This window comes from Myxocyprinus asiaticus, chromosome 7 (assembly GCF_019703515.2).
Source record: "Myxocyprinus asiaticus isolate MX2 ecotype Aquarium Trade chromosome 7, UBuf_Myxa_2, whole genome shotgun sequence".
NCBI classification, from domain to species: Eukaryota; Metazoa; Chordata; class Actinopteri; order Cypriniformes; family Catostomidae; genus Myxocyprinus; species Myxocyprinus asiaticus.
In genome coordinates, this window is record NC_059350.1 from 698,792 (window position 1) to 800,756 (window position 101,965).

The 101,965-nt window shown below is 39.2% G+C and overlaps 7 protein-coding genes across 17 annotated transcripts; 4 read left to right on the plus strand and 3 right to left on the minus strand.

Annotated features, from left to right (window-relative positions):
• Positions 1–10,494: 10,494 nt before the first annotated feature.
• On the minus strand, positions 10,495–16,679 carry pin1 (peptidylprolyl cis/trans isomerase, NIMA-interacting 1). Its single transcript, XM_051703763.1, has 4 exons — positions 16,355–16,679; positions 11,315–11,512; positions 11,114–11,224; positions 10,495–11,029 (listed from the first exon to the last, which is right to left on the minus strand). Exons 1-4 carry the CDS (start codon positions 16,410–16,412, stop codon positions 10,920–10,922), a joined length of 477 nt encoding a protein of 158 aa, XP_051559723.1. The 5' UTR covers positions 16,413–16,679; the 3' UTR covers positions 10,495–10,919.
• A 604-nt stretch (positions 16,680–17,283) lies between these two features.
• Positions 17,284–20,178, plus strand: ubl5 (ubiquitin like 5). The gene is made up of 5 exons (XM_051703765.1): positions 17,284–17,390; positions 17,716–17,773; positions 17,910–17,993; positions 18,115–18,152; positions 20,000–20,178. The coding sequence occupies exons 2-5, from the start codon at positions 17,718–17,720 to the stop codon at positions 20,041–20,043; spliced, it is 222 nt and encodes a 73-aa protein (XP_051559725.1). The 5' UTR covers positions 17,284–17,390; positions 17,716–17,717; the 3' UTR covers positions 20,044–20,178.
• A 142-nt stretch (positions 20,179–20,320) lies between these two features.
• Positions 20,321–42,407, minus strand: LOC127444393 (proto-oncogene vav-like). Of its 3 annotated transcripts, none has more exons than XM_051703736.1 (28): positions 41,904–42,407; positions 41,701–41,817; positions 41,039–41,155; positions 40,324–40,382; positions 40,161–40,226; positions 38,388–38,493; positions 38,212–38,307; positions 36,874–36,942; positions 36,488–36,591; positions 36,104–36,203; positions 35,733–35,828; positions 32,968–33,036; positions 32,290–32,376; positions 32,103–32,188; positions 31,782–31,917; positions 31,598–31,707; positions 30,767–30,868; positions 30,513–30,607; positions 30,399–30,421; positions 29,913–29,952; positions 28,946–28,962; positions 27,927–27,992; positions 26,887–26,918; positions 26,681–26,791; positions 26,081–26,168; positions 25,324–25,450; positions 25,087–25,238; positions 20,321–20,654 (listed from the first exon to the last, which is right to left on the minus strand). In XM_051703736.1, exons 1-28 carry the CDS (start codon positions 41,988–41,990, stop codon positions 20,601–20,603), a joined length of 2,412 nt encoding a protein of 803 aa, XP_051559696.1. In that variant the 5' UTR covers positions 41,991–42,407; the 3' UTR covers positions 20,321–20,600. The 3 variants fall into 3 exon arrangements, with proteins under 3 accessions (XP_051559696.1, XP_051559694.1, XP_051559693.1); XM_051703734.1 differs by having other exon boundaries at positions 28,826–28,962; positions 38,212–38,304; positions 41,904–42,404; XM_051703733.1 differs by having other exon boundaries at positions 28,826–28,962; positions 41,904–42,029.
• On the plus strand, positions 20,661–23,322 carry LOC127444402 (uncharacterized). Of its 3 annotated transcripts, none has more exons than XR_007897812.1 (3): positions 20,661–21,955; positions 22,554–22,791; positions 22,986–23,322. XR_007897812.1 is itself a non-coding variant. In XM_051703762.1 (2 exons), exons 1-2 carry the CDS (start codon positions 21,204–21,206, stop codon positions 22,575–22,577), a joined length of 762 nt encoding a protein of 253 aa, XP_051559722.1. In that variant the 5' UTR covers positions 20,661–21,203; the 3' UTR covers positions 22,578–23,322. The 3 variants fall into 3 exon arrangements, 1 of the variants encoding a protein (XP_051559722.1); XR_007897811.1 differs by having other exon boundaries at positions 20,661–21,223; positions 21,836–22,791; XM_051703762.1 differs by having other exon boundaries at positions 20,661–21,223; positions 21,836–23,322.
• Positions 42,408–46,295: 3,888 nt separating the features above from the next.
• LOC127444394 (breast cancer anti-estrogen resistance protein 3-like) lies at positions 46,296–72,573 on the plus strand. 3 transcript variants are annotated; one of them, XM_051703737.1, is made up of 16 exons: positions 46,296–46,437; positions 49,412–49,510; positions 49,603–49,723; positions 50,799–51,012; positions 60,065–60,098; positions 61,843–61,959; positions 62,043–62,186; positions 62,265–62,539; positions 62,689–62,771; positions 67,978–68,249; positions 68,402–68,755; positions 68,831–68,946; positions 69,022–69,193; positions 69,279–69,390; positions 71,145–71,333; positions 71,425–72,573. In XM_051703737.1, exons 2-16 carry the CDS (start codon positions 49,421–49,423, stop codon positions 71,598–71,600), a joined length of 2,469 nt encoding a protein of 822 aa, XP_051559697.1. In that variant the 5' UTR covers positions 46,296–46,437; positions 49,412–49,420; the 3' UTR covers positions 71,601–72,573. The 3 variants fall into 3 exon arrangements, with proteins under 3 accessions (XP_051559697.1, XP_051559699.1, XP_051559698.1); XM_051703739.1 differs by lacking the exons at positions 46,296–46,437; positions 49,412–49,510; positions 50,799–51,012 and having other exon boundaries at positions 49,617–49,723; positions 71,425–72,556; XM_051703738.1 differs by lacking the exons at positions 46,296–46,437; positions 49,412–49,510; positions 49,603–49,723; positions 50,799–51,012 and adding an exon at positions 56,407–56,692 and having other exon boundaries at positions 71,425–72,556.
• A 362-nt stretch (positions 72,574–72,935) lies between these two features.
• On the minus strand, positions 72,936–85,946 carry trip10b (thyroid hormone receptor interactor 10b). Of its 2 annotated transcripts, none has more exons than XM_051703756.1 (15): positions 84,038–84,142; positions 83,825–83,940; positions 83,468–83,524; positions 82,664–82,811; positions 82,448–82,510; positions 81,398–81,502; positions 78,607–78,735; positions 78,368–78,514; positions 77,436–77,594; positions 77,231–77,254; positions 76,620–76,729; positions 74,851–74,983; positions 74,712–74,761; positions 74,109–74,242; positions 72,936–73,775 (listed from the first exon to the last, which is right to left on the minus strand). In XM_051703756.1, exons 1-15 carry the CDS (start codon positions 84,062–84,064, stop codon positions 73,633–73,635), a joined length of 1,545 nt encoding a protein of 514 aa, XP_051559716.1. In that variant the 5' UTR covers positions 84,065–84,142; the 3' UTR covers positions 72,936–73,632. The 2 variants fall into 2 exon arrangements, with proteins under 2 accessions (XP_051559716.1, XP_051559717.1); XM_051703757.1 differs by lacking the exon at positions 84,038–84,142 and adding an exon at positions 85,715–85,946 and having other exon boundaries at positions 72,940–73,775.
• Positions 85,947–86,081: 135 nt separating this feature from the next.
• LOC127444391 (protein NLRC3-like) lies at positions 86,082–101,387 on the plus strand. Of its 4 annotated transcripts, none has more exons than XM_051703730.1 (8): positions 86,082–86,175; positions 87,087–87,315; positions 87,600–87,704; positions 89,198–91,291; positions 93,852–94,022; positions 94,156–94,329; positions 94,430–94,476; positions 98,312–101,387. In XM_051703730.1, the coding sequence occupies exons 2-8, from the start codon at positions 87,122–87,124 to the stop codon at positions 98,860–98,862; spliced, it is 3,336 nt and encodes a 1,111-aa protein (XP_051559690.1). In that variant the 5' UTR covers positions 86,082–86,175; positions 87,087–87,121; the 3' UTR covers positions 98,863–101,387. The 4 variants fall into 4 exon arrangements, with proteins under 4 accessions (XP_051559690.1, XP_051559689.1, XP_051559692.1 ...); XM_051703729.1 differs by having other exon boundaries at positions 86,098–86,412; XM_051703731.1 differs by lacking the exon at positions 86,082–86,175 and adding an exon at positions 86,730–86,847.
• Positions 101,388–101,965: the final 578 nt, after the last annotated feature.

Genomic DNA, 101,965 nt, shown 5'->3' on the forward strand with positions numbered 1-101,965 from the left:
CAACGCATAAATTCAAGCTTGCATACACCAAAAAAAACAAACAAAAAAAAACATTCGCTGGCTCAGCAACTATAATGTACGAAAATAAGTCGCGAAATCGCTTATTCTCAGAAACGTACATGTTTGTAAAAAATGTCTTAATTTGAATTAATGTGTACAGCACAAAATATCAATTATAAGGTGAACTTGGAGTGATACATAAAGTAAATTAATAATTGTTAGTTCCTTAAATTTCTTTGGCATTAAAATCAATAAACTTAAGATTTTAAGTTCTACTAACTCAAATGATCAAGTACAAAACTAAAGTTGTGGGAAATCCCCATAAGCCCTTCTGCTTGAATAATTTAAGCATGTTTGTTTGGTCAAAAGGAACTTATTGGGTCATTTAAATTCATAGAGAGCTCTTGTTAGTATTATTGATGTTGTTTTACTGTAATTAGTTTTGTGTAAACTCACCATTAGAGTCATTAGTGTTCCCTTTGGTGAACAGTTCTGTTCAGTACATGTCATTATTTCACACGCATGTGAATGTACATAGCTGAAGTGTAGCTTTATGTGCACTTCTTTGGGTAATTAAGTGTAATGACTGAACTCATTATTTTATTTTGAGCCAATTAAATTAAGTAGAAACAATAATATATGTTAATTCTTATTCATGTGACATACCTTATGTGAATGAATGAATGAACTGATACATTTTATAGTCATGCTGATATAAAATGACCAGAAGTTGAATTTACTTTAAAAAATGTGATGCAAAAATGCTATATATATATTTTAAATAAATCCAACACGTGACATTTTTTTCAGTACTAGAAGCGTCTGCGTTCACATATTTGTGTAGAATGTGTTTCGGCTTTTAGTATTATACTAAATAAAGACAAAATAAAAGAGTAAGTAACGAGTTAAATTGATCGAGTACAATTTAAATATAAGTAAATATAAAGATTAAATGTCTCACCATGATGCAATAATGTCTAAAGAGCTTCAGTTTCATTGCAGCTAAACAAACAAACACACATTATGTGTTAGAAATAAACACACACATTTTAATTTTAGCCAAAGAATAATTTTGAAGCATAATTAAAACACGCCTTTTCCGTCTGTGTTGACACCTCCTTCAGATGATGAATGGACCTGTTAAACACAGAATCATAAAATGACTTCAAAGAGATATTAACAAATAAACAGTCTCACACAAACACATCCATATTTAAACACGCACCAGACGACAGGGAAGAGAACGGCGCCGCAGCAGATGAGATCAACCAGGAAGAGGATGATTACATTAGCCAGAACCTGCACAATCAATCAATCAATCAATCACTGACACAACAACACACAAACACACACCTGCAGAGGAATGACAATCATGAAGATGATCTTCTCTTTATTTGACAGGATGTATTTAAAAGGAGAAACCCATTCTAATGAGAGCCAGAGTGATGAGCAGAAGAGCGCCCTTTAACCTGACAGAAACAGACAGACTGATACACTGATATATTGATGGAAAGAAATGAATACTACATTTGGTCATTCAATTAATATATATATATAATAATATCATCTGATTGTATTATATCTAAAATATTTTCTTCTTTAAATAGCTTCAATGTAGTTAGCTATGTTTTGTTAGTAGCTTGTAGTGTAGCTAACTAATTTTTTGTGGGTCCAGACCAGAGGCGTAACTACAGGGAGGGCAGGGTGGGCAGCCGCCCTAGGGCCCGAGGTAAGAGGGGGCCCACAACAGTCGACCCAAAGGAGCCATAAAAATGACTGCGGGCCCGACAGGTGACAATAAATGACCCAGACTCCCCAAGGAGTGGGCCGACAGGTTCTTTGCACTGGGGCCCGTAAGATCCAAGTTACGCCACTGGTCCAGACTGTTAGCTACAGTTTGTAAACATTATTTCTGGAGATTAATGTCATCAATGAAAGCTCCTCTTCTCCGCAGGTGTCTCTTTGGCCCACCACAACACACAGAAGTTCTCTACTTTTGACAAGGACCAAGACGCCTCAGGTAGTAACTGTGCCAAAACGTATCTTGGGGCATTTTGGTACGGAAGCTGTCACAATGCAAACCCCAATGGTGTGTACTGATGGGGAGAAGATGGCACCCATTTTGCCATTGGAGCTGTTTGGTACACCTGGAAGAGCAATTTTGCTGTTGGTTTGAAATCAATCAGTATGAAGATCAGAAGTGTGTCATAGGCTATTGTAGAAACATTACAGTGTTTTTCAGTCTCAGACATTTTACATTGTTATTGTTCTATGGCAAATGTTCAAGGTTTTACTTTCTTCTCAACTGGAACTAAATCAACTGTGAGTAAATCAATGATTGTTTTTTTGTTGGTTTTGTTCAGCTCTTTTTATTTACTATTAAAATGAATCAACACTTTATTTAATCTTCAATAAACTCCTGCATTGAAAGCATTATATCTAGTATGCAGATGTGTTTATCTCCACAACAGACATTACAAACACTAATTGAGGAATTATTGCAAACTGTGCTTAAATAGAATGTACATTAAGATTAACACTAACACACACATCTGTCTTTTTCTTTTGCAAATAAAACTTTACATGATATTTTAAAGAAACAAAACATACAGACACAAAAAAGGTTTATCAGTGGGCAGTGCAATGTAAGAAAGAAAATATTTGTTCCAAAAATCTGAATCGCAAAATTAATCAGTTCTGGCCAGTAGTGCTCAGTCACCTACAAAACAGTTCCATGTACTACCATGTGTTGTTTTTTTTTTTTTTTTACATGAATTTCATTATCATGGTATACACTGATGAGCCAAAAAATTATGACCACCTGCCTAATATCCTGTTTGTCCTCCGCATGCCGCCAAAACAGCACTGACCCACCGTGGCATGAACTGCATGATTTGGCAGCAGATCCTTCAAGTCCTGTAAGTTGCGAGGTGGAGCCACCGTGGATCTGACTGGTTGGTCCAGCACATCCCACAGATGCTCAATTGGATTGAGATCTGGGGAATTTGGAGGCTACGGCAACACCTTGAACTCTTCATCATGTTCCTCAAACCATTCCTGAACAATGTGTGCAGTGTGGCAGGATGCATTATCCTGCTGAAAGAGAACACTGCCATCAGGGAATACCACTGCCATGAAGGGGTGTACCTGTTCTGTAATGATGTTTAGGTAGGTGGCACATGTCAAATTGACGTCCAAATGAATGGCCGGACCCAGGGTTTCCCAGCAGAACATTGCCCAGAGCATCACACTCCCTCCACCAGCTTGTCGTCTTCTCACAGTGCATCCTGGTGCCATCACTTCCCCAGATAAACGCTGCACACGTACATGGCCGTCCATGTGATGTAAAAGAAAACAGAACTCATCTGACCAGGTGACCTTCTTCCACTGCTCCGAGGTTCATTTCCGATGCTTGCGTGCCCATTGTAGGTGCTTTCGACGGTGGACAAGGGTCATCATGGGGACACTGAACAGTCTGCAGCTACGCAGCCCCAAACGCAGCAAGGCGTGATGCACTGTGTGTTGTGACACATTCCTCCTGTAACCATCATTAATATTTTCTGTAACTAGTGCCACAGTAGACCTTCTGTCGGTTCGGACCAGATGGGATAGCCTTCATTGCCTTTGCACATCGATAAGCCTTGGGCATCACTGACCTTATCATTTGATATTTACCCAGAATTGTGAGTTCCCTATCTGTCACTCACTCGACGTTGTGTCGATGTAGTGACACTAGGGGTCACTCTTGGGAGCCCGAGACACCTCTGGTCTTTGATAAAAGGCCAATGAAAATTGGCGAGTGGTATTTGCATGCCAGTCCCCAGGACATACGGGTATAAAAGGAGCTGGTATGCAACCACTCATTCAGATTTTCTCTTCGGAGCCGAACGGTCATGCTCACTGGGCTGAATTCCCACGACTGTTATTCACCTCTGCTGGATCTGACGGCGCATTTCAGCGGCTTCTCCCTCCTCTGCACTGGTGCACTGCAGAGAATGCCCCTGGGCGCATCGGCAGAAATATGAGTATATTTCTCTAAAAGCTCAGACATCTGGGTGACGCTTGGAGTAGAGCCGCTGCTCCTCCGCGTTGAAAGGAGCCAGTTGAGATGGTTTGGTCATCTGCTGAGGATGCCTGCTGGATGCCTTCTTAGGGAGGTGTTCCGGGCATGTCCAACTGGGAAGAGACCCGGGGCAGACCCAGAGAGCAATGGGAGTTCATCCTTCTCTGGCAAATAGTGAAAGTTAAATACATTCTTAAAACTAAAGTATGTACAGTCATTTCTGTGCCACTAGTGCCAACAAATGGAACTGCAAAAATAAACATTGTATTTAAACAGATTTTCCGAATACACCTTCAAACTGCCATTGGTTGTACAAACAGATAGTCCCGCCCCCAATTTACACCATCGTTTGCGTCAATGTAGTTGTGTCGGGCTGAATGGGTCACTCCAACAAACAAGAGTAATTTTTATAGCACCACAGAGACACAGTGTTGGGAATGAACCTACAAATGGGTTACTTGTTGTCTCTGATTATTAAGATGAGATTCTAGAAAATATTTTACATTAAAAAAATGACACTAATCAGCTGTAAATAGTCCACAAAAAATTGGACCAACTGATTACTGTCCTAACAATGGCACACTAATGACAGTTGGTATTTCATCATTATTGCACAGTACAAGAATGAGTCAATTGATAAAATATGGTTTTCATTGCAGATGGTGTCATACTGATAAATGTTTGGTTGAAAAAACTGGATGTGTGAGTCACTCAACAACTGAACACAAGTTACGGAATAGTGAACAATTATATGTTTGGCCAAAAGTGTGGCAGTATCATGCTTTGGTAACAAGAAAACAAAAAAGTAGAATGAGAAATTGATGGATCGAACAAGAGGACTAATTGCACTTAAGTCCACAAGAGCTCAGGGATTTTATAAGGAACACAACTGATCTTTCAATTGGTCAAACAGCTTAACAAAATGCAAACTTGAGTGACTTTATACTAAAAGAAAGACATTGGTACACTAGGGTTATTCAATCACATTAAAGTCCCCTGATGTATCATCATGGGTCCTTATTTCATGTCTTTGCTGTTTGTTTCTAAAGGTGAAGATTCTGTTTTGGAAATAAACATCTGCATTTAGACATAGTCCTCTCATGCGGGAGTTTATTGAAAATGCATGACGTTTTAAATAATTTGAACCAAAAACTATTAATTTACTCCATGACACAGTTCAGAGGAAAGGAAACCCTTAACCATGAACATTTGGCATGTAATGCCAGCAATTTCAGTTGTTTGCTCCTTTGAAACACTGCTTGGCCTAAGACACACGTCTGATCTTCATAGTGATCTACTTCATAGTGAAAGAGTGACTGTTTGTCCAGTAATACCAACCATCTCCAATGGCATAATGGGGGTTGCCATCAAGTGCCACCAACAGTTTTTCCACTCAATCAGATTTTCCTTGTATCTTCATCAGAGCTTGGTAATTATCATAGCCACCATGTCCTGAGCATACTTTTTCACTCCATACATTTATGGCCACCTACAATACTTCGATTTTCAACTTTTCATTGTCTACCATACGCCTTTCTGCCATTGTGAGCAGAATGTGATTGTAAGGGAGTTCTAGGGAAAGGAGCAGGCAAGAACCGGCTTGAAAATATAAATGATAGTTTAATGAACAACTTAACCAAAACACACAGACATAACCACTCACAGGGCAGCTGCCTGTAATTCTCTCTTTCTCTCGAACTGTCGTCCCCGGCCGCCCTTATCCCTCGTGTGCCCCATCAGGCTGATTGGGGACCGGGCGTGCGTCATTCCAGCCCGGCCCCGCCCTCCTCGGCGCTACACTCCTCCCGGCGTTGCCTCAGGCCGGGGAGTCCCCGGCATGACGTACATCCGCCCTTCCTCTTCGTGGGGGGGGGGTGCCTTGCGCCCCGACTGCCGGCGGTCATCCCCGCCTTCCTCGACCTGGGAGGAGACAGGAGGGGAAAAACAACAACAACAAAAACAAAATAGGCGAGGGAAAGGCCAACACGAAGCAACAGAGAGAGAGAAAAAAAAAATCACTCACCAGTTCTCTGATGCGCCGTCACGTGGTCCTCGATCACTCCTCCACCCTCTCAGGCGGACGGCAGCCGCTCCTCCCTGGGCGGACTGGAGTCAGACCTCTGGCCCCCAGCGGACAGAACGCCCCTCCGCGTTCCCGGCGACCCGTGGGGACACTCCTCTGCCCCTGGCAGTGGCTCCATCGCTCCAGGCGGTCGGGGAGTCCAGTCCACTCGCCTCGTGGATGGCGGCCATTCCCTGCGTCCGGGTGGTCGGGCTACTCCGTCCCCCAGCGGATGGCAGCGGCACTCCCCTGGGTGGACGGCAGTGTCGAGGACTCTGCGACGGGCATCCCTCCTCCTTCCCGGGTTTCTGCACCAGTGTAAGGGGGTTCTAGGGAAAGGAGGAGGCGAGAACCGGCTTGAAAATATAAATAATAGTTTAATGAACAACTTAACCAAAAACACACAAACATAACCACACACAGGGCAGCTGCCTGTAATTCTCTCTCTCTCGAACTGTCGTCCCCGGCCGCCTTTATCCCTCGTGTGCCCCATCAGGCTGACTGGGGACCAGGCGTGCGTCATTCCAGCCCGGCCCCGCCCTCCTCGTCTCTACAGTGATGTTTTTCCACTTCTACTCCAACAATGTTTGTCCGAACTTCTTTAAAACGGGTGCAGATCATCTTCAGTCCAATCCTTATGAAAATGATAAAATGGATTCTTGGTGTTAAACACTGTTCTCCAGAAACACTCTGATTAAATTGTAGTGAAATTTGATATGCTTGACTATAAGCATCTCTGTTTTGAGTGTCACTGTCATACATCATACCAGTTACTCTCTTCTATCACACACTGCTGTCTTGTCCCACAACTAGTGGAGTCTGTTGAAGTATGATTGAGTACATGGGGCAATACTCTTTTTTTATATTAGGGTGTACTGATGCATAAACTTTAAATGGGTTTCATCTTAAAAGTATAAATACAAACAGATGGCAGATTTTGCAAATGGAACAACTGATGACTGTGCTGAAGTTTGCAAAGTATCAACAGTCGGTATTTCAACATTATTGCTTAGTGCACGAATGACTCAAATGACCAAACATGGCTTTCATCATTACAGTTTCATACTGATAATGGTTTGGTTGAAAAAAAAAGAAAAGTAATTGTGAATGTTACATGTATGTATACTGGGGTAGAATTTGTCTGTATGTTTTCTCTTCCTTTCTCGCACTCTCTCTACTATCACCTTCTTAGACATCCATCGTTAGTTGCCTGAGTGACGTCATCACTCTGCCCCCTCCAATCAGCACAGACCACACCACTATAAAAGAGTGTGTTCAGACAAGCTCGAGAGCAGAGCTCCGATCTTTACTCATTTGCTGTTCGATGCACTTGTTGTACCAGACATTCTGTTCGCTACCTTGTGCTTGTTAAAGGAATAGTTCACCCAAAAATGAAAATTTGCTGATAATTTAAGTGCAGCTGGAGGACTGGTTTGTGACAATAGATTTGAAGGACGCTTATTTCCATATTCAGATTGCGCCAAAAGACAGGTGCCTTCTCACTTTCACAAAATGCATGGATGTGGCTTTGACACACTTGAGGCTTCAGGGCAGCCGTGTTTTGAATTATCTCGATGATTGGTTGGTGCTAGCCCACTCGGAGACTTTGGTTGCCCTTCATCGAGATGTCATTCTCAGCCATCTGAGCAGTCTAGGGCTGTGTGTAAACCTAGACAAGAGTGTCATGTTGCCAAGGCAACAGATCTAGGGGTGGAGCTAGATTCGCGGCTGTCTCCAGCTCGTGATCTGTCATTCTGCCGGTATCTAATGGTGTTCAAAAGTGGGACACGTTCTCCCTTTGAGAACCCCTGGGCATGTTGCATGTGAGACCTTTTCAGTGCTGGATGAACTCCATTATGGGACTTCAACCACTGACGCATGCGCTCCGTCTCTTCAAAGTGACGCATGGGTGCAACTGAACGCTATTACCATGGAAACAGACCCGACTTCTGATGTCGGGCGTCCTGTTGGACAGGTGTCCCCGCACGGTTATAATGACAGACACCTCCTTCATGAGTTGGGGCGCTGTATTCGGGGTCATCCAGCCTATGGGGTTTGGACGGGCCAGCGGCAATATTGGCACATAAACTGTCTGGAGATGTTCACGGTGCTGCTGGCGTTAAAGATTTTCCTTGGTCAGGTGGCTGAGGCGGTCACATTTTTTATTCCAAATTTATATTCCTATGGTAAATGTGTTTTCATCTTAGTTTTTGTGCATCTTCTTATCGAATAACAAATACAGTATATCCACCTAAAGTGAGCGTATAAATGTTTTATGTGCATTTTGGCATTTCCATCCATCATTTTTATGCAATATCCCAAAATTCTACTTACCTATTCTGTGCTGAAATATCTTCTGTTCATGTTTCTGGATTTCTGTCATTTAGAAAGTGTAAATATGGTGTGCTAACGTACTTACCATTCAGTAAACATTTGACAGTGCTATAAATAAGAAGTGATTAGGATTCAACAGTGTAGCTCTGTTAAACACTTAGCATCACAGGAACTCAGTTAAGACAGGTAAAAATCTATTCACAGTGGTAAAATCTTTGACGGGAATGACAATGAGGCTGTGTTGTCTCTTCAGTGGGCTGTACTGCAGTTTAAAGTGTTTCTGGATCGTTCCACGGACAAGACTTTGAAAAAACATCTTTACACGAACATTTAGAAGACAAAAAACTCCAGACAACATGAGTTGTGGAAAATCAGATGTGATCCAGGAGCTTTTTACTGCTTTATAACATGCATGCTATTGAAGAGATGGCAAGTCTGTCCCTTATAGCTATGTTTTAATTCCCATTAATATATATATAAACATATATACAACAGTTAGTTCCGGTCCTTGAATCTGATTGGACGAGAGACGTTCCATGAGTACTGATATCACAGTACATCAGCACTCTGATGCTTCACTGTGTGCATCACTCCTCTTGTGTTCATGCTGTTCTAAACTAAAGTGTAAGAGTAGTGCAGATGTGTTAAGAGCTATCTGTCTATTCACGTGTAATTTTATGACATTACATATTTTAGCCAGCAGGTGGCGGCAAAAGACCATTTATGTGTGTAATATGGGCTCATATTTTTGATTGTGATGTGAAGTCAGCATCAGTCAGTGTTTTCATTCATCAGCACTACATGATCGCTCGGATTACTACTACACTACTAAAGCTGGGAAATAGCTTTAAATGGCTTTAAACTAACAACTTCAGCATTAAAGCTCATCACAGCTGAGAGACACAACAGACTGATTAATTACTCAAACTCAAGGCACTTACCTCTTACTGGACTTTCCACATTGGAGAGGACAAAATGGAGGAGATTACAGTTTCTATAGTGAAAGACTCTTGCGCACCGGCTACCACGAAACAGGGAGGAATATCCCTGCTTGAACGGCTATTTTTCCACTGAGAAAATAGGATGCATTTCACCAAAATGACTTTATCTTCAGAAAGCTGACTAACAGACTACATCATCTCTGCTTGGTAGTGGCAAAAGGTGATGATGCACTCCATCTCTCCCTTTCTCACACACACACATATCCTTGTTTCTCCAGTAACTTGTTAGAAACAGCCCGAGCCATAATACTGGTTCTAAAGTGAAATTTTTTATTTACTAATGAAGGCTTGGATGCATCATTGGTTTGAACCAGCAACAGCAGATTCTGATCCTTCACGTAAGAATGTAATTCCATGCACAAATGCACTTTTATGACCATACTCAGTTTTTCCTATTTTGTTTTTTTATTTACTTGTTCATTGAACTGTTGTATATAAGTAATCACACACTCGCAATCATGCTATATGGCCATATCACACTCTTGCTCGTATGATATTGCTTAAATAAATATATATACAGTATATATATATATATATATACTTAACACTAAACACTTAAATCACGTATATTGCATTTAGCACAATCCAAAATAATTAAAGCAGATTTTTTATTTAACAACTTGTTGCTCTAAATTTGGGCATACTTGACATTAATTTACAACTTTCGACCAACAGATGGTGCCGTCGAAATGCTCTTACTGTCAGTGCATGGTCACAAATGCAGAGTCTGGAATGGCATACTACCATACTACTCTTACTACTTCTGCATTGAAATGTAAGGGTAGTATGCCATTCCAAACTCAGCTACATATATTAAATGATCACTTTTCATTTTAATATAAAAGCCAAAAAACACAGCCTTACTTCCAACATGGCTTCTTCGCTGTCAACTTCAATGGTGCTATACAGGAAAATGGTTTGGAATATTTAAGTGAGAGACCTTTAAACCTGATGAAAAATGTGCCAACTAAACATACAGTAGATCTTGATAGAACACCGCAACACCTTCTTGTTTTCACATAAAGACGGGAACATTTTTCTTTAGTGATACGGTTATTTTTATTGGTCATGTTTTTTCTTGGAGATCTGACATATGATCATTTGCTGTCCTTTATATGAAGCAGAATGGATGAAGGAATGTAGCAGGATACTAGATGCAGTCACTAAGTCACTATTAAAGGAACAATTCCCCCAATAAATGAAAATTGACATTTTTTTGGGGGTGAACTATTCCTTTAAGGAACAATTGATGAAAGTATTAGAAGGGAACTGTAATGTTTAAGATTATGCAAACACTGGAGGGATTTAATGTGCAGTTTTGACAAGGCTGCCTTACAGTGGCAACTTTATTACAAGGAAAACAACTGTGTGTGTGTGTGTGTGTGTGTGTGTGTGTGTGTGTGTGGGTTATTTGTGGGAATAAATGACTGAAAGCATGATGGATGGGTGTTCTGATTGGTTATCCCGTTCGTAGGATGATGTGAACGCCAGAATCAGTGAACACCGGGCCGCTCATGTCGCCAACCTTCAGTGCAAACGAGACGTCTTCAAACGGCTTCTGCATTTGACCTGATACACAGACAGATTAAAAACATTGGATATAATTCTGTATATTCCAGACCCACCTGAACATCTTTTCGATTATGAACTTACCTCTGCCAAACACGCCCAGATCTCCTCCGTTGCGCGCTGAGCTGCAGTCACTGAACTGAGATGCCAAACTCTCAAACTCTTCTTCGCCAGATTTGATCTGATCTATGTACTCTAAACACACACACAAACACAGGTTTATACACACATGTCCTTCACACAGCACGTGTACACTAACACGGATTTAACACTCTCTGTTCTTACTGTGAATGAGCTGCAGTGCCTCGTCTTTGCTGCGTGTGATGTTCTCCTCTCTCCAGGACGACGGCCGGCGCGACTGGTTGTGTTTGACCAGCAGGTGAGAGCAGCGAACTTTCTCCACCTCCCCGACATCAGTATCCGATCCGCTCGGCCTCTCCCACTGACTCGCGTTAGTCATGTGATTAAAGTAATACACTCTACCTGAGACACAGAGAGATCGACGGGCACATTTACACCTGATATATGATGCAGTTAAACTACTGAACTATGGCAACATACAGGATCAAAGTCCATTCATCCAGACATCACTGTCTCAATATTTAGTTTTTGAATCATTTTCTTTACTGGTGAAAGATAAACGCCAAAAATATTCAAAGCCATGGATCAATATTTACTGAGTAATCCATTCTTTTGTAAAGGGGCATCAAATTTACGGCAATGATATTGGAGCGAAACAACAGGTAAAAACATACCCTTAGAAAAGTGGCAGCATCATGATTTTATTTTTACACAGAGATTGGTAGATCCATTACTAAAACCAGTTGACTTCAGCACCTCTTGTTGCATTATATGCCAATGGTGCGAGTCCAAAAATGGGGAAAAAACACTTTTTTGTGTTGTTTTTCCAAAGTTGGAGTGTCTATAACTTCAGAAGTATTAAAGATCTTAATATACTTTTAAATTCTGGTTCAGAATTAACTTTTCTTTTTTTCATTTTTAAGGCTCTGTATGGTTAAATCTCAGAGGTATGGGGCTCTAAAGATGCTAATAAAACCTCCAAAATGCACATTACAAACTTGTACGCTCGTTTGAGGTGGATTCATTTTTTATTTGATAAGAAGAAATGCGCATAAACTATGATTGAAACACATTTACCAAATAAACTGCTATCATTTAAATAGGAATACAAGATGCGCATAAAGTCATGTGACTGAATTATTAATTCATAAATGGACTAACCAGTGGACCAATCATTGCATCTCAAATGTTTCTCTGGTCTGCGTAGAGTTTGCAAAGAAAATAAGTCAAATACAAACTTGAACTGTGCGGAAGAGCAGGATCATTGACACTTTTGTAAAATATCTTATAGATCCGCACGTCAAAAGAATAGTGATTCCAGAACTGTGTGACGCGCTGTTGCTTCCAGACACGAGACAAGTTCTTTACAATGTTTTGTCTGTGCTCTAAACCAAGAGTATTTTATTAATAAAATGGTCACGGTGGCTACGATTTCTCCAGAAGTGACGATTTTGTTCTTTTGAACTCATGGGATGGAAATATGGCTACATTCGCAAATTCTTTTCGTGATATTCTAATTTTTGTCAAATTAAATTCACAACTTGGATGAAAACAAAGAAATTGTGTCTCTATCTGTGAATTGTTATATTTGAGCAAATTTCAATGGTTAAAAAGCAATTGTTTTTTAAATAAATTTGCTTTTCTTGTCAAAAAACAAAAACAAAGGCCCAAATTACAAATAATCTTTAAACTAGAAATGTACCTTTATTTAATTACATAAAAATGAGTTCAAACACCACAGATGCTAAAATTCTATTGATTTTCTTATTCTTTTCTGTCTGGACTTCAGACAGTAAATCGTAAAGATTTGATGGGATAAACCCAAATCCCACCACTACTTAGCCATCTGACACTAGGTGGCGCCATCATTAACACGTTTATGTTTTCGCGAATAACTCTGGACATAAATGGGAGATCGAAGCCAGTGTTATTTTGCAGTACTCCCTTTTACTCCGATAAAAAAATAAAAAATCCATTATTACATTTCCACAACTTAAGACAAATATGGATTACAGCAATCAGAAGAGAGAAAGTTTGATGATTGTTTTCAATGCCAAATTTGAATAAGTATGCTAAATTACTCTGCTAAATTAAAACAGAAATACATCATAGAACTCTGTAAAACAGGTCCATTAATATACATAAATTAAACAAAAACAAAGCGTTCGATTTTGTAACGGACCATAATCAAAATGATAGGATAGCTGTTCGCATCTTTAGATATTTAGATGCTCAAGTGTTTAGATGTGTAGATGTTAAAATATTAAAATCTTTACAGATTCAGATCTTTATATGTAGAGATTCAGTTCATTTGTTCACATGCAGATATCATCACTCCGGTTCGGTTCAACATCTAGCAGTCAGTTCTGTTTAATAACGGTTCTGTTCGCTCTGGTTCGGTTCAACATCAGCAGTCAGTTCTGTTTAATAACGGTTCTGTTCGCTCTGGTTCGGTTTAACATCAGCAGTCAGTTCTGTTTAATAACGGTTCTGTTCGCTCTGGTTCAGTTTAACAACAGCAGTCGGTTCTGTTTAATACGGCTGCGCCGGTTCGTCAGTTCGAAGGTCTGTCGCCTGGTTCGGTTCAACATCAGCAGTCAGTTCTGTTTAATAACGGTTCTGTTCGCTCTGGTTCGGTTCAACATAAGCAGTCAGTTCTGTTTAATAACAGTTCTGTTCGCTCTGGTTCAGTTTAACATCAGCAGTCAGTTCTGTTTAATAACGGTTCTGTTCGCTCTGGTTCGGTTCAACATCAGCAGTCAGTTCTGTTTAATAACGGTTCTGTTCGCTCTGGTTCGGTTCAACATAAGCAGACAGTTCTATTTAATAACGGTTCTGTTCGCTCTGGTTCGGTTCAACATCAGCAGTCAGTTCTGTTTAATAACGGTTCTGTTCGCTCTGGTTCAGTTTAACAACAGCAGTCAGTTCTGTTTAATAACGGTTCTGTTCGCTCTGGTTTGGTTTGACATCAGCAGTCAGTTCTGTTTAATAACGGTTCTGTTCGCTCTGGTTCGGTTCAACATAAGCAGTCAGTTCTGTTTAATAACGGTTCTGTTCGCTCTGGTTTGGTTTGACATCAGCAGTCAGTTCTGTTTAATAACGGTTCTGTTAAACATCAGCAGTCGGTCATGTTTAATAACGGTTCTGTTCGCTCTGGTTCGGTTCAACATAAGCAGTCAGTTCTGTTTAATAACGGTTCTGTTCGCTCTGGTTCGGTTCAACATCAGCAGTCAGTTCTGTTTAATAACGGTTCTGTTCGCTCTGGTTCGGTTCAACATCAGCAGTCAGTTCTGTTTAATAACGGTTCTGTTCGCTCTGGTTCAGTTTAACAACAGCAGTCAGTTCTGTTTAATAACGGTTCTGTTCGCTCTGGTTTGGTTTGACATCAGCAGTCAGTTCTGTTTAATAACGGTTCTGTTTGCTCTGGTTTGGTTTAACATCAGCAGTCAGTTCTGTTTAATAACGGTTCTGTTCGCTCTGGTTTGGTTTAACATCAGCAGTCAGTTCTGTTTAATAACGGTTCTGTTAAACATCAGCAGTCAGTTCTGTTTAATAACGGTTCTGTTCGCTCTGGTTCGGTTCAACATCAGCAGTCAGTTCTGTTTAATAACGGTTCTGTTCGCTCTGGTTCGGTTCAACATAAGCAGACAGTTCTATTTAATAACGGTTCTGTTCGCTCTGGTTCGGTTCAACATCAGCAGTCAGTTCTGTTTAATAACGGTTCTGTTCGCTCTGGTTCAGTTTAACAACAGCAGTCAGTTCTGTTTAATAACGGTTCTGTTCGCTCTGGTTTGGTTTGACATCAGCAGTCAGTTCTGTTTAATAACGGTTCTGTTTGCTCTGGTTTGGTTTAACATCAGCAGTCAGTTCTGTTTAATAACGGTTCTGTTCGCTCTGGTTTGGTTTAACATCAGCAGTCAGTTCTGTTTAATAACGGTTCTGTTAAACATCAGCAGTCGGTCATGTTTAATAACGGTTCTGTTCGCTCTGGTTCGGTTCAACATCAGCAGTCAGTTCTGTTTAATAACGGTTCTGTTCGCTCTGGTTCGGTTCAACATCAGCAGTCAGTTCTGTTTAATAACGGTTCTGTTCGCTCTGGTTCGGTTCAACAACAGCAGTCGGTTCTGTTTAATAACGGTTCTGTTCGCTCTGGTTCGGTTCAACATCAGCAGTCAGTTCTGTTTAATAACGGTTCTGTTCGCGCTGGTTCAGTTTAACATCAGCAGACAGTTCTGTTTAATAACGGTTCTGTTCACGCTGGTTCAGTTTAACATAAGCAGTCAGTTCTGTTTAATAATGGTTCTGTTCGCTCTGGTTCGGTTCAACATAAGCAGTCAGTTCTGTTTAATAACGGTTCTGTTCCCGCTGGTTCAGTTTAACATCAGCAGACAGTTCTGTTTAATAACGGTTCTGTTCACGCTGGTTCAGTTTAACATCAGCAGTCAGTTCTGTTTAATAACGGTTCTGTTCGTGCTGGTTCAGTTTAACATCAGCAGACAGTTCTGTTTAATAACGGTTCTGTTCACGCTGGTTCAGTTTAACATCAGCAGTCAGTTCTGTTTAATAACGGTTCTGTTCGCTCTGGTTCAGTTTAACATCTACAGTCAGTTCTGTTTACTAACGGTTCTGTTCGCTCTGGTTCAGTTTAACATCAGCAGTCAGTTCTGTTTACTAACGGTTCTGTTCGCTCTGGTTCGGTTTAACATCAGCAGTCAGTTCTGTTTACTAACGGTTCTGTTCGCTCTGGTTCGGTTTAACATCAGCAGTCAGTTCTGTTTACTAACGGTTCTGTTCGCTCTGGTTCGGTTTAACATCAGCAGTCAGTTCTGTTTAATAACGGTTCTGTTCGCTCTGGTTCAGTTTAACATCTACAGTCAGTTCTGTTTAATAACGGTTCTGTTCGCTCTGGTTCAGTTTAACATCTACAGTCAGTTCTGTTTAATAACGGTTCTGTTCGCTCTGGTTCGGTTCAACATCAGCAGTCAGTTCTGTTTAATAACGGTTCTGTTCGCTCTGGTTCAGTTTAACATCAGCAGTCAGTTCTGTTTAATAACGGTTCTGTTCGCTCTGGTTCGGTTTAACATCAGCAGTCAGTTCTGTTTAATAACGGTTCTGTTCGCGCTGGTTCGGATGTTTTCGGCGGTTCGGTGTCGGTTAGCCATTTAGCACGTGCATCTGCTCATACGCAGTCAAACACACTCTCTGTTCTGGGTCTAAATGCGATACCGGGCCGCAGTTACTCACCCGAGCTCCGGCTCATTCGTTTCTCCCATCCGGAGGGCAGCTTCTCGTCGTCGGACATGATTTGTGATCGGTGTCGGTTCGGCTGAATGCGGGTCTGTTCTGATCTGATGTGTCACTGCAGTGACCGACAGAATGCGCAGCGCGCGTGGGTTCAAATCTCAAGACGTTGTTTGTCTTATTGACGACAATTGAACAAATTAAAATATAGTCATTTAAATATTTTGATTCTAAGAATTGATGTGCAACAAGCAAATTGAAATACGCCCTGTCATTCTCTACAAAATTATTTGAAGAGTATACATCACCCCGTCATCACAATCTACTGTGATGGGTCCATCCAAAACAGCGCTGACAAATGGAACAGTTAACACGTGACAGTGCCGTCTTTTTTTATTATTAATAGTTATACATATACAAGATGCATACACACAAAAAATGTGGGGGGGGAACATAAATAAATAAAAAATAGATTTGTAATTCATGACAGGGGTAAAATTTAAAATTAAAACTACAATAAATGAAAGAGAAGAAATGCCTCATGAGTGCCAAATTGCCTTATTCAACCTTATTCAAAAACGGTTCAAAATGTGGCGTGGACAGCTCCGTTAAGCAGCGTTATTTACAACTAAATAATAATAATAATAATAAAATAAATGATAAAAAAAAAAATCTATAAAGAATAAAAATTATGAATCAGAAATTAAATTGGAAATACGCAGTGGATATCCAAATATACAAAAATCTACATAAACGGTTTCTTTGCTGGGGACATAAAAAAGGACCAAAAAGAAAAGAAAAGTGTTTTGACCAAAAAAGAGTCTCAAATTAAATTTTACGACGGCTCTGAATCACGACACTTGAAATCGGTGATGGTGACCTCCTCTAACTATTCTACGTGTAACACTATTGGACAAATCTTCTGTCAATCAAACCTCCGCGAATCTGATTGGTCGAATGTGAGCGGATGTTTTTTCCACAGCGCTCGTTTACAGGAAACGTGTCTGATCATCTGCGTGAACAAAACGACAAAAAACAGGTGAAAACCATCACATTTATTATCATTTACACACTGAATCTTATTTAAATAGCATTATAAAAAGTGTGAGACCTGTGTGTGTGTTTATATGAAATCCAGCGTTTGTAAACGTTATATATGCTTTTGGAGAGTTCAAACCATAAAACATAATTTATATTACAATAAAAATTATAATAACATAGAATAGCGAAGTGAGTAAGAATTGACTATTTTCAAGCATACCAATAATGCCAAAGACAAAGCTCATCGTTGAGATTGCTGGTAATATAAACAGATCTTGAATAAATAATCATGATAATTGTTGTCATGTTTGTGTTTGTTTCAGACATGATTGAGGTGGTGTGTAACGATCGACTGGGGAAGAAGGTTCGAGTCAAATGCAAGTATCCTTTAAAACCCTGAGATCATATAAACCCTACAGTATTGATCAAATCCTTCCTCTTGGTGGCAGCAGGTGAGATGTGTTGTTGTTGTTGTTGTTGTTGTTGTTGTGTATTGGTCTTAACTGTATGTGTGTAGTCAGGAGGACACAATAGGAGACTTGAAGAAGTTGATCGCTGCTCAGACCGGCACACGGTGGGACAAGATCGTGCTGAAGAAATGGTGAGAGTCTATAACACATATAATGCTGAACGGGTCATTAGTTCATGTACATTCAGATGTGAATATCAGAATAACTAATTATAAATATAATGTTTAATCTGAGAATGTGATGTTTGTGCAGGTACACCATATTTAAAGATCACGTGTCACTGGGAGACTGTATCCTTTACCAACAAGTACCAGTGTTAAAGGAGTATTCAGGGTGAAATACAACTTAAGGGTGAAATTAAATGATTTTCTCATGCAATAGTTGCATCACGGAACCGTTATGTTATTTTTGTGCAGATTTCAAGTGATGATAATTAGAGGTCGACCGATTTTGCCGATAACTAAGGTGGTGGAAAAGGCCGATAATCGATTAATCGATTTTTCAGAAAGATCATAATCAGGTCAGAATGAATCACTCAAGTTCGGTTTAACATCTACAGTCAGTCGGTTTAATGCTGCCTTCACGTGCTATCGGAATTATCGTAAATACGAGTTTCCCACACGGAAGTTGCACATGAACGACCCCTCAAGTCGTAATTACGACTGGGAAACTCTGAGATAATTTTGATACCCTAGTTTCTGAGATGAGGAGTCTTAAACTGTCAACATGTTGCAGGAGAGTACGGTTTCTGGAGTGAATGAACAGTAGTGATGGGTCGTTCATGAACGATCATTTTGAATGAATCTTTTATGTGACTCAGAAGAATGAGTAGTCTCAGAGAGCGATTCGTTCATTTTGTGTTGGCCGCGCACTTACGTGCAAACCGCATAGGCGCAGTACAAGAAACAGAAAGATTAGTTCACCTTTCAACTCTTTTGGTCCGAGTCGTTCGTTCTTTTGTCACGTGACAGCCGTATACGCTATGCACCTTCGGCTGTCATGTGACAAAAGAATGAACGACTCGGACAAGAAGATTCCAGAGGTGAACTAATCATACTGTTTCTCATTATTTGTCCTTGGCTGCATTATAACTTTTTCCTTATTGGGACTATAATCAAAATTTGCGTAAGTAGACTTGTTGGGGGAGATTTGGCTATTGAAAATGTAAAATTTTAATTTAATTCTGCTCAAATGAATGAAATGACTTGAATAAAGATTCGTTCATTTTGCTGAACGAGACTCAAAGATCCGATCATCCCATCAGTAATGAACAGGTTTTATTACAGTTTGGGTCATATTCGTGTTCATCAGCAACTATTTCATGCATTTTGTACATTTTTACACCATGAAAATTGTAGCTTGTTTTTGACTGCAATTCCATTATCATCAGCAAGCTAACTGAGTGATATGTGTTATGCTGTCAAAATAAAAGTTATTTAAAAAATATGTATGAACGAACCTGGCGTCATCCATGTTTCCTGTTCTTTACGACAACAAAGCACTTGAACACGACGTACTCGTAATTACCATTTCAGGATAATACCTCTAATAATAATAACCAGCTAATAAAGTAAACCTGGTTATTATTATTATTATTATTATTATTATTATTAGAGGTAGACGATATATCGGTTTTACAGATTAATCGGTACCGATAGTTAATTCTTGGAACAATCGGTTATCGGCAAAAATTCTGTCGATAGTTGGCAATAGTTTTATCATTTCAAAATTAGAGTCCCCGGTGTGTTTCAGGCTTGTTTATATTTAAAAGTCCTGCGTTATGCACCAAATCTTCATTTTATTTATTTTGGATTCTTTGTCTGTGCCTGCCATAGTTAATAGAGAATTAGTTTTTGACATCTATAAATCGATTAATTTGTTATCAGCCTTTTCAACCACCTTAGTTATCGGTGTCGGAGAAATCCACTATCGGTCGACTTCTAGTCATTCCATGAGTTAATATATTGGATATAACATCACACAGTGAGGGTTGGTAAGTGCCCCATATTTAACATGTATTTAACTGAGAAAAGTTGACATTGTCTGTGGAACTCAACAGCATGTTACGGATGTAAAGTCTTCGTTTAGAGATTCAGCAAACTGCTCAATGTGTTTGATCCTTGAGTCTGAGTTTCAGATGAAATCCACGACGGCATGAACCTCGAACTCTACTACCAATAGAAAACACACACACACACACTGCAACAGACTGTACATCACACACATTTTGTCGAATGTTGGTGTTAACATGCATCAAGGCATCAGAATTGAATTGTTTTGATATTATTTGGAAATAAAGCTCACATTTATATGTGCTCCAGTCTTTGTGTTGTTAAATACAAAATCTTGTTGTAAGCAAAACATTTTTTAATGAACATTTATCTTATTACATCCACTAAAGACTCAGTATCTTTAAAAAAAAACCAGGTTAATACATTAATAATATTAATTATTCCACAATTTAATCACTTCAGATTAATGAAACAGTGAAATCCTTCAGTCTTTATGATGTTAATGTAACATTATACAACATTATTAATTTACAGTCATGAACTCAGACACCAGCATCTTGAACTGTACAACAGAATGATTTCAGCTTTATATTCATATGATTATGTAAACGATAACAGTATTGTGAAGTGTACTGCACAGATGTCAGGTGTAATGAGTGTTGTTATTGTGTCTATAAACTCAAACTTCAGTATTATGGTTAATAAAGGATGTGTTGATTTGATTGGTCAGCAGTAATCAGAATGCTCCTCCTCCACGTAATTAGCAGGAAACAGTCCCACCTACAGAACACATGACCATCAGATTATATAGGATAACTTATGGGTGCATCTCAATCAGCTCCCTAGTTCAGTAGTCAGGTTACTGATCAGGACATTGGCCAAATGCAAAATCTTTCCAGTGCCCTAAAAAATCCCACAATGCACCGTAAAAACCAGAGAGCATTGTTGCTCACTATGTTCCCTTACCAGAAACATCGTGAGGACTTCTGAGGTGTCTCAAGTCGTTATCTTTCATAATAACAATGTACGTTTGAATATCTTCAATGAAAATGAAGGATAATGTCATTTATACAGTGATGGTGCTGCTTAATATCAGCTGGGCTTGAATGCAGGAACTCGTTACCGTGTTGCAGGTAATTGAGCCAAATGTTCAGGGGATGAACACCCATGCCAACCTGAATTCGTTTTTAACGACATACTGATTCATGACATGGGAAGCTGATTGAGACATACCCTATTTTTAGAAATAAAAATTGTCATCATTACTCATGTCGTCCCAAACCCATATGACTCTATATTCAGACTTGACTTGTACGTCAGTGATCGCAAATGGCACAGATTTCAACACGGTAAGCTTAAATATGAAGATGCAATTTGGAAGCTACAGCTAATTTTTACATATCCCCCCCACCCCCCAGTGACATTTTTTAGATAACAATTAAGGCTGTCAATCAATTGAAATTTGAAATTGAATTAATTACATGATGTGCCAATTAATTAATGGATGCAAATTACTCACGTTTCAGCTAAAGACACCTTTTCTGAAGCTAATTTTCCCAAATTGTTTGGTAAACATTTTTACATTTTCCTTATTAAAATAACTTGAAATGTTTACTTTAAGCTTAAAAACATATATATATATATATATATATATATATATATATATATATATATATATATATAAAAGAAGAAGCTTTAAATAAAATAAAATAAGTCAACTAAAAAAAAATACATCTGGAACAATTCAACATGACCCTCTCATCTACATGAACACAGTCTCCACCTTTGGTTTCCTTTTGCCGTAACCTCCGTTCTCTTTCACCCTCACACCTTTCCACTGCTGTCTCTACCTCTCTTCCCACACTAAATATATTTACCACGCTTGATGTAAACACTGCCACAGACACACTAAGCTCTACTTTAACAACCTGTCTAGACAACATCTGTCCTATTTCCTCTAGGCCAGCACGTGCTACACCACCCAGCCCCTGGCTCTCTGACGTCCTTCGTGAACATCGGACTGACCTCAGGGCAGCTGAGAGGAGATGGTGGAAATCTAAAGATCCAGCAGATCTAAGAAAGTATCAGTCTCTGTTTGCAACTTTTTCAGATAACGTTAAATCTGCAAAAACATGCTATTACCAGAACAAGACCAACAGCACCACAAACACTCGCAGCTTGTTTAGAACATTCAACACACTTCTCTGCCCTCCCCCTCCACCACCAGACACATCACTGACAGCAGATGTCTTCACCACATTTTTTACTAATAAGGTTACAACCATCAGCAATACATTCTCAGCACCACACCATGTCAAACACCTGTCTCCTGTATGCAACTCTTCTGTCTCTATGTTCTCTCCTCTGACTGACACTGAGGTCTCTAAACTCCTCCTCTCCAACCACCCCACCACCTGTTCCCTTGACCCCATTCCTTCCCACCTTCTCCAAGCCATTTCTCCGTCCATCCTACCTGCACTCACACACATAATTAACACATCTCTACTTACAGGCACTTTTCCCACTACATTTAAGCAGGCTCGAGCAACCCCGCTGCTGAAAAAACCCGCACTTAATCCCACACAAATAGAACACTACAGACCAGTCTCTCTCATACCATTCATGGCAAAAACACTTGAAATGGCAGTTTTCAATCAAATCTCTGCCTATGTCTCGCAGAACAAGCTAATGGATGACAATTAGTCAAGCTTCAAAAGTGGACACTCCACCGAGACCGCCCTGCTTTCTGTCACTGAGTCGCTGAGACGGGCGAAAGCTGAATCCAGATCATCATTCCTGATTCTGCTGGACCTTTCTGCAGCCTTTGACACAGTCAACCATCAGATCTTACTCTCCACCCTTTCCTCGCTGGGCATCACAGGAACTGTGCTTGACTGGTTTAATTCCTATCTCTCAGGTAGGTCCTTCAAGGTAGCCTGGAGAGGTGAGGTATCCAAGCCACATCAGCTACTTACTGGGGTACCTCAGGGCTCAGTGCTTGGGCCACTTCTCTTCTCTATATACACAACATCACAGGGACCCATCATTCAGGTACATGGTTTCTCTTACCACTGCTACAGTGATGACACACAGCTCTACTTGTCTTTCCAGCCCAACGACACCACAGTGACTGCTCGAATTTCTGCCTGCCTGGCAGACATCTCAGCCTGGATGAAGGAACACCACCTGCAACTCAACCCAGCCAAGACTGAACTCCTTATCTTTCCAGCCAACCCTGCTGTTGAACAAACATCACCGTGCAGCTGGGTGCAACTACAGTAATGCCTTCCAAATCAGTCAGAAATCTATGGGTAACCATCGACAACAGACTAAATTTCACAGACCACATCTCAAAGACCGCAAGATCATGTAGATTTACACTCTACAATATCAGGAAGATAAGACCCTTCCTCTCTGAACATGCCACACAACTGCTTGTTCAGTCACTTGTCATATCTAGACTGGACTACTGTAACGCTCTCATTGCAGGCCTCCCTGCATGTGCAACTAGACCCCTCCAAATGATCCAGAATGCAGCAGCACGTCTGGTCTTTAATGAACCAAAGAGAGCACATGTTACACCACTCCTTGTCTCTCTCCACTGGCTACTGGTTGATGCACGTATCAAATTCAAGGCTCTGATGCTGGCATACAGAACAGTCACTGGGTCTGCTCCAGCATACCTAAAATCATTTATGCAGAGCTACGTGCCCACTAGAAGTCTGCGGTCGGCTAAGGAACGTCGCCTTGTTGTACCAACACAAAGAGGCACCAAAACACTTTCCCGGACTTTCAGCTTCATCATACCACGTTGGTGGAACGACCTTCCCAACTCCATCTGTGAAGCTGACTCACTCTCTGTCTTCAAAAAACGACTAAAAATACATCTTTTCCATGAGCACTTAACCAGTCACTAAAAAAAAAAAAAATTTCCTGTTGCACTTTATTCTGTTTTGAATACTATTATGATGCTAGTTATACTTTGTAATACAGCACTTTTTATACCACTGTCTCCTAAGATGATTCGCTTATGTTTTCCTCTCTTGTAAGTCGCTTTGGATAAAAGCATCTCCAAATGAATAAATGTAAATGTAAATGTAACACCTGCTATTACTTTCTCACCTTTATCACCTCTCATGAGTTTCATCCCTGAATTAATCATAATCATCACAGCTAAGTGTATATCAATATTTACTAAAAAAAGGCCCTCAAAGATAATTTAGTTTAATTAAAATAACTGTTTATAAAATAAACAATGTAAATAATTTAAATATATTACATCATATGCAAATATTGCAGGGTCAGGGTTCATTTAGATAATACAAAAAGTGCTAGAAACATTCTTTGTTTTATTTCCATATCATTGAACATATCCCTATTATTGACCTACTTCTGACCTATTTTTAATTGTTCGTCTGTACTCATGCATCGGTATTTGGGCACAAAAGCATCTGTGGAAGGCCTGCTCTTGTTTGTTTGACGAGGTGTGTTGTCTGTGCAGCTGGAGTCGCGCTGACTGCCCCCTACTGCTACAGATTCGAAAACATTACGTTTGAAATGTTCTGATGGTAGGAACATTCCTTATTACAGACCTTTCTTACGGGGCATGATTAATTGCATTAATTTTTTTGACGCAATTTTCATATAATTAATCCCAATAAATTAAAACGTTAAATCAACAGCCCAAATAATAACACATTAAATTTGGTTCTGTTCCTCACACAAAACTATCACGTGATTTCCAAAGACTCTGAATATAGCGCGCATATGCATTTAATGTACTTTTTTGTCCTTTCTGGATCTTGATAGTTCCTGGTCAGTGAGCGCATTTACATGCACGATCTTGACCGGGTAAAAACTCCGTAAACGGTTTAAGCACAATCCAATCGACACGTACATTTTTGCCCATTACCCCAATTTTGCATTGTGCCTAAATGCCTTTACCAGCATTCTTACCTGTTTATCCAATATGTGCATGACTTTTCACGTTTTAGCGTCAAACGCAGAGAATAATCCAATTATTTAAAATCTCATGTTTTTTTTTTCTTGAGTTTCTGATTTTTGGTAGATATCGGTGACATGACCATTCTGGCTAAAATCTCCTTTTTGTTCTCCACGGAAGAAAGCCAGTATACAGGTTTGGAATAACATGAGAGTGAGTAAATGATGACAGAAAATATTCCTTTAAAGCGTCCGAGTGTGTGTGTCGTACCCTGCCGTACACCTCTCCTCTCCACCAGCCGTTGTGAGCTTTCTTGGAGATGATTTTGACGGTGTCTCCCTCTCTCAGAGACAGTTCAGTTCTATCACGTGCTGAGAAATCATAGCGCACTTTAGCTGTGCCGTAATAACGCTCGCTCACACCTGAAAACACACACACACAGGTGATGCACGCACTGAAAACAATAGTGAATGAGCCTTTAAGTGTGTTTCTTGGCATGTGTGTTACCTGTGTTGTGTGTGTTGGTGTGTACTGCCGTGTTCTGTTCAGGTTGTTTGTATGGTGTCTGCAGTTTCGAGTCAACATCTTTGAAACACTCTCGCAGTGAATTCTCCTGATAATACTGAACCAACTCCTGCCACAAACACAACACAAGACCTTAAGCACATGCTTCCAAAACAGAGTCAACATGAAAATGCATTTGTGAAACAGGATGTTCACCAACTGCATGGCGGGGCTTGATTTTCTCATGGGAAATTGATTGGATGGTGTGAAGTGTTTGTATATGACCAGAGGTGGAAAAATAGGGGGTTTGATTACATAAGGGAAAAGCATTTGCTTTGGGAAGTGCAATTCATTTTGGTGAATCAGTTTGTTCGGACGGTTTGTTTCATTGTTTCATTCAACTCTGCATCACTCAAAGGTGTTCTAAGAAGTTAGATTCATTTATACATTTTCACTAGGTTAAATATATCAGTCAAATGTTGTTTACTGTTCCAGCAACATTGATGATAACATGATTAACACTTGCTAAGTCCTTAATGGAGAATGCAATCCCAGAATGCATTGCGAAAAAATGACAATTATATATTTTTTCTTCAATTCTGAAAAATATTGATAAAAAAGTTAAATCTCCCCAACTATTTGAATGTGCTGTCTTTTATTATGTTTATTAGAGTTTCATGTCATTAGCTTAGCTACATGCTAACATCAAACTCTAATGCAGCTCATTTGTGTGTATGCATGTGTGTGTGTGTGAACTTACGAACAGCCCCTTGAAAGCTTTCTTCTCGTTAATTCTATACAGTCCCTCAGAATATGTCACTTTTATGTGTCTTGTGTCCATGTTGAACCTGTAAAAGAAAGATTTGTCACTTCTGCACCTGTTTGATTGACAGCTGTCTTCCAGTAAGTTTGATTGACAGCTATCAGTTAGTATGTTTGATTGACAGTTGTCTGTTAGTACTTTGATTGACAGCTATCAGTCAGTGTGCTTGACTGATAGCTGCCAATAAATGTTTTTAATTGAAAGCGATCAACAATTGAATTTGATTGACAGCTGCCAGTCAGTGAGTATGTTTGATTAACAGTTGTCTGTTAGTGCTTTGACAGCAGTTAGTCAGTGTGCTTGTATGATAGCTGCCAATCAATGTTTTTAATTGAAAGCAATCAACAATTAAGTTTGATTGACAGCTGCCAGTCAGTGATTTTGATTGACAGCAATCAGTATGTTTGATTGATAGTTGTCTGTTAGTGCTTTGATTGACAGCAGTCAGGGAGTTTGATTGGCAGCTATCAGTTAGTGTGTTTGATTGATAGTTGTCTGTTACTGCTTTGATTGAAAGCTGTCAGTCAGTGTGTTTACTTGAGGCTGATGGCGAATTCTCCAGCATCTTTCTGTCGCACCAGAAACGTTCCATCTGATCGGGTCGTCAGAAGAGTTTTAGCACCGGCCCGGTCCATATTACCCGCAAACCTTTTGTAAACACACACAGTTTGTTTATGTCAGTGTGATTGTAAAACTGTAAGAATGTTTGTGTGTGTGTGTGTGTGTGTGTGTGTGTGTGTTACCAGGGAAGTCCCGTTAAATCTGGAATGGGCCCCTAAAAGAACGGAGAAAATATTATTAACCCTCCTATGGTATTCGGTCATTTTTGACCAAAATCATTTTTCCTCATTTAATAAAATTTTTTTCCTTTATCTCAGCAGTACAATACTTGGTGACTTTTCCTCCATTTGCCATCTGAACATACAAAAAAAATAAATAAATATATATATGTCTAAGTGGTTATAAAAAAATAAAATAAAATAAAAAAGCAACACCTTTAGTCAAAATTGACCACCACTGAAAATGAATGGGACCAAAAACAGAGCCATCTGTCAAATACAATCAATAAATAAGCCACAATGCATAAAAAAACAAAAATTACAGGGTGAGACTGTAAAACATCCTCAGTGCAAAACATACACACCAACTCACACACAAACACACACACACACACACACACACACACACAAGAATGAACAGTGAGACTATAACACAGAGCTTTTTTATTTTCTGTTACTGGCATGACATGGTTTTCAAGTCATGTTATTTATAATAAAGCAATCTGCCTCCAATTTATGTCACATTCTCATATTTATGTTTCAACTTATAGAAAAGTAGGTTTTTAGTTTAAAAAAAATTTGCTTATTTGTATATGCAAATTAATCATAAAATTTTGAAATTTACATGTAAATAAGATCAAAATAGCATAAAATCCCAAAAGAAATGCATAATTTTATTGTTCTTCAGGAATGAAGAAATGGTATCATTATAATCATAAATAAAAGGGTTACACATCTGACCCTTCCGGTCAAAAATGACCACGAATACCAAAGAGAGGTGCCCTTTTTCAATACCATAGGAGGGTTACTGAAAACTGATTATTTTGTAATTATTAGTTACTAGGAATTATAACAAATATTAAAATATATTATAATTATAGTTCTTAAAATGAATAAGAATAATTAGTTATTGTTGTAGGAAATAAAATAAAGATTCAACCTTAAATGTTAATTGTCTTCAAAAAAATCAGAACAATGGCATCTACAGGTAATCTTTGACATACCGGGACATATGGCTGAACTTTACTGCAGGGAAACCAGCCCACCTCACCAACCGTCAGATTCCTGCCCTGAAATTCACACATTTGAACCCCACTGTAAATATATATGACCATCAACAACAGTTAACCACAGAAGTCATATCTAAGATTTAACAGAACAAAAATAATCAACTGAAGAAATGTGGATAAAAAAGAGAAGAAATAATGGCTGTGCTGTGAGGTTTCTCTTCTCCATTATAGAAAACAGAGGAAGAACTGACCTCACAGAACTGCTTCACAAACTTAGTCAGACACACATGAATGTAAACTGAAAGCTTCGATTCAGCGTTTCTGCAGAATTAAATCTGTTTGATTATAAAGTATCCATTCAGCGATTTTATTTTATTTCAAAACTATTGTTGAATTAGTACAGTTTGCTATGTCACGTAACAATCATTACTATTCCTATTGCTCATTTTGAACAAACCTCTAACATGTTTTATTAAGGGTTCAGTGTGTTTGTGTTCCAGACATGAATAATACCTCAAATCATGTGTCTTGTTGAGAAGAGATGTGCTGTTACTTCATTAAGAGATCACACTGAGGCAAGTAAAAAAACACCTAGCACACCTTAGCAACCACATAGGAACACTCAGGGTGAACTCTTTCGACTTGGGCAAAACCAACTAGAACACCCTAGCAACCGTGTAACAACGTGCTAATATCCCCTCAGAGCACCTTTGCAACCGCATAGCAACGCTAAGGGTGGACTCTTTTGAATTGGGTCAGTAAGAAACCACCTAGAACACCCTAATATTGTGGCAGTGAGTTTTGCACGAGCTGAAATAATATAATTCTGAAAATATCCAAATCTGTTTCAGATGGTGTTGATGTTTTTATTGATGGTTTGACAATAGCCACACCTCCCACCACTGTAAGTCGACCTCAGCACGGGTCAGCTCTATGACATCACCAACAGACAGCTGCAGCGGTTGGCCGAACGCTACAGGGGGCGGGGGCAGCCCATAATAATCCACACAAACCTCCATCTTTGGCAGGCCTGAATAAGACACAGACAGCAGAGTGTACATGACACAAATATGCTACAAAGTGCACATTTAAAATACAGTGGCAAAAAAAAAGTATTTGAACCCTTTGGAATTAGCTAGTTTTCTGCATTAATTGAGCATGCAGCAGTGTTTTTGTTGGAAAGCAGCGGCATCCTTCGTGGTGTCCCGCCATGGACACCATACCTGTTTAATGTTTTCTGTATAGTAGACTCATGAACAGAGATGTTAACCAGGTCCAATGATTCCTTTAAGTCATTAGCTGTCACTCTAGGGTTCTTTTTTACCTCATTGATCATTCTGCGGTGTGCCCTTTGAGTCATCTTGGCCGGACGGCCACTTCTAGTGAGAGTACCTACAGTACTAAATCATCTCCATTTATAGACAGTTTATCTAACTGTGGACAGATGAATATCTAAGCTCATCAAGATAACTTTGTAACCCTTTCCAGCTTTATGCAAAGGAACAATTCTTGATTGCAGGTCTTCTGATATCTGTTTTTGCAAGGCATGGTCCACGTCAGCAGATGCTTCTTGTGAATAGCAAAGTCAAAATGTTTGAGTGCTTTTTATAAGTCAAAGTAGCTCTAACCCACACCTACAATCTCGTTTCATTAATTGGATGCCAGGTGTGCCAACTTCTGACTCTAATTAGCTTTTGTTGATGTCATTAGCCTAGGGGTTCACTTACTTTTTCCAATCTAAACTGTGAATGTTTGAATGATGTATTGAATATGTACAAGAACAATAAAATAATTTGTGTGTTATTAGTTAAAACAGATTGTGTTTGTTCATTAATGTAGCTTAGATGAAGATCAAACCAGATTTTAAGGCAAATTTATCCAATAACACAGGTAATTCCAAAGGGTTCACATACTTTTTCTTGCCGCTGTACATTTACAGAGTGTATAAATATGAGTGAATTGTTCTTATGTTGTGTTTACCTGGTTTCGGTCTTTGAGCTGCTGCTCTCATTGTTTTACTCTGAAGGAAAATAAAAATACACTTTAACACATGAACACATTTAAAATATCACAAACTAACATGGCCCAACATTTGGTAGCAGAGGGTTGCAAATATTGCAATGCTCATAGAAAATTATTATAAAATAAAACAAGGGCATAGATTTGGCTTGAACATTGGGGAGGTTACAGTATGAAGAATTTACATGTTTCCATTGATCATGGAATCAATATTGTGGGGTTGTACTTGTTTTGATTATTGGGGGGGGGGATAAAATGACCCTTCTTGACGATTAACATCCGCTTCACTTGTTGAAAAGGTTTTCTGCCCTATTTTAATAGAAGGTGCCTCAGTGTGTGAATGTTTGGAGATGGTCAGATGATTTTTCATGTTTGTATGTGTGAAATCTTTCAGATATGCATCACATGAGTGTTTGTGAGTGTAGTTTGTAATTTAGATGCACAAACCTTCTTCAGGGTTCCTGAGTTTTCTGTGAACAGAACGAGAAGCACATGTGAAGTCGATTAAACTAAAACACACACACATATGCAGTTAATGTCTCTCGTTATCGCTCGTCTCACCAGAGTTTCGTCCGCACGCAGGAACTCGTCCCAAACACTCTTTATGTGCGGCCATCTTACAGCGAGAGCAGCGATATCCCTGAAAGAAGATTCCCCTGATACACACACACACTTAAACGTGAGCAAAGGAGTAAAATCCGACCTAATACATTTATTTTAGCAAACAAACAAGCGACTATATATGTAATAAAATGATTTTTAAAAAGCACATGACCCCTTAAAGTCAGTTTGAAGTAACTGAAGTCGTTATTTACCTGAGGAGCATTTGACAGGATTTACACGAGGTGGTTTCTTCAAAGCAGTGCATCTGGAAATCATGTCCGTTTGCAGAGCTGTCTTCTGGACACATGTTGGATCTATACACACATTATTAACACAAGTTATAAACAGAGAAATCTACAGAAATACAATTACTCATGCAACAAGTTTCAGAGATATAGGCGCGAGATACAAACATTGCAAATTAATTGGGCAATTGTGATTAGTGTTGGGTGCAAGGGCATAGATTAAGGATGGGGGGGGGCAAGCAAGCACACCCCCCCCCCCCCGTTATTTATACCATGATCAATGGAAACATGGGTAAATGCACCCCCCAATGTTCAAGCCAAATCTACGCCCTTGGTTGGGTGTAGTCGGATTACAACTGAAATCTAATGCCTTTTAGAATAAATAAGTAGTGTAAAACATTACATTTTAAATTCTTGTAATCAGATTACAGTTACAGAATTTCATTCAGGGAAATTACTTGTAATAATGTGTACATTACTTGGGTTACACATAGTTCTAAAATAATATCATTACATTTAAAATGAGCAAAAATTAAAGACATTATTTTGAGTTCGTTGAGCGGAAAAAAATAGCATAGTTTCACTAATTTAAAAGTAATTAGTAATGTGATTACATTTCCAATTAAGTAATCAGTAAAGTAAGATGATTATAATTTTAGACAAGTCATTTTTTGGCAATTATTCCACAGTATGTGTGAATGGTGAGCTTTTAAATTTGAATGTGGAAAATCGAGGGCGGCAGCCCAAAAATGCACCAGAGATTTAAAGTTGAACATTAAATTTTGAGATTTCACTCACAGCGCCATCTCAAACTGCTCCAGCCATTTCTTCTTCAGTTCTCGAGTCTTAAAGTACAGATCGTATCCGCCCTGACCGTACAAGTCCATCAGCAGGAAGGTGTGCGTCCACTGCAAACACACATAAAACAGTTTACATCCAGAGACTGATATAATAAATGATGCAGAGAGAATAAGTGCAGCACCTTCTTATTGTCTCTCTCTCCAGACGGTTCATCTCGCAGCTGATAATGTTGAAGTTCAATCAGCTCCTTCAGCTCCATACTCTCTCCACTGCGCTTCTTACACACAAACAGAGCTTTATCGAAGAGGAACCCGTATCTACACACACACACAAGTATTCAGACACTTCGGCCACACTTCAGAATGTCTCAAAGCAAGTAGTATTGTTTAAAAGAAAGACATTACAAACACACTTTTCAAGCAAAACATTTGAAATGAAAAAACGACAGATCAAGTGTCTAACACACACACACACACACACACACACACACACACACACACACCTGTCCTGTTTGGATTTCTTCTCAGGGCTGCAGATCTTAAACTCTCCATCTATTTTGGGACGTCCGAACAATGCCAGAGACTGAGTCTACAAAGAGACAGAGATTTAATAATGATTTAATAACTATTTAATAATAAAGAAAGCAAAACAAACCACTGAAGTATTCAGATGGTTTACGGTTTCTTTACCATGTTCTCGATGCAAAGCTGAAACGTTGTGATTTGTCGAATTATTTCATTGTCTCTCTTCACCTCGTTCACACACTGAGCAAGATCCTACACACACACACACACACACACACACACACATCACTGTACACAAATGCAATGACATGTCAAGAAAAATGATACTAATGGAAATAAACAAAAGTTTAAAAATTATAAGAAATTAAATCCTTATTTTAATGTAAAAATAAAAGGCCCCAATTTATATGCAGAGTCTTTAACTACTATGTACTGAAGCATTTGCTCCAATGTACTTATTATGTACCTACTTACCTAATTAAACAAAACCTAATCTAATCCTAAACACTGTTAACCTAACCCTAACCGTAAACCTAACCACTACCCCTAAACCTGACCCTAACCCAAAATCTACCCATACTTCGATCTTAGTAGCAGCAAATGTGAATATAGTAATACAATAAATACATGTTATTGTTTGTATTTTAATGTTAGTATATAGTAGTTAAAGACACCTAATATAAAGTGGGACCCAATATTAATTTGATAGATTCCACATGTCAAACGTGCCAGTAGGATCTCTGAACTTTAGTAGTAATAAATGAAACCCGTGGGAGAGACGTTTATGTTTTAACTCACTGGTGAGTATATTTCCTGTTGAGTTAAGTACAGAAACACACTCACCCTCATGGCGTCCAGTGCCATACGCAAGTTTTCTTTCGCTTGTTGGTCCACTGTGTGTTTCACCAGCTCCTGAGAGACAACACACAGACAGGATAACACAGTAATGAGTATTTATCACACACTTCTACTAGGGGGATTATTAGGGACGAAAGTGCTGAAATACGTATATTCCAAGGTTTTATATGTTATATAAAGTATAACATATATACATCATTTCACTATATATATATATATATATATATAGTATATATATAGTCAGAGGTGGAAAGTAATGAATTACAACTACTCTCGTTACAGTACTTGAGTACATTTTTCACATTTTTCTGCTTTAAGTATAAATAAATAATAGTACTTTTACTAGAGTTGATTAAAAATGTTATTCTGCTTCGCTACAATTATTTTTCATCACAATTACAAAGTACGAAAAAAAAACCCATAATATTTCTGAATTTTTGGGAAGTTTTTTGGGAAGAAGAAATCGGCAAGTTATAAGCGGTAAATCTGTTTATAAAGTAAATCGCACTGTGTGCGGCACGACGGAAGTCCGCAGGGTTCATCATCATGAGCACAGCAGCTCTCATAAACTGCTGCCGGTGTCCTCTCTTCTCTCGCTTCAACACTTTCTGCCCCGTCACTATACAAGAACTGTAATACTGTGATTTTCTGCATATAAAGAGCCGTTCATTCAGGTATGAGGAAACCGTCTGAACACGTTTAACCACTGATCAAACTTCATTTGTCAATGTTTTAACTGTGTCAATCTTTAACACAATGTAGTTTGACATATATGTGTGGATATCCTGTTTACTTGTTACTATATGTCTAAAACAACCTTTTTAAATACCTTAGAAAGATACAATGCCAATAGTGTTGGAAATTAACGGGGACACGGAGCAAAAATGTCACTGAAATTAACTCAGATTCAAAATATGGAGGCAAAAAATGCCCACGCAATGAGTTCCCATGTTTTATGAATAATATCTGATTTAGTTACAATTACATACATTACAATCTACTTTTGACTTTTCACTGAACATTATTTTGATTCCCACCGTCCTGTTCCTCGCACCATCGTGCGCACAGATGGGCTCTCCGCTTCTATCAATCCGCATCAGTTCGGTATTGTATAAATTCCGTAATCGTTCGCCCCTCTTGTTCCAAATAAACTGTTCTAGCGGGTAACACTCTCGCTCACGGTGCTGTACTGTACTTCTCTGCCCTGTCTCACCCGCTAGAGGCCAAAAGTGCACAAGGGATGTTATATAAAGAAGATATGAGAAATCACAAAACATAATGTAAACACATGCTACAATTTACTGAATAATAATATCTCAATATGTTAAATAACCATAATATTAATTAAGACTTTATTATTACAACTGTAATACAATAACACATATACAGAACAGCCACTTTTAGTGTTTGAATCAATCATATCTCTCATTAAACACTGTGTGAAATGTTTATTTTTGCCTTATTTTATTCAGTTGGCATGTAGGAGTTGATAACAGTTTGCTTAATAATCTCATTCCATATCTGGATATTTGCTGCAATATCATAGATGATAAATTTCCTCCTGTATGATATTGCATTATATTAGTTTTGTACAGTATGTTAACTTAATAGCCAAAATACTTGGACATCCATGAATGAGAATAAAGTTGAAATAGGAACGTGTTTCAGTCACAATGCACATTATGTAGTTTAGAGACATTTACAATGTTACAAATGGCTATTTCTATTTAAATAAATGTTGTATTCTTAATGTTTTCAGTCTGTCCAAGAATCCTCTTGCAGCAATGCAGGCAGTGGCGGGGTGGGCCTGGGCCCTCCCAAATTAGACCCAGACCCACCCAGAATATTACAGATTATTCTTTGACTTCAAATATCCATTTATAAAATAGTTAAAAAAAACCTCATAAATTCTGATTTCTGAAAGTGCGAAAGAACTGTTTAAATGTGCCACCTTTCAGTTATTAAGGAAAATTTGGTTGAAAAAACATGTGGGGGGGTCAGTACACCCCCCATTATGTATACCGTGATCAATAGAAATGTTTCATGCTGCAGTCCCACCAATGTTCAAGCCCAATCACTTATATTATAGATACTGTACATACTCTGAAAGTCTAAATATCTTATATGTTTCTTCTCCAGTAAATGTATCTTGTTTTTAGGATTTTTAGATCATCTAAAATGGAAAACAAGACAAAAACACTTGATGATAATAGGATTTTTTTTGCAATACATTTTTTAATGAATTAAACTTAATACAAATTCAAGGATTTTTTTTTTCTTGTAATTCAATGAATTTTATTTAGAGGTATTTTTAAAAGATGATTTTGTCCACTTTTTTGTTAGTAAGCACGTTTAATACAACCTTTTAAGTCGGGCACGAGCTGAATAATCGGTTAAGAGCTAATGATTAATCGTTGCAATAATCGCCGAATAGTCGTTCTATTAATCATTAGATTAGTCGATTATCAAAATAATCATTAGTTGCAGCCCTAGTATATATAATATAATTTTCATAAAGTAACTTGTAACGTAATTACTTGAGTAGTTTTTCAACAAACTGCTTATTTACTCATACTTGCGTCATAATATCTCAGTACTTGTAATTGTACTCAAGTGAATTATTTCTTCAGTAGCAGTACTTTTACTTAAGTAAAAAAAAATCAGTACTCTTTCCACCGCTGAATATAGTATAATAATGTCTTCATGAAAATAGAAGAACAACAGCAAAACTGTGTGTTATTGTGTGTTACCTGCAGTAGTAAATGATATTTGAGGACTCTCTGCATTGGCACCATGAGCAGATCTCTGAGAGTAAATCTACCGCTGTTCGCTCTCATTGAACACTCCTAAAATGAAAGAGGGTAAATATGACCATCTGCATGAGGTGAACAGCTTTATAAAGCCACTATACAGTATCATGAATAAATGCAATAGATGTTGAGATAGGTGATAGAAAACAGTATCTTTATCTCTACTTTTGAAGTAAGATAAAGTAAATAAGACTAAACCTCCTTTAGGTTTCTGTTAAGTTTTCTTTTAGTGTTAGGATTAGTCTGTAGTCATTATAATTGGCTTTTATTTAAAAACAACACAATATGTCCTCAGCTAGATGAACACTCACCTCTAGTTTCATTTTCACGTCTTCTCTCGAGCCGGCGATTTTGTCCAGGTGTTTGGTGGCGGCTTCTACCTGACTACAGTAACGTCCATATAACAACAACCTACAACACACATTCACTTTGATTAGTTTCAGATAAACTGTTGACAGTTAAACCATCTTATTTTCTGTGCACTTCTTTAGCTATAATTGTGAGGGCCAGTTTTCTGATAAAGTCCTCACAAGTGGTATAGGTTAGTTAATGGGACATATAATATTAAAATAAGGAATATTCTGGTTGAGTGGTACGAGTAAGACTGCTCTTCTAAAAGGATGATCTTCTGGTATTGCATTATCAATGTGATTTGTGTGTGTGTGTGTGTGTGTGTGTGTGTGTGTGTGTGGTACCTTTCCTTGTAGTCAATGAAGATCTGGTAAAGGTTTTCTGCTCCCAAATGCAGAATAGATTCTTGAACCTCATGAAACAGAGAACGATGTGTGTTTGCTAGATCCTGCACACACACACACACACACACACACACACACATACACACACACATACACACACACACACACACACACACACACACACATACACACACACACACACACACACACACACACACACACACACACACACACACACACACACACACATACACAGATGTATTGGATGTATTGATGAATGCATTAGTGTATAATAATGAATAAAAACGGAAATCAATGATTTAATAGAAATTAAATTAATATTGAATTGAAATGAAGAAATGAAGTAAAAAGAATGATGAACGCACTTCAATATTAATAAAGATGTTATCAACATCAACGGGCTGCAGAAACGGCTGCAATGGTTTCAGAAAGTGCTGAAATTAAACAAACACAACAGGATATGAATATAACATAACTGCACTGACCTCATGTGTGTCTGAGTCTAGATCTGTTAATCTGAGGTTTTAAACATCACATAATCCGTTAATCTGAGGTTTTAAACATCACATAATCCGTTAATCTGAGGTTTTAAACATCACACAATCTGTTAAATTGAGGTTTTAAACATGCCAGAATCTTTTAACCTGAGTTTTTTTAACATCATAAAATCTGTAAATCTGATTTTTTTCAATATTGATGTGTTCATTTATTGTTTGTTTGTGTTTTCTTTTTGTTGTTGCTACAATACTAAATAAAATAAGTATAAAAAAAAACATCACAGAACCTTTTAATCTGAGTTGTTCAACATCAAACAAACACTTAATCTGAGTTTTTAAAATGACAGAATCTGTTAATCTGAGTTTTTCAACATCACATAATCTGCAACATTAATTTATAATTAATTTATTGTGAGAAAATAGTCTCTGTCTCTGGTTTGTGTTTCAAGGCCTCGACTGCTAATATGGTTTCGGTTTCTTTTTTAGTTTTGGGTGACCTACATGTTGCCTTGATCAGAAACAACTTTGTCATGAGAATCATCTAACCACAGGTTTGTTTCAAACACCTGCACAAGAAACTAATGAGTTCATTTCAAGACAGGTTGTGCTCTTCACTGGTTTCACCAGTGGTTAATGAAAGGCACAGAACTTAAAAATACAAGCAGAAGTGATAGCTAGAAAGGCAGATGTGGTACATTAATGGTTAATATAAAAGCTGCAGTTTCAAACCAGTTAATAGATATGACCGACAGATACAGATTCACATACAGAACCCTGTATGTATGTTTCTGAGTGTAACAGCAGGTCATTTCACCACTGAGCTTCACACTGGATTCATACTAGAGTATGAGGGTATGATGTTCATTAAAGTTCTTAAAGGAACGTTCTGGGTTCGATAGAAAGTGCTCTTTCAACAACATTTGTAGCATGCCATTGATTACCACATAAATTAAATTGGCCTTTTCTTTTTTTACAAAAAGACACATTTACATTTAGAGCAAGGCACTTACAAAAGAAGTAAACAGGGCAATGCCATAAACACTTGAACATTATACAGTACGTGTTAAAGAGAAGTGTGATCAAATCACTTACTAATCTTTCCCATATGTCTGAGACATTTTCAATATTTCAACTCGTTTCATGACAATGTTAAGCCGGTAATCGCTTAGTAAAAACAATAAAAGTCAAAGACAAGTGTTTGTTTACCTGAAGTATTGATTCCAGTGTATTGGTATATTTCTCTTCTGTCTGTCTGATTTCTTGAAGACAACAACTCCTCTTGTCCACTTCAGTTTTCTGCTGCTGGGAGAGACCGACAGACAGTATTGTGAGAATATGGGAATATCTGGGAATGTGTGTGAATGTATTTGTGCATGTCTCACTGTTTCTGGTTCCTCTGTTCTCATCAGATCTTCATAAATATCATCTCCTTCATTCTCATCTTCCTCTACACAGTCATAAAGATCGTCGTCTTCCTCAACAGTATCACTGAAAGACAGAGACACAATCAACAACACACATACAGTTGTGCTCAAAAGTTTGCATACCCTGGCAGAAATTGTGAAATTTTGGCATTGATCTTTTATTTAAGGATAGTGATCATATGAAGCCATTTATTATCACATAGTTGTTTGGCTCCTTTTTAAATCATAATGATAACAGAAATCACCCAAATGGCCCTGATCAAAAGTTTACACACTCTTGAATGTTTGGCCTTGTTACAGACACACAAGGTGACACACACAGGTTTAAATGGCAATTAAAGGTTAATTTCCCACACCTGTGGCTTTTTAAATTGCAATTAGTGTCTGTGTATAAATAATGAGTTTGTTAGCTCTCACGTGGATGCAATGAGCAGGCTGGGTACTGAGCCATGGGGAGCAGAAAACAACTGTCAAAAGACCTGCGTAACAAGGTAATGGAACTTTATAAAGATGGAAAAGGATATAAAAATATATTCAAAGCCTTGAAAATGCCAGTCAGTACTGTTCAATCACTTATTAAGAAGTGGAAAATTCAGGGATCTCTTGATACCAAGCCAAGGTCAGGTAGACCAAGAAAGATTTCAGACACAACTGCCAGAAGAATTGTTCAGGATACAAAGAAAAACCCACAGGTAACCTCAGGAGAAATACAGGCTGCTCTGGAAAAAGACGGTGTGGTTGTTTCAAGGAGCACAATACGACGATACTTGAACAAAAATGAGCTGCATGGTCGAGTTGCCAGAAAGAAGCCTTTACTGTGCCAATGCCACAAAAAAGCCCGGTTACAATATGCCCGACAACACCTTGACACGCCACTTCTGGCACACTGTAATTTGGAGTAACGAGACCAAAATAGAGCTTTATGGTCACAACCATAAGTGCTATGTTTGGAGAGGGGTCAACAAGGCCTATAGTGAAAAGAATACCATCCCCACTGTGAAGCATGCTGGTGGCTCACTGATGTTTTGGGGGGTGTGTGAGCTCTAAAGACACGGGGAATCTTGTGAAAATTGATGGCAAGATGAATGCAGCATGTTATCAGAAAATACTGGCAGACAATTTGCATTCTTTTGCATGAAAGCTGCGCATGGGACGCTCTTGGACTCTCCAGCATGACAATGACCCTAAGCACAAAGCCAAGTTGACCCTCCAGTGGTTACAGCAGATAAAGGTGAAGGTTCTGGAGTGGCCATCACAGTCTCCTGACCTTAATATCATCGAGTCACTCTGGGGAGATCTCAAACGTGTGGTTCATGCAAGACGACCAAAGACTTTGCATGACCTGGAGGCATTTTGCCAAGATGAATGGGCAGCTATACCACCTGCAAGAATTTGGGGCCTCATAGACAACTATTACAAAAGACTGCACGCTGTCATTGATGCTAAAGGGGGCAATACACAGTATTAAGAACTAAGGGTATGCAGACTTTTGAACAGAGGTCATTTCATGTTTTTCTTTGTTGCCATGTTTTGTTTTATGATTGTGCCATTCTGTTATAACCTACAGTTGAATATGAATCCCATAAGAAATAAAATAAATGTGTTTTGCCTGCTCACTCATGTTTTCTTTAAAAATGGTACATATATTACCAATTCTCCAAGGGTATGCAAACTTTTGAGCACAACTGTATATACAAATACATGCACACACACACACACGCACTAACTCACTCGATCTGGTCTGACAGGCCAGTGTAGATATCATCATCTCCCACACAGAGTTCATCTGGAAAAGGTCTGAAGTGAAAAATCACATTTCAAAATGATAAATAAAAAACTGTCGAATTATATTGAATCATGATAAATGCAGTAAATGTGTTTGTGTGTGCATTACCGGAATCCTCTCTGCATGGCCAGTGATGTGTGTGACAGGGTGGATAACGTGTCAATCACCTGCCACACAAACATTCATTATAGTCACAGTGTGATTGTAGTAATTGAACGTCATATTTTAGATGTAGTCCACATTATACCGGATGAATTTGAAAAAGCATTTTTTTTCTCTGTTTTGGCCTTCGGTCCACACTGAGGCAGCATTTTTGTCCAGCAAAACTGAGATTTTAGGATACACTCTCCCAAGTGGATAAATTTGAAGAGACATTCGAAAACGATGAAGTACTTGTTATCATGTGACGCAGTCATGTGATCCATTCAACCCAAAACAATCAAGATAGCAGCCCATGTTGTAGCAGCATTGTTACTCACTTTGAGAGCATTGTTAAAGATAAATGTTACTTTACACAACCTTCACATTGTATTCCTTCAAATGCGAAGGGAAGTTTAATCGAAATTGCTGTCTGGCGACAGAACACGAGGACAATTGCGTTTCAGACTGTACATGAAACAGCGTTTTTGGGTGTGACCTGAACACACAAGTGCATGCATGGTAAGGGAATTTGAGCGTTTTCAGATGTTTCAGTGTGGATAAGCAATTTTTTTCAAAAACGGCAGTGTGGATGGAGAGCATTTCGAAATGAAAATGCAGTTTTAAAATGTATCCAGGTTAATGTGAATGTAGCCTTAGTGTTTTTTCTTTCAAGTGTTCAGACCTTTGCGAAGTCACGAACATCAAAGAGTTCAAAGGCCTCAAAGAGCTCATTCTTCCTCATGCCAAATTTCTCCTGACAGGTGCACAAGAATGTCCTGATGTTCTTCAGACATAAAAACTACACACATATGCATGCACATGGACAGAATTAATTATTCAATAAAAGGCAAATAAAAGTTCACAGACAGACAGATACATACACATTGTACAAATAATATAAATCATAACAAATACCCAAAATACCCCCTTATACCCAACCATGATTCATATTAATAATGTGAGATAGACACAGTCATAAATGAAGAAACAGCGGTCTACATCTGAATGTTAAGTACTTCCTGAGTCACTGCCTGTGTGTGAGTGTGTGTGCGGGAGGAAGTTCATCTGAGAATAGGGAAGTGTAATGCACGATTGTACATGAACACACTGCTGTAAACAGATTACTAACACACACACACAATAAACTTTCCCAAAACTGTGTGTATGTGTGTGTGTGTCTGAGATTAAACTGACCAGTGACCGCTGTGTTTACCCACATTAACTGGCACTTATAACTTTTGACTTCTCACACACTCACACATACACAAACATTAATATCAGTACCAGTGCAACTGATCATTATCAAGTCATTTTCATATCGTAAAGATAATGACTTGTGTGTACCTGTGACATCTGGGGTCGGAGGTTAATCTGTCGCAGGTTGACTGACTGTGGTAGGAGGTTATTCAGCAGTTGACAGAGTAAAACTCCATCTCTCAGAGCATGAGCCAGATCACACACCTGTAAAAAGATTAGGAAACTAAGAAAATGTAGGAAAATCTATAGATACGAAATCCAGACGGTCATAACTACAACCTTACACTCACCTGTGCACTGTCCCAGGTCACTCTGTGGTTCTCAGGAAGCACCCGGCACTGAATTAACCAACTGGCACACTGTCTCCACAACTCCATCTCCAAACCGACGAGATTTAAATCAACAGCGGTCCAAATCTAGCACGAGCAAACCACCGTTTATGGCTAAAAGTTCCTTAACGCAACCATGATCCCAAAATGTCAACAGAAATGAAAAAACAACAACCAAGAAACCAAAACGATGTCCATAAAATAAAAATAAAAAATAGATTTTTAAGCTCTGCAACTAAACTACATCTAAATGCTGTACTAACGCAACTCAGCTCAACTAAATTAAAGTCAACTCAATTCATCTCAACTCAACCAGAATCTACAAAGTACAAACTAGAAATTAGGACTAAACCTAAACATTGTGAGCAACATGAAACTGTCTAAAGCCTGTGTCTCTCCTTTGACCTTTGAGAAATCTCTTCTTCCTGGTTCTTCAGGATGTCCAGTAAATGTCTTCTCTGTCGTCTCTGTCTCTCGTGGTCTCGTTCTGTTCTCCACAAGGCTGCTCTGCAAGACTGCAGAGGGGAGGAAGTCTTTCAAATGCACACAACTTCCTCTTTCCTCTTTGTCACACACACTCACATACTGACACACACTATCACAAGCTCTCTAGCACAATTAGCTGCAACAATATAAACCCCAAATTTTGCAAGTCAAGTGTCAGATGTGTGTGGTTTTCTCTATATGAGTGTGAAAGTGTGTGCAGGCCAGAGGCCACTGAGTGTGTGTGTGTGTTTTTGCATGTTTGCTGTGTAACGTGTGCGTGTGTGTGTGTTTGAATGTGTTTCTAACCGCAGCATGTGCAGTCAAAGAGCAGCAATGCACTGTTGCGTGGAAACACACTCACACTGTGTCAGGGCAGTTGTTGTACAGTTTATTAAACACACAATACTTCCTATATCACTTTCTTACTCTCCATTCTTTCTCAAGAACGATCTTCACTTTCTCTGTCATTGTGTTCTGCTCTGATGGAGATGCTGAACATCAGACATACTCAGATCATGGGACGCAGAATGCTGTGTGATCAGAGAGTGGAATGAACTTATAAGAGTGATCACAATGTTAAACTACTTATGAAACACAAACAGTCACAACTAGAAACTACAAACCATTAGTTAACCTGGTTTTAAAGCACAAACTCAAATCATCAAAGAATTAACAATCAACAACATGAACATTAGTCAGCAAGACACAAGTGTACTAAACTACACTCAACTCAACTCAACACAATTCGACTAATTGGAAATGAACTGAACTCATATCAACAACTCATCTTAATGCAACTCAACTCTGCTAAACTGAACTGAACACAAATCAATGACTCAATTCAACACAACTCTGCTAAACTGAAATGAACTTAGATTAACAACTCAATGCAACTCAGCTGAAAAGAACTGAACTCAAATCAACAACTCAACTTAATGCAGCTTAACTCAACTCTGCTAAACTGAACTGAACTCAAATCAAAAACTTAACTCAACGCAACTCAGTTGAAATGAACTGAGCTCAGATCAACAACTCATATTAATGCAACTCAACTCTGCTAAACTGAACTGAACTTAGATTAACAACTCAATGCAACTCAACTGAAAAGAACTGAACTCAAATCAACAACTCAACTCAAATAAATGCATATGCAACTGAGCTGAACTCACATCAACAACTCAGCTCAGTGCAACTCAATTGAAATGAACTGAACTGAATTCATATCAACAACTCAATTCAATTCAACTCAACTCTTCTAAACAGAACTCAGATCAAAAACTCAACTTAAATGAACTGACCTAAACTCAAAACAACAACTCAACCCAATGCAACTCTGAAAAACTGAACTGAGCTCAGATCAACAACTCAACTCAACGCAACTCAATTGAAATGAAATGAACTGAACTCAAATCAACAACTCCATTCAAATCAACTCTACTAAACTGGGGGCCTGGGTAGCTCAGTGGTAAAATACGCTGGCTACCACCCCTGGAGTTTGCTAGCTCGCTAGTTAGAATCCCAGGGTGTGCTGAGTGACTCCAGCCAGGTCTCCTAAGCAACCAAGTTGGCCCGGTTGCTAGGGAGGGTATAGTCACATGGGGTAACCTCCTCATGGTCGCTATAATGTGGTTTGTTCTCGGTGGGGCGCATGGTGAGTTGGGCGTGGTTGCCACGGTGGATGGCGTGAAGCCTCCACACGCGCTATGTCTCCGTGGCAATGCGCTCAACAAGCCACGTGATAAGATGCGCAGGTTGATGGTCTCAGACGCGGAGGCAACTGGGATTCGTCCTCCGCCATCCGGATTGAGGCGAATCACTACGTGACCACGAGGACTTAAAAGCACATTGGGAATTGGGCATTCCAAATTGGGAGAAAAAGGGGAAAAATAAAAAAATAAAATAAAACAAACTCTGCTGAACTGAACTAAGATCAACAACTCAACTCAAATAAATGCAAATGCAACTGAAATGAACTCAAAACAACCACTCAACTCAATGGAAATCAACTCTGCTAATTGAACTGAGCTCAGATCAACAACTCAACTTAAATGAACTGAACTAAACTCAAAACAACAACTCACATCAAAGCAACTAAACGAAATGTAACTCAACTGAACTGAGCTCAGTGCTGCTGAACTTAACTCAAGTTCAACTCGGTTCTTGTCTTGTTTTAAATTTGTTAATGTTTGTTATATTAAAGTTTAGTCATGCTATGTATCTGTGTAATGATGTCCATGACCTCCCAGAAGCCACTCCATCCTCCAAGTTACATCCAATCTTTTAACTTAAATGTCATGTAACATCAGTAAAACCAATAACTTTCATGTATTATACACAAGGGGTGTTGGTGGTGAAGTGGGCTAAAATGCAGACCATATAAGCAGAAGGTTGCTGGTTCAATCCCCACAGCCACCACTGTTGTGTTCTTGAGCAAGGCACTTAACTCCAGGTTACTCTGGGATTGTCCCTGTAATAAGTGCACTGGAAGTTGATTTTGATAAAAGTGTCTGCCAAATGCATAAATGTAAACAAGGAAACCAGAAAGAGACTGTTTACATGGAAAATGTCAACTCACATTCTTAGAAATTTAATTTGCCACACTTAATCAGAAGTTCAGCCATGGAGAGGGATAAGGCCGAGCCGGATGCGGCAGTTCAGGAGAGAGAGAGCCACAAGCAGCTGCCGTGTGTGTTTATGTTTCTGTCTTTTAAGTTTTCATTAAACATTATTTTGACTGTTCAGCAGGTTCCTGCCTCCTCCTTACCCTTTTGAACCGTGTTACATTGGTGTCAAAACCCGGGAAGGAGGAGGGATGCACTGTCGTGGAGTTCTTGCCACTGCCGTCCGCCCAAAGGAGCAGCCACGGGGGGACGGAGTCGTCGCTGCCGGCCTCCTGGACACAAAGGAATGGCTGCCATCCATGAGGGGAGGAGGGGCTCACTGCAGGCCTCCTGGAGTAGTGGAGCAGCTGCCAGGGGCAGAGGGGCTCCCTACCGGCCGCCAGATTGCGGAGGGGCGTTCCATCCGCCAGGGGTCGGAGAACCCGCTCCGGTCTGCCCAGGGAGGAGCGGCTGTCATCCGCCAGAGGGTGGAGGAGTGGTCAAGGACCAGGTGACGGCGTGTCTGGGAACCACAGAGCAATTTTTTCTCTCTTTCCTCTCTCTCTCTCACTGTCGCTCCGCCTTGCTCTTTCCCTCTCCCCACCCCTTGTCTCCCTCCCAGGTCTCGAAAGGTGGGGAAAGCCTGCCGGCAGGCACAGTCAAAAGGGCAATGCCCTTTGTATGGGTGTACATCATGCCGGGGTTTCCCTGAGGAGAGTGTCGAGGAGGAGGGCAGGGCCGGGCCGTGAGTCCACACAGCCGGCCCCCAAACGGGCTAATCAGCTGAGGAGAGGGATATGGCTGAGCCGGATGCGGCAGTTTAGAGAGAGAGAGCCGCATGCAGCTGTCATGTGTGTTTATGTTTCTGTCTTTTAAGTTTTCATTAAACATTATTTTGACTGTTCAGCTGGTTCCCGCCTCCTCCTTGCCCTTTTGAACCGTGTTACAGTGTGTTCTCTGGGAATCGAACCCATAACCTTCTTGTTGCAAGCACCATGTTCAATCAGTTTAACTGTGTTCTCTCTCTCTCTCTCTCACACACACACACACACACACACACACACACACACAAATCTGAGACAATCTGATGTTCTTCTGAGAATCACTGAATGTGTCTCAACGTGCCAGCTGAAGCTGTTTCTCCAAACACACATTCCTGCACTGTGATTGGCTCAGAGAGGACGGCCAGTGAAGAAACCAATCAGAACACTGCGCCTCAGGTTCCTCCATCTGTGACTGCAGGAAATCAAACCCAGTTAGAAAGAGAGCGAGACAGAGATTTAGACAAGAGTAAGAAGAAATAATAAAAATGTTGGGAAATAAGATAAAGAAAGATGGCGACTAACACAAAGACAGAGAATAGAAGGAGAAAAAGTGGAAAGTAAGGAAGATAAGGAACTATGCAGCAGGTAGGAATTACATGGGAAAATTTGTGTGTGTTTGTGTGTGTGTGTGTGTGTGTGAGAGAGAGAGAGAGAGGAAGTCTTTATGAGAGTTACAGATACTTTATAAATCTGTATTACATCTGTATTAACATAGTGAACACTGATCTGAATCAAGGGCGTAGATTCCAGGAGGGATGGGGGGAGGTAACCCCCCCAATAATCAAAACAAGCAAGTACAACCCCCCAATATTTATACCATGATCAATGGAAACATGTAAATACTTCACGCTGCAACCCCCACAATGTTCAAGCCAAATCTACGCCCTTGATCTAAATGTATTTTGTATGAACTGTTGGTCTTATATTAGAACCTTACAATTAAACAGGCTGTTATTTGCTGATGTGCCTTAAAGACTTCTATGTAAATGTTGTCTGTTATGATTGGCTATCCTCTTCACATGTGAAATGAGTTACAGCACCTGTTACTGAACAACAGCCTGTTTATGCTAAATGTTCACACAATGTGTGAACATTTCCAACAATCATGCCACAGTCCAAATCACTGAGATCACATTTTTCCCCCATTCTGATGGATAATGTGAACATTAACTGAAGCTCCTGACCCATATCGGCATGATTTTATGCACTGCACTGCTGTCACACGATTGGCTGATTAGATAATCACATGGAAGATTGTTGGTGCCAGATGGGCTGGTTTGAGTATTTCTGTAACTGCTGATCTTCTGGGATTTTCACACACAACAGTCTCTAGAATTTACTCCGAATGGTGCCAAAAACAAAAAACATCCAGTGAGTGGCAGTTCTGTGGACGGAAACACCTTGTTGATGAGAGAGGTCAACAGAGAATGGCCAGACTGGTTTGAACTGACAAAGTCTACAGTAACTCAGATAACCACTCTGTACAATTGTGATGAGAAGAATATCTGAATGCTATTCTGAGATGCGGGTTGACGCTGTTTTGGTGACACGAGGGGGACCTACACAATATTAGGCAGGTGGTTTTAATTTTGTGGCTGATCGGTGTGTGTATATATATATATATATATATATATATATATATATATATATATATATATATATATATATATTATGAACACATTAACATTCTAAGGGTACGTTTACACGACAATGATGTACTAAAATGGAAAAGTTTTTCCTTTGCACTTTTGAAAAGTTTGCGTACAGATGACAACATTGTCAAAATGATCCCTGTTCACACAGATCCGTGAAAACTACTAAAAACGCTGTATTATGCATGACAGGCCAGTAGTTGGCGATGTCACTTTGTAAAGAAACACTTCGCGCCTGCGCACATAAGCATTCTTCCACAGAGTGGTGAATACAAACAGTGAAGATCTACACTTTGCTGGAGAAGTGTCAATAAACTCAAAATCTCGAGCAGCACAAACACAGTCCTGTTGTCCACCATTGTAGTTTTGAATGTCTCGCACGTTGTTTTAAAGTACTCGCGCATGCCTATAGACTGAACAAGTAATACGCGTGCACGTTTTTGTGTGTTTACGATACGATAAGGGCATCGTTTTCAAAAACTTGCACTTTGAAACCCATTTTCAAAAGTTTGCATTTCAGGCCCCAAAATGCAGTTGTCATGTAAACAAACAGCCAAAACACATAAAAAGTTTTCCGTTTTTAGTTGAAAACGTTGTCGTGTAAACAGCCCCTAAGTGTCATGCATTAGGAGTGTCTGTTGTCATCTGCAAGAAAAAACAAGACAAAAATTTGACAATATCATAGCAATGTCAAGTATAGCCTACTTTACCCTAGACCTTATTCACGCTAGCACCATCTTTGATTTTTAATAGGAATGACAACAAGGCTGTGAGGAATAGACTTACCATGTCTTCATGTTTGTCACCTGTTGCGTGCACCACGTGCCATTTGCCTCGCAATGAATGCTCAGGTCTTGTTTAGTGTGAGAATGTGTGGCATCACTTTGTTTGGCTGGGGTTGCTTTGTTTGGCCTTGTTGGTTGGCATGGGCATATATTGCCTCAATGTCTTGGCAATGTGTGCTCATGCCATTCGGGTGTTTTGTTGTCTTGTGAGAGAACGAAGCTTCGTTTTGTTTCTGTATCGCCACTTGTCTTTCTGTCTTACGTCATACACCGCCTTCTTGTTTGCCCATTATTAGTTGGTCCTGGTTCCCCATTTCCCTCTGCCCCAGCCCTGGATTGTTCGTTTTCCCCTACGGGGTTTTGGTTGAGTTTTTCTCCTTTATTTTTATATTAAATAAATTCCCTATTATTTTTTCAACTCTGCGCCTGGGTCCTGTCTCTGCATTCTCTGACAGAAAGAACTGGCCAGAATGGACCCAGCAGAGGTTTTTTTTTCTCAAACTGGTTCTCCTGCCCGCCAGCATGAAGAGCACGTAAGGAGGACAAGTCTGTATGGGGGTATTCATTTTTATAATTGTCCTCGGGTCTGGATATGATCAGACCTGCCTAATCGATCTCTTTTGGCCAGGTCTGAATGAACATTTTAGATCTTGTGTCCCAGATAGGGATGATTATGGAGGTTTTCTCGAGGCAGTCAGGCAGGCTATGAAATGGGAGGAGTTTGTTTCAGCCTGTGCCTCTGAGGACTTCCATTCCTCATCCCAACCTGAGGACGAGGGCACCCCCCCACACGGAAGTGGACCCCTCGGCTGAGCCCACAGCTGCTGACCGCCAGGAGGCGGAGGTGGAGGCTGCCACGGCCAACGAGCCAGCGCCCATGCCTGCCACTGTGAACAAGCCGATTACATCGACTCATTCCCTCCATCAGGGAACAGAAGTCACTACAGTAACCAAGATGTTTTTGAGGAATTCAACCAACAAATGACTTACAGCTGTCTCTGCATACTGTACTAGGATAGGAGAAAGTATTGTAACACAGAAAAAGTTAAACACTTCAGCTTTAAATGACTCCTTAAATGACCTGTAGGCTAGAGTTTCATTATATATCTTTACACTTTGTAGATTTGAGTCATGAACAATCACTCTATATCGCGCTGGTTGGGACAGATCGGACTTCCACAGTACACCAGAATACTGGAGAAACAGTATTACGGCCTTGAGGTACAGATCTCACTAATCTAGCATATTCTGTCTCTCATGTGATTTAGCTCTGTTTACTTGCATCATAATTGCTTGTGTGTGTTTGTATGTAGGGTCTCCTTGATGTAACAGAAGACGATCTTAAACTAATGGGAGTTGAAGACCCAGATCACAGAGCAATCATCATAATCCAATTGAAGAAACAACAACCACAGGGAATACAAGCAAACAAAGGTACACAAAGCTATCCCTCACAGCCTCGTTTTCATTCCCATCAGAAATTTAAAAAAGCTCTGAATAAGGTTGATTACTTTTTGCAAAAGGATTTTTATGTGGCTCGTTGTACGTATTGCGGCAATTTTCTGGTGAAAAGAACACTAGAGGCACTACAAAAACAAAGACTTTTATTCACTTTCAATCAAATCAAGAGTAAAACAGCAGATAATCAGTTCATAAACGCTTACTTTTTGACCTGTTCCTCACACAATGTTATCTTATGTCATTTAAACACTTTTACTGTAGCGCATGACACATTTTAACATTTGCATTATATAACCAACTACATTTACATGCTTGTTCAGTGTGATGGAATTGTGCGGTAGCTCAGCTGATTGAGCGTTGCACTTTTGATGTAAAGGATCGGGGTACAAGTCCTGAAGAGAACATGAGTTGACACGTAAGCTGAAAGTGTCACAGAAGCACCACAAAATGGTGTGGTTGTGTTTTTCATCCACATTTGCCTTTTCCGACACTATTGGTTAGGTTTAGGTTTAAGGTAGGGAGGTCAGTTTTATTGATTTAAAACTCAATAGAGCATTAACCTTAAAAACCTAATCTGTTTGGGAGAACATTTAACTTGCTTTTAGCACCACACAGTGGACATATGACCTCTGCCGGTGATACCTGTAATAAACAATGTGATATCAGTTTGCAAAAATGTCGCAGTAATGTAATTATTTTAATGTGATCAGGCTGCAGAAATCACTTAGCCATGAATTCTGTCACTAGTCATGCTAAAGTTACACTACACAATGGTTGACATCATACTATGTGTAATATATAGGGTATAGGGAGCAATTTCATGGCTGTGGATTTAGGCATGAGCGACATCTTGCGGGGGGAACACATGGGGTGAAAGCATGGGGGGGAACGCCGCATGAGGGGCCCTCCCAAGGCAGCAAGGCAAGTGGGTGCCCTGAACTCCACCAGCCATCTCATTTAAAATTACTCCACCCCCCTCCCCACCATTTTGCCCAGGGCACCATACAAGCTAGAACCACTACTGATGGTCGCTGTGCTTTCTCCTCAGAGAGTTGCTCAACAAGAACCACAGGCAGGATGACTCGGAAGTATTCTTTAGCATTATCACTCGACGTGGTCAAACCCACAACCGACCTCTTCCGTCAAAGCATCATGCCGCGACTGCGTCGCTGTGACAACCACAGAGTCTCCGCCTCCTGCCTCCAACTCATGGGCCAAACCACTGAGGAAGACCACACCCCCTCCAGCAAACACAAACTCAGGTTACTTCATCACCACACAATATTTAATGCAAACAACAAAGTTTTCTGTTTTTTGGATCTGGAATACAGTATAAAAATGAACACAACAGGGGACCTGGGTAGCTCAGTGGTAAAATACACTGGCTACCACCCCTGAAGTTTGCTAGCTCACTACTTCAAATCCCAGAGCCTGCTGAGTGACTCCAGCCAGGTCTCCTAAGCAACCAAATTAGCCCGGTTGCTAGAGAGGGTAGAGTCACATGGGGTAAACTCCTCGTGGTCGCTATAATATGGTTCATTCTCAGTGAGGCGTGTGGAGAGTTGAGTGTGGTTGCCTCGGTGGATGGCGTGAAGCCTCCACACGCACTATGTCTCCGTGGCAACGCGCTCAACAAGCCACATGATAAGATGCGCGGGTTGACGGTCTCAGACGCGGAGGCAACTGCATTTCTTCTGGCAGTTGTGGCTGAAATCTTTCTTGGTCTACCTGACCTTGGCTTGGTATCAAGAGATCCCCGAATTTTCCACTTCTTAATAAGTGATTGAATAGCACTGACTGACATTTTCAAGGCTTTGGATATCTTTTTATATCCTTTTCAATCTTTATAAAGTTCCATTACCTTGTTACGCAGGTCTTTTGACAGTTCTTTTCTGCTCCCCATGGCTCAGTATCTAGCCTGCTCAGTGCATCCACGTGAGAGCTAACAAACTCACTGACTAGTTATATACACTAATTGCAATGTAAAAAGTCACAGTTGTGGGAAATTAACCTTTAATTGCCAATTAAACATTTGTATGTCTGTAAAAAGGCCAAACATTCAAGGATATGTAAACTTTTAATCAGGGTCATTTTGGTGATTTCTGTTATCATTATGATTTAAAAAGAAGCCAAACAACTATGTGATAATAAATGGCTTCATATGATCACTATCCTTAAATAAAAGTTATGCATGATCAGTCATATTTTCAAAATCAATGCCACAATTTCACAATTTCTGCCAGGATAAGCAAACTTTTGAGCACAACTGTATCTAGCCAGAAGTTTCCCTGCCTTGTCTCCTGACTCAAAGTATGACTGTCTTGCCCTGAATAGCCAAAACTCCACCTTCCGTGACAAATTAGTATTATATCTGTATTTCAATCGGGTCAATTCCTTGAGGCCATTAGACGACATTCGGCGCTTCAGCTCTGCCTCGGCACTTTTAATATTCCCTTCCAATTCCATGAGTTCTTGTGCTTTGGATTTTTTGGTGAATGAGGCATACTGTATGATCCGGTCCCTGAGAACCACCTTAAGTGCCTGTAAAAGATTCCAATAGAAAGCGGAAAGTAGGGTGGCAGTCCAGGTAAGTCAGCTTTTTATTCACCCAACTCAAAGTCACAGTCTGCTTTTCAGCTTCACAAACAAGGTTTAGGGGGCTTACACAGTTTTGCTTCACTATAATCAAGGATTGAGTCCATCAAATGATTAAATTCTCCTCCCAATATTATATCATGAGGGGTGCCAGCGGCTTGCAACATCCCTTCAAGATCTATAAAAATAGCCCTGATCATCAACGTTAGGTGCGTAAATATTAGCCAAAATAAGACTTTGTCCCTGAATTTCAGCTAAAACAATAATGACTCTTCCTAATTTATCTTTACTCTGTTTGAGACATTTGAATTGTAGGTGTTTACTTATCAGTATAATGACTCCCCTGCTCTTACTCGAGCCAGCACTATAAAAAAAATGGCCACCCCATATCTTTCCAAATTTTCAGCTTCCTGCGGAGAAAGGTGCGTTTCTTGAAGAAAAACTATATCATATTTCATACGCTTAAGAAGAGAAATAACCTTCCTTCTTTTTATGGGGTGTCCCAGCCCATTCACATTCCGCGTGGAGAGAGACAATCCACTCAAATTAACACTGACATTTTGACATATCAGAAAAAATAGATTGTGTGTCAAAAACAAGATTATAAAGACCACATTCCAACATTAGTGCAATGCTCAAAACCCGAACATCCCCCAGAAACAAACAAACAGAAAAAGGAAAAACGTGCGCATTAACCCCATGCACGACAGCGCCAACAGGCGTCCATCCCTCCAAACTTAAACAGTCTATGCACGCCTATGAGAGCCCCTGTGACAACCTTGCCGTCGGATTGCTCAAGTCCAGTGCTTCTATAAACATTTTGTGAGACAGAATTACACAGAAAAGATAATCAATAAAACAAACTCCAGCCAATAGGCAGAATAAACACAAAGACCATGTAGATTCATCCATAAAACTGTCCTGAAGGTGTGTTATTCTACAAAATAAACTCCAGCCGATAGGCGGAACCAGCACAAAAAAAGTGCGCAGATTCTTCAAACAGTCAAGCAAATGTTCAGCGAGCCGGTCCTCTCAGCTACAACGTGAGAACAACAAGATAACTTACTCACTCCATTGACTTTATGAAGGACATCACTTGCTGTGGGCATGTGAATGTTTTACGGCCATCCTTAGCATCTATTCTCAATTTGGCCGGGAATATCAGTGCAAAAGCGACCTTCCTTTAATGTAAAAGTTTCTTGCATTCCTTGAATCAATCAAGTTTCTCTCTTGTCAAGTCTGGGAACAAGAAAATGCTGTGATTCTTCCAAGAAAGCCTTCCTTTTCTCCTTGCCTCACGTAACACAAGATCTTTATTGGATAATCTCAGAAATTTGGCCAGAATTGATCGGGCCTCCGTGGATCACCGAGCAGGAACCCTGTGAGCTTGCTCGATTTTCAGCTTATGGGCTGCTAATATTGAGATCTGGGGAATTTTGAGGCCAGGACAACACCTTGAACTCTTCATCATGTTCCTCCAACCATCCAAAACAATGTGTGCAGTGTGGCAGGGTGCACTATCCAGCTGAAAGAGGCCACTGCCATCAGGGAATACCGTTGCCATGAAGGGGTGTACCTGGTCTGCAATGATTTTTAGGTAGGTGGCACGTGTCAAATTAGCATCCACGTGAATGGCCGGATCCAGGGTTTCCCAGCAGAACATTGCCCAGAGCATTACACACCCTCCACCGGCTTGCCGTCTTCACACAGTGCATCCTGGTGCCATCACTTCCCCAGGTAAACGCTGCACATGTACACAGCCGTCCATGTGATATAAAAGAAAACGGGACTCATCGGACCAGGCGACCTTCTTCCACTGCACCAAGATCCAGTTATGATGCTCGCGTGCCCATTGTGGGCACTTTTGATGGTCTACAGGGGTCATCATGGGCACTCTGACTGGTCTGCGGCTATGCAGCCCCATAAGCAGCAGGGTGCGATTCACTGTTTGTTGTGACACATTTCTCCCGTAACATCATTAACATTTTCTGTGACTTGTCCCATGGTAGACCTTCTGTCGTTTCGGACCATACGGGATAGCCTTTGTTGCCTTCACGTATCGATGAGCCTTGGGCGCCCAACACCCTGTCTTCGGTTTGTGGTTTGTCCCTCCTCAGATCACTGTCGGAAGGTACTCACCATTGCTGACTGGGAGCACCCCACGAGCCTTGCCGTTTCAGAGATGCTCTGACCCAGTCGTCTGGCCATAACAATTTGGCCCTGGTCAAAGTCGCTCAGGTCTTTACTCATGCCCATTTCTCCTGCATTCAACACGTTGACTATAAGAACTGATTGTTCGCTTACAATCTAATCTACCCAGACCTTGACATGTGGCCTTGTTAGGAGGTGATCAGCGTTATTCGTATGTTCTTTGATTGTAATCTTGACGAACAGTTTTGGAGATTATGTTCTTTTCCCATTCAAGTAAATAGGAGCTGCACTGTGTTGACAGGAAATAGTTCTCCGAAAGTGTTCCAAACATGGCCGACAGTGGACTGATATGCTCGAAAGACTTATGTAAACAATTATGTTTTTGCGTGCATGCCAGATTCAAATGGGTGAAGAGGAAGATTTCAGGGACTTAACACTTACATTTCAGTCTGTTCCTCACACAACGCTATTAAATGGCTTCATTAGACTTGAAATGTAGTGCACGAGTGATATGGACAACCTTTATGGTGCTTTTATGTGCTTTTGGTCATAATCTATGATCCACTCATTCCTCAATCTTGCACTCAAAATATTTTTGCCTATTTTTTAAGATTTACACATAAAAATTAATCACTTTGATTTGTGTAATGTTTAAGAAAAAAATTAACATTTTAAATTAAATGTTTAAAGGAATAGTTCACCCAAAAATTATAAGCCTCTCATTATGTACTCTCCTTTAAGCCATCTCAGGTGTGCATGACTTTTCTTCTTCAGCAGAACCGAAGTGAAGATTTTTATTAGTACATTTCAGCTCTGTTTGTCCATACAATGCAAGTAAACAGGTGCCATTAGACTGCTGGCTGTTTGACGGTCCAAAAGTCATATTTAGGCAGCATAAAAAACGACTCCAGTCAATCAGTTAATGTCTTCAGAAGCAAATTGATATGTTGGTGTAAGAAACAAATCGATAATTAAAAAGTTTTTGAAGTAAAATCGTTGCTTCCGCCCAGCGCTGTATTTCTGTTTGAAATGACCTCTCTTGTGTGACGTTGTTCCTCTGTTGTAAACAAAGCGCACGCTTCCGACTTCTCGCATGAATGCGCCATTGCGCTTATGTCACTGATGCTTCGACTGCTGGCAGGAAGCGATTTTCAATTTATTTTTTACACAAACCTATTGATTTGCTTCTGAAGACATTTATTGATCGACTGGAGTCGTGTGAATAACTTTTATGCTGCCTAAATATGACTTTTGGACCGTCAAACAGCCAGCAGTCTAATGGCACCTGTTTACTTGCATTGTATGGACAAACAGAGCTGAAATGTGCTTATAAAAATCATCACTTCAGTTCTGCTGAAGAAGGAAAGACAGACACATCTGAGACGGCTTAAAGGAGAGTAAATCATGAGAGGATTTTCATTTGGGGGTGAACTATTCCTTTAAATGAAAATAAAAACTTTTTATAAAACAATTTGTATTTTATTTAAATAAAGATAAATTATTTCAACTTGATGGAATTTTATGAAATTGAATTAAAAGTTTTTATAGTTTCAAAGGAGGGCGTGACCAAATAAATTTACTGCATTTTATATTTGTCGCCACCTACTGGCGCAAAACATGTTTTTGTTGAAGGCAGATTTAAAAGACTTAAAATTCTGTAATCTGGCCTGTGCTGCACCCCTTGACAGATGCCCCCACGACTTTGAAGAAGCTCAAATATACAGTATATTAGTCACTAAATAATTCCCATACTTCTATCTGAGTTATTTCATACCTAATAGTTTTGATGAATATCCAAATATAGACTGGTAAAATAACTCTTATTTCGTGTCCCTGTCTCTCACTGTCATACTGAAACATTCTTCATATTCAGATGTATCAGTTTATCATACAGTGTGAACAACGCATGAACGGGGCGTCGACAGATCAAGCCGCCACAGGTTTCTGTGCTAGCGCCGATCGGGCGTGTCGAGCGGGTTGCGGGTTTTCGGGGCCCCGGGGAACGACAGACAGGTGAGTGAGCGCGGAATGTGATGAATGAACCGGAGAGAACACCTCCAGCAGCGTGTGTGAACTCGTCAGCTGTGGAGAAACCTTCAATGTTTGTCCCACTAAACACACTGCGATCTTCTAGAACACTGGGATCATGATCTTTCGTTGACAAACTTCTGGACAGGATTATTCATCGTTTTCCAGGTAAGATCCTGGTGGATGTTAATATTCCAGGACAGATTCCAGCTGTGTTAATGATTATTCTGATGATATGTAATATTTGATATATGTAACCTGTTTAAAGAGTTGGAGATTGGGGCTATAGCTTTATCTCAGTAACGGCTATCAAAAGTACAGTTTCTCTAGCAGAAGTTCAAAACCCCCTAAAAGCAGAATATTGTTTGGGAATTCTGTCCTCAAACTATATATACATCTGTCGTGTATGTAATAGCAGTTGGGTAAACATTCTTTCAGGGAACAATTCACTATATAATGAAGGTACATGTTAACTAAAAGTTTGAACTGTGTTCTCAGGAGAAAGATTATTTTTCATAAATGTCGGGGCGTGTTGTCACATGTGTTTAATGTGTTGGATGCCAACTTTGGTACTTAAATATAGGCTACTGCTGAATGCTGTACCATGTTATTTACATGGAATATCACAGTAGATGTCCAAAAATATGCTATTACTACTGTATATATATATATATATATATATATAACACATGTATTACCATGGTAAATGTCCATCTCAAATCTCAAAATCATGGCATTACAATGGCACCATGTTTAAAAATGGTGGACTTTTTTTCTTTTTTCTTTTTTTAATTTTTTTTTATAAGTGCAGATTTATCTACATTATGATCACTATTTTATGCTGATGTTAAGTAAGAAAATGCATCAGGTTTGAGCGTCCTTGTGTGAATGGCCTTGAGTCCAACATGTCAGGAAGAAACCATAACATCCGTTTCCATGACAACCAATCCCAGGCCATTCCCTGATGTCCAGAGATCACAATGCAGGAGGTTTGACTGTGGGACGGGAAGGAAACACTATTAAAATGCTACAGCAACCGTAACAATCACAACACACCGCTGATGCACATATGAAGTGACTGAAGACTGCTGTTGTTTTCATGGTGAAGTAATGAAACTTTTGGACAGGAGGGTGTGGCAGACAGATACAACTCAAATTGAGACAGAGGAAGTGGGTTTGACATTGTTAAAGCATGGCGCTGGTTTACTCATAAACAGTGATAAGCGGTTTAAAAGTATATAAAACAATACACATTTTATTTGTACTTTATTATTACTTTAAAATATATAAATATTGAATATATATCTGTCTATACGCTTCTTTCTAAATGTGGCAACTTTATTATATATGCTCTATTTCACTATCGATACTTTTACTAAGTTTTCCCATGTTAATTTTACTCAAAAAAGAATGTAACCAAAGGAACTTAAATTAACTGAGTTGATTCAACAAAAAGTGTCTTGTCAGCTTTACTCAACCCAATGTGCGTTGGGACAACATTCATATTTTTTGTTTAACAGAAATTGGCAAGAGGATTTCTAGTTACCAGTATGCTAATGGACTTGACAGGGAGAGTAAATGTTAATATTAAGTGTTATTTTATGTGTCTTTGTGCAAGAATATAAAGGTTGATACTTGTTAGTGCTTAATGTTTTGTTATGTTGAGATTTAGAGGAATTTCGGTTTTGTTTTAGATTTGGGGGTTACCATCATGGTGAAAAGTGGAGCTTGAGCCTACATTTGAAGTATTCTACATATTGATTTATCCATTGCATAGTGACTAAGTTGCACTCAATGCTCTCCACTAGCATGTGTTTAGCATACTAACATTTCCTGTCTTAGCTAGCATATCACTAAAAGAGATTCATTTTGACATGTTAAAATTTGTTGGGTTTACTTGATTCAGTTAAGTTCCCTCTACTTGAAGTATTTAAGTTGAAATTACAAGGTAATTCTAATTTAAGAAAACGCATTTAAAACATGTGGAACAACTGTCTGTGACTGAATCAATTTCAGCCAAATAGTTATTTTTAGACTGTAGAAGCTTATGTGTTTTTTTTTAGAACTGTCAGAATTAACGTGATAATGTAATTCATATAAAAAGCTTAACACGCAATTAACGCATTTACAGTTAATAAAGCATAAACACTGGTGTGAAGGGCGGAACCTTTGTAATGTGTCCGTCCGGAGTCATTACACTGACGCACACTTCACTATATACACACACCAGAGCCCTTCTACCAAGGTGAGCCTACAAGCTTAGCATAAACTAGCTTAATGCAGCGGTCCCATAGACATTAGCGGTACTGTCGTAACATGCTAGCTGACCGTTACGCTCTCTCCTATGACAGAGATGCGGAGGTTGTTATCTCACAGCCCTTCCCTGTCAGTGATAAAATGATGGTGAAAGGAGCTCTTAATGTTATTTGATGTACAAAACACATGGGACTTGTGATAGAAATCAAGTATTTTCAGCCTATGTAAGGCACGTTTTAATTACCACAGAAACACGTCAAGTCTTAACTATCACCAAAACACAGAATGAGACTTTTTTTTTTTTTTTGCAAGTGCTTTTCATGTGAGTTCAAAGCTTGACGCTGGCATTGACGCTCTGACACAAATCATGAATGCAGCTTCACGATTGCTGTAACAAAGGAGATAGCCACAGTCTACCGGCAGATTCATATTGTGGAGCGTTTAAGAGATTTAATGTGCATTGCAATAAATATGCAACCTATGTGAAGACTAGTTCTGTCAATTAGTCAAACTCCCACTTAGACTTTGGGAAACGTTTAATGTTTCTTGAATTGGTGATATTTTAGTGCATTTCTATCTTTATACTGTGGAAGGATTTGTTTGGAAAATTTTAATAAAGCATTATATTATTACATATTGTTTCCTTTTCTTTTCTAAATGCATTTTGACAGGAAAATAAGTATACATAGTGTCAAATTTCAGCATTTTCAAAATCTGTGATTAATCGCGATTAGAAAGATGAACTCATTTTTTAAAACAATATATATTTAATGTTATTAATGGAAGTTATTATAAAATGGGTAGCACTTTATAATAAAGTTATATTTGTTAACATTAGTAAATGCATTAGGTATAATGAACTAACAATGAACAATATTTTTTTACAGTATTTACACATTTTTGTTAATGTTAGTTAATAAAATACAATTGTTCATTATGCATTAACTAATATTAACAAACACAACTTTTGATTTAAAAATGTGTATGTTTAAATGAACATTAACCAAGATTAATTAATGCTGTAGAAGTGTTTTACATTTTTAGTTCATGTTAACTGTTAATAAATGTAACATTAATTTAAAGTGTTATAGAGAAAATCAGGGTCTGTAAATGTTGAAAACTCCTGCACTTTCATAAAGATCAAACAATCTTGCATTAATGGTCAAGTCATAATCAATGTGAAATCTCTTAAAACAGCCCTATAAATGAGCTGCTGAAAACTCTCAAGACTGTTCTGGTTTCAGTCATGAATGATTAAATGAAATAATCTGCTCTGTTTTGCAGCAGGAGGAAGAGTGTAACAGCCTTCATCAGTCAGGTGAGTGTGTTACTCTGGTCACACTGCTTTTTAAAGTTCATTGAGTGTTTATTTCATTTAGACTGCTTAAAGTGTACAGCACTTAAATATTTTGACTTTTGACTGTTCTGACTTGTTTATCTCACCGATCAGACTTACAGTTTTTCCATAGCGGACAATCAAATGTCAATCTTTATGCTGTATATACTGTATACTGTACTTAATGCTATACAATCTTTATACTTCCAGACTTTTCACTGTAAAACTTTTCTAAAATTTCAGGCAAGGCTTTGTCAAGCCAACATGTATAGTTTGTCTAGTTTATTCTAAGATTATTCCAGTGTGTTTTTGTGTCTGGATGTACACTCAAAATATAATTTTAAGATGTACGCATTTAAATTTCATAACAAAATTCCATCATATGGAAATAAGTTATCTTTAATAAAAATAAAAAAATGAAAAATTAGAAGTTTTATTAATTTAATTAAAAAAATTTTATGAAATTGAAATGCGTAAACCTTAAAAATAGGCTGAAATATTTAAAAATATTTGAAAATAAGTGTAATAATGACATTTATTGAGGAGTAATGGGCTTAATGACATAATATAAAGGTTCATCAATGGTTGATTTTTTTATTTATTTTTTATTTAATGCCCAATTCCCAATGTGCTTTTAAGTCCTCGTGGTCGTGTAGTGATTCGCCTCAGTCCGGGTGGCAGAGGATGAATCTCAGTTGCCTCCACATCTGAGATCATCAATCCGTGCATCTTATCACGTGGCTTGTTGAGCACGTTGCCATGGAGACGTAGCGTGTGTGGAGGCTTCACGCCATACACCGCGGCATCCACGCACAACTCACCACACGCCCCACCGAGAACGAACCACATTATAGCGACCACGAGGAGGTTACCCCATGTGACTCTACCCTCCCTAGCAACCGGGCCAATTTGGTTGCTTAGGAGACCTGGCTGGAGTCAGCATGCCCTGGGATTCGAACTAGCGAGCTAGCGAACTCCAGGGGTGGTAGCCAGCGTATTTTACCACTGAGCTACCCAGACCCCCCACATCAATGGTTCTTGAGTGGGCTATGTGGTTCTTTGGAGATTAATACGGTTCTTGATGTTTCATTATAGGTTCTTCGGATAAGTGCTAGTGTTGCAAAGTAATTAATCACTGTAATCAAATTACTTTTATGGAAAAAAGTAGTGTAACACATTACATTTTAAACCTTGTAATCAGATAACAGCTACTGACATTCAGTGAAGTTAATTACTCTTAAGTACATAACTTCGGTTCCACATAATTCTAAAGTATTATTTAGGTAGAATACATAATTTTTTTTAATTATGTTCATATGAACATCTATTTGCGTGTCTGTGACAGAAGAAGAGTCACTAATGAGTCATTGTAAGGTAGAAACACGTGCTGCTGAGTGTCTGACTTGAGTGCGGCAGTGAACGAGCTGGATACGAGAAAATAAAACATTGTTTTGAATTCATTGAGCAGAAAAACGAAAAACTTTCTGTGAAAATGTTATAGAAAGTAACCTAAATGTAAAGCTAATAGTAATGTGATTACTTTTTCAATGAGTAAAGTAATCTGATTACAATTTTAGAGAAGTAATTAGTAAAAACAATTTAAGTAAAATTACCCAACACTGTCTGGGATCTTTAACTTAGAACTGCTGAATCAAGTGTTCAGGTTTTTTTGTGGAACTTAAAACGATTGATCCGAATGATCTTTGATATTTGAATGTTTGTAAAGGTGTTCTCAGGGCTGAAGGACATGGACTCTCTGAAGAAGGAACTGGAGGAGGAACTTAAACTCAACCCTGAAGATCTGAGGAGTCACGCCTGGTATAATGGACAGCTGTCGCGCGAGGTGTGTGGTACCAAGGTAACATTTATAAGATGTATAATGTATATTTGGACTGTAAGATGTTTATTTGGTGTGTGTTTGTGTAGGGTGCGGAGCAGTTGTTGTGTAGGGATGGTGATTTTCTGGTGCGTGACTCCAGCTCCAGTGCAGGTGAATACGTTCTGAGCTGCATGTGGAACAATCAACACGTGCATTTCAAGATCATACGAGTCGTTCTGCGACCCAAACAGGTACTGCATGTGGCCTGACCTTTCTCATGTGAATAAACAATCTGATATTGAGTATTTTGTGTGTGTGTGTGTGTGTAGGGTTACTCCCGTGAGTTGTTTCAATTTGAGAATGATCAGTTCGACAACATTCCTGCGTTAATTCGATTCCATGTCGGCGGACGGCGTCCTATCTCAAATTCCTCCGGAGCGATTATCTTTCATCCAATCACACGCACCCTGCCTCTACGCATCATCAGTGAGCACCAGGCTGCAAAATCATCGAGCTCATCTCATTGGTTGAGAGGTCAGAGCAAGAGGCGGAGCTTGAGTTCCTCTCAGAACGACACACTACAGGTCAACAACAACCTGCTCAGGTAAACACACAGATATATCATTACACAACACCATAACACTCCACTAAAACAATACAAGAGTCAGAGCTAGTGCATGTATGTTTTCTGTAGGAACTGTAGTGTGTGTGTTGTTGCTGTAGTAACCGTGTAGTGTGTGTGTGTGTGTGTAGGAGTGGCAGTCAGCCTGCTAACCTGGAGACAGTGGGGAAACCATCTCTACAGTCTGCACAATCTGACAGCAACCTCCGCAGAGGTACTACACACTAGCAACCACCCAGAACACCCTAGCATCATAGTCACTCACATTTTCTCAGAACATGTTAAAATTAGGCTGTTGATTTAACAAGTCAGTGTGATTCATTACATAAAACTAACACATTAAAAAAGATTAACACAATTAAACACCAACGGAACAATTCAATCATGAAGTACCAGCTTCGTGTTATTACGAGTCTCAGTCAGCAGGGGGCAGTAGGCGCAGCTCCAGCTGTACAGACCAGAGCATGTGAGCGAAGAGGAGCGGTGTGACACTCCACTCAATAACCCGCTCCATGCACCTGCGCTCCGCTCAGCCGCTCACGGCCCAAGCGGATGCTCCGCTCAAGTACCGCTCACCGGTAAAAAAGTGTTCACTCAAATCCCGCTCCAACATTAAATTTCTCTGTAGTATACTTGGTTCCAAGCATGTACACAGGGGGTAGCTACAGTGGCCCAAGCAACTGCCCCTTTGCCCACATGGGCTGAGGAGCCCCTCTGGGTGAAATATAGACTATAGGCTGACATTTATTAAATTATCAAATGATTAGTAACATACACATTTGAAATTATGTGATTGTATTGTTGTGTTTTTGTATATAAAATCTTGCTGTTTATTTTGGACTAGTTTACAACGGCTGTTAGATAATCGAGTCAACCAGACCATTATCACAATATTTCTCTGTTAGCACATATGCCATTGAACATCTTCAAATAATGCCACAAACACGCCTCTACAAGTGATAAAACATATGTGCGCTGGCACGGAAACTCGCATACGCGCAAATTTGCACTTTTCTTTTTTTTTGTGGATTTTTCCCCTTTTTCACCCAATTTGGAATGCCCAATTCCCAATGCGCTCTAAGTTCTCGTGATGGCGTGGTTACTCGCCTCAATCCGGGTGGCGGAGGATGAATCTCAGTTGCCTCCGCGTCTGAGACCATCAACCTGCGCATCTTATCATGTGGCTTGTTTAGCGCGTTGCCACGGAGACATAGCACATGTGGAGGTTTCACGCTATTCTCCGCGGCATCCACGCACAACTCACCACGTGCCCCACCGAGAGCGAGAACCACATTATAGCGGCCACGAGGAGGTTACCCCATGTGACTCTACCCTCCCTAGCAACCGGGCCAATTTGGTTGCTTAGGAGACCTGGCTGGAGTCACTCAGCACACCCTGGATTCAAACTAGCAACTCCAGGTGTGGTAGCCAGCGTCTTTTACCATTGAGTTACCCAGGCCCCCAAATTTGCACTTTTCAGTTTAAACTGGACTCGAGTGACACAACCGTCCCAGAAAAACACAATCTTTTCAACTTTAAAGTTTGTTCGAGTCCTTTATGTCAATAATGAAAACATTGACTGGTACCAGGAAAAATATTGCAGGTAAAAGTGAAATTCATAATTGTTCTTCAGTTGGAATGATTATTAAGCTAATGTAGATTTGATACATTAATATGTTTCTGATTTAATGCTATCAGACATTGGGTAAATTAAAATGAGAAATTTATCATCCAAATTTTGTGTTCAGTTTTAAAGGGTTTGTTAAGTTATCCAGAAAACAGCAGTGAATGTTGTTCTCTTTTTCAGTGTTGTTGCTTTATGAATATTCCCTACAAATTTATATGTACGAATCATATGCAATCTAAAGGACTGTGGTCATTTATATAATAATTATTATATTAGTAGATACCATGTACCCCTTTGTTTTTCCTTGATATTTTTAAAGCGTTATAAAGTGAATCTGGACTTTATATGTGTCAAACGATCGTGTGTTGTAAATGTGTTCTTTATACGTACAGCAGGGTTTAACCATGGTTTTAACAATTTTGAAAAATGTCAAGTCTGTATCTAGAGATGCAAGAGTTCACCTTATTCAGTTCAAAATTCTACATAGATTCTATTGGACCCCCTCTAGACTGTATAGGCTTGGTCTTAAAGACACACCCACTTGCTGGCGATGCCAATCAGAAGATGGAGACACAACCCATGTCTCCCCAATTGGTTGAGAGTTCAGAAATTTGTATGTGAGGTCTTGGGCACTCGGGTTTCATTTTGCCCCAGACTCTGTATTTTGGGAGATGGGGCAGAAATTAATGTGGAGAATAAACATGTGGAGGATTGGGTCCTGACCTGGGTTATGGTCGCCAGGCGGGTGATTTTGAGGGGCTGGAAGTCGGTTGGAGCACCCCCGTTTCAGGAATGGTGCTCGGAGATGGGGAGAGTGGCGGCCTTAGAGGAGGGGTCTTATAGAAGACTGGGGAATCCGGATCTGTTTGTGGGAAAATGGGGTGGATATTTAGCATTCTTGGAGGGTTCTCGAGTGGAATAGTGGAGAGAGAGGGGTAATTGTCAGTATGTGTGATTTTTATATTTGTATATTTATATATGTATTTTTATTATTATTATTATCTTTTTTCCTCTTTTAGTTGTTTGGTTTTTGTTTTTGTATTCTTCTGTATGTGTTCATCTAAGACCAAAGAGATGTTGGCTGAGGTTTGGGGTGGGGTTGGGGTTGGGGAGGAGGAGGGGTGGTAGTGGGTGTTAAAGTTGATTTTGTGTATTTATAATTATGTTTTGTTTTCCTGTTTAATAAATAAAAATGTTAATCATAAAAAATCAATACAAATAATAAATAAATTAAAAAAAACATGGATTTAACAAATAAAAAATATTTGTCCTGCAGAGATTTTGTCCAATATATATATATATTAGATGAAATCATGTTTAATGATCCTAAAACAAATACAAATGATTTAATTCACAAATTACACTGCCTTCGTTTAAGAACTTTTTTTTTCTAATGTACAGTCGTTAATAGATTCTTTTCTCTGCGCATGAATGCAGCAAGCGATGTCAGAAGATGTTATCTGCAAACACTAATCTAGAGTCAGTGTTTTACGTTTCTCTTCTCGTTAAGGTGTGGATTTGGGTTTGAGAATCTGACCAGCAGTTATGAGTCACTTTATCTCGAAGCAGAAATCATTACTAATCACATGCTCAGTTGTACAATAGAGGCATGAAAGCAGAATGCTCCACCTGCAAATTAGGACACTGCAAGATCATACATGTTTATTGGTTTTGTGTGTGTGTTCGCCGGGATTCAAGGAAAAATGCTTTGCCAATATACAGTATTATTAAGCTTACATATTCAATTGAGGGTGATCTAACGTTCGCACCCCCACAGAACCGAGCCTGCATCTGGCTGACAGCTGCATAGACATGATGGAAAAACAACAAGATACATTACTTTTCTATTAATTTAATATCAAATAGTACTGTAGTCTACTAGCTCACCTTTTGCTGGCCGACCATGTTCATGTAGCACATCCTCATGCTCTCTGGCAATGTGACATGTGCGATTCCAAAAGTAATATTTGTTAATTCTCGCGGTCTCTCCACACTCAGATTTGATTTATACTTTGCATTTATTGAGGTTATAAGGTTTGCAACTTCATTAAAACAATGTTAGAGCTCCATAACATCAGGCCTATAGCTTATTTCGCAGAATCCCAAACCAGCATATCACGAAGTGCATTCTGGGTTGAGTGAGCGGCACTGAGCGAGTGGAGCGGAGTCTTCAAAAAGGTGCTCTCCGCTCAGGTGAAATCATCACAGCTCCACTCAATGCTCCGCTCTCGCACCGCTCACATGTTCTGGTACAGACAACAAACCAACAGCTGGACGAAACAGAGTGCATGAGTCTTGAGTCCTGTTTCTTAAAGTTTTAAACTACATTTAACTTAACAGCTTCCTAAAAACGCACCAGTTATGTTACAGATGCTGTAAAGCAGTGGAAATGTGACGCAAGCAAGTGAAATGGAAATAAACAAAACAATATACTGACTTCTTAAGCAACTCTTTGTATTATCTAAACTTTTTGATGCAGAGGATCCCCAAAAGTGACGATTCCCTTGCAAGAACCCCTTCCTAAAATCTAAAGCCAGCTGTGTGTAAAAACTGTTTATATACTGTGAAAAATGTCAAAGGACATTTGAGTATTTCCAAAATTACAGTATTTTCAGGCCATAGAATTGCTTCCAATTTCTTATTGCTGGTTTAAATAAATGCACAGATGCATTCTGTACGTGCTAATGCAGCAAGAAAAAAACAATTAAAGGGGACTTTAGATTATGTATTATTTTGTGTTGTTGTTATTTAAAATTATTTGAATCATTATTTTTATTTTTATTTTTTATTTTTTTTTGCAGTTAAAATCAAGGCCAATTTTATGCTTATTAAATAAATTCTGGAATGGCCTTGTGAACCAGTTAAAATGGATTTGGGGGCAAATACAGCCCTGAGGCCGGACGTTCCCCATACCTCCTTTACTCAGATGCCACTATAATGTAATGTCTTTAAATTATCTGAATTATTATATATTATGTCTGTCAATCAATTGCGCTTTTTAAATCTAATTAATTACGTGCCAATCAATTAATCGATTAATCACATACACTGATGAGCCAAAACATTATGACCACCTGCCTAAAATGCTGTTGGTCCTCCATGTGCCACCAAAACAGCGCCGACCCACCGAGGCATGGACTGTACAAGACCTCTGAAGGTGTCCTGTGGTATCTGGCACCAAGACATTAGCAGCAGATCCTTCAAGTCCTGTAAGTTGTGAGGTGGAGCCACCGTGGATTGGACTTGTTGGTCCAGCACATACCACAGATGCTCAATTGGATTGAGATCTGGGGAATTTGGAGGCCAGGGCAACATCTTGAACTCTTCATCATGTTCCTCAAACCATTCCTGAACAATGTGTGCAGTATGGCAGGGTGCATTATCCTGCTGAAAGAGGCCACTGCCATCGATGAGCCTTGCTGTTTCAGAGATGCTCTGACCCAGTGGTCTGGCCATAACAATTCGGCCCTTGTCAAAGTCACTCAGGTCTTTACTCCTGCCCATTTCTCCTGCATTCAACACGTTAACTACGAGAACTGATTGTTTGCTTACCATCTAATCAACCCAGACCTTGACATGTGGCCTTGTTAGGAGATGATCAACATAATTTGCTTCACCTGTGAGTGGTCATAATGTTTTAGCTCATCAGTGTATATTGAATTAGCTTTATTTGGTGGTATTTATCAGCAAAAATGTATATAATTAAATAAATTAGAATTTTATTCATAATTGTAATTTGTATTTTAATCGATTGACAAGTAAAAATCTATTTTTTTAAATATTGTTTGTGCAGGTGTACCTCAGATGAGTCCGCCACAGGAGTTAAGCCCCGCCCCCATTTCGCCAGTGTTTCGCACAGGAAGTGAACCTCTACTCAGCCCAGCCACTTCCTGCGCCACTAGGCTTAGCCAATCAGGTCTCGGTGGCTCGCCTTTCCGTGGCTCTGATGGACAGCTGCATTCTCGAGCACCGCCCAAACCACTGCGAATCACCATCCTGCCCCCCCCGACTCCGACCGTTTCTGAGGCTGACCCTGGCGATCTCTATGGTGAGCTGGTGCCACAGGTGAGAGTATACCACCTTAAATTCAACATGAAATCAAAATTAACCCTACTACTGTATTTACTATTTCTTAAGACACGTTCCCGATCCTTTAATATACAATTAGTTATGAGAATATAGATAGTAAATACAGTATATCCTCTGACGTCATGTAGGTTCCAGTCACCATGTTGCCCAAAGGTCACGCGACACAACTCCGTGCTCAGGAGAAATGGAACAGTCGCGCGCTTCTCACCGAAACTAGCTTTGGGTTCCTAGAGGCGCAGAAACAGGAAGAAAAGCGGCGGTCGGGAGAGACAGTGATGGAGAGAATGAAGGACACGGACTGGCATTTTGAGCGTCCACAGACTGAGACCACCTCATGTTTTCGTCTGGAGGAATTCCGCTCACTTCTGCTGTCGGAGAACAATCGTCCACTGGATCAGAACACACTTCTCAAAGTCAAAGATCTGCTGACGCGCACTGATGCCAGGACCACTGCGTTACACATACTCAGTGTCAACTGCCAGGTACAGCACACAACATTTCCACCAGAACTCTGTTGAAATTAAAACATCCTCATTTTTATTTTCTCTTTCTGTCAGGTGGCTCGGGTCACAGGTGTGACGGTGGAGCAGAAGAGGATTATGGGAGTCGAAACAGGTTTAGAGCTCATCACACTACCACACGGAGGCCAGCTGAGACAAGACCTGCTGGAGAGGTGCGTGTCATGATGATGATGATTATGTCATGGTACGTGATGATGTATGAAGATGTCATGTGATGTTTCCGTCAGGCATCATGTGATAGCTCTGGGCATCGCAGTGGACCTTCTGGGCTGTACGGGGACGGTGGGTCAGAGGGCGATTGTGCTGCACAAGATCATTCAGCTGGCACAAGAGCTGCGGCACACCACACACGACCTGTACGCCTTCTCTGCTGTCATGAAGGCCCTGGAGATGCCACAGGTGTGTGTGTGTGTGTGCGTGTGTGTGTACTGTACTGTAGGTGGTGAAGCTGTATATGACACTGATCTGATGTGTGTGTGTGTAGGTGGTGAGGTTGGAGATGACGTGGAGAGCATTAAGGCAGAATCACACTGACAGTGCTGTGATGTTTGAAAAGAGTCTTAAACCCTTCATGAAATCACTTAATGAAGGAGACGGTGAGTGTGTGTTTGTCTGTGTATTGGTGTAGTTTAAAGAATGTTTAAAGGTGTCTGTTTCAATGCTTAATGATGTGTAATAGTTTCTGTATGTAGTTCACAGTGTATGTTGTGTATACTTTACAGTGAGTGTTGTGTAGTTTACAGTGTATGTTGTGTATACAGTGAGTGTTGTGTAGTTTACAGTGTATGTTGTGTATACTGTGAGTGTTATGTGTAGTTTACAGTGTATGTTGTGTATACTTTCCAGTGAGTGTTGTGTAGTTTACAGTGTATGTTGTGTATACTTTACAGTGAGTGTTGTGTAGTTTACAGTGTATGTTGTGTATACAGTGAGTGTTGTGTAGTTTACAGTGTATGTTGTGTATACTTTACAGTGAGTGTTGTGTAGTTTACAGTGTATGTTGTGTATACTGTGATTGTTATGTGTAGTTTACAGTGTATGTTGTGTATACTTTCCAGTGAGTGTTGTGTAGTTTACAGTGTATGTTGTGTATACTTTACAGTGAGTGTTGTGTAGTTTACAGTGTATGTTGTGTATACTTTACAGTGAGTGTTGTGTATTTTACAGTGTATGTTGTGTATACTTTACAGTGAGTGTTGTGTAGTTTACAGTGTATGTTGTGTATACTGTGATTGTTATGTGTAGTTTACAGTGTATGTTGTGTATACTTTCCAGTGAGTGTTGTGTAGTTTACAGTGTATGTTGTGTATACTTTACAGTGAGTGTTGTGTAGTTTACAGTGTATGTTGTGTATACTTTACAGTGAGTGTTGTGTAGTTTACAGTGTATGTTGTGTATACTTCACAGTGAGTGTTATGTAGTTTACAGTGTATGTTGTGTATACTTTACAGTGAGCGTTGTGTAGTTTACAGTGTATGTTGTGTATACTTTACAGTGAGTGTTGTGTAGTTTACAGTGTATGTTATGTATACTTTACAGTGTGTTGTGTATATTGTGAGTGTTATGTGTAGTTTACAGTGTATGTTGTGTATACTGTGAGTGTTATGTGTAGTTTACAGTGTATGTTGTGTATACTTTACAGTGAGTGTTGTGTATTTTACAGTGTATGTTGTGTATACTTTACAGTGAGTGTTGTGTAGTTTACAGTGAGTGTTGTGTATACATTACAGTGAGTGTTGTGTATTTTACAGTGTATGTTATGTATACTTTACAGTGTATGTTGTGTATATTGTGAGTGTTATGTGTAGTTTACAGTGTATGTTGTGTATACTTTACAGTGAGTATTGTGTAGTTTACAGTGAGTGTTGTATACTTTACAGTGAGTGTTGTCTACTTTACAGTGAGTGTTGTGTATTTTACAGTGTATGTAGTGTATACTTTACAGTGAGTGTTGTGTATACTGTGAGTGTTATGTGTAGTTTACAGTGTATGTTGTGTATACTTTACAGTGAGTGTTGTGTAGTTTACAGTGAGTGTTGTATACTTTACAGTGAGTGTTGTATACTTTACAGTGTATGTTGTGTATACTTTACAGTGAGTGTTGTGTAGTTTACAGTGTATGTTATGTATACTTTACAGTGTGTTGTGTATATTGTGAGTGTTATGTGTAGTTTACAGTGTATGTTGTGTGTACTTTACAGTGAGTGTTGTGTAGTTTACAGTGTATGTTGTGCATCTTTTAGACTCTGTTGTGTACTTTACAGTGAGATTTGTGTAGTTTACAGTGTATGTTGTGTGTACTTTACAGTGAGTGTTGTGTAGTTTACAGTGTATGTTGTGCATCTTTTAGACTCTGTTGTGTCGGGGCCGTTGTCTCTGCCTCACATGGTGCCATTGTTGAGTTTGATGGAGGGGGAGCAGGACATTGTGGAATCGACAGGCAGAGGCTGCCAGCTGCTCTACAACCTGCTACAGTCAGCACGCAACGCTGCACTACACGCCAACGACTGCACACTGCATGCTTACAGCCTGCTCTCTGGTAAACACACACACACACACACACACACACACACAATTAAGAGTCATTATGATGATGTGCCAGGATAACTGACCTGTCACTCTTCTGTCAGCTGGTTGGGAGCCAATCCCAGAGCTGATGGAGGTGTTTCAGACAGAGTTTGCTCTTCGTCTCTTCTGGGGCCAAACAGGTGCAAAGGCTGAACGGAAGGAGCGCTACACCAAATTCAATAGGATCCTAACTGTGCTGTCCAACAAACTGGAACCAGACAAAACCTCTGAAGTTTGACATCCTAATCTTAAAGGGATATTCCACCCAAAAATGAAAATACTGTTATTTACTCACCCTCATGCCATTCGTTGTTCTGTGGAGCACAAGAGAAGACATTCTGAAATAAATCCAGGCCACTCTGTACCATACAATGAAAGTGAATGGAGTATGCTGTCATGCTCCACAATGACAAAAAAAAACCCCGTAATTAATGTAACATAAAAGTACAACATACCACTCATGTGCTATATTTTAAATCTTTTCAAGTCATATGATAGCTTTCTGTGTGAAAAACAGATCCAAACTTAAGTTGATATTCACTGAAAATAATCCCTTATATACAGTGTAATCGAACCTAACCGCTGTTACTAGACCGAATCACTGAGAACTCGAGAACGGATCAGTCCGATTCCTTAAATCAACTGGAGCAATCGATTCAATTTCTGGATCTGATTCACAAGAACGGTTAGTTCATGAATGGGAGTTAAAAAGATAAGTTTTAAATTTGGGAGAACTATTCCTCTTCTCATCAATGCAATCTGATGGTGGAAGCAGGAACCAAGCCATTCTACATCCAATTCTTATTGGCTATCTAGAGGAAAGGGGGATGGGCTTCTGAAAACTGTTTGAGATTGATATTTATTCACAATTAAGCAGGAAATGTTGGGAAATGAGATGAGAAAGAATCTCAGGTCATAAAAGGCTTTCAGACATTGTGTTGGAGAAATACAGACCTTGCTTAAGCTCCTCACTTCAAAAGATGTTGATTTTACTCACATTTGTATGATTGTTGTTTTATTTTATGGCTTGTATCACAACCAGCTTAAGGTGCATTACTGCCAGCAACTGGACTGAATGTGACATTGTGATTTGTCTTATCTGAGTGTTTTTCTATAGGTGTTGAGTTCTTCTGACTCTTTATATGGAAATTAATTAAAATGGAAATTAATATATCAAACTGTGATAAGACTCATTTACATTTATGCATTTGGCAGACGCTTTTATCCAAAGTGACTTACAGTGCCCTTATTACAGGCACAATCCCCCTGGAGCAACCCAGAGTGCCTTGCTCAAGGACACAATGGTGGTGGCTGTGGGGATTGAACCAGCAACCTTCTGATGACCAGTTATGTGCTTTAGCCCACTACACCACCACCACTCCACATTTACACACAAATGAAACATTTAAGGAATGTCTTGGGTTACGTATAATTGAAGCTCAATCTGTTGATTACCACATTCCTGTTTGAAAAAAAGAAAGCCACTTATAATGGAAGTTAACAGGGCAATAGGGGACACGATGAACCACTAACTTTCAATGTAAAAATGTAACTGACCATTTTTGTTTGCTTTTACAACCCGAGGGACGAGTTGAATCTAAAATAATGAACATGTTTGAACAGGTGGAGTTTGTCATTACTCTGTACAGCCAGCAGTGGGAGACAGAGATCTGACTGTTAGCATGACCATTGTTTTACACATGAACTGCACCAGAAAAAAGGCTGGAGACTAAACATTTAATATTTTATTAATTAATAGACTGACATATTTATTAATAGACTGCCATCTATGATATAAATATCGCTGATATAAATATTGCTGTAAGCTGACAGTACATGTAATTGTTCTTTTAAATGCACCAACATATCTGTGAAAATGTTTTAATGCATGGACATTTGACTTTATAAGGCACAAGCCAAAGACTCCCAACACACACAAACAAGTAAACAAACACCACAAATAAAGCAAGACGACAAAAAAAAAAAAAAAAAAAAAAATCAAAACCAAAGGAAAGTAAATAATTCAGGTCAAGGCAAAATTGCAAAACTCCCCATTACATGTCATGTGACCACAGATCAGACACATTCATTTCAAAATATTTTAAAACATCTGTGATATCAAATGATGGAGGGGGTCGCTGCTGAAGGCACAGGAGAAATTGATTTTTTAGGTGAACTCGGAATATATTGAAGGTTGAATCGTGATTTTGTAGATAAAGGAATCCGATTATTTAGATTTCAGAATCATGATTTTAAAGGTAAAGAAGCAATCAGATGATCTGAATGTAGGTCGCTGGCACGTATCCCACGTCTCCATTTGCCTTCTGAACTCTGACCCAGCCATCACCCTGATCTTCTTCCATCAAGCTCAGCTGCTCGCCCACCAGCATGCACACGGCACCTTCACTGCCACCTAAACACACATATTACCAATTAAGACTTGTTTTCAAATAATGTACCTCTGAAATAAGTCCTTATATCTTTAGAAATGTAAAAAAACTTTAGAAATCCTCCTTAAGTATATGTATCTTGTTTTAAGGATCTGAACTCCTTTAGACATTTCAAAATGTTGTTTTGCAGTGTATCATTGTGATTGACTGGGTATTTCTAAACAGGCTCATACTGAACTTTAATGTGGCACTTTAATTTGTGAAACAGTGAAAGGAATAAAAATGGAGAGCTGGTTACAAATATTGTTTGATTTGTGATGTAAACAGACTGAAACAGATTATTACAATGAGCTCACCATCAAAGTTGTAGAGTGCTTTGCACTGACCAATGGGCACGTCGACTTCAAAGTCCTCATCAAAACCACATTCATAGATATTTTCATCGGACGGAGACATGCTGGACTCACTTAACACATAGTTATACCCTGAACTATAAACATACACAGAAAAACATAAACAGCAGTACTGGAAAGTATTTGGAAACTTCAGACACCGTTAAAAATGTCAGAATATCTTTGCATTAAATAATCTCAAACCAAGTTACATTTATTTGAAAGAAAAACAAACAAAAAACGTTTGTAAATGGTTTAAATTATAAAACAGATATATTGTATTTGGACACTTTCTGGTAAACACCTGTGTGAACCGATTTAATGCAATGACATTTGGACATTTTAAAGTGTAACTTAAAGTCGCCAAATACTTACAGTTGCCATGGTCTACACTAATTTACAACATGTAAACACACATTACACAGAGCATTAAACTGCAAACCATGACAAATGAAATATATGAATTTAATGAGAGTTCAGAGGCAATAACTGTGTGACAAAATGTTTAAAAATGCACACAAAATCCAACGTTCTCACTAACACAAATGTGTGCGCTCACGGACAAACCTGGTCTGATTTTGTATGAATGTTCCACCTCCAACTTCACTTAACTGTGCCTACAAACACACAACAAACACACTATATATACAGTATATATTTATTTATGAGTGTATACATGCACACATGTCTTTCTGAGTGTGTGTACCTGATATTTGTTGAGTTCTCCTCTCAGTTTGGCAATGTTATGAGCAGTTTGTATGATCTGAGGTTGAAGACTGGACGGATCGCCAAGCTGAGAATTCTGTTCATAAACTCCCTTCATCTTCATCAGAGCCTCACTGACACACACACACACACACGTATTTACTCATGTAAAATGCATTACGCTGATGAGCCAAAACATTATGACCACCTGCCTAATATGCTGTTGGTCCTCCATGTGCCACCAAAACAACGCCGACCTGCTGAGGCATGGACTCTACAAGACCCCTGAAGGTGTCCTGCGGTATCTGGCACCAAGACATTAGCAGCAGATCCTTCAAGTCCTGTAAGCTGTGAGGTGGAGCTGCCGTGGATTGGACTTGTTGGTCCAGCACATCCCACAGATGCTCAATTGGATTGAGATCTGGGGAATTAGGAGGCCAAGGTAACACCTTGAACTCTTCACCATGTACCTCAAACCATTCCTGAACAATGTGTGCAGTGTGGCAGGATGCATTATCCTGCTGAAAGAGGCCACTGCCATCAGGGAATACCATTGCCATGAAGGGGTGTACCTGGTCTGCAACGATGTTTAGGTACCCAGGGTTTCCCAGCAGAACGTTGCCCAGAGCATCACACTCCCTACACAAGCTTATCATCTTCCCACAATGCATCCTGGTGCCGTCACTTCCCCAGGTAAACGGCACACACGTACACGGCCGTCCACGTGATGTAAAAGAAAACTGAACTCATTGGACCAGGCGAGCTTTTTCCACTACTCCAAGGTGTAGTTCCGACACTCGTGTGCCCATTGTAGGCACTTTTGACGGTAGACAAGGGTCATCATGGGCGCTCTGACTGGTCTGCGGCTACACAGCCCCATACGCAGCAGGGTGCGATGCACTGTGTGTTGTGACACATTCCTCCTGTAACCATCATTAAACTTTTCTATGACTTGTGCCACAGTAGACCTTCTGTCGGTTCGAACCAGATGGGATAGCCCTCGTTGCGTTCACGTATCGATGAGCCTTGGGCGCCCAACACCCAGACGTCAGTTTGTGGTTTGTCCCTCCTCAGACCACTGTCAGTAGGTACTCACCACTGCTGACCGGGAGCACCCCACAAGCCTTGCTGTTTCAGAGATGCTCTGACCCAGTCGTCTGGCCATAAAAATTTGGCCCTTGGCAAAGTCACTCAGGTCTTTACTCCTGCCCATTTCTCCTGCATTCAACACGTTAACTACTGATTGTTCACTTACCATCTAATCTACCCAGACCTTGACATGTGGCCTTGTTAGGAGATGATCAACATTATTCACCTGTGAGTGGTCATAATGTTTTGGTGAATGTGAATTATACACTGCAAATAATAATTTTATTATGGAGTATTTTTGTCTTGTTTTCCTTTCAAAATATCTAATTTTTAAAACAAGATACATTTAATTGAGAAGCAAAATGACATTGTGATATTTTTGTCTTGTTTTCAGAGAAATCTAATAACATTTTTGTCAAATTTGCCACTGGGGTAAGAAAAAACTTGATTGAAAGGAAAACAAGTTTTTTTTTGTTTTTTTTTTTTAGCCAATTGGCAAATAGTTTTTTTTCAAGCCTAAACCCCTCCACATGTAGCTAGATTTCTCATAAAACAAGACTCAATATCTCATGTCATTCTGCTTCAATTAATTTGTTTTAAGAATATTTGTATATATATATATATATATATATATATATATATTAGATTAGGTTGCTGAGCATCTCCATCACAGCTGTGTACCTTTGTTCTGTCTCTATCTGCAGCTCTTTGTTTACATCATCAATCTTCTCCTGCAAACATTTCCTTCTCTTATCTGGAGGAAGACGAGATAAATCCTTGACCAAAGAGGGCTTCACACACACACACACACACACACACACACACACACAGACACAGACACAGACACAATAGATTATTTATTGGATCTGTATAACTTCTTTAGAAAAATGATCACCCTATCTTCAAAATTATTTAAAGAACATTACATTTATCAATAATCAATAAATAATAAACAATGAGTAATAATTATATTTAAATTATTGAATGATATTAAGTATAATTATTATTATTAAATTACTACGTTTGTTAATAATGAATAAATTACAATTTAAAAATATTTATTGATAATGAATTATTAAATCTGTAAAAGTATAAAAAAAGAATATTAAATTAGGATTGATAAATTATTCATAATTATCAATAGTTATAATTATTAAACAAGTAAAAATATTAACTTATTATTAATAAATTTAATAATTCTCAAAACTAATTCTTATAACTACAAAATTATTAGCATCATTATTGAAAATTGTTTTATTTAAATGTGTAGAGAATAAAGGTCCTCACTGTACCATAGTTTTATCAGGAGATGTTATCTGCAAAAACAAACACAAATGGTCAGTCAAATTGTTCAAATATTTTCTTTATAACACAGGGTACAACATGCAGTATAAGAAGAGTGGACTGAAAAATAGGGTTGCCGGCTTTTGTTATATTTTGGCCAAAATTACGACAAGCGGCGAGACGCTCAAGGGGTGTGTGTGTTTGTATGTGTACCTTGTTCTTCTTGTGGAACAACTGTTTGATGCGGACTTTGGGTAGGTGAGGTGCGGTCTCATTGGCGGCGGGTTTGACTCCTTGACTGTAATCTTCAAACTCCACGTCAGCAGGGGGCGTCAAACCTGTTTTATACTGCTCTATAAGAGCCAAAGTTTCCTTCAGAAACAGACATACAGCGCTATTGTTAAATACAGAGATTTCATTTAGTAAGACACCAGGGATGAATATTTACATTTTGTATAAATATTTGTAACCGAGTCATGTATTTTCATCTTATCAAACAATAATTGGCAGGCTTAAAGGGTTTTATTCATCTGTTGGTTCAGACAGTATGGCTCTGTTATGGGCAAACTCCTCGCCCATTCATGCAGTTTGCTTGTTATTATGTAATAACTACAAATTCCTTTCAGCCAGTAGAGACCTTTGTCATGCCTGTTTGCTCACTTGTTTCATTCATGGCTTATCGGTTAACTGGTAAAAAGAATTTGGCAAATTTTGCATCCCTAGTTTATGCATTTTTCTAAATGTTTAAATGTATGGTGTTAAAGCGTGGCCTGTTACATTGTATACTTAAATGTCATTTTCTAAGATAGCAAACGTACATCATCGAGATTTACAAACATTCTAAATCATAAACGTCTCAAAGACATCTGCTGAATGTCTTATTGACATCCGAGAGGAAACGTTTTATAGACGTACTGCAAATGAGCAAACAACCTAAAAAAATACGTCTTCCAGATGTAAACACACACATCAAATAGACATCTGAGTGAGGTACATGTGCTATCAGAGTTGCACATTATCATCAACAAAAATGTTACTTTCGTTAACTGAACTTATATGGCCTTTTAGTCAGAGGACAACAGAGTAAAATGAATATGACATGATGAATACTGCCATACATTTAAAGAACAATGTTTTGTACACACCTGTTTCTCATTGATGTTCCTCCCTGTGGTGCTGATTGTGTCTAAACACTTGCTGATGTTTGGCAGGATCTTCTTTTCAGTTTCAGAGAATTGCACATAACCATCCGCCAACATCCTGATGCGTCGCTCCTCCATTTCCTGTAGCTTCTGTGATTGACAGACATGGGGCGGAGTCAGTTGACATGAGATTCCAGACAGACTGATTGCCTTTAAACCTTTCAATTCTATTTATGACTCACCTTGAATACTTCGGGAATTTCGGAATGATAAAAATTGTTTTGCTCCTTGTTGTACCTCTGGAGTTGTGAAGCGTAATCATTCTTACACTCGTCTGCAATGTGTGTGCGCGAGTGTGCCTGCTGTTTGGCCTACAACACACACACACACACCAAACATGATAAATACAAGTGCAAATATGTTACAAATAACATCAATGTATAAACTAAAGGCCAAAAGAAGAAGTGTTTGGTTTGTGTGTATAGTGTGTGTGTACTTGTTTTGTTGTATCTGTAAGGCCCAAAATGTTGACTCTTTGTGGGAGTTTTCTAGGTGTGTTTTTTATTTTTCTAGACTGTTGGATCATCTAAAATCAGCTGACCATATTAGGCTGGTTTAAGTAGTGTCATCACTACACCCAACTCCCATAAAGAGTCAACATTTCAAGCCATTCAGCACTTCCTCAGACTTAAAAGCACAAAATTTAATGTGTATGCAAGTCTGAAGAAGAGCTGAATGACATGAAACACATGGGAGCTTTCAATAGCCATGTTTCCATCCAAGGGTGTTCAAAAGGATGAAATACTGGCGGGTTAGAGCATGCAGACAAAACACTAGTAAAGAACTTTGTCTCATGTTTGGGAGCGACAGCGCGTCACACACTTCAGAGCACTTATATACAGGTGCATCTCAATAAATTAGAATGTCGTGGAAAAGTTCATTTATTTCAGTAATTCAACTCAAATTGTGAAACTCGTGTATTAAATAAATTCAATGCACACAGACTGAAGTAGTTTAAGTCTTTGGTTCTTTTAATTGTGATGATTTTGGCTCACATTTAACAAAAACCCACCAATTCACTATCTCAAAAAATTAGAATACATCATAAGACCAATAAAAAAAACATTTTTAGTGAATTGTTGGCCTTCTGGAAAGTATGTTCATTTACTGTATATGTACTCAATACTTGGTAGGGGCTCCTTTTGCTTTAATTACTGCTTCAATTCGGCGTGGCATGGAGGTGATCAGTTTGTGGCACTGCTGAGGTGGTATGGAAGCCCAGGTTTCTTTGACAGTGGCCTTCAGCTCATCTGCATTTTTTGGTCTCTTGTTTCTCATTTTCCTCTTGACAATACCCCATAGATTCTCTATGGGGTTCAGGTCTGGTGAGTTTGCTGGCCAGTCAAGCACACCAACACCATGGTCATTTAACCAACTTTTGGTGCTTTTGGCAGTGTGGGCAGGTGCCAAATCCTGCTGGAAAATGAAATCAGCAACTTTAAAAAGCTGGTCAGCAGAAGGAAGCATGAAGTGCTCCAAAATTTCTTGGTAAACGGGTGCAGTGACTTTGGTTTTCAAAAAACACAATGGACCAACACCAGCAGATGACATTGCACCCCAAATCATCACAGACTGTGGAAACTTAACACTGGACTTCAAGCAACTTGGGCTATGAGCTTCTCCACCCTTCCTCCAGACTCTAGGACCTTGGTTTCCAAATGAAATATAAAACTTGCTCTCATCTGAAAAGAGGACTTTGGACCACTGGGCAACAGTCCAGTTCTTCTTCTCCTTAGCCCAGGTAAGACCCCTCTGACGTTGTCTGTGGTTCAGGAGTGGCTTAACAAGAGGAATACAACAACTGTAGCCAAATTCCTTGACATGTCTGTGTGTGGTGGCTCTTGATGCCTTGACCCCAGCCTCAGTCCATTCCTTGTGAAGTTCACCCAAATTCTTGAATCGATTTTGCTTGACAATCCTCATAAGGCTGCGGTTCTCTCGGTTGGTTGTGCATCTTTTTCTTCCACACTTTTTCCTTCCACTCAACTTTCTGTTAACATGCTTGGATACAGCACTCTGTGAACAGCCAGCTTCTTTGGCAATGAATGTTTGTGGCTTACCCTCCTTGTGAAGGGTGTCAATGATTGTCTTCTGGACAACTGTCAGATCAGCAGTCTTCCCCATGATTGTGTAGCCTAGTGAACCAAACTGAGAGACCATTTTGAAGGCTCAGGAAACCTTTGCAGGTGTTTTGAGTTGATTAGCTGATTGGCATGTCACCATATTCTAATTTTTTGAGATAGTGAATTGGTGGGTTTTTGTTAAATGTGAGCCAAAATCATCACAATTAAAAGAACCGAAGACTTAAACTACTTCAGTCTGTGTGCATTGAATTTATTTAATACACAAGTTTCACAATTTGAGTTGAATTACTGAAATAAACTTTTCCACGACATTCTAATTTATTGAGATGCACCTGTATGTGCGTTCATCTATAAGATATTTACAATAAATAAACCTTCAATAAACCTTCTGTTCCGTACAGTTAAAGTTTGTTTGACTTATTTGCTTTGCAAACACTTTGTAGGCTTTGGATTTTCTAGATCGTTATTTCAGGATGACCAGAGCAATACTTCAGATGCGATGATGGGCTCGCTGGTTAGTCCAGAGTTTTTCAGTCACATGACCTTTTTGATGCCATCTTTTATTCCTATTAAACTCCTATTGAATTTGTTCGGTAAATGTGTTTCCATCATAGTTTATGCACATTTCTTCTTATCAAATAAAAAATGTATCCACCTCAAGCGAGCGTATAATTTTTTATGCTCATTTGAAATTTATTCGCATTTTGGTGTTTCCATCCAGTAGTTCATGCAATATCCCAAAATGTGCATAAAAATCATTGATGGAAACATAGCTACTGTGTGCAGTTCCTTTATTTACTTCAAGGGATAGGTGTGATAAATTTGAATCCTGCACCCACATTTATCTATTTTGAATGTGCATGCATTTTTCTTATTGTTGTGTGTGTACCTTGTCCACGTCTGCTTTAGTTGAGTTGGTGTCCTGCTGGATTTTCTCTGTTTGTTGATTTGCCTTTTCTGCTTCTTTCCATTCCTTCTCAAAACGCTTTTTACTCTGAGTAAAGATCAGTCAAACGTTAATCCATCCATAAAACCCATCCATCCATGAATCCATCTATCCATAACCAATCCATCTATAAGTACATGCATCCATCCATAAATCCATCTATCCCACCATCCATCCATCCCTAAACTCATCCACCCATAAACCAATCCATCCATCCATAAATCCATCTCCCACCATCCATGCATCCATCCATCCCTAAACTCATCCACCCATCAATCCATCTATCCCACCATCCATCCATCCCTAAACCAATCCATCCATCAATCCATCTATCCCACCATCCACCCATAAACCAAACCATCCATCCATAAATCCATCTATCCCACCATCCATCCATCCATCCATAAATCCATCTATCCCACCATCTATCCATCCCTAAATCCATCCAATCATCTATCCTTAAATCCATCCAATCATCCATCCATCCATCTATCTATCCCTAAACCCACCCATCCATAAACTGATCCATTCATTCATCCATCTGTCCATCCATCCATCTATAACCCATCCATCCATTAACCAATCTATCCATAATCCATCCATCCATAAACCCATTCGTAATCCAATCCTTCCATCCATTCATCCTTCCATCCAAAAAAAATTAATCTATCCATCTATAAACCCATCCATCTGTATTATGTTGTGTATGATACAGCATGTGTTGTTATTTTCTCCAGGTGACTGTTTATAGTTCATATTCTCCAAGTATGCAGCAGAGAGTGTTTAGTAGAGATATTCTAGTGATGAAAGACATTTCATCACTCATTCATCTGATTAGTGCAGCGACTTCCTCAGTAATTAAATAAAAATGTCATGTGGTGGGGTCACCATATGATGAGGCTATTTGACAATATGTCAAAAAAAATTAAATTGAGCACTTTGACTTTGATTGAACGGAGATGGTCACATATTCTCACACACACACACACTTACAATCTCAAGCTGTTTTAAAACACTTTCAAGGTTTTGTTGAGCCTTCTTAATATCCAAGAGACACTAAAATAGAAAAAAAAGAAGAGCTTTACAATCAAGATCTCAAAGATTTTAAAAAGGTAAAACCTCAAAAAGATATTCTGCATCTTTACATATAAACTATGACAGTATGAAGCAGATCACAGAATCACAATAATTCAATCACTCGTGTCTCACATTCTTGCGTTCCATTCGGAGTTCATGGAGATTTTTGGTGAGATCCGCACAGATGTTCACAGTCATGTTCTCTGACAGCAGCTCTCTCTGACCTGCATACTCATTCAGCTCATTCAGCACATCCTGAAATGCTTGCTGATTGGTTAATCTGCATACACACAAGTAAACACACAAGAGTCTGATTGGTTTATTCTGGGATGGGAGTCATATTTGGGCCACATCCAAACCAATCTGTTTTCATTTGAAAACTCTTCTTTTCAGTTTCCTAACTTCATTGTTTTTCCAGAATATGCGGTCATGGAGAGCATTTTCGAAATACTCCGTTTTTAATGGAGGAAAACACTGTTCTAGTATGAATGAGAGGTGTAAATCTAGCGAAATCAATGTGTTTTCAATTAACGTACCTGTGTGGACGTAACCTTATACCAAGCCTGCGTTCGTAAGTACATCAGAACTGAAACACTATCACGTCATAAAATTGCATCTTGCATCTGTTTGTATTTAAGTGTTAGCATCAAGATACATTTATTACCATTAAAACTGATTTTTAAAACTTATAAGTGTTTTAAAGCAATTGATAAAGCAGATCGAGAACTGTCACAAACCTGGGAATCAAACCCATGATTTTGTTGCTGCTAGCACAATGTTCTACCAGTTGAGCAACAGCAACCGGTATGGTAATATGCAAATTGGGATGCAGCCTAATGCTAGGATTGGTTTTGAAAAGTTGTACTTGGACAGCTGTGAAGCGTCTCACACGGATTGTTAATGATCAGTCGATTGTTTGAGAGCTGGTGGACTCACTTTGTGTCCTGATCTTCTTTGCTGCCTCGTCTGGAATGGAATTTCTTACAGAGATTCCTGCAGAGAAACACACACACCTGTTCTTATATCATGGCCGGGTCTAAGAGGGGGGGGACCTGCCCCCCTAGATTTTTCTTGTGTCCGAAACTTCTAATGCCCCCGGGACCAATGATGAAATACAATCCAGGGGGATCAACCCAAACCCAACCCAAAATATCAAGGAGGAGCACCACCTGGTGCCAAAGAGATTAACAGTTGTCCCCCCCCAAAATGACATCCTAGTACTGCCCCCGTTTTATCCTGAAAGATACTTTCTTCCTCCTGTATGAACACACTAGCACACAGTGAGCGTCTTGCCTGAGCTGTTTGGCGTAATTCTGCTCAATGTCCGCTCTCTCTTTGACAAACTTCACATATCGCTCCAGTAGATCCAGTCCACTCTGCGTGTGTCTCTCAATCACGTCATGCTGGTCCTGCAAACACATATACACACTTAAAGTCAACATCAATATCGACTTACTTTCCTGGTCTTATGGTAAATGCGTTTGAACTTAAAACCAATCACATTACTGAAATAAAATGGGTTGTAAATGCCATTTGTAGTTGACTTGGAGCCACAGGCTGGGTGTTTGTTTGTGTGTGACTGTGAGAGTGTTTCAGGTATGTGGGACATTGAGCTCTCTGTATTAAAGGTGTGACTGTGTATGTTACAGCTTGTATATTAACAGCACTTTCTCCCACGTGCATACAATAAAACTTGCTTTACAGGTCAATCCACTTCACACTACAAGATGTGCTGATGGGTCACATGGTACAGTTGTCTTCAGCATAAAAGCATAAAAGCATAAATTCATACAACACACACAACTATATCTCATACTTACCATACTGGGATGGTGTTTTGCATTTTTCAAATTTTACAGCGTAATGTTTGGTTTAAAATTGAGCAAAATCCTAAAACGTCCTGTTTATTTCCAGGTTTAAATTAGAATCCCAGATTTTTTACTCTGGACTGACTTTTCGACCCCACTGTATAGAGTTGACCAGAAAGGCGAGTGTTCTTGTTGGTCCAGTAATCAGTGGAGAGGAATGGGGTTTGTCTGATGTTCTGTTCTAATCACATACTTGATTATCAGCTCTACAGGAGACACCAGCACTCCCCTAAACCAGTTTAACCTGAACTGACCGGGCCATGACTATTAACAGCTCAGTGCTGGGAAATAATGATGAACCTAATCACACGATTTAAACACATAACATAATAATACATAAAAATCAGTGTTGTGGAAACAATTAATTTCTTAATGTCAATTAAAGCTATACCAGGGCCGGTACTAAGATCTACTACTAGCCCTAGATCCCCCCCAGCCTCCCCTTAGACCCGACCATGACCTGCAGGCTGATCATTGCTCCATTAGATAGTGGACTTTTAATTGAATACTTTATATTATAATTGCTATTGATTCTTGTCCACTCAACTGAAGTAAAGAATGAACGCAGAGGAACATTAATAGGAGTTCAAAAATGGCCCTTTCCCTTGCAGATCATTGACAATCCAAGATAAATAAAAATGTAAAAATCCAGTTTAAAACACGTGTCAGGGTTGTACAAATGTAATCTTGGTGTCCTTGTTGGTTTTCAGAAATGATTGTTAAACATCTAAAGCATTAACAATTTTTCAAGGGATTTTTATTTTATTTTATTTTTTACAAAAAATCAAATTTTTGAGTCAAGAATTTTGTTCAGGGTAACTCTATATGACCTGAACTATGATATAACCAATATATATATATATATATATATATATATATATATATATATATATATATATATATATATATATATATATATATTGGCACACAGTCTTGAGGGTTTAAAGAGGTCCTCTTTATATGATGTTTTTATTTTCAGTTACATTAATATTTTATGATTAATCATTTTAAAACAAATTTGTTTCACTGCTTTTTTATGCTGATTTATTTAAAGATGATTTTGCACTACTCATGCCAACATTTCTTTCTTTTAGGTTTTAAATTTCAGCTTTTAATGAGATTTTTTTTTTTTTTTTTTTTTACTGTATCTGACAATTACACCACATGACATTTTTTACTTTAAGCCCCAGAAAAATGACTTTGAACTTAGCAATTAAAAACATGTTCATCATAGAAAGTGTATTGAAGTAATGATATTGTAACAGATCGAATTTCATCAATGTAAAAACACACAAAGGGCAAAACTCAAACTTACCCACAGATCTGAACCCCAGTCCATGTTCTTTATCACCGATGACGCTCAATGAGCACAACACATGGAACTCCAGTAGAAGGTTTTCACTCAGAAACTTTAGTAAATATTGTGCAAGTAACCCTTTGTCTTCTTGTCTTATGAAACATGGTGATTTGTCGTTTTATCGGGTAAATTAATACTTATAGTGAAGAGAAGTGTATGATATTCTCATCTGCGTCCGAACTTCACCTGACTCACATGACGTCATGATGACGCCCGTCACAGTGGAGTTGAGGTGAATTCGACTTAGCAACACATCTGCCAATCAGAATTAGGGGAGGTAGAGCATCAGCCAATCAGAATACGTGAAATCGCTTCAGGACAAGGCGGGAAATGGAAACAGCTAATAGCTTGATTTAAAGCGGTTGCTGCTAGATGATGACCATTGTCGACAAGGAAACGCTTAATTACTTCATCAGGCAGTAATTTTTATTTTATTACTGTATTCAGTCAGACTGGTTGTGTGTTGAATGTGAGAAACATGATGATGTTAGAAACAGCAGTCAGCAGCACAACTGTCCCGACTCAGCTGAGAATGTGATGAACATCTATCGTTTTTATCAGGTAAATTATCGGTTATAGTGAAGATAGTGTGTGGTATTCTCATCTGATCTCACAGCAGCGGCGTCTGAGCTTCACCTGATTCACTGTGTTCAAAGGTAAACTTATATCTGTATTTTTAAAGTCATTGGTCGTTTGTAGTCGATGGACAGTTGTCATAGATAACTTAGTGTCGCAAGAGACTTTCTCATACGTCATAAAGTGACCTGAAATAAATAAACAAATAAAACAAAACGAAAGATCTGATACCATCAGCAAGCTCTGCGCTCACCTGTAGGCTTATATGAAATGAACCAATCACAGTCGTTTGCTTCCAGGGTGAGCCAATCACAGTCGTTTGCTTCCCGGGTGAGCCAATCACAGTCGTTTGGTGTCAGGATGTTCCTTTTGATTTGTTGTTTATTAAAAAGTGGCCCAAATATATACAAATACTGACTACTTCAGTAATTTCCGTTAGGACAAATACTTAATACTACACCATACAATGTCATTCGAGGAAATTGTGTGCTTCAAACTTTTGTGTCAGCGGTTTGGTGAGTGTTTTTAAAGCCCAAACTTCAATCCTATTGAACACCTGGACTTTGTTCCGGTATCGGGTCAGTCAAGTTCTTCCATGCTGAAACGGTAAAGTTCCACAAAATGTTGGAACAAAGATAGAAGTGCATAATTCTCTATAATGACATAGTGCAGAATTATGATTGTCCTCACTGGAATAGCTGAACCTTTTAAATTTGTTATCTGTAATTTATGTTCTCTGTGTCTTTGAAAGCAGGACTGAAATCATCATGAGATCATAGTGCATCTAAAATGAGTCTCAATGAGGAGATGGAGGACACTGCCTATGAAATGAGATTCTGTGGGAAGAGAGAGGAGCCAGGTGCTGTTCAGATACAGGCTCAGTCAGGATCATCTCCAGAACCCAGCTGTGTGTCTATGAAGAGTAAGGACTCCATGATCCAGCCCCCTGTTTTCAGTGACCGAGCAGTGACATCTGACCTCAGGTGAGATCTATCTACAGAGAATCATGTATGATGCTGAACTAGAAAATGATCCAAAACCTTTCAGTGTCTTCATACATAATAGTAAGTAGTGACACTTACAGGGACAGCCCTCTTGGAGCAACGTCTATACAATCCCTCTCTATATTTACAGTAAAAATGCAATTTCAATACAAGTGAGCAGAAGTACATTGTAGTATCAACTGACAAAGTTCAGGTTATGTGGGCTTAAAGTGTCCCTGTTCCATTATGTGCCCCAGGTGATTTAATGTTTTCCCCCCCACCAGGTTTGAGAAACGGGCTCTAGAACCCAGCTGTGTGTCTATGAAAAGTAGCAACTCCATGTTCCTGCCCCCTGTTTTTAGTGATGGAGTAGTGACCTCTGATCTCAAGTGAGACATCTTACTGCATAAAAATACTCTAATGTTCGTAGTTCATTCATGGTCCAGTTAATGGTAACAGCTACAGCAGTGTTGAAATGCATGAACTGGAAATGAGGACACTGAAGTACATGTGTGGTAATTAATATGTATATAACTTTTATAAACAAGTTTATATATAGTTAGTGTGTGTGTATATATATATATATATATATATATATATATATATATATATATATATATATATATATACTGCAGTACTGTATCACCAGGGCTGTACACTTACTTTTTTTTTAGGTGTTAGCACTAGTGCTGCTGAATAAAAATAATTTGTACAAATTAAAATGTATTAGCACACAGAAGAGTGTGGCCAAATTGTTTGTTTTGTTTTGATTGTTTACTTCTACAACTATGATACACAGAATGACTTATTTGAGATTATTTTTATATATATATATATATATATATATTTCTTTATTAAAAAACCTATCACAAGATAAATCATGGTACTGCAGTAGTACACTTGTAATTTCCATCACTAAGCATTTGCCCCAATAGCACAGAATGTGCGTTTCATTTTGTCCTGCTATGTAATTAGAAAATGAATACTTTGATTTTTTTATTAATTTATTTACTTATTAATTGTAATGTTTTTAGAAAGTGAATAATCCATTCCCATTTACCACTAATCTGAATGGCCTATTAGAGGAACACATCCCAATAATATCACAGAGATTTTGTTGGCGATATAAAATTAAGCAATATGGTGAATATCTCCACAATTTTAATGCACTTGTTCATTTGGCTGCAGAAATGGAAATCAATGACCAATTGATTTGTGGGCACTGAAGAATTCAGAAGAAATAAAAATATATATATATTCTAGCCCTTGAGATTCCAGGGTTATTAGCAAAAACTTAACTTGGTTTATTATAGCACCACCTTGTAGCTGATTCTCACAAACTTTGGTACACTGCCTCACTTAGACTGCTGAAATTTGATTGTCTGCTGCTGGCAAATTTTTGTTGATTTGTCCAATCGACATTTTAAGGATATGTTAGCACTTAAACCAAAGAAGGATCATATCTAATTTGAACCTTGTCAATCAAAAGGATTCAACATTACAGTTTGTTGTAGCGCCCCCTATGTGCAGAATTGTATGAATTTTCGTACATCCTCAAAATGTCCTGATGTCCATGTGTATTTGGGTTTTATGTTTGGACATTGCGTTTAGTAGATATTAGTCAATTGATCAAATTACCACTAATTTATTCACGTATATCTTTGAAACAATTTGACATAAAAATTCCTTTAACTTTTTGTCATTGATAGATGAAACTAGGTGCAGTTCGAAAAAATTTTTTTGATTGAAATGGAATCAGATTTCCTACCAACCTACTAACTTTCCATCTTAGTCTGGTTTGCAATATCTTTATTATCCATTGTAATATCTTTGAGTATTATTGGGTTTTAAGTTTCTGTCTCTCTTTGATTTGTCTCTGCAGTCACGTGAGGCAAGAACTGATCCAGGTTCAGTCCAGATGTGGAGTTTGTGAGCAGGTTATGAGAGATCCGGTCTCTATCACCTGTGGACACAGTTTCTGCAAACACTGTATCAGCTGCTACTGGGACCAGTCCAGTCCAACAGAAGACTTTAACTGTCCTCAATGCAGAAAGAGATCTAGAACTAGTCCTGTTCTACACACACACAAAGTAATGAGAGGATCCAGTTCTGCTGGTTCTGTACACTTCTACACAGAATCAGATCTGCAGCAGGATTCTCAACAACCAGTAGATGTTCTTCAGAAAGTCAAAGACCAACACAAAACCAGAATGAAGAACAAGTATGAGAGCTTATTTGAGGGAATCAAAATACAAGAGAATGAAACCCTCCTGAACAGGATTTACACACAGCTCTACATCATAGAGGGAGAGAGTGAAGGGGTGAATGAAGAACATGAGGTTTTACACATTGAGAAAACATCCAGAATTCAACACTTACAAGACACTCCAATCTACTGCAATGACATCTTTAAACCCTTACCTGAACCAGGATGTGAGGAGAAGACAAAAGACCAAATAAAGACTGTTCTTACTAAAGGCATCGCTGGAATTGGAAAAACAGTCTCTGTGCAGAAGTTTATTCTGGACTGGGCCGAGGGAAAAGCCAATCAGGATGTAGATTTCATGTTTGTGCTTCCATTTCGAGAGCTGAACTTGATTAAAGATGAGCAGTACAGTCTTCACAAACTTCTGCTGGACTTTTATCCTGAACTTCATGATCTGGACTCAAAGATGTATGATGAGTGTAAAGTTGTGTTCATCTTTGATGGTCTGGATGAAAGCAGAATTCCACTGATGTTTTCAGACAGTGAGAAAGTTTCTGATGTGACTAAGACTTCATCAGTGGGTGTGTTGATGTCAAACCTCATCAAAGGAGATCTGCTTCCCTCTGCTCTCATCTGGATTACCTCCAGACCAGCAGCAGCCAATCAGATCCCCAACAAATACATCAAGCGTGTGACAGAAATTCAGGGATTCAATGACCCTCAGAAGGAGGAATATTTCAGGAAGAGAATCAGTGATAAGCATCAAGCCAGCAGAATCATCTCACACATTAAAAAAGCAAGAAGCCTCCACATCATGTGCCACATACCAGTCTTCTGTTGGATCTCATCCACTGTGCTTCAAAATATCCTGAAACAAGACAACAGTGCAGAAATCCCTCAAACTCTGACTGAAATGTACATCCACTTCCTGCTCATTCAGATCAATATGAGGAATCAGAAGTATGAAGGGAGAGATCCAGAGAAACTCTTGCAGTCCAACAGAGAAGTGATTGTGAAACTTGCTGAACTGGCTTTCAAACAGCTGATGAAGGGCAATGTCATGTTCTATGAGGAGGACCTGAGAGAGAGCAGCATAGACCTCACTGATGCCTCAGTGTATTCTGGGATCTGCACTGAGATCTTTAAGGAGGAATCCATGTTTCATCAGAGAAAAGTCTACAGCTTCATACATCTCAGCTTTCAGGAGTTTCTGGCTGCTTTCTATGTTTTTCACTGCCATTTACTCAAGGACAGTGAGGTTCTGAAAATGTTTTTGAGAGGAAAGGCCAGAACGCAGAGTGGGGATGTTCCTCTGAAAGAATTTCTTCAAGGAGCAGTTAATAAATCTCTGAGCAGTAAAGATGGACAGCTGGATCTTTTCCTGCGATTCCTGCTGGGCATCTCACTGGAGTCCAATCAGAGACTCTTACAGGATCTGCTGACACACACACAGAACAGCTCAGAGAGCATAGAGGAAGTGATTCAAAGCCTCAAACGATTAAAAAACAAAAACAATGTCAATCCTGAAAGATGGATAAATCTCTCAAACTGCCTACTTGAAATGAAGGACAAGTCTGCTGTTGAAGAAATTCAGGCTTTTTTAAAATCTCCAAGTAACAAAAAACTTTCTCTTTCACAATGCTCAACTTTAGCAAATATAATCCTGATGTCAGAGGTACTGGATGAGTTTGACCTTAAGAAGTATAACATAAAATCAAGCAGTGGTCGACAGAGGCTGGTACCTGCTGTAAGGAACTGCAGAAAAGCTCTGTAAGTGTAAATGTCTATTATAGAATATTGCAAAAAATAAATTTGACAGTTGTTATGGAGGTTTTTGAGCACAAACAAGTAATAATGACAGCTAAAACTATAACAGATTAACTGTTTTTAGTCTCTGCTGAGTTATTACCAGTCAGTGATTAAGCCCTTGAATAAGGTTGTCTTTATTTTGGTCCCATTATACATACATTTTTGCATATATACAGTGAAATTTATTTGTTTTCACATAGTGGGTCAGAGTGCAGGGTCAGCCATGATATGGCACCCCTGGAGCAGATAGGGTCAAGGGCCTTGCTCAAGGGCCCAACAGTGGCATCTTGGTGGTGCTGGGGCTTGAACCCCTGACCATCTAGTCAGTAACCCAGAGCCTTAACCGCCAAGCCACCACTGCCCCTCCATACAAGTCCAACACATGCAGGTGCAGCTTGTAACTGACTCTTAAAGTGTTAGTTCACCCAAAAATGAAATTTCTCATGATTTACTTATCTTTAAGACATCCCAGATGTGTATGACTTTCCTCCTTCAGCAGAACTGAAGTGAAGGTTTTTATAAGCACATTTCAGCTCTTTTTGTCCATACAATGCAAGTAAACAGATGCCATTAGGCTGCTGGCTATTTGATGGTCCAAAAGGCATATTTAGGCAGCGTAAAAGTAGTCCACATGATTTGGTTATCAATTAAAGGTGCATTCAGTAATTTGGAGCTAATTTAAAAAGTTTTACACATTAACAAATTATCCGAACGGTGAACATTCACATGAGATGAAGACTGTACTCATAGTTTTCTATAAAAAGTGTTTTTATTATACATGGTGCGGGTCACCCCCTTCAATGTGTTTCGCAATGATGAAATCTGAAGTCCCGTGGTGTTTCACTAAATGCTTTAGAAACGAATCCTCACGCGCATTGGCTGCTGCCTATATAGATACACTTGGCTATGCTTATGTAGCACACAGTGTTGTTTGGTGATGTGAAGAGCGAAAAGAACACAATGGAACATCCTTATTTATCATGCTTTAACAGCGGAGACAATGGCAGATCCAGTAGCTGTACTGCCAAAGAAGCAGAAAAGGTCTGAAGCAAGAAAGACTGGCAAAGGCAAAAAACTAGAGTAAACATCGGTATGGCATCTACGTCTTCATTCGTTTAGAGCAAAGTAGCTTGGCACAGCGATTGTTGTGAGTTTTGTGTAAACCATGACACTGGTTGCTTGGAAACAAAACAAGTTCATCAAATACAGTATTCATGGACTTTCCTTTACCTTGACATTCTGTATCACTGGGTAATTGAGGTTTATTTTATGCTAAGCAGTTCTCTAATAAAGGAAATAACTGTCTTTAGAAATAACGTAAAACGTAGACTGTCTCCAAAGATTATTGATATGAGGGACAATGATAATCTGTCCTTAACAGTATAAGCATGTTCACTTGAATTCTGACGTTTGTTTTTAGGCAAAGCAATTATATTATAGTAGTAATAAATAACTTTAGAAATTACCTCAAACTCTGAAATTTTCCAGAAGCAAATTATATTCCAGAGCTGGAGGGGGCAGCAGAGGCGATTATGCTGATCCATGTCAATAGATGGCAGTACAGCGTCTGACAGCACTGTCACATCAGTATTTAAAGTACACGAAGAAGAGCAATGCTAATGCTAGCTAGAGAACTACTGAATGCCTCTTTAATGTCTTCTGAAGCAAGCCGTCAGGTTGGTGTAAGAAACAAATCGATAATTAAAATGTTTTTAACTCTAAATAATTGCTTCTGGCCAGCGCTGGATTGCTGTTTGAAATGAACTAACTCTCGCGTGATGTTCGTTCCTCTGTTGTGTACAAAGTGCACGCTTCCGAATTCTCGTGTGAACTCAACCCTACGCCACCGATGCATCGACTTCTGGCAGGAAGCAATTTTCTTTTTTTTTTTTAAGTTTAATTATTTTATTTTTTTACACAAACCTATCGATTTGCTTCTGAAGACATTAATTGATCGACTGGAGTTGTATGGATTACTTTTATGCTGCTTAAATATGACTTTTGGACCGTTAAACAGCCAGCAGCTTCACGGCACCCATTTCATTTTATGGACAAAAAGAGCTGAAATGTGCTTATAGAAAATCTTTACTTCAGTTCTGCTGAAGGAAAGTCATACACATCTGGGATGGCTTCAGGGTAAGTAAATCATGAGAGGATTTTCATTTTTGGATGAACTAACCCTTTAAGAGCAGAAACATTTATTTTTTGACCAAAGAGAAACTCTATGATAAAAATTGTGGGCAAAATGATCACTAGATTTGCTAAAGTTTTCCAGGTTAGCGACATCAAATCTTTTAAAGATGTTCAAAGTTTTGTTTGCCACTGTCAAAGGTCTCGCTACACTAGACCATATTTTTTGAGTAGCTCTCCCAACATTCAACTTTTGAGTTTAGAGTGTGTGTTAATGATTGTGGAACAAACAGATATTTTATTCTTTAATCTATACTTGAGTTATCTGACTGACTCAACTTTAATTGGCATATTAATAAGACATATTTTTTTGTTTGTTTTTCCTGTTTAGATTGCCAAGCTGTGACCTCAATGATAAGTCTTGTGAAAGTTTGGTTTCAGTTCTACAATCAAAGTCCCTCCTGAGAGAGCTGGATCTGAGTAACAATGACCTGCAGGATTCAGGAGTGAAGCTGCTCTCTGATGGACTGAAGAGTACAAATTGTCAACTACAAATACTGAGGTATTTAAAGGTGTACATATGCGTGTGCGTTTAAAAAAAACAAATGCATAGTTGACTTTATAATTTCCAGTTGCATCATAAGAGAGCCTGATATTAAAAATCATCTTCACAATCACACACAATGTGTTTGTAGATTATCAGGCTGTATGGTGACAGAGGTTGGATGTTGTTATCTGGCTTCAGCACTAAGTTCAAACCCCTCACACCTGAAAGAGCTGGATCTGAGCTACAATCACCCAGGAGAATCAGGAGTCAAACAGCTGTATGAGAGACTCAATGATCCAAACTGTATACTGGACAAACTCAAGTATGTTGGACCATTAGAGTAATAATGTCCTGTCTATTTATGTCTGCACAAGTCTTTTAATTCTGTATTATGAACAATGTATTTGTGTGTGTTTTTATAGCTTGGATCATGGGGGAAAGATCAGGATTATACCAGGACCACAAAAATGTAGGTCTAAACACGCAAACATTTACTAGTGCTGGGTTGAATATCAGTATATTATATATTGTGTGATGGTAGAAATACATCAATCTGCAGAGATTCTGTTTTATATATCCACATGGCTATCAGTGAGCAGAACTTCTTTGTTATTTATATACACTGATGAGCCAAAACATTATGACCACACACAATTGAAGCGAATAACTTTGATCATGTTCTAACAAGGCCACATGTCAAGGTCTGGGTAGATTAGATGGTAAGTGAACAATCAATTCTCGTAGTTAACATGTTGAGTGCAGCAGTAAAGACCTGAGCAACTTTGACAAGGGCCAAATTGTAGTGGACAGACAACTCGGTCAGAGCATCTCTGAAACGGCAAGGCTTGTGGGGTGCTCCAGGTCAATAGTTGTGAGTGCCTACCGACAATGGTCCGAGGAGAGACAAACAGCAAACCAGCGACAGGGTGTTGGGCACCCAAGGCTCATTGCTGCGTGAGGGCAACAAAGGCTATCCCGTCTGGTCCGAACCCAAAGAAGGTCTACAAGTCACACAAAATTTTAAAGATAGTTATGGGAAGAATGTGTTACAAAACACAGTGCATCGCACCCTGCTGCATATGGGGCTGCGTAGCCACAGACCGGTCAGATTTCCCATGATGACCCCTGTCTACCATGGAATGTGCCTGCAATGGGCACACGAGCATTGGAACTGGACCTTGGAGAAGTAGAAGATGATCACCTGGTCTGATGAGTCTCGTTTTCTTTTACATCACATCAAAATCAAATCAAATCACTTTATTGTCACACAGCCAAAAACACAAGTGCAATGGTGTGTGAAATTCTTGGGTGCAGTTCCGATCAACATAGCAGTTGTGACAGTGATGAGACATATACCAATTTACAATAACATCAAATTAATACAGCACAATTTAAACATCTGATATACACATAATTACACTCAACAATATACAAATAACATACACTGTACAGTATACAATGCGCACTATATAGATACACATTATTCAATAAAAATACAAATATATAAAAAAGTATATATAGTAGTAAATATAGAATGTACAGTATTGTACTGTATTGACATTCAGGCTGTCGGTTGATAGTCAGTTGTTAAGAGAGAATATAATAATAATAATATAATTTATGACAGTCCGGTGTGAGATATAAGAGTAAGGGTAATAAAGTAAGGGTAATAAAGTGCAGTGCTGATGTATTTTGATCGAGGGAGATCAAGAGTTCAGAAGTCTGATTGCTTGGGGGAAGAAGCTGTTATGGAGTCGGCTGGTGCGGGTCCTGATGCTGCGATACCGCATGCCTGCTGGTAGAAGTGAGAACAGCCCATGGCTCAGGTGGCTGGAGTCTCTGATGATCCTCCGAGCTTTTTTCACACACTGCCTTGTATATATTTCCTGGAGGGAGGGAAGCTCACCTCCGATGATGAGTCTGGCAGTTCGCACCACCCTTTGCAGTGTTTTGCGGTTGTGGGCGGTGCTATTGCCGTACCAGACGGAGATGCAGCCAGTCAGGATGCTCTCTACAGTGCAGGTGTAGAACCATGTGAGGATGTGGCGGTTCATTCCAAACTTCCTCAGCCGTCTCGGTAAGAAGAGGCGCTGATGAACCTTCTTCACAGTGACTTCAGTGTGGATTGACCATTTGAGTTCCTCAGTGATGTGGACACCCAGGAACTTGAAGCTGCTGACTCTCTCCACTGGTGCTCCATTGATGGTGATGGGACTGTGTTCTCTGTCCTTTCTTCTGAAGTCCACCACAAGCTCCTTTGTCTTACTGACGCTGAGGGAGAGGTTGTGCTCCTGACACCAGTGTGTCAGAGTGTGCACCTCCTCTCTGTAGGCTGTTTCATCATTGTCAGTGATCAGACCTACCACCGTCATGTCATCAGCAAACTTAATGATGGCATTGGAGCTGTGTGTTGCCACACAGTCATGTGTGTACAAGGAATACATGGACTGCTGTGTACGTGTGCACCGTTTTCCTGGGGAAGTGATGGCACTAGGATGCACTGTGGGAAGATGACAAGCTGGTTGAAGGAGTGTGATAATCTGGGCAATGTTCTGCTGGGAAACCCTGGTTCCAGCCATTCAAGTGGATGTAAATTTGACATGTGCCACCAACCTAAACATCACTGCAGACCAGGTACACCCTTTTATGGCAATGGTATTCCCTGATGGCAGTGGCCTCTTTCAGCAGGATAATGCGCCCTGCCACACTGCACGCATTGTTCAAGAATGGTCTGAGGAACATGATGAAGAGGTGTTGCTCTGGCCTCCTAATTCCCCAGATCTCAATCCAGTTGAGCATCTGTGGGATGTGCTGGACCAGCAAATCCAATCCACGGTGGCTCCACCTCGCAGCTTATCGTACTTGAAGGATCTGATGCTAATGTCTTGGTGCCACATACCACAGGACACCTTCAGGGGTCTTGTTGAGTCCATGCCTCAGAGGGTTGGCGTTATTTTGGCAGCACGCGGAGGACCAACAGCATATTAGGAAGGGGGTCATAATGTCTTGGCTCATCAGTGTGTACAGTATGTTGAAATGAAAAAAACCCAGTAGGACATGTCTCAAGTAAAGAAGAAGAAGAACTTGTTATTAAAAGGGGTTCAACATATGTTATATAAACATGATTTGGAATTTAAAAATCCAACACCAAGCGGAGAACTCCACTGTATTGCAGACCAACAATTGTGCTACGCCCCACTCACAGTTTTCCAATAGATTCGACCCAAATCGTTATTAAGGAAGATATATTATTTACATTAGCCATGGCTAGAAGATACCTTGTGCCTATGTATCTTTCATAAATAAAGTTGTTAAAGGTGCTCTAATTTTTTATTTTTATTTTTTTTTCTCCATGGAAAAGCAAGCAAAAATTGTTCCTGTTCCCTGAAAGGTATCACTGAAATAAGTGTCCTGAGATATCTCACTGGTCTCTGTGACAGCTCTAGACTCTGTAAACAGCAAACAAAAATGTGTCTGCAGACAATTACGCTTTCTGCCTGTCAAACTTTTTGCGTGTTCTCATAGTATTGTAGTTGCAGCGAATTACTGAGGCATGATGCATTTTATGCCATGTTGTTCATAACAATTGTCAGTTGAGGGCATTATTTTACTACTGTTGTTTTTAACAACCATTTCTGCTTTCAATAAAGCTCATTTGTTATCTGTGGAGTGCGGGGTTTTGGAAAGAGGGGGCATAACTAATCCCACAGCTCGGTCTTGTGGAAGTAGAACGGCTGAAATTGCTTACAGCACCTTTTAAGAATAACAATCACAAAAGTAAATTTATTAACCTAAATGTAAAAATTTCCAGCAAAAAAATTACTATTTGGTAACCTTGTACCAGGGTTGTTAAAGATTAATCAATCATCGATTATATAAGAATAGTAATTAAACAATTAAACTGAAATGGGGAAGATCTCATTTATTGGGGAAGATGTACTGCATTTGTTTCATGAAATAACAAGCGAAAACCCAGGAAAAAATGTCACATCTTAATATAACTTGTGTGTAACTCTTCTTTCACATACAATAACACATTTTACTCACTATATCCATTGTCCAGCTTCTAAGCTGTAAAATGACACCCATTTTTTGTTGGTCAAGTGAGTATTTAATTTCAATTTCAGTTAATTTGATTTATTCAGCCGGGTATAACCACAAATTTGCAACCCTAATATTTACAATTAGCATGATATAAATTTACTCATACTGTGATATAAAATGTTGGTCGTACTTCACCTGTAATATATACACACACTCCTACAGTAATTGTTGTTTTTGTTGTGTTTTTCTCTTCTGTACAGATTTCTGTGATCTCATGCTGGATCCCAATACCGCAAACTTTTATCTCTCTCTGTCTGAGAGGAACAGAAAGGTGACATATGTGAGAGAGTATCAGTCATATCCTGATCATCCAGAGAGATTTGATGATTTATATCAGGTTCTGTGTAGAGAGAGTCTGACTGGACGCTGTTACTGGGAGACTGAATGGAGCGGAGATGCTGATATATCACTGGCATATAAAGGAATTGACAGGAAATCAGATAGAGCCTGTGAGTTTGGACGCAATGAAAAGTCCTGGAGACTGATTTGCTCTGATAATAGATTCAGTGTGTGGCACAATAATAAGAACATTAAAATACCCGCCCCTTCACGTCGCTCTAACAGAGTAGGAGTGTATCTGGACTGGTCGGCTGGCACTCTGTCCTTTTACAGTGTCTCTGACACACACACACTCACACACTTACACACATTCAACACCACATTCACTGAACCCCTCTATGCTGGATTTGGCCTTTATTTCCTCACCTCAGTGTCTCTGTGTCAGACTTCCGTGCAGGTCAACCACAAATAGCTATGTACATTCAGATCTGTACGTATATTTATTTGTGACAAAGCTAACATACTGTTATTCTACAAACTTGGATTAGGGTTTTTCCAAAATCCGTAAACCAAGACCAACATTTCTGATTGTGACTTCTACAGCTTTAAAGCTACATTCACTAAACTCGACACAGACCTTCAAACTGTTCTGACTTGGTGTGCTGTGACTTTTCTGACTGACTTATGGATTTTCCATATCTGACCTTCATAGTGACCTAAAATCACATACACTTACTTAAAGGAATGTTTAAATGAGCCAAGAGAGCTTTCTTACAGACATACATGCAAAGCATTAAGCCTCTTTTTCACTCTCTCACTGTCACTTTTCTTTTACACCCGTTATCACATTTACTGTTTAAAAGACGTGTAAACGGGGTCCAAAATGTTTTGAGATTTGTCCACTTCCATTTACATTTAGAGGAGGTCGAAAATGCATGTGACCACATTGCGCTCGTAGTGTAAATGCAAATGCATTTGAACAGCAGCAAAGCTCTGCCTACTCGCCTGTCAGTCAAGTGCTGCTCAGTTAATACAGGTACTTCACTAAAATAGAGAGTTCTGCTCTAAACATGTTTGTGCTTAGATTAAATGCAAGTATAATTAAGAGAAAGGGTGCGCTGGTTTTAGCTTTTTTTTTTTTGCACTTTATTATCATGCATTAATACATTTTATGTAATGATTTATGTTGTAACGAAATCAGAGACCCTCCCCTGGAAATCCAACACAAGTGGTCAAAAGATGTATATTATGGGTCGCGTGGCACCATGCGAGGGTCGGACGTGTGAAAGGCGAGCTCTGCGCACTTTGCAAGTTTTAATACTTTTATGTCATAAACCAATGAGATTCAATACACTCTGATTCTTGACTGTTCTAGTAAGACAATATGTCAAATAATTCAAAATCCTTGGGCTCTGGAGACATTAAAAGACACTTACGTGCTCAAGCTGACACCCCTGACAAGGCTGCAGACCAGGGGCTCAATTTGGACAGTGCAGTGAAAGAGATTCAGTGTCAACTGTTGAACATGTCGGCAATGCTGGCAAAGGACATTGCTGACTTGGAGGATCTTGCTGTAATGCGTCGATCGATCGCTGCCATGGAGACTAAATTCACTGAGATGGTTACAAGAGTGGCGGATGTTGAGAAACGGATCGATTATCTGGAGTCATCGGAGAGGGAATTAGCCGCTAATCCTATAGCGACCAAGATAGACTTGGAGCGTGTTTGGGAAAAGTTCTCAAGACCTTGAGAATCATAACTGGCAAAATGATGTCCGAATTGTTGGAATTCCTGAGGATGAGGAAGGCCGAGATATGGTGAAATTCCTAGACGGGCTCTTCCCTAGTATGCTCGACATAACAGGCCATAAGCTGGAAATCAAGCGAACTCGCAGTGTTCTGGCTCGGAGATCCGCGGAGGGAGACAGGCCCCGATCAATTCTGGCCAAATTTCTGGGATTATCCGATAAAGATCTTGTGTTACGCGAGGCAAGGAGTAAAGGAAGGCTTTCTTGAAAGAACCACAACATTTTCTTGTTCCCACACTTTGCGAATTCGAGGAGAGAAATGTGATTGATTTAAGGAATGCAAGAAACTCTTCCACCAACGGAAGGTTGTTTTTCCACTGATGTTCCCGGCCAAATTGAGAATAGATACTAAGGATGGCTGTAAAATATTTACATGCCCACAGCAAGCGATGTCCTTCATAAAGTCAATGGAATGAGTAAGTCATCGTGCGACGCTCTCGATACAGCCGAGTGGGCCTCAATCACTGAACATTCACTTGACTGTCCGAGGAAACTGAGCGCCTTTTTGTTTCTTTTTATGCTGGTTCTGCCTAGTGGCTGGAGTTTGTTTTATGGAATAACACTCCTTTGGGACAGTTGTGTTGATGAATCTACATGTTCTTTGTGCTTATGCCTCCTATTGGCTGGAGTTTGTTTTATAGATTCTGTTGTGTAATTCTGTCTCACAAAATTTGTATAGAAGCACCGGACTTGAGCAATCCGACAGCAAAGTTGTCGCGGGGGCTCTCGTAGGCGTACATGGACTGTTTGAGTTTAGAGGGATGGACACCGGTTGGCGCTGTCATTTGTTTTAAACACTGGCCCTTAACACACTTAATTTACTAATCTTTAACCATGACTTGCACTGCACATAAGTAATATTGGCATTATATTCATGATGTTAGTCAGAGGGGAACTGACCCCCACAGTGAGTCTGGTTTCTCTCAAGGTTATTTTTCTCCATTAATCAACATCTTATGGAGTTTTGTGTTCCTTACCACAGTCACCTTCAGCTTGCTCACTGGGGTTATATATACAATTATTATTTAATTCCTTATTTTTATACACACTTCATAATCTTATTCATATTACACAATGATCACTCTAAGACTTTACAGATATTACGGTATCATTTTCTGTTAATGCATATTTTCTGTAGCTGCTTTGAAATGTGTGTTGTGAAAAGCGCTATACAAATAAAAATGACTTGATTTAAAGTGTGAGAGTCATCTTATGAACACTTCTGTAAACAGTATTTTTTTCTCGAGGTTCTCAGCATTACGCACTACATACCAGGTACAGTAGGTAAAGAAATGCAAAGAAACTCAATATTTTTAATGTGCTGCTCAAATGATACAAGGTTCCTGGATCTCTCAATTAAACCATCTTATAATATCTTAATAGGTTTAATATATTAAATCTAAATTCATTCAATATATAAATTTCCCTGTCAAGTGTGCTATATTTTGGAGTGAGAGATACAGGGGAAGTGACTTTATTGCATCAGATATATCTCTACTCACAACCGATTGGTTCAGCATCAGTTTGTGGTCTGTAAACCAGAATAAAACCAGACCCGGAGCAGGTTAGCCATGTACCGTAAGTTGCCATGGTGATAAACACCGGTCTTGAGACCCAAAAGCCAGAGTTTGCTCAAACTTACCCGAAACCTGCCTTTTTCAAATAAGTTTCTTCCTTTAGAGGTGCATCAGTAATTTTTTGAAGTATGTTGAACTGGCTTACACTGACACCTAGTAGCCTGGATGCTGCATAGCGCAGTAGTTTTCAG

What these genes read in the sequence shown, in the direction of transcription:
- trip10b (XM_051703756.1), bottom strand. Translation starts at nt 84,064, where the DNA reads ATGGCATTTACAACCCATTTTATTTCA. An exon ending in TTACAACCCATTTTATTTCA is followed by an intron (nt 83,941 to 84,037) that starts GTAATGTGATTG and finishes ATGTGTTTGCAG; the next exon opens with GACCAGCATGACGTGATTGA. An exon ending in TTTTAAAACAGCTTGAGATT is followed by an intron (nt 81,503 to 82,447) that starts GTAAGTGTGTGT and finishes ATCTTTACTCAG; the next exon opens with AGTAAAAAGCGTTTTGAGAA.
- ubl5 (XM_051703765.1), top strand. Translation starts at nt 17,718, where the DNA reads ATGATTGAGGTGGTGTGTAACGATCGACTGGGGAAGAAGGTTCGAGTC. An exon ending in AAGGTTCGAGTCAAATGCAA is followed by an intron (nt 17,774 to 17,909) that starts GTATCCTTTAAA and finishes GTATGTGTGTAG; the next exon opens with TCAGGAGGACACAATAGGAG. An exon ending in TCACGTGTCACTGGGAGACT is followed by an intron (nt 18,153 to 19,999) that starts GTATCCTTTACC and finishes TCTGAGTTTCAG; the next exon opens with ATGAAATCCACGACGGCATG.
- LOC127444393 (XM_051703733.1), bottom strand. Translation starts at nt 41,990, where the DNA reads ATGGAGTTGTGGAGACAGTGTGCCAGTTGGTTAATTCAGTGCCGGGTG. An exon ending in AAGTTCAGCCATATGTCCCG is followed by an intron (nt 26,919 to 27,926) that starts GTATGTCAAAGA and finishes CCGTTCTTTTAG; the next exon opens with GGGCCCATTCCAGATTTAAC. An exon ending in GAGGAGAGGTGTACGGCAGG is followed by an intron (nt 20,655 to 25,086) that starts GTACGACACACA and finishes TGTGTTCTGTAG; the next exon opens with GTGGGACTGTTTCCTGCTAA.
- LOC127444391 (XM_051703730.1), top strand. Translation starts at nt 87,122, where the DNA reads ATGAGTCTCAATGAGGAGATGGAGGACACTGCCTATGAAATGAGATTC. An exon ending in GTAGTGACCTCTGATCTCAA is followed by an intron (nt 87,705 to 89,197) that starts GTGAGACATCTT and finishes TTGTCTCTGCAG; the next exon opens with TCACGTGAGGCAAGAACTGA. An exon ending in TATACCAGGACCACAAAAAT is followed by an intron (nt 94,477 to 98,311) that starts GTAGGTCTAAAC and finishes TCTTCTGTACAG; the next exon opens with ATTTCTGTGATCTCATGCTG.
- LOC127444402 (XM_051703762.1), top strand. Translation starts at nt 21,204, where the DNA reads ATGGCACAGATTTCAACACG. An exon ending in ATGGCACAGATTTCAACACG is followed by an intron (nt 21,224 to 21,835) that starts GTAAGCTTAAAT and finishes TATTTCCTCTAG; the next exon opens with GCCAGCACGTGCTACACCAC.
- pin1 (XM_051703763.1), bottom strand. Translation starts at nt 16,412, where the DNA reads ATGTCCGACGACGAGAAGCTGCCCTCCGGATGGGAGAAACGAATGAGC. An exon ending in ACGAATGAGCCGGAGCTCGG is followed by an intron (nt 11,513 to 16,354) that starts GTGAGTAACTGC and finishes TCTGTGTCTCAG; the next exon opens with GTAGAGTGTATTACTTTAAT. An exon ending in GGCACTGCAGCTCATTCACA is followed by an intron (nt 11,225 to 11,314) that starts GTAAGAACAGAG and finishes GTGTGTGTTTAG; the next exon opens with AGTACATAGATCAGATCAAA.
- LOC127444394 (XM_051703737.1), top strand. Translation starts at nt 49,421, where the DNA reads ATGAACAATCACTCTATATCGCGCTGGTTGGGACAGATCGGACTTCCA. An exon ending in AACAGTATTACGGCCTTGAG is followed by an intron (nt 49,511 to 49,602) that starts GTACAGATCTCA and finishes GTTTGTATGTAG; the next exon opens with GGTCTCCTTGATGTAACAGA. An exon ending in TGCTTACAGCCTGCTCTCTG is followed by an intron (nt 71,334 to 71,424) that starts GTAAACACACAC and finishes CTCTTCTGTCAG; the next exon opens with CTGGTTGGGAGCCAATCCCA.